We start from the raw sequence: 144,179 nt of genomic DNA, 5'->3' as shown, positions 1-144,179 counted from the left end.
CGAAAGCTAGAAATAAAGAGGTCTCTATTAGTCTTTCCTTAATCTGCATACTAGAGCCCATGTAAGAATGCATTGTACCCTACAACTGTTGAGCTCAAATTAACTTCTTTCAGAATTATCTCCCTACGTTCACTACGGTGATAGAATTCTCTTTCATAAAAAATAATAATCTATTAAATCAAACACTTCCATAGCATGGTTATTGTAAAATACTAACAGGTGTTGTTCTAAAAAGTGTGCAAAATAAATGTATATAAATTAAATTCATTTTCTGATGGAACTACCTTGTAATTTCCAAGATTAAATAAAACTTTTGATTAACTGTCAAGGGAACGATTTTTGAGGTTAAATTTCTTTGATAGACAGCCTCTCCATAAAATACATATTTTAAAACAAAGAAACAAATATATTAAATGTCTTCCCTTAGAGTGATTACTAAAGGAAAAACTCTAGTTTCTGGGAGATAACTCCTAATTAATCAGCTCTATAAATCTGAATGCTAAGAGTTCTGATCCCTTTAATGTAGAAGATATTGGACCAACTATTATAACCCCAACTCAGTCTTTTCTATAGTACTTAAATAAAAGCTTCTAGTTACAGAATTCAGGTAGGATCTACCATATTCTTATAATTCATCACTTTTGTCATTTGGCTGTAAGTTAATGAGGCTGAGTTGAAAATTTTAATTTTTTCACATCTCTTGCTTTTCATTAGATTACCATAATATTTTCCATATAATCATTGTATTTAATTATGACTAGTAGCACTAATTTTGGAAGAAAATAGAACACAAAGTTAGGACTGACTTTATGGAATAAAAACTTAGTGTCCAAATATTCACGTTATATATTCAAATTCAATTAAACTGATGCTGTTACTGGGAAGAATATAATGTGAGTTCATTAGAGACTTTGCCTCTGACAGAACTGTCTTGAACAGTTGTTATATTTAATACAATGTTAGAATATGTTGGGTTTTCCCGGTAGCTCAAATAGTAAAGAGTCTTCCTGCAATGTGGGAGACCCAGGTTTGATCCCTGGGTTGGGGGAAGATCCCCAGACTATATCATGCATCAGAAAATCAGCTTGTCTGCTTGCATTGGTCTCTTGTAACTCTGACTTCTAGACTTGGTCAAGAATGCCCCATATTTTAGAGCAGTACCACTTTATGAGTGGACCCATGACAAGCTAAGAAATTTGTATCAGAATATAAATTAATATTGGCTTCTTTACCAGGCCATCCTAAAGAGAAAAAGAAAAATGTCAGCAAAAACAAACAAATGCTTAGTGATGTAGCTCATTTACATTCTGGTGAAACATCTTATCTCATTGTGAACGAGTAACAAATAATTCATGGTGTCAGTTACAGTACTCTTCTATGAGTAATATTGCTTTAGAGATCCTCTGGATTTCCACTCTGGCTTTCCTCCAGCCATGTCCCTCCCATGGGATAAGGAATCCAAGGGACCTAAGAGATACATCCAACCAGAAATACATCCCAATTTCTACATCTGGGCACACAAGACCTTGGAATTCTTTGTTCAAACTGACTGTCTAAGCTTACCTGGGCCTCCTCCCCCTGTCCTTTCTCCCAAAGATGAATTACACTCCTGGGTGCCTTTTTGTAGCTACATAATAAGAAATTGGGTGTGTGGGCTGGAGTGTCCACCTTCAGGCACAGCCCCTCATGGCATAGGTCAATGGAATTTGGGGTGGGGACAGAAGGGAGTGGTCTACTTTTTAGGGGCAAGAGCCAGCTCTTCGTGCATCACCACTTTTCCAGTGAGTAGTAATTCTTAGCTTCAACCTGGTCTTCTAGTTCACTATAGGAGAATAACTCCCTATATGATATGTATGCCTCCACTGTACTCTTGCCCCAGCCCTGCAAATGTTAGGGAAAGATGACTTTCAGTCTATGGGCATACTTTTGAAAAACAATCAAAGGTATTTAAAAAAAACATACAACTTAAAAAATTTTTCAAACTTATCTTCTAATAGCATTTGCTTACATTGTTGTGAAGTTTTTAGAATGCTATATATATATATTGGATCGGGAAGATGCTCTGGAGGAGGGCATGGCAACCCACTCCAGTATTCTTGCCTGGAAAATCCCCAGGGATGGAGGAGCCTGGTGGGCTACAGTCCTTGGGGTCACAAAGAGTCGGACACGATTGAGTGACTAAGCACAGCACACATACACACACGCACACATATAAATATATATTACTAGATTATTTATATGCCTTCATTTTTTTAAGAAAACCATCTTTTTCCTATGCTATTTCATTTACCAGAAATTTCTTTTCCTCTGCCATTCCCTGTGCATTGTATGCATCCCCAGTGCTGTTCTCCCTCTCACTTCTCATACCTTTTACTGTCACAACTTAGCAATAAGATCTCTCATCCCTAGAATTGGCCAAATCCCCCAGAATTCTGACTGCTTCCTTCAGTTTTGTTCTGTGTTTTATGGGACACTGTTTGAAGTATTATTTCTTAATATCCTTTTTTTCAATGTCACTCTTTTTTTTTTTAAATTTCATCTCTATCTTGAATATGCATTTGTTGTTATTGCTCAGTCACCCAGTTTTATCCAACTCTTTGCAACTCCATGGACTGCAGCAGCCAGGCCTCCCTGTCCCTCACCATCTCCTGGAGTTTGCTCAAGATCATGTGCATTGCATTGGTGATGCCATCACCCATCTCATCCTTTGAAGAGACATATGTATATATTCAGATATTTATATGCATGTAATTTCTTTTTATATTCATTTATTCCTCCTTAGTTGTAAGTTTCCTTCAGGCCAAAAACTATATCCAGTTATTTCACTTATTCATAGCACCTAATATAGTGATTGTCACATAGACAGTGAATAATTTATACTATTTAAATATTATAATAAAATTGTTATATACTAAGATTGTTATATACTGTTAGAATAATTTGGGCCTCCCTGGTGGTTTAATGGTAAAGAATCCACTTGCCAATGCAGGAGATGCCAGTTTGATTCCTGGGTCAGTAAAATCACATGAAGAAGGAAATGGCAACCCACTCCAGTATTCTTGCCTGGAAAATTCCATGAACAGAGGAGTCTGGAAGACTACAGTCCATGGGGTTGCAAAAGATTCAGACACAGTGACTAAATAACAACAACAATTAGAATAACTTGCAGAGAGAAGGAGTTGCCTGGATATTTAAGATTCTCAACCCGTATTTCAATAATAAAAATAGAGCATAGAAAAGTCTATAGGAAGTAACAACATTTCTTCTTTACCTCTGATAAAGTTGAATGTCAAACTAAAAATTAAAAAGAAAAAAGCCAATAAAGAAGTAATGTCTTAAAACTCTGGAGAAGCATTAGAATGGGAAAATAATTTTTTATTGTCTTTGTCATTGTTTTTCAAAAATGGGTGTCTTCATTTTTAAAATGTATTATTTTAGGATCTACGGGTTTCCTGCTAATGCTAAGTTATCTTTTTTTATATATACTTAAATCTGGCTTACCATTGAAACCATTCATTTATTCTGTTTCCATAAAACCCCTAATAACTATTTAAATTTTTTCTGTTCTTGGCTCTTTTCAAAATCATAAATACAGGTTTGAAAACTAAATTTGATTTCTGTGCAAATAATTCTCCTCCCTGTGTCCATCCCCACTAATTGCTAAGGAACTGTGACTATGTCCATCAGTTTTATTTATGATAGGCTTATTCCTCTCATCTTATTCCCCAGGAAATGGAAAGCTTGCTATGGATCAGATGATACTGAATCATTGTAACTACCTTCTCTCCAACTTAAACCAAAGAAAATATGTGAAAATAAGAGTGAAAAGAAATTTGCTTTTAAGTCAAGAAAATTAAATGTAATTTTCAAGTGCCTCTATTATGCTTGCTTGTTTGTCATATCAAACAGCTAAATATCCCATTTTTTAGGATATTTATAGCTAATGTAAAAGCAACTCATGAACAAATTAAGCTAATAATATGCTAATTCTTATGTTGTTTTGTTTATTAACTATTATATGGTCAATTTTTTCCACAAATATAGGTGAATTTCTTAGGTATAAAGTCACTGTTAAAATTTATATATACCAGACAGAACAAGATGGTGGAGGAGTAGGTGGACATGAAATACATCTCTCTCCACGGATACATCAGGAATATACCTTCTGACACAAAAGTGCATGCAGAGTATGAGCTGAGAGTGGGCAGGAGTACCTGACCAGTGGAAAAGAATGTATAGAACCACAAAAACTTAGTAGGACAAAGGAACTAGGGGGGGATACAGGAGTGTTAGTAAGACTAAACCTGCCCTCCCCTGGTGGGGGAACTGAAGCAGGGGTCAGATCCCCACACTGGGGCAATTGTCTGAGTCAGAGGAGAAACATTTAAGGCTGAGAGTGAAACAGCTGATCTATGGCAGCCTAAATGGAATGAGAATCAGACAGTCCTTGCCGCAGCCATACATATACCAGACAAGAATGCTGGTCCCCTAGAAGGCACAGCTACTGGAAGCTGGAGTTTAAGGATTGTGGAGCAATCCCCAGGCAAGGGCTGCTGTTGACTGTGGAGAGATGGGTTGAGGAGATGTGAGGAAGGAGATCCAGAGAAGGCGATGGCACCCCACTCCAGTACTCTTGCCTGGAAAATCCAATGGACAGAGGAGCCTGGTAGACTGCGGTCCACGGGGTAGCTAAGAGTTGAGCATGACTGAGCGACTTCACTTTCACTTTTCACTTTCATTCATTGGAGAAGGAAATGGCAACCCACTCCTGTATTGCCTGGAGAATCCCAGGGACAGACGAGCCTAGTGAGCTGCTGTCTACAAGGCCACACAGAGTCAGACACGACTGAAGCGACTTAGCAGTAGCAGCAGAGGGAGGAAATCATGGTAGGAAATGCTGGTGGAGGAAAGCCAGGCAGCCATGGAAGCAAGGCGATTCTGCTGAGTCACACGCAGGGGGTGGAGCCATCACCATAACCTCTCTCCCCACATGCCAGCATTGGCAGCTGAACAATAGAGAAGCTGGGCCATCAAACACCTGATGCACAGAGTAGGATCCCACCCAGGGTGCCCCTTTAAGTGCCTGACATGCCAAACAACAGAGCAGGACCCCAGGAAAGGGAAGCCTCTAAGTGCCTGAACGGCAGAGCTATGGAGAAAGACTGGCCAAAGAGGCCTTCTGATCGCCAGCTATAAGAGGCTTGAGAAAAGCCTCTGATAGGGCCACAACTCCTGTGGTGGAGGCAGTCGGTGTCCCTGAACACTTGGTGCCACCAGGGTCCCTGCAAGCCAAGCAGTTGCGCCACTTTCATGCTCAATCTCACTGGGGCAGAGCTGCCACAGGCAAAAAATGTCTTACATCTATGCAGGCAGGGCCACTTCTGTCATGTCCAACTCTTTGTGACCCTGTAGACTGTGGCCTGCCAGGCTTCTCTGTCAGGGAGGGGGTTCTCCAAGCAAGAATTTTGGACTGTATTGGCCAATACTGGTTGCCATACCCTTCTAGATCACTATATTTCCTGCTGCCCTAGCCGCCAACCCCCCTGAGTACCTGGTGCTGTCAGAACCCCTGAGACCCAAGTAGCTGCACCACCTCCATACTTGGCCCCCACAGGAGCAAACCCTAGTTGACAACCCACATATAGAGGTGGAAATAAAACCACAGTTGAAACCCAGGAGCAGTGTGGCTAAGAAAGAAGATCCAAAATCTTTCCACCAGCTGTACAAGCTGCAGATTAAATCCACATGATCAACTAGGCAGACTCTGTGTCTATGGAATATATAAAAAGCCATTGAGAGCTCCCACAAACAAAAACACACTAGTTCTGATAGCTGTGGACATTGGAGGCAAGAACACACAGGAGTAGGACCAGGTTAGAATCTGAGCTGCCCCTACAGCAGGTCCAGAAATCAGCATAGTATTAGAGGGAGTCTTAGGGAGGTGAGGTGGACTGTGACTCCCAGCGAGGGAAAGGACTCGGACAGCAGTGACTCAAGAGAAACATTTGTTATTCTTATGTTCTGACTTGTTCTGTAGATTCTTTTGGGTTTTTTTTTCTTTTTCCCCCCTCTGTTATAGTTGTCAATTTTATTGGCACTAAGAAATCCAATTGCACTTTTGAGCTTTTTCAAATTTCTTTTCTTAGTCAAATTTTTATTATTGTTATAAACTTCTGCCTCTACATTGGGATTTTGCAGTTCTGTGGAGTTTTCCTTTTTTTTTTTTTTCTTTTTCTTTTCTCTTTTTTTAATTTTAATTTTTTAAACCTATTATTTTTTCTACATTTATTCCTTTGTTTGCTTTTCCTACTGTTCTTTTCCCCTTGCAGTTAATCTTTAATGTATATAAATCTTCATCTGCCTCTTTAGCTTTGCATATCTATTCTTTTTTTCTTTTCTTTCTTTCCTTTTTTTCCTTTCTTCTCAACTTATTTGTTAGTTTAGTTTTCATTGCTTTTTTCCCCATTTGTCACCTTTCTTTAGTTTTGTTTTCCATTTTGTGCTTTAGTTAGTTTGTTCTTAACAGGTAAATATAATTTTTGATTTCCTTTGTTCACCGGGTCAATCTACTGTACTTTATTTTTGTTGGACTCTTTTGACTTTGCTCATGGGTGTGTATGTATATGTGTATATTACATTATTTCAATTATTATTTGCCTGATTTTGTAACTGCCATTTGTCTGGGGTTCATCTTTGCTTTCTCATTTGTGGATATTTGTTTTAATCTCACTTAATGCCATAACAAACCACTTGTGGAATCTTTGTTCTTGAACAGAGATCAAGCCCTGAGCCTTTGGAGTGGGAGCACTGACTCCAAGATGCTAGACTACAAGATAACTAACCCTAGGGAGTATCAAATAGTGAGAACTCACACAAAGGAAACCACTTGAATACAAGACCCAGCATCACCAAACCAGCAGTAGCACCCTGTGCAGGACGCCTCATCTAAACAACAAACAAAAGAAAAATACAAACCCAGTCATAAGCAGCAGGATTACCACCTCACTCAGCCTTGCTCATGACAGGACAAACAAACAAGCAAAACAGTACAAATCTCATCCTATACAAAGCTTACATAAACACTGAACCAGTATTAGGAGGGCAGAAATCATAAGGAAGAAAGAATTCAACTTTCTTTAAGGAAAGAATTCAACTTTCCTTGAAGCCTGGGAAAATGAGACCTCAAACACAGTAAGTTTAAAAAAAAAAATGAAAAGGCAGAGAAATACTACATAAATGAAGGAACAAACTAGAAACATAGAAGTCTAAATAAATGAAGGGGAAATAGGCACACTACCTGAAAAAGAATTCAGAATAATGATAGTAAAAATGATCAAACACCTTGCAAAAAAATGGAGAAAATGCAAGAATCAATTAACAGACACCTAGATGAATTAAAGAATAAACATACAGAAACAAACAGCATAGTTAGTGAAACTAAAAATACTCTAGAAGGAATCAGTAGCAGAATATCTGAAGCAGAAGAATGAATCAGTGAGCTGGAAGATAAAATGGTGAAAATAATTTCTGAAGAGCAGAATAAAGTAAAATGAATGAAAAGAACTGAGGATAGTCTTAGAGGATTCTGGGACAATATCAAATGCACCAACATTTGAATTATAGGGGTCCCAGAAGAAGAAGAGAAAAAGAAAGGGTATGAAAAAATTTTTGAATCAATTATAATTGAAAATTTCCCCAGTATGGAAAAGAAAACATCCAATCAAGTCCAAGAGGCACTAAGAGTCCCATTCAGGATAAACCCAAGGAGAAACACACCAAGACACATACTAATCAAACTAACAAAGACTAAACACAAAGAAAGAATATTAAAAGCAGCAAGGGAGGAGCAACAAATAACATACAAGGGAAACCCCTTATGCTTAACAGCTGATCTTTCAGCAGAAACTCTGAAGGCCAGAAGGGAATGGCAGGATATATTTAAAGTACTGAAAGGGAGAAATCCACAACCAAGATTACTGTACCCAGCAAGGATCTTATTCAAAATTGATGGAGAAATTAAAAGCTTTTCAGACAAGCAAAAGTTAAGAGAATTCAGTACCACCAAACCAGCTTTACAACAAATGTTAAAGGGACTTATATAGTCAAGAAATACAAGAGAAGGAAAAAGATCTACAAAATCAACCCCAAACAATTAAAAAAACGGCAATAGGAACATATATATCAGTAATTACTTTAAATGTAAATGGATTAAATGCTCCAACCAAGAGACACAGACTGGCTGAATGAATATAAAAACAAGACCCATATGTATGCTGTCTACAAGAAACCCACTTCAGACCTCAAGACACACATAGACTGAAAGTGAAAGGATGGAGAAACATATTCCATGCAAATGGGAAGCAAAAGAAAGCTGGAGTAGCAATCCCCATATCAGACAAAATAGACCTTAAAATAAAGAAGATTACAAAAGATAAGGAAGGACACTACATAATGATCAAGGGATCAATCCAAGAGGAAGATATAACAATTGTAAATATCTATGCACCCAACATAGGAGCACCTAAATACATAGACAAACACTAACAGACATAAAAAGAGAAATTGACAGTAACACAATATTAGTAGGAGACTTTAACACCTCACTCACACCAATGGACAGATCATCAAAACAGAAAATTAATAAGGAAACACAAGTCTTAAATGATATATTAGATGAGATGGATCTCATTGATATCTTCAGGACATTCCAACCAAAGGCAGAATACACCTTCTTCTCAAGTGCACATGGAACATTCTCCAGGATAGATCACATCTTGGGTCACAAATCAAACCTCAATAAATTTAAGAAAACTGAAATCATATCAAGCATATTCTCCAACCACAATGCTATGAGATTAGATATCAATTACAAGAAAAAAAACTAAGAAACACGAACACATGGAGATTAAACAACATGTTTCTAAATAACCAACAGGTTACTGGGATTTCCCTGGTGGCTCAGACAATAAAGCATCTACCTACAATGTGGGAGACCCAGGTTCAATCCCTGGGTTGGGAAGATCCTATGGAGAAGGAAATGGCAACCCACTCCAGTACTCTTGCCTGGAAAATTCCATGGGTGGAGGAGCGTAGTAGGCTACAGTCCATGGGGTCGCAAAGAGTCAGATATGACTTGACTCTCACTTTCTTAACAGGTTATTGAGGAAATCAAAAGGGAAATCAGAAAATTTCTAGAAACAAATGACAATGAAAATAGGAGAACTAAAAACCTATGGGATGCAACAAAAACAGTTCTAAGAGGGAAGTTTATAGCAATACAATCCTACCTCAAGAAACAAGAAAAACATCAAATAGACAACCTAAATTTACAACTAAAACAACTGGAATAAGAAAAACAAAAAGCCCCAAAATTAGTAGAAGGAAAGAAATCATAAAGATCTGAGCAGAAATAAATGAAAACGAAATGAAAGAAACAATAGTAAAGATTAATAAAGATAAAAGCTAGTTCTTTGAGAAGATAAGCAAAATTCACAAACCTTTAGCCAGACTCATCAAGAAAAAATAAGAGAAGAATCAAATCAACAAAATCAGAAATGAAAAAGGAGAGGTTACAAGAAACAATGCAGAAATACAAAGGATTATAAGATACTATTATGAACAACTATATGGCAATAAAATAGATAACCTGGAAGAAATGGACATATTCTTAGAAAAGTTAAATCTTCCAAGACTGAACCAGGAAGAAATAAAAATTATGAGCAACCCAATGACAAGCACTGAAATTGAAGCTGTGATCAAAAATCTCCCAAAAGACAAAAGCCCAGGACCAGAGGGCATCACAGGAAAATTCTAACAAACATTTAGAGAAAAGCTAATGCCTATCCTTCTAAAACTCTTTCAAAAAATTGCAGAGGAAGGAACGTTTCCAAACTCATTCTCTGAGGCCACCATCAGCCTGTTATCAAAATCAGAGAAAGACAACACAAAAAAAGAAAACTACAGGCCACCGATGAACATATATGCAAAAATCCTCAACAGAATTTTAGCAAACAGAATTCAGCAACACATCAAAAAGCTCATACACCATGATCAAGGTGGGTTTTTTCCAGGGATGCAAGGATTCTTTAATATATGCAAATCAATCAATGTGATATACCATATTAACCAATTGACAGATAAAAACCATATGATAATCTCATAGATGAATAAAAAGCCTTTAACAAAATTCAACACCCATTTATGATTAAATCTCTTCAAAAAATGGGCATAGAAAGAATCTATCTCAACATAGTAAAAGCCATATATGATAAGCCTACAGCAAACATTATTCTCAATGGCAAAAAAATGAAAGCATTCCCCCTAAGATAAGGAACAAGACAAGGGTGTCCACTTTCACCACTATTATTCAACATAGTCCTGGAAGTCCTAGCTGCAGTAATCAGAGAAGAAAAAGAAATAAAAGGAATCCAGATGAAGAAGTAAAGCTCTCACTGTTTGTAGATGAAATGATACTGTACATAGAAAACCCTAAAGATAGTATCAGAAAATTACTAGAGCTAATCAGTGAATTTAGCAAAGTTGCAGGATATGAAGTCAATACATAGAAATCACTTGCATTTCTATATACCAACAATGAAAACTCAGAAAGAGAAATTAAGTAATCAATCCCATTCACCATTACAGCAAAAGAATTAAATATCTAGGAATAAACTTACCTAAGGAGACAAAAGAACTGTACACAAAAAATTATAAGACACTAATGAAAGAAATTAAAGATGACATAAACTGATTGAGAGATATTCCATGTTCCTGGGTAGGAAGAATAGATACCGTGAAAATATCTATACTACCAAATGTAATCTACAGATTCAATGTGATCCCTATCAAATTAGCAATGGCATTTTTCACAGAACTAGAACAAAAAAATTTCATAATTCATATGGAAACTCAGAAGACCCTGAATAGCAAAAGCAATCTTGAGAAAGAAGAATGGAGCTGGAGGAATCAACCTTCCTGACTTCAGATTATACTACAATGCTACAGTCATCAAGATAGTATGGCACTGGCACAAAAACAGAAATATAGACCAATGGAACAAGATAGAAAGCCCAGAAATAAACCCATGCACCTATGGGTACCTTGTTTTTGACAAAGGAGACAAAAATATACCATGGGGCAAAGATAGCCTCTTCAATAAATGATGCTGGGAAAACTGGACAGCTACATGTAAATGAATGAAATTAAAATATTTCTTAATACCATACACAGAGATAAGCTTAAAATGGACTAAAGACCTAAATGTAAGACCAGAAACTATAGAACTCTTAGAGGAAAACATAGGCAGAACACTCAATGACATAAATCAAAGCAAGATCCTCTATGACCCATCTACTAGAACAGTGGAAATAAAAGTAAACAAGTGGGACCTGATTAAACTTAAAAGCTTTTGCACAGCAAAGGAAACTATAAGCAAGGTGAAAAGACAACCCTCAGAATAGGAGAAAATAACAGCGAATGAAACAACTGACAAAGGATTAATTTCCAAAATATATAAGCACCTCATACAACTCAATGCCAGGAAAACAAAAAACCCAATCAAAAAGTGGGGAAAAGACCTAAACAGACATTTCTCTAAAGAAGACATACAGATGGCTAACAAACACATGAAAAGATGCTCAACGTTGCTCATTAATTGAGAAATGCAAATCAAAACTATAAAGAGATACCATCTCACACTGGTCATAATGGTCATTATCAAAAAGTCTACAAACAATAAATGCTGGAGAGGGTGTGGAGAAAAGGGAACACTCTTGCACTGTTGCTGGGAATGTAAATTGATACAGCCAGTATGGAAGATGGTATGCTGCTGCTGCTGCTGCTAAGTCGCTTCAGTCATGCCCGACTCTGTGCGACCCCATAGACGGCAGCCCACCAGGTATGGAGATCCTTAAAATACTATGAATAAAACCACGGTGTGACCAAGCATATACCCTGAGGAAACCAAAATTGAAAAAGATACATGTATTCCAATGTTCATTGCAGCACTATTTACAATAGCTAGAACATAGAAGCAACCTAGATGTCCATCAACAGATGAATAGATAAAGAAGATGTAGTACATATACACAATGGAATATTACTCAGTCATAAAGAGGAACGTATTTGAGTCAGTTCTAATGAAGTGGATGAACCTAGAACCTATTATACAGAGTGAAGTAAGTCATAAAGAGAAAGATAAACATTGTATTCTAATGCATATATACAGAATCTAGAAAAATGACACTCAAGAATTTATTTACAGGGCAACAGTGGAGAAACAGACATAGCGAATAGACTTATGGACATGGGGAGAGGAGAGGAGAGGGTGAGATGTATGAGAAGAGTAACATGGAAACTTTCATTACCTTATGTAAAATAGATAGCCAACAGGAATTTGCTGTATGGCTCAGGAAAATCAAACAGGGGCTCTGTATCAACCTAGAGGGGTGGGATGGGGAGGAAGATGGGAAGGAGGCTCAAAAGGTAGGGGATATGTGTATACCTACAGCTGATTCATGTTGAGGTTTGACAGAAAACAGCAAAATTCTGTAAAGCAGTTATCCTTCTATAAAAAATAAATTCATTTAAAAAATTACGTGTATAGTGTTCTTGAGATTTTTATTAATTTAAAAAATTGACCATAAAAAGATATATTAACTGTTCTATTAGAAAATGAATATTTTCCTAGTGTGTGGCTTCAATTTAATTTCTAGCTACTTTAGTCTATTACACTGAGAACAATTTATAGGTAAATGTTTTTAAATCTTTAAATCTCAGAAGCAAAAATGCTCCCTGGGAGAGGGACAACACTTTTTTTTTAATACTTATATTTTTAGTATGTTTAGAATCAGTAAAAACCTGTTAAAATATCACATTTTCATTTTATTCTTTTGCAGAATTTATGAACTTTTCCTTGCAAAATATAGCCAGTTATATGAATAGTAAGGTTTTGTCCTGGTCATTAAGTAAAGCATTTAAAATATCAACTATGAATATTTGCAACATAATAATAATGAATATTTATTGTATGCTACCATGTAGCAGGCCTAGCACTAAATGCAATACCAACCTGATCTTATGTAACCATCAAAACTACTTTATAAGATAGTCATTACCATTTTCCATATTATCTGGATCCAAAAATGAATTCTTATAAGAGCTTAAATAACTTCATAATGTCTCTCAATGTTAAGTGTATTTGTCTACTAATTATCAACTGTATCACAAAGCTGGTAGACATTTCAGTAAAATTAGAGTTAGCAAATTATTGAATGTAACTCCATCTTAAAATATATGCAATTATATTAAAATTTGTTGTTGTTCAGTCACTAAGTCACATCTGACTCTTTGTGACCCCATGAACTGCAGCACACCAGGCTTCCGTGTCCTTCACTATCTCCCTGAGTTTGCTCAAACTAATGTCCATTGAGTCAATGATGCCATCCAACCATTTCATCCTAATACTAAACACACTTACACTTGGGGAATTCCAAATACTTAAAAAATATTTTTTGTGTTAATTCATGAAAAATATTACTTGTGTTAATTCAGGAAAATACTATTTGTGTTAATTCATGAAAATTTGGGGGCTTCCCTGGTAGCTCAGCTGGAAAAGAATTTGAGACCCTGGTTCCATTCCTGGGTCAGGAAGATCCACTGGAGAGGGATAGGCTACCCACTCCAGTATTCTGGCCTGGAGAATTCCAAGGACTGTATAGTACATGGGGTCACAAAGAGTCAGACATAACTGAGAAACCTTCACTTTCATGAAAATTGTTAATGTAAATTTCTCATTCGACTTGTATAAATGATTGTGCACTATGTATGTCATAGCAAATCATGGAATTCTAAACAAACAAAAACCCTCCAAAATTCATATTTTTTAACCCCAAACTTGGGAGGAGAAAGCTTTAATTGTAATTTATTTATGTTGCAGCTGTTCTACAAATATTTGTTCTTGGCTGCTTTCTAAAAGACTCTCAGGGAAATTTTCATACCCATAACAAAGGTCAACCATAAGACTTAACTTATTTAGGGCTTTCTAATTTCTGATATAAATCTCTTTCTACAGTTTTAACATCTTTCTGAGGCTACAATATTCAATCAATTAATCAATCTACCCAATGCCATCCTTATAATAATTTTAACACACTCAGTTTAAATTTTTCCAGAATCAATTATCTAGGTCCCAGTTGGATTAAATACTAATAAACAAATTCACTGTCTACATTACTGAGATGCCATAAAAATAAAATTATGACTCAGAGTTACTTTAAAAGACTTGAGAGATTAAAAATGCTATATTTTATCATTTTTGTTTGATATACTGATGTTATCTAAATCAGAATTAGTGTTGATTATTATAGTTATTCATTTTATACTGATATAACTTTACTGCTTTTTTAGGTAGAACCAAGTCTTTGTCCTGACAAATCACAGAAGAATAATCATAAGGGCAAAAGATACTGTGTACTAAATAAAAGCCTTCCCATTCAGAAACCTCCTTACGTATTAATATAGGAATTGAAAGCTCTTTACCAAATGTAGGCAATGAGTGAGTGAAAGTCACTCAGTTGTGTCCGACTCTTTGAGACCCCATGGACTATACAGCCTGTGGAATTCTCCAAGCCAGAATACTGGAGTGGGTAGCTGTTCCCTTCTCCAGGAGATCTTCCCAACCAAGGGATTAAACCCAGATGTTCTGCATTGCAGGAGGATTCTTTACCGGCTGAGCCACCAGGGAAGCCCAAGAATACTGGAGTGAGTAGCCTTTTCCTTCTCCAGCAGATCTTCCCAACTCAGGAATGGAACCTGGCTCTCCTGCATTGAAGGTGGATTCTTTACCAGCTGACTTACCAGGTGTATACATTGGGCCAGGCTGTATTCTAGGCACTTAGGTTTCAGCCACAAATATAATATAAAATTCCTTCTTCTTGTGGTTCTGTTGAAAAAAAACAGACTTTAATAAAGTAAAATGTAAACCAGTATACTAGAATCACTGGACATAGGTTATACATAAGCTCACCTTTAGTCAATACTAACAAAGAGTTGTTCAGGTAATTGTGACTGTATATTTCCATGTAATGGCACCCCACTCCAGTACTCTTGCCTGGAAAATCCCATGGATGGAGAAGCCTGGTGGGTTGCAGTCCATGGGATCGCTAAGAGTCGGACACGACTGAGCTATTTCATTTTCACTTTTCACTTTTCACTTTCATGCATTGGAGAAGGATATGGCAACCCACTCCAGTGTTCTTGCCTGGAGAATCCCAGGGACGGGGGAGCCTGGTGGGCTGCCGTCTATGGGGTCGCACAGAGTCGGACATGACTGAAGTGACTTAGCAGCAGCAGCAGTGTATGAGAATTCCAATTGCTCCACATCCTTACCAACAACAAATATTGTCTATCTTTTGATTTCTAGTTGATCAGTGTGAAGTAGTATTTTATTTGATTTTCATTTCCTTTTAATTGATCACCATTTGAATACTTTGTTGTCTGTTTGAATATCCTCCTCTGAAGTGCTTAGCCAGTAATTTTATTGTCTTTTTCTTACTGAATTATAGGAACTCATCATATATTCTAAATATAAACTACACTGTCATATGAGTTACAATCATTGTATTCAATTCTGTGGCTTTTCACTCTATTAATATTTGGAAGGAATGATGCTAAAGCTGAAACTCCAGTACTTTGGCCATCTCATGCAAAGAGTTGACTCATTGGAAAAGACTCTGATGCTGGGAGGGATTGGGGGCAGGAAGAAGAGGGGACGACAGAGGATGAGATGGCTGGATGGCATCACCGACTCGATGGCCATGAGTTTGAGTGAACTCTGGGAGATGGTGATGGACAGGGAGGCCTGGCGAGCTGTGATTCAGGGGGTCGCAAAGAGTCAGACATGACTGAGCGACTGAACTGAACTGAACTGAACTATGAACAGAACTCCTAAATTTTAATAGAGTTCAATTTTTCAAGTCTTTAATTCTATGATTAGTATCTTATTGTGTTTTACTTAAAAAAATCTTTGCCCATCCACAGTAATGAAGGTGTTCTCCTGTTGTTCTGTGTCATAACATGTATTGTCTTTCACATATATGTCTGCAATCCATTTGGAAACGGTAAACTCTAAGGTATAGGTCAAATTTACTTTAATACAGGTTTCCAGCTGTCTCAGTATCATTTATTGGAATAGTAAAAGCACTTTGTCCTCCATTGCTGTGGCACTTTGTATAAAAAAGACATTTGCTTAAAATGGTACAAGTCTCAGTAAGTTTGAATGCTGATAGCAAAATATCCAGTAGAGAGTAGAAGACGATGATGAGGGAAAGGGAAAACAGAATGAACTGGAGTAGGCTACTGTGGATGTGAATTGAAGTGTAAATGGAGATGGTGACCTTAGCTGAAAACATAGATAGTCATTCATAATGGCAATATTAGTGATAATAATTAGTAATGCTTATATTATTTACTATAAACCAGATATTTACTGTTCAAAGCACTCACACACACATATACCTATGAATTCATATAGGTATATGTATTTTATGTCTAAATGTTTATAAACTCATATATATATATTTATATAAACTAATTTCATTTTCTAGCAACACCATGTATACATGTACACAGATGTACACATATAATATTGTTAGATAAAATACATGTGTAAGTGAAATTAGCTCATATATTCTATTCTGCATTTAATTTAAAATATACTATGCTATAGACATGGATTTTATGCAAGAAGTATCTTAAACAGAGTATAAAAGTAATTTGGCCAAGAGTGGTGAAGCTGGAGCTGAAATCCTGGCAAACACATTCAAATTCTCTAGGTTTAAAATTTTATGCTATATTTACCTATAGATATATTTTTATTCAGATTAGATAATAGTAAATTGACAAATACTTATTAATCATCTGTAACTAACAGAGATTTAGCCAAATATCTAATTTTGGCTATTTAGATATTTTGGCAAATATCTAATACCTATTTTCCTGTGTTTTGAGATGTCTTACTAAGTTTAAATTAAATCTCATTTCTAGTATAACTTTCATAAATTTAGCTGTTAAAAGTAATGGGAGAAATGAATTTGATCAGTCACTTTGAGTTTCCTATGTAGTGTATTTTTTAAGGCAAATATTCCTCCTTTATCTGAAACCTGTCACAAAAACACAAGCCAGTTAATAGATTCAGCATTCAAAATTCCATTTTTGGTTGTATCCTGCCACACTCTTAAAATGTAAAGTGAAAACTGTGTAGAATGAATCCAAACACCACATTGGAATCCGCTTTAAGCACATGCACAGTTGCTCTAGTGCTACTTGTTTTATCTAATATCATGTTTGGATGGAACATACACATGGTTTTTTAAACACACATTTTAGTCAAATTGTAGACACTAACGTCAGCATAATGTTTGTGTGGTTTTGCAACAGCAAATTCCAAATAAGCTCCTTAGCCCTCTAACCTCTGGAAAGCAAACTAGAGCATGATGCCCATCAGACATTATATTTCTCTGTTGCCCATGAAATCACTGGCATTTATCAGCCGGTTCTGTGAAATTCAGACCAACGCAAGCAGAATGAAACTTGAACTTGTGTTTAATGTCACATAGGTTTGAATCACTTCCCCTAGTTTCCCTACAATTTCTCTGAGGCTTTTCATTTATATGTCCTTTAAAAATGTATACATTGGTCATTGCATTTCAAGATTTAAAAATACTGCTGTAAATAGAGAGTTGCTAAATATACCACACATCCACTACTAATTTTCAAAGCAGAGAGACAGCATTCTAAGTTAAGAGAAAAGCCCAAGAAACGGAATAAGCATGTCACAGCATGTTTGGGAAAAGAGGCAATAAGTTAGCTGGCACAGTGGGTGGCTGTTTAAAACCAGAGTAGGAAAAAAATGCAGAACTTGTGTTGAGTCAGATTATAAAACTCTGGAAATTAAATTGCAGTATTTAATTAATTAGCTAATTAATTTTAATAGTATTTGGAGTACTTACTTTAGAAGGCACATTGCTATGTACAGATGATTCAAATTTGAACATGATATGATATCTGCTCTCAAGGAACTCAGAATTTCATAGGGAAAAGATGCATGAAAACAAGGTAATACTATATGATAAGATCTATAAAAAGGACTTGTTTAAAATGCAATGAGGATTTAAGGTTAAGGCTTATTCAATCTTCCTAGGGGAAATAAGAAGAGAAGTGTTTCCCAAACAGGTTGCAGTTGGTCTGAGCATAAGACCAAGTAATGGTTTACTGTTCATTTCTTGTGGAGGGATCAGCAGTTACAAAAATCCAGAGGCAGATCCCTCCAGAGGCAGATATTTGAATTCAGATGGCACACTGTCAGATAACACTTTCTATTGCTCCCTTCCGTCTAAATATCACAATGACTGATAAAATATACATCTAAAAACTTCAAACAGAAACAGGTTTGTTTGACCAAAACAAAAATTTGCAACTGTGGACTTCAGCCAGTGTTTTCTGCGCTCTGATACCAAGAATAGACTGAGACAATCAATTTCATCTACTACAGGGTATATATGTATGTCAGGTGACACAAGCCATGTTTATTATATTAAATCAGAAGCCAGAATTGGTTGCTCCAAGAGGAAGGCTAAACCACTGTGCCCACTTGTGATTACTTCTCCAGTAGAAATGGGTTGGTGAGAAAAAGAAAACAAAGCCATACACATAGGACATGGGTCAAGAGATCTGGTGTTCAGTGAATGGATAAGTCTTTTCATGGTTTTGTCGCAGGAGAGAAGGGCCCAGTTGTAAATATTGGATCTCATACCAGACTGGGAAATGAGGGTACAGGAGTGCATCTGCAAAATGGCTATATTGGATGCAAGGACTACAGAGATCAAGAGCAATATAACAAATGACAAACAAAAACATCCTGTTCAAACTGAGCTTAAAAACAAAAGATCTAAAGCACAGAGGACTTCCTGGTGGCTCAGATGGTAAAAGCGTCTGGCTACAATGTGGGAGACCTGGGTTCGATCCCTGGGTCGGGAAGATCCCCTGGAGAAGGAAATGGCAACCCACTCTGGTACTCTTGCCTGGAAAATCCCATGGACGGAGGAGCCTGGTGGGCTGCAGTCCATGGGGTCGCAAAGAGTCGGACACGACTGAGCAACTTCACTTCACTTGAAGGAAAATTAAGAATAAGAGTCACTCTTTTACTAGAGCATAGATAGCCAGGGTGACCTTTTTGAATAAAACCATATAATGATGAAATGCACATTCACAGACATCTTTTAAAACTAATTTTAAGGAATTTCCCTGGTGGTCTAGTGGTTAAAACTTTGCCTTCCAATGCAGGTGGTACAGGTTCTATCCCTGGTTGGGGAGCTAAGATCTGATATGCCTCATGGCCAAAAAACCAAAACATAAAAGAAGCAATATTGTAACAAATTCAATAAAGACTTTAAAAATAAATAAATAACAAAACTCATTTTAAAGTGATCTGAAAAATAGGAATATGTTGAGAAGAATGAGCAAATAAAACAGAAATCCTGGGATGCATAGCGTTAGTATAGCCATTTACCCTGAAAGTGTCTGCCAAACCTCTGAGAAGGCACTTTGATGACTACATGTGATATGGGGGCATAAGGTGAATTTCAGGAAACTCTTCAGTTGCCATTCTTCAGCTAAGACTAGGACCCCAAAGAGCTCTACAGAAAGTAAGGGTGAATCAAAAGCAGACACATGGCACAGTCAATAAGAATTTGAATTTATTATCTCTGGCACTAGATGGAAGGGAAGGAAAAAGTGATATCCCCCTAGAAATCTTTTTTTAAAAACATTTTTAATAGAAGATAACGTGAATATATTAAATTTCACAAATCTAAAGTGTACAGATGTTTGAATTTCACATTCAACTACAGCAGAGATGAGAATACAGAATATTTCTATCACTCCAGAAAATAACCTCGGCTTCTTCCCAGTTAATCCAGCCTTTATCCTTGGGGTAACTATTATTCTGGCTTCTAGCATTATAGATTCCTTGTTGCTTGCCCTTGAACTTCATATAAATGTAATCATACAGTGTGTCCTATGCGTGTCTGGCTCCCTTCACTCACTGTGATAGGAAGAATAATGAACCTTTAAAGGTATCATCAATCACTTCAGCTAAAGTCAAGGGCACATTTCTTGTCACCTTTTCCTGTTGAAGTTAAGATGCTTTCAACAGTGTGGAAGAGTCTTATCAGACCATTTTCCTCCATGAGGAAGGTGACAGTGGTGGATATTAAAGAAAAAAAAAGATCATTAATGTATCTCTTTCTGCTATATTCTGGAGGTTTTTATTGTTCTTTCCAGAACTACCTGGTTTATTATTTCACCACCATTGCTGCAAAGTTGGTTTATTCCATAGCTATAACACTTATTTTTCAGCAGTTACCTGTTCATGCCACACCTGTGATCAAGAGAGTTCAAGTGCAGTAAGGACAAAGACATTTTTGTAAAACTTACAGAGATTCATTATGTCATCCACTTTGGCTCTTGTACATTACTTAGGGGCATTCAGTGAGTAGCATATTAGCATTTTGTTTTTAAAAATTGCAATTTGTTTCAATAATACATAGTTCCAAATATGTTATGCTATGCTATGCTAAGTCGCTTCAGTCGTGTCCAACTCTGTGCGACCCCATAGACGGCGGCCCACCAGGCTCCGTCGTCCCTGGGATTCTCCAGGCAAGAATACTGGAGTGGGCTGCCATTTCCTTCTCCAGTGTGTGAAAGAGAAAAGTGAAAGTGAAGTCACTCAGTCGTGTCTGACTCTTAGCGACCCCATGGACTGCAGCCTACCAGGCTCCTCCGTCCATGGGATTTTCCAGGCAAGAGTACTGGAGTGGGGTGGCATTGCTTTCTCCAAGTTCCAAATAAGAGTATCTTAAATCTGTTAATCTGTATTTCTTCAAGTGGAAGACCAAACTGCTCTATCATGGCCAACTGAACCAAATATAGCAAGGTTCCTTCAGGGGAATATGGCCAGAGTTATGAGAAAAGACTTGATTTCTGCCCACAGAGAATAGCAAACGCAGGCAATTTGGATTCTCCATTTCTAGCACCTACGGTTGAATAGTTGTAGCAGCCCAGAACACACTGTTGAATAGCAGTTTAGCTCAACCAGCAGTGTACATGGACTAGGTATTTAGGAGACCTCTGTGAATCAAGGGCTTCATTAAGCTAGTGACTTTGCATGAGACAGCAGAGTGTAAAATAGACTTTTTCCCAAATGCAAAAGGTAAAGCTGAGATGCCTTTGGGATGAAGCTAGCTGCATTCTTCGATATACTGTTTCCATTTGATAAGCAAGATCTTTTGAATCCTTCCTACCATATTATTCATTGTGTTCAAGTTGACACACCTTATCAGCCTACCAGGCTGAAGACTAACAAGGAACCCATGAGTCAGGTATTTCTATAGAAAGTTAATAGCTAATTTTCAAAGTGGACATGACAGTTAGATATGGCAGAGGGACAGTTAGTCCAAAATCTCAAGGGGAGCCTCCCAGTGGAGCTGCTTCACTTGCCTGAGTCTGTAGCTGGCAAAATCATCAGTCACAAAGTGGTCATTACGACTGTGGGACGCCAAAGGTACTGGTGCTTCTCTACATGTGACTCTGTCCAACTGAGAGAGTCCACTTGGTCACAGAGGGAGTTGGGAAATAAAAGCATACAAACATCAATCCCTGTCATATATTCAGTTGTATGATAAACAACAACAATTCATCGAGTTGGCCCAAAGATACTCTTCCACAAGGTCACCTTAGTTTCCCTTCCACATCGTGAACTCTGCCCAAACTCCCATAAGGTGAATCTAAAGACCTCCTCCGACAAGGGGACTGGGTAGGATGCTGACTTCTGGCACCTGCGGCAAATAGAGTTGTAAAAGTGTGAGTTTCTCCTTTTTCGGATATTTTTTAGCATATTGAAATCAGTGCATTTGAACTTTAGTCCACTTTGGGGACAGGGAGAAATTGTCCTGCCCCTAAGTATTATTCTTTTTATTTATTTATCTATGTTTTATTTTAATTGGTGGCTAATTACTTTACAATATTGTGGTGGTTTTTGCCATACACTCACATGAATCAGCCATGGGTGTACATGTGTTCCCCATCCTGACCCTCCTTTCCACCTCCCTCCCCATCCCATCCCTCAGGGTCATCCCAGTGCACCAGTCCTGAGCACCCTGCCTCATGCATTGAACTTGGACTGGCGATCTATTTCACATATGATAACATACATGTTTCATTGCTATTCTCTCAAATCATCCCACCGTCACCTTTTCCCACAGAATCCAACAGTCTGTTCTTTACATCTGTGTCTCTTCTGCTGTCTCGCATAGAGGGTCATCATTACCATCTGTCTAAATTCCATATATATGCATTAATATACTGTATTGGTGTTTTTCTTTCTGATTTACTTCTTTCTGTATAATAGGCTCCAGTTTCATCCACCTCATTAGAACTGATTCAAATGCATTCTTTTTAATAGCCGAGTAATACTCCATTGTGTATATGTACCACAGCTTTCTTATCCATTCATCTGCTGCTGGACATCTAGGTTGCATCCATAGCCTGGCTATTGTAAACAGTGCTGCGGTGAACATTGGGGTACACATGTCTCTTTCATTTCTGGTTTCCTCGGTGTGTATGCCCAGCAGCAGGATTGCTGGGTCATATGGCAGTTCTATTACCAGTTTTTTTAAGGAATCTCCACATTGTTCTCCATAGTGGCTGTACTATTTTGCATTCCCACCAACATTGTAAGAGGGTTCACTTTTCTCCACACCCTCTCCAGCATTTATTGCTTGTAGACTTTTGGATAGCAGCCATTCTGACTGGTGTGAGATGGTACCTCACAGTGGTTTAGATTTACATTTCTCTGATAATAAGTGATGTTGAGCATCTTTTCATGTGTTTGTTAGCCATCTGTATGTCTTCTTTGGAGAAATGTCTGTTTAGTTCTTTGGCCCATTTTTTTATTGGGTCACTTACTTTTCTGGAATTGAGCTGCAGGAGTTGCTTGTATATTTTTGAGATTAATTTTTTGTCAGTTGCTTCATTTGCTACTATTTTCTCCCATTCTGAAGGCCGTCTTTTCATTTTGCTTATAGTTTCCTCAGAGAATTCAGTATTATTCTTTTTAAAGTGATCAAAAGTAGGATAAAAGGGTAGGCGAGAGCTACTATATGCCAGGAAGCAAGTGCATCCACTTTCCATTTTGTGCTACATAACAACTGCTTGCAACCCAACCAAATGAATTTCCAGTGTTTTGTCCACCCAAAACTCTATATATTGAGGGATAAAGTCATCATTGGTGACACCATCTATTCCAGCTTTGAGAGAACTTTCATTCAGCAGTCATGGCCATTTTGCTTCCATCTGAGACTAGGATTTTGGATCTTTGTCTTATGTGAACTTGAATCACACAATGACAGCTTTTCAAAAAAAGAATCTACCTTAATATGGGGCATTTGCCGATCCATTTTCATGATAGCATCTTTTCATTTTTCATCAGTTTTAAACATAAGGGCTAGAGGACCTGTTTAGTGTGGTGGATCTGCCTGCAAACATGTACCTATATTTCTTTGGGTAGTTTCTCCTTCTCCAGTGAGTCATCATCATCAACATTGTACCAAATATAGGGCAGTAAGAGCTCAAATACTAGCCAATGCCTTATTTATAATTTCCCATGTGAATTGGTCTCTATAAATTCTCCTCAAGAGGGTCAAAATTTACTTATAGCCATCAGAACTTCAAAACTGCACAACTTTGAAAAGTTTTACAAACTGTATATTAAATAATATTATTGCATTACTGATTACCTTAATTTGGAAATTATGTTTTAATGCTGGGCTGGAAGAAGCACAAGCTAGAATCAAGATTGCCAGGAGAAATATCAATAACCTCAGATATGCAGGTGACACAACCCTTATGGCAGAAAGTGAAGAGGAACTAAAAAGCTTCTTGATGAAAGTCAAAGAGGAGAGTGCAAAAGTTGGCTTAAAGCTCAACATTCAGAAAATGAAGATCATGGCATCTGGTCCCATCACTTCATGGGAAATAGATGGGGAAACAGTGGAAACAGTGTCAGACTTTATTTTGGGGGGCTCCAAAATCACTGCAGATGGTGATTGCAGCCACGAAATTAAAAGACGCTTACTCCTTGGAAGAAAAGTTATGACCAACCTAGATAGCATATTCAAAAGCAGAGACATTACTTTGCCAAAAAGGTCCATCTAGTCAAGGCTATGGTTTTTCCAGTAGTCATGTATGGATGTGAGAGTTGGACTGTGAAGAAAGCTGAAGGCCAAAGAATTGATGCTTTTGAACTATGGTGTTGGAGAAGACTCTTGCAAGTCCCTTGGACTGCAAGAAGATCCAACCAGTCCATTCTAAAGGAGATCAGCCGTGGGTGTTCTTTGGAAGGAATGATGCTAAAGCTGAAACTCCAGTACTTTGGCCACCTCATGCAAAGAGTTGACTCATTGGAAAAGACTCTGATGCTGGGAGGGATTGGGGGCAGGAGGAGAAGGGGACGACAGAAGATGAGATGGCTGGATAGCATCACTGACTCTAGGCACGTGAGTTTGAGTGAACTCCAGGAGTTGGTGATGGACAGGGAGGCCTGGCATGCTGCAATTCATGGGGTCGCAAAGAATCCGACACGAATGAGCGACTGAACTGAACTGAACTGAATGTAAATTAAATATCCTTTTCTTTGGTAATATACACTGAATTATTTAGGCGCAAAAGGACATCATGCCTGTAGCTTACTTCCAAATGTTTCATTGATAATATGAAGAAGGAAGAGCAGCAGAAGGAGAAAAACATATACATGGAGAGAAAAAAAATGTGACAAAATATTAATAGTAATTAATCCAAATGAAAAGACCATGAGAGGTTATACTTTTTTTGCAGGGCCAAAAATTTTTAGGCAAACTGGAAGGAAGGAAATATATAATATATAGCATTTAAATTTTTTCACAGATACATGAGATGTATTTGCCAAGAACACTTGATAAATGATACACAGTTAAATATTATTGTAGGTTAGGGTAAAAAAGAAGAAAAAGATAGTAATATAGTTGAAGAGAAAATTATGGAAAGAAGATGGAACTTTCACCAAGAGTTGATAGATTGCTTCACCAACTTGGGAAGTAATTTTACTACATTCCTAATTTAGAAAACATAATTCTGGTGGCAAAGAGGGTGACTTGACATATGTTGAAGTTGGAGAGAGGAAGGCAAATTAGAAGGATATTATAAAAGTTCAAGTATGATATGATGCAGGCCTACTTTAAAATGAGTACAAAAAGGGGAAAATGTCAGAGGTTATTTTAGAGGCCTCATTTTTATTTCTTTCTCACATGATAGCATTCCAGACTGCTTAATAGTACAGTGGTCATCTTCTTTGCACTTGCTTGTCTGTAGTCTATAGCACCTAGATATATTAAACCTCCAGCTGCCTTTCTGGAAAGCCAGGTCTTATCACTGGCGAAAGAAAAGGTCATAGCTTAAGTGCTTTTCTAACAGTAGTTCTGTTCCTTTAGGAACAGACACGGTTGTATTTTTATTTTTTATTGGAGTATAGTTGATTTACCATGTTGTGTTACTTTCTGCTATACAGCAAAGTGAATAGTTTATACATAACAGAGAGTCACAACATATATAACTATCTTCTGGTTTGTTTTCAAGAGCCTGAAACTTAACTTCTCCACCAAATAGAATAGAAACCACTGTAAAACTTCCCATTTATAACATACACTTATTCCAGTACCAATAGAACTTTAGATCTGTGCTATGAAGTCACTTGCTTGGCTGAAATCCATTTAATTTTATTTTTCATCCAAATGTATGTTGTAATAAACACCTGAATATATATACAACATCTTCTGTATAAGAGAGAAACATTTTAAATATAATTAAAGCATATTTATGTCAGAATCATTGACTGAAAACACAGGCTACCTAGATAGAGTCTCCTTTCTAAATTTATTTTGCAAAATGAAAGGAATGCAAATATTTCTTTTTCTTCTTTAGCAGGAAGTCAGGGCAGTTGGGAATTATTTTCAGTTATGATTCTTTTCTATATAAATTTACAGTGGCATATACTGGGGAAAATAAAATACTTGCTAAAGGAAAAAAAGAAATATGCTCAATGAATTAAAAACGGGGAAGATTCACCAAACCATCCAATTCTTTCTTCCCACAGTTGAATTCAGGAAGACATTTTTGCACAGCAACCGCAAGTTTTACACAATGTTTTATAAACATTGTCTTCAAACTCAATGAAAAAGTATGTGATACCTATTTTTTACTTCAAGAAATTACGTTGTGCTTAGAATTTGTCTTCTAGAAGATACAAGAATTAAAACATTGGCCTAGAATTTGGGTATACATAGTCACATATGGCACCCCACTCCAGTACTCTTGCCTGGAAAATCCCATGGACAGAGGAGCCTGGTAGGCTGCAGTCCATGGGGTCGCTGAGAGTCGGACATGACTGAACGACTTCACTTTCACTTTTCACTTTCATGCATTGGAGAAGGAAACGGCAACCCACAGTGTTGTTGCCTGGAGAATCCCAGGGATGATGGAGCCTGGTGGGCTGCTGTCTATGGGGTCACACAGAGTCGGACACGACTGAAGTGACTTAGCAGGAGCAGCAGCAGTCACCTATTTAAAAAGGCATCTTCGGAGAGGACTGAAATGCATTTTTTAAAATTACTTTGGACTTTGTAATAAATAGTTTATCAAACTCTTAGCTACAGACTCTTGTTAACTGAATTTAAAATGTTGGCCAATAGAATAATATGGTAAATTGTATCATTTGTGGTAGAGCATTTTAAGTACCTCAGTTCAGTTCAGTTCAGTCGCTCAATCGTGTCCGACTCTTTGTGACCCCATGAATCGCAGCACGCCAGGCCTCCCTGTCCATCACTAATTCCCAGAGTTCACCCAAACTCATGTGCATCGTGTCAGTGATGCCATCCAGCCATCTCATCATCTGTCGTCCCCTTCTCCTCCTGCCCTCAATCCCTCCCAGCATCAGGGTCTTTTCCAAAGAGTCAACTCTTTGCATGAGGTGGCCAAAGTATTGGAGTTTCAGCCTCAGCATCAGTCCTTCCAATGAACACCCAGTACTGGTCTCCTTTAGGATGGACTGGTTGGATCTCCTTGCAGTCCTAGCTTCTATTTAAACTCAGACCTAGTTTATAAATCATTAAAAATTAATTTTAGCATATTCAGGCATCTGCTTTCCCTGTAGAAAGAGGGCTGAATACCTGTGCCCAAACTCTGCACCTCCTCTCAGTGGGTGTGCTGCATGAGCCCATTCACACATGTGCACACACACATGCACGCACACACGTGAGCACACACACACAAACACACACACATGCATCAGCCAGGCTTGATGTAATTTCTTTTTTGCTCTCTCTATCTCTCTTTCCAGAATGATGGTGCTGTTACAACCTCATGAATTTGCTTCTCTAAATGCTACTTTGTTGTTACCCTGGGCTTAGGTTAGTGTGGCATTTCTTCAGAGTTTTAAATAACACTGATTAAGCCCTTGGATTTCTTTGGAAGGAATGATGCTAAAGCTGAAACTCCAGTACTTTGGCCACCTCATGCGAAGAATTGACTCATTGGAAAAGACTCTGATGCTGGGAGGGATTGGGGGCCGGAGGAGAAGAGGACGACAGAGGATGAGATGAGATGGCTGGATGGTTGGATGACATCACCGACTTGATGGACATGAGTTTGGGTGAACTCCAGGAGTTGGTGATGGACAGGGAGGCCTGGCGTGCTGCGATTCATGGGGTCCCAAAGAGTCGGAGACGACTGAGCAACTGAACTGAACTGAACTGAAAGAACACAGATACAGGACCAAAATGCTGGGACACGTATCTAGATTCTGCTGCTTACTAGTTGTGGAAAATTTGGAGTTACTTTTTTAAAAATTATTATTTATTTATTATATTAAGGAGGGGGTGGTAATGTAGTACTTCCTCATATGTTATGAGGAGTGGGTAATATTTATAAAGCAATTATTACAGTATCATGTGGCAGAGCACATGATGAGCACTATCATGGTTAAACACTGTGCTGCTACCATAGTTGTTGATTTCACCTTGGCACCTTCAGAGATGTAGTGATGCTTCCTATACAGATTTCACTGACACTTGTTCCATGAGAAGAACGCTGGTTCTACATTTCTGAAAAATAAGCCTGACTCTGAGGCCTCCATTTTCTTGATGAATGTAACACTCTTGCTTGTTGCTTCATATTTTGAGGTCTGGAAGATATGTACATATCTCAGAAAAAAGACACAGAAACCAAACATCTGCTGCTAATCGATAGGGAAGTAGTTGCATTGAGATATTGGTTCTGAACCATTTTGTGGTCACAGGGCATTCTGCTTTTTCATGGTGGAGAGTAGTAACCTACATAAGACAAAGAATTACCTATCTTTTCCACCTTTTTCCATTTTTGGTTACTTGCCATTTTGCTCTTTTGCAGGAAGAGTCAGTTTGCAAACTCCTCTAGCAATGACAAGACTTCCTTTCCCCTGTTTGTGTGTGTGTTAGTCACTCAGCTGTTAAACACAGTCTGAGTTGGAGGCTTTGAAACAAGATAAATTCTCCATATAAATTAAGAAATGGGAGCTTGACTCACTTTTTGGTGACAGAAATGATTAATTAATTCATTCAGTCAGTATTTTAGCAAGCATTATTTTTAATGTCTTCTCTGAACCTGAGTTGGTGATGGACAGGGAGGCCTGGCATGCTGTGGTTCATGGGGTCACAAAGAGTCGGACACGACTGAATGACTGAACTGAACTGAACTGATTAAACCTAGGAGATATTCTGCCCTCTTCCAATAAAGGATGGTTAGTTTTAGCTAGAGAACTACTTTATTTTTCTCATCTCTATATCCTTGGTGGAAGGAGGTATCTATCAGGTGTCTATGTGTTTGAGTGAACTCCGGGAGTTGGTGATGGACAGGGAGGCCTGGCATGCTGTGATTCATGGGGTCGCAGAGAGTCGGACATGACTGAGTGACTGAACTGAACTGATGTTCCATAATAATTAGAAAAAAGAAGAACCAAGTGTAAGAATGGACTAGAATCATTTCGAAAGAGATTCGTGACAAAACTTTCTCCATTAGATATCTATTTTATTGCTAGCTTCCTTTAATATCACACACTCTGTGCTGGCTTCATAATCAAGCAAAAATCTGACATCAGGTCAGTTTCCCAAGCACATATCTCTACTTAGAAGACAATAAACTCACTGACTGATCCAGATACATACACAAACTTTCCAAGTCCTGGATTCTTTCTACTGTATCAATCATTCCAAATTTACCAGTGCAAAAGTTTAAAATGCTTGTCACAGTTTTTCTTTAGACAAAATATAGCAATATGTTGAATATTAGGGGGTAATACTTTTCAAATGTATTTGAATGCTACTGTAATTAATAACAAAAATTACTTAAAGCATTGCTGAGAATGTAATTGCCAGAACTTAGAAGCAATCATGATGGTCTTCAGTAGGTAAATGGATAAATAAACTGTGATACATCCAAAGACTTAAATGTCATTCAGTGCTAAAAATGAGTTTTCAAGCCATGAAAAGAATTACACAAAATTCTGGAAAAATCAAACTATGGAGACAATAAAAAGATCAGTGGTTTCCAGTGGCTAGGGCATGGGTTGAGGTTGGGGGATAATAGGCAAAGCACAGAGAATTTTTAGGGAAGTGAAAATATGATACACATAGTAATTTCACATTGTGTGTGTCAAAGACATCAGTAGGGCCTACCTATTGAATGGTGAATATAGCTTTAAAGATTAATAACCTAGGTATAATTCTGAGTTTTCTTTAAAAATTTTCCTTTTCAAATATATGATATGTCAATGTTGAAATATATTGAGCCATTATTAATTATCATCATTCTATTATTTATCATGTCACTTCTCAAGGTGACAACTAACTTTGAAACAAGAATTTCAAACTTAGGATTAATTTTGACAGGAAGAAAGGAAAAGTTTCAATCTGTATCATCAGTTACAGAGAATTGTCAAACAACAACTAGATAAATGGGTGGATAGATTAAAGGAAAGTAGAAGAATTTTGTTTTATGTAAATGATAAAGTAGACTCTATTATTCTAGGGGCAAAATTCTAGTGGTCTTAGTATCTAATACTGAAATATTAACAGTACTATTATCTCATGCTGAAACATTAATATTAGTATCTAATACTGAAACATTAACAGCATTAATATTTAAGTAGTAGTTAATATTTGTCTGCTTTATAAACTCTGAAGAAATTTGAAGAGTACAATAAACGATCATGATGTTGAACATACATTTAGTGTAAATACCAACTGCTTATTAGAATGGTCATAAACTATACATTATTAACATTGTACTCAATTTTCTTTGGATCTCGAAGTACCACTTATGCTTAAATATCCTATCTACTGCATTCTGCCATTTTACAAGTTCCTCTTTAGCTCCCATTGCTGTGTCAGGCACTGGGAATTCAAAAAGTAAGTCACAGTTCTAAAGCAAGGCATTCTAAACTTTGTGGTTGTGATGAAAGGGGTACCCAGCATAGCCTGAAGTGGTCCAAGAAAGACAGACTTCAATGCATACTCAAAGCATAAATAGAAGTTGGTCTTCAGGATAAGCTAATAAGTTGAAAGCCCTTTCATGCAAATATTCCTTAAATATCCGACAACCTTAGCAGTCAACGTGTTGAGTGGCTAATAACATAGACTGGACTCAGGTTGTGCTATGCTCAGTTGTGTCCGACTCTTTGCGACCCTGTGGGCTGTAGCCCACCAGACTCCTCTGTCCATGGGATTTTTTCAGACAAGAATACTGGAGTGGGTTGCCATTTCCTTCTCCAGGGGATCTTCCCAACCCAAGGATTGAACCCGAGTCTCCTATATCACAGGTAGATTCTTTATCAGACTCTACTATTATCTGTGTAGCTTGAGCTAGTTACTAAAACTCTGTGGACTTCATTTTCCTCATCTATAAAATGGAGATCATATTACTAGTTCCTACATCAGAGGTATTTCTGTGAGGATTGAAAGTGTTAATGCATGTAAAAACTTAGAACAGTTCTTGCCACATAATAAATGCTGGTCAGGGATGGCTGTTGCCATTTATTTTCAGGAGCTAACTAAATACTCTTAGTCAGCTTGGGGGACACTCACAAAAGCAACCAGCCACTCCCCTGTTGCCATGAACAATCTGGCTCTGTCCCCAAGTTTTCATATTCCACACAGAAATTTATATCCCCTGCATTTGTCTGGACTCAGTGTCCTAATAAAGTAATGTAGAACTCTATCGGTTTAGGACTTTGTTCCTTGGGAGCCCCACCTTTACTCCGACCTCTAGTATTGAGTGTTACTGCAGCCTATAAACATTACTCTCTGTGGTAAAGTCATTTTTTTCTCATATGTTACAGTTTTACTGATTATGTCTAGTCCCTTACAGCCTAGGACTCTAGAAATGGTCTGACAGGTCTGCTCATCTGCTGCTGCTGCTGCTAAGTCGCTTCAGTTGTGTCCGACTCTGTGCAACCCCAGAGATGGCAGCCCACCAGGCTCTGGGATTCTCTGCCGTCCCTGGGATTCTCCAGGCAAGAACACTGGAGTGGGTTGCCATTTCCTTCTCCAATGCATGAAAGTGAAAAGTGAAAGGGAAGTTGCTCAGTCTTGTCCTACTCTTAGCGACCCCATGGACTGCAGCCCACCAGACTTCTCCATCCATGGGATTTTCCAGGCAAGAGTAGTGGAGTGGGGTGCCTTTGCCTTATCCGGGTCTGCTCATCAAGATAGGCAAATCTCAGGGTGTGTGTCTCTCAGAAAGGGGAGCAAAAGGGTCTCGAGAAAGGTGGGTAAAGAGTGAAGTAGTGGGATGGAGAGGGTCTTAGCATTCTAAGGAGAAAGAACTGATTTCTTTCTTTTTTTTTTTTTTAAAGAAGTACTTCAACTTGGACTTAATGATTTCTTTGAGTTTAGTCTTGAAACATTCTGGTAAGTTCCTATTTGTTTACAGAAGGTAACACTTAAATTTGGGTAATTGAGTTCACATTTGACCTATCACAGCCCTCTGTTCTGTTTCTGCACCCATCAATATCCAAGAGCTATTTGTCTGACCTAGGAGCCATGTATTGGTGTGCATTTGCCTAAAATACATGAGAGAATTTTTTAAATCTTCACCAAATTAAATTCTTCGGGAAGAAGGCTTTCATATTTCTTATTTGTCTCTTCAACCCCCATACCTAAAAGAGGTTCAGTTCAGTTCAGTCGTTCAGTTGTGTCCAACTCTTTGTGACCCCATGAACCACAGCATGCCAGGCCTCCCTGTCCATCACCAACTCAGGTTCAGAGAAGACATTAAAAATAATGCTTGCTAAAATACTGACTGAATGAATTAATTAATCATTTCTGTCACCAAAAAGTGAGTCAAGCTCCCATTTCTCAGTTTATATGGAGAATTTATCTTGTTTCAAAGCCTCGAACTCAGACTGTGTTCAACGGCTGAGTGACTAACACACACACACACAGGGGAAAGGAAGTCTTGTCATTGCTAGAGGAGTTTGCAAACTGACTCTTCCTGCAAAAGAGCAAAATGGCAAGTAATCAAAAATGGAAAAAGGTGGAAAAGATAGGTAATTCTTTGTCTTATGTAGGTTACTACTCTCCACCATGAAAAAGCAGAATGCCCTGTGACCACAAAATGGTTCAGAACCAATATCTCAATGCAACTACTTCCCTATCAATTAGCAGCGGATGTTTGGTTTCTGTGTCTTTTTTCTGAGATATGTACATATCTTCCAGACCTCAAAATATGAAGCAACAAGCAAGAGTGTTCCATTCATCAAGAAAATGGAGGCCTCAGAGTCAGGCTTATTTTTCAGAAATGTAGAACCAGCATTCTTCTCATGGAACAAGTGTCAGTGAAATCTGTATAGGAAGCATCACTACATCTCTGAAGGTGCCAAGGTGAAATCAACAACTATGGTAGCAGCACAGTGTTTAACCATGATAGTGCTTATCATGTGCTCTGCCACATGATACTGTAATAATTGCTTTATAAATATTACCCACTCCTCATAACATATGAGGAAGTACTACATTACCACCCCTCCTTAATATAATAAATAAATAATAATTTTTTAAAAAGTAACTCCAAATTTTCCACAACTAGTAAGCAGCAGAATCTAGATACATGTCCTGGCATTTTGGTCCTGTATCTGTGTTCTTTCAGTTCAGTTCAGTCACTCAATTGTGTCTGACTCTTTGTGACCCCATGAATTGCAGCATGCCAGGCCTCCCTGTCCATTACCAACTCCCGGAGCTCACTCAAACTCATGTCTATCGAGTCGATGATGCCATCCGGCCATCTCATCCTCTGTCGTCCCCTTCTCCTCCTGCCCCCAATCCCTCCCAGCATCAGAGTCTTTTCCAATGAGTCAATTCTTCGCATGAGGTGGCCAAAGTACTGGAGTTTCAGCTTTAGCATCACTCCTTCCAAAGAACACCCAGGACTGATCTCCTTTAGAATGGACTGGTTGGATCTCCTTGCAGTCTGTGTTCTTTACCACTATAAAAATCAAAGTGTTAATTGCTCAGTCATATATGACTCTTTGTGACCCCATAGACTGTAGCCTTCCAGGCTCCTTTGTCCATGGGATTCTCCAGGCAAGAATATTTGAGTGGGTAGCCATTCCCTTATCCAGGGGATCTTTCTGATCCAAGGATCCAATTCAGGTCTCCTGCATTGCAGGCAGATTCTTTATCCTCTGAACCATCACTATACTAAAGAAGAAATATAGTATACCCTTACAATTTGGAAAACAAATGATACCTCTGAAGCTTTTAACTAAATTAATTGATAATGTCTCTCGAGCTCCTGCCAAAAAATTTAACAAACATATATGCCAAGCAATGTATTCAGCACTATGTGAATCTCATGGTGATGGGTAAGGAATCATCTCTGCGCCACAATGAGTGATGAGCTATAAAGGGCAGGTGTGTATAACCAATGGCAAGAGGAAATCAAATGAAATAAACACAATAATGGAGAAACATTTTTTGATGCAGGAAGGAGGCCAGTGTTAGAAACAACTGACAATGGATTCCAAGGCTTTTGATTTATCTCAGATATTTATTTATTTAGCAGTACAGCATGCAAGATCTTAATTCTCCAACAAGGGATCGAACCCAGGCCCCCTGAAGTGGACACACAGTGTTAACCACTGGACCATTACGGAAATTTCTAAGATATTTGTTTAAATTAAGAGTCCAGCTTTTGAGGGCCTAAAACTATAAATAGAGGGTCATAATATTTGACTAGTGGAGAGAGCACAGATCAGAAATTAAAAGATCTTTAAGACTAATTCTTTCATTAATTAGTAATCTGAGTTTCAGTTACCTTATCTTTTATATAGATATGTAAGTCCTCCTCCCATATTTATTTACCCCCTTTTTTTTGGTTCATTATTTTAGGCAATATTCAGGTAGACCATGTGTAAGGATACACAGAGCAATCAGTAAAATACTGTGAGTGTTAGTATCATCACAATTCTTTGTTTTTTCTCTACTTCGTATCATGCAGCAAAACTCACTGTAGCCACATGGGATGAACACCATTCACAGCTTCAAGGTAGCATTCATATGGTTAACGGAAAGAAGGAATAGATCAAATCTCTTACTATATTGATTTTTTAAAATTATTTAATCACTCAGTTACTTACTTGAAATGATGTGGTAAAAGATGTGATACATATATACAATGGAATATTACTCAGACATAAAAAGGAATGAATTTGAGTCAGTTGCAGTGAGGTGAATGAACCTAGAACCTGTCATACAGATAGAGATATGTCAGAGGAGAAATCCAAATATCATTTATTAACACATACATATGGAATCTAGAAAAATAATAGAGATGAACCTATTTGCAAGGAAGAAATAGAAACACAGATGTAGAAAACAGACATGTGGACATGGGAAGGAGGGAGGGGAGGGTGAGATGAATTGGGAGAGTTGCACTGACATGTATACACTAGTTCAGTTGCTCAGTCACGTCTGCTCTTTGCAACACCAAGGCCAGGCTTCCCTGTCCTTCATCAATTCCCCGAGCTTGCTCAAACTCACGTCCACTGAGTCAGTGACGCCATCCAATCATCTCATCCTCTGTCATCCCCTTCTCCTCCTGCCTGCAATCTTTCCTAGCAGCAAGGTCTTTTCCAGTGATTCAGTTCTTCACATCAGGTGGCCAAAGTACTGGAGCTTCAGCTTCAGCATCAGTTCTTCCAATGAATATTCAGGACTGATTTCTTTTAGGATTGACTGGTTTGAGCTCCTTGCAGCCCCAAGGACTCTCAAGAATCTTTCCCAACACCACAGTTCAAAGGCATCAATTCTTCAGTGCTCAGCTTTCTTTATGGTCCAACTGTCACATCCATACATGACTACTGGAAAACCCACAGTTTTGACTAGATGGACCTTATATATACACTATCATGTGTAAAACAAATAGCTAGTGTATATCTAAAACAGACCAAGATGTGGAGAAATGGAATCCTCATACATTGCTGGTGAGAATGGAAATATACAACTACTGTGAAAAGTGGTATGACAGTTTCTCAAAAAGATAAACATTGCATTTCTGTATCATTAAGAAAGTCTACTTCTGGGTATACACTCCAAAGCATTGAAACGGGTATTCCACAGGTATTTGTACACACATTCATAGTAGCATTAGTCATGATAGCTAAAACATGGAAGCAACACAATTAATAAACAAAATATGGTATATACATACAATGGAATATTATTCAGCCTTTAAGAAGAGGGAAATTCTGACACATGCTACAACATAGATAAACCTTGAAAACAGTATGCTAAGCAAAACAACAAGTCACAAAAAAGACAAATGCTGTATGATTCCACTTATATGAGATAACTAGAGTAGTCAACTTTCTAGAAACAGAGTACAGTGGTGGTTGCCAAGGACTGGGGGAGGACGGAATAGGAGTTAGCATCTAATGGGCATGGAGTTTCAATTGGGGAAGATGACAAAGTTCTGGAGATGGATGATAATGATGGTTGCACAGCAATGTAAATATATTAAATGCCACAGAACTGTACACTCAAAGTAGTTAATTTTATATCTGCTGCTGCTGCTAAGTCGCTTCAGTCGTGTCCAACTCTGTGCGACCCCGTAGATGGCAGCCCACAAGGCTCCCCCATCCCTGGGATTCTCCAGGCAAGAACACTGGAGTGGGTTGCTATTTCCTTCTCCAGTGCATGAAAGTGAAAAGTGAAAGTGAAGTCGTTCAGTCGTGTCTGAATTTTAGTGACCCCATGGACTGCAGCATACCAGGCTAAGTCAAGATTAGAGGACTAAGGTAAATTGCATGGCATATATTCCTCAACTAAAAATAAATACAAAGCAAAGAGATAAGTTAATACTGGTTGATGCATGTGTTGATAAGACAAAAAAATAATAATAATAAAATAAGCTACTAACCCTAACTGGAAACCTATAACTTCTACCCTAGTCTCTTAGGTATTTCTCTTGGCAAGGTTCTGTAGCACTTTATATTTGACAAGAGATCAGAATTTAGTAGTGATTCAATAACAGTTTAATAAAGAAGACTTTTTTGGTACCTAAGTTTGAGCTTTGAGCTATATAATCTATAAAATCAACTCTCTTAATATGTCCATCCTTTCAGAAAATAACTAAATAATATTACTGGCCTGTGTATGGTATAGTTGGGCTTCCTAGGTGGCTTAGAGGTAAAGAATCCGCTTGCAATGCAGGAGCCACAGGAGAAGTGGGTTCAATCCCTGGGTCAGGAAGATCCCCTGGAGGAGGGCAGGGCAACCCTCTCCATATTCTTGCCTGGAGAATCCCATGGACAGAGGAACCTGGTGGACTACAGTCCATAGGGGTGCAAAGAGTAGGACATGATTGAAGCAACTTAGCATGCACGCACACACATATGGTATAGTTACCTTGACTCGTTAATTAAATCTTCTTACCTGATACCTGTTTTCTTTTGATAGTAGATTCTTCAAAAAGCTGTGAAAATCTTTTATTCTGAGGATGGACATCACATCTGACATAGTCACATAATGCTAAATCGTTACTCTAGATCAATTGTCATTAGCAACTTTATAATGAAATTTCCTAAAACAAAATCAGATGAAATTTAAAATTGATTTTGTGACTAGGCTCTGAGTCATGCGATCCATTAAAACAAAAACTTTCTGATATTTATACCTGGGATCTAAATCTTATATACTGTCAAATGCTCTAGTCTGTAAGTCTAGGTAGCCAGCAATATTTCTAACAAAATACAGCTAATACATGCATGAATGCACAGAAAAATACACATGTACAATCCATTCATTATTGTCACTTTTATCTTGGGTATCAAAAAGCAACAAAATCTTAGTTTATATACTTCCCCATATGAAAAAAAATTACTTGAAATATTGCAAAAAGCTTATGAAAAGGTTTTCCATCAGTTGTCTCTAGCGTATACTCCCTGATTATTTTCCTAAAGCCCATCTTTGATCACATCACTACATTTCACAGAAACCATCAAGAGTTCTTTATGGCCTGAGAAGTGAACCCAAAAACCTCACTCAAACAGCCCAGTGCCTGGAACAGTCTGCAACTTCCTTCTCCAAGTGCCCTGCACTGCTTTTCCTTATTCAACCTCCTCTCTAAACAAAACAGGCAACCTGCCATTCCTGAACAAACCTAAAATTTCCCGTCCCTAGAACTACTGATTCTGCTTGGTTGCCATGCAATTTTATGTGTCTATATGCCACTCTTCCACATCTAAGTGTTCTATAATCATCTTGCTTAGCTGTATACTAGCGTATAGAAAGGAGTACACATACAGATGGGCTTTCCTCCACTGGTTTATAAATTAACACTAAGTACTTTGTGGTATTTGTTTAAAACTTACAAAGCTAGACAGATATTTTGGCTTTCTAGGAATCTTGAAATCAAAGTTCTACATGATTTTATGCAAGTTTCTCTTTCTGGAAGTAAGTTTAATGAAAAAAAATGCAATCATTTTCAACTTGTTTCTCTGGGAATTTTGACCTTTGAGGAATAAAAAGAAACCACATACACAAACGTTATTTGTATATTCCACAAACATTTATTGAATACCTTCCATATGCTTCAAATTATTGAAGAAGAAAATGGAAACCCACTCCAGTACTCTTGCCTGGAAAATCCCATGGACAGAGGAGCCTGGTAGCCTACAGTCCATGGGGTCACAAAGAGCTGGACACGACTGAGCAACTTCACTTTCACTTCACTTTCACTTCAAATTATAGATGGTAATTTAAAATGATGGAAAAATATTAATACATTCTTTGGAGTAAAGATACATAATTATAATACAGAGTAGACAGTTCTCTTGCCTGGAAAATCCCATGGGCAGAGGACCTGGTAGGCTGCAGTCCATGGGGTCGCTAAGAGTCGGACACGACTGAGCGACTTCATTTTCACTTTTCAGTTTCATGCATTGGAGAAGGAAATGGAAACCCACTCCAGTGTTCTTGCCTGGAGAATCCCATGAATGGAGGAGCCTGGTGGGCTGCCGTCTACCGGGTCGCACAGAGTCAGACACGACTGAAGTGACTTAGCAGCTTAGCAGCAGCAGACAGTGACATATTGTGAAAAAAAGAGAGACAGAGAGATTGTGCCTGCTTGGGAGGATCCCAGAAAGCTTCGCATTAAAGCAAGTTGTTTCCATTTGTCTTCAGCAAATGTCAACCATAATGGAAAACCATTAAGACATCTAAGTATAAAACCTTTCATCATGAATCTGTTTCCATGGTGTCAGTTCTATATGTTTATATAGACTATTTTCTTGGTCTCATGAAAAAGATTTTAATAAATGTATGCACACAAAAACAGTGAAAGTTGCATTTGCCACAAGATAATAGCATTCTTAAATATTAGTGATTTGGAATATTACTGTGTATATTCCTATCCTGGAATAGTTCTCTCTTTGAGATTTGGGGAATGTTTTCAGATTATCTTGTCCTCACAAACTATTGATGTTGTCTGAGTTCATCAGCACAAAATAGGTCCATGAGAGGAAGATAAGCACTTATTTCAGGAACTACACTTGTCTTTCACACATGAAAAGGGCTAGAGGTGACTTTATGAGTTAATTGCAACTCATTTCAGGGCTCCTCTTGCCTTTAGTGTGTATCTTAAGAGATATACTCCAGATGCACTTTCCGTCTTTAGAAAAATATATGAATTCCTGTGATGAAGGGAGAAGCAACCAAGAAATCCTGCTTAATACATGCTGGAACATTGCCATTAACGAAGGATAAATATAGTCGTTTTTTTGAAATGTCAAGCAGAGCAATGGATTTTTTAAAATATAACAAATATTTATTTAGTTCCTAAAAGTGCCACAGTGTCAGGCACAAGGGACATTGCAGTGAAATAGGCAAATGGTCCATGCTGTCCATACAAGACACGTTGCAGGTTTATGATCTATGGGTTACAAGAAGAGAGAAGGTAAGAGGTTGGAGAAGAGAGGAGATAAAATGCAACTGATTAACAAGCAAACAAATTTCAAAACATAATTTAAAATAGTGATGAGTGCTATGAAGACAATAACTCAGGGCTATCTGATAAAGAGGAAATTGGCAGAGACCTTTGGTTAAGTGGGTATGGAAGGGAGTCATATATAAGAAGGTGATGTTGGAACTGATGCCTGAGTAACCAATTTACAAAACAACAGCCATGTAACAATCCAAGCACAAATGCAGTTAGGGCAAAGATCCTAAGGCGGAACATAGGTTGAAAGATTCCAGGGGAAAAAAAAAAAGCAGTAGAACAGAAGCATGATGACTGAGGTGTGGGGTGCTCCAAAGTGTAATTGTGGGGTTTAGCAAGATCATTTAAGATTATGTAGGAAGATCTTTTAAATTTGTGTAGTATATGTAAGTAGTTTGGATTTTATTTTGTAAAGCCCTGATTTGAAGTCATGGTAAGGATTTCTGCATACTTTTGCATACATTAGTGAAGTGAAAGTTTGATGTTTATATTTATTCAAGCAGCAATGGATGAGGAACTCCTATGTTCTAGAGTCTGGAATTAAAGCAGAAAGTAGACAGGAGGATAGACTTAGTACTTACTCTCTAAGAATTTATAGAGTGATAGAAGAAAAGCACTAAAAGTTCCAAGGATATTATATCACATTTATAAAATGGTTTGGATCATCTAAGGGCTGATATACCTTCCAGTCAGTAATATCTTTTCATATAATATGGCATATAAATTGAGCCTTGAAATATAGATGTGTTGAGTATGGAAATAGAGGCACAGGGAGGTTCTGGAAAATGGATTATGACAGAAGGAAAAATACAAGACACTTTATGGAATGCAGTGAACAGCATTTAACTAAGTGTGGTTGATACTGGCCTTATATATGAGACAATGAAGTGAAATTTGTTAATTCACTCATTTATTCAGTGAATATTGAGCAAGTACTATGTAAGAGGAGCCATACTAGCTGCTAGTGAGCAGTAATGAATGAGACAAAGTTCTTGTTCTTATGGAGGAGTTCAGTTGGTGGGAGGGGTAGATAGACAATAAATAAATAAGTAAATACAGACTGCAAGGTGATAGTAAATGCTATGGAGGAATATCAAGCAGAGAGGAAGAGTAGGTAGTTTGTAGGTAATTAAACTTTCACGAAGGGTAATAAGAAAGACTCGTCTAATAAGTGACATTATAGCAAAGACCTAAAGGACATGAGAGAGTGACTCATTCAAACACCAAGGGAAGAGAATCAGAGCAGAAGAAGCAATCAGTAGTAATGCCCTCAAGTCAGAGCATACTAGGAATGTTCAAGTACAGAGACAGGTGTAACTACAATATTGGATGAGTTGAAAGTGATAGGAAATGAGGTTGCAGAAGTGCTTTGGGAAGGAGAGGATATAGACATGAGCATCTGGTAGGTGATAGCAAGTTGGGAAGCCAGTGGAAGGCAATGAACAAAATGGTAGAATGTTCTGAATTTCACTGCCAAGAGATACTATGACTCATGCGGTGAGAAGATGAGCATGAAACAGAAGCAGTAGGCTATGGACATTATCCAGGTGAGAGGTGGTGGTGACATGGATCTGGATCTTGATGGAGGAAGTGATGAGAAAGGCCAAATTGTGGAAATACTTTGAACAATAAAGTTTAACAATGGGTCAAATATTGATAAAAGTAGAATCAGATTGACACCAAGTTTTTTAGCTGAAGTAACTAGAAGGATAGACTTGACATTCACTCAGAAGAGGAAAACCCCAGAAGAACAGGGATTTGTTAGACAATCTAAATGACAGTTATAAACACAGTTTAAGATGCCAATTTGTAACTAAGTAGAGATTTTGATGGGCAGTTGAATGTATGGGTCTCGGGTTCAGGGCAAATGACTTGGCTGGAAATAAAAGTTGGGGAGTCATCAGAAGATACATGGCCTTTAACACCTTGTGACTGGATTATCTGAACAGTGGGGTAAATCTAGTGAGAAAAGATGAAGTTTGAGTCCTGAGGTACTACAGATTTAGAGGCCAGACAGAGGAGGAAAAATCAGCAAGGAGAGGAGTTCTAATGATGAAGGAAGTAAAAAGTGAGTCAAAAGGAATTAGTGTGCCAATAGATTAATGAACATAGAGTAATCAACACCAACAAATGCATTTAAGTAATATAAGAATTGAAAAGTCCCCATAGCATTTGGTATTGGGGAAGTAATTAGTGACTTAGCAAGAACAGTTAGAGTGGAGTGGTAATAATTAAAACTTCACCAAAATAGGATTAAGACAGAAAAGACAGAGAAGAATTAGTGAAAGTTAACTCCTCTGCAGAATTGATGCTTTTGAACTACGGTGTTGGAGAAGACTCTTGAGAGTCCCTTGGACTGCAAGGAGATCCAACCAGTCCATCCTAAAGGAAAGCAGTCCTGGGTGTTCATTGGAAGGATGCTGAGGCTGAAACTCCAATACTTTGGCCACCTCATGCAAAGAGTTGACTCATTGGAAAAGACCCTGATGCTGGGAGGGATTGAGGGCAGGAGGAGAAGGGGACGACAGAGGATGAGATGGCTGGATGGCATCACCGACTCAATGTGCATGAGTTTGGGTGAACTCCAGGAGTTTGTGATGGACAGGGAGGCCTGGCGTGCTGTGATTCATAGGGTCGCAGAGTCAAACACCGACTGAGCGACTGAACTGAATTGAACTGAACTGAACTCCTCTGAGGGGGGCTTCCCTGGTGAAGAATCCGCCTGACCATACAGGAAATGTGGGTTTGATCTCTGGGTAGGGAAGATCCCCTGGAGAAGAAAATGGCAACCCACTCTAGTATTCTTGCCTGGGAAATCCCAGAGAAACCTTGTGGGCTACAGTTCACAGAGTCGCAGAAGAGTCAGACACAGCTTGGGGACTGAGCACACACACAGATGGGGTAGCAAATGTTTGTAGAAATTTTTTTTTTCTAATTGCTTTTTGCTGCTCAATGAAATAGAAGGCAATTTTATCAGCTGAGAGTGAAGCCAGAAAGGAGGTGGTTATAGAGAAGATTTAGAGGAGACCTCTAAAGAAGTAGGAAGAAAAAATGGACGTTTCCCTAAGTGGACTATAAGTCAGTGTAAAATGTCTAAGATTAGCAGGCATGTATTTAAAAGTGGTGTCATTAAGTAAAGAATATGTTTTACTCATTATGATTGCAGAAGCAGTAATGAATTTAATCAACTTTAATTTTGTGAAATTAGTATGAAGTGAGGGGCAATAAGGAGATCAGCCCTGGGATTTCTTTGGAAGGAATGATGCTAAAGCTGAAACTCCAGTACTTTGGCCACCTCATGCGAAGAGTTGATTCATTGGAAAAGACTCTGATTCTTGGAGGGATTGGGGGCAGGAAGAGAAGGGGACGACAGAGGATGAGATGGCTGGATGGCATCACTGACTTGATGGACGTGAGTCTGAGTGAACTAAGGGAGTTGGTGATGGATAGGCAGGCTTGGCGTGCTGCGATTCATGGGGTCGAGAAGAGTCGAACACGACTGAGCGACTGAACTGAACTGAACTGAGGGGCAGTATGATGCATGGAAGAATTCTAAACTATTTGAAGACATAAGGGATATAAGTACAGTGAAAACATGATAAGATCTAAAAAGTATAGTTCCTGAAATACTGGAGTTTAGATACAAGGAAGACGGATTTGGAGCTGATAAGTTTGAAGATATTTTGATTACTCATATTTGATAAAGTCTAGTTGTTTTCCTCAAAGTGACTGGTCAAAGTTAGACCAAAAAATGGAATTATTTACAAAGCGGTAAAGAAATCAGGATAAAATGATTAATTTCCAGTATATGAAATAAGGGCCACAGATTTCATCTTAGAGTATGTGAGATATGCTGAAATTTTTAGGAAAAGTGCCCATGATAAGTATTTTGAAACAGGTAATCAGGGGAAGGGGATGTGGACAGAAACTGAAAGTAGGAGAGAAAAATAAGCAGTCTAATAACACCTTATGGAGTAAAAATGCAAAGGCAAAAACTGAGGAGAAGTTGGGTTGTATAAAGAAACATACAGACTGGACGCATGGTCTCAAGAATTTGGCATTCAAATCAGGTAGACAGGCTTGTAAGTAAATAATTTTGACCAGATGTGATAAACGCTGTGTCACAGATATGCACAAAATGTTATATAGACACGAAAGGGAATTAAATAATTCTGACGGTTCTGCAATGAGCAAAATTGAGGGATAAAGGAAAAATTTAACTGAAGACAAAATTGTTAGTTGAAAGCGGAGTGGTCATTTTCCAAGCAGAGGAAGGTAGAACTGGGTGTGCTCAGTAGAGAGAAGAGAAAGCTTAATATCTAAGCAGTGCAATAATATGACATGTCTAGTAGATAGTGCTGTTTTGGATACATTTTAGCATGGATGCTAGAGGGGGCATAGTGGGAAATAAGGCCAGACTTAGAAGTTGAAGGCAGTTGTGAGTAATTTGGAATGGCAACCGAAGGGATTTGGACCCTTTTCCTATGGGTACAAAGCTAGTGGAGGTGATGGAATTCCAGTTGAGCTATTTCAAATCCTGAAAGATGATGCTGTGAAAGTGCTGCACTCAATATGCCAGCAAATTTGGAAAACTCAGCAGTGGCCACAGGACTGGAAAAGGTCCGTTTTCATTCCAATCCCAAAGAAAGGCAATGCCAAAGAATGCTCAAACTACCGCACAGTTGCACTCATCTCACATGCTAGTAAAGTAATGCTCAAAATTCTCCAAGCCAGGCTTCAGCAATACATGAACTGTGAACTTCCTGATGTTCAAGCTGGTTTTAGAAAAGGCAGAGGAACCAGAGATCAAATCGCCAACATCCACTGGATCATCAAAAAAGCAAGAGAGTTCCAGAAAAACATCTATTTCTGCTTGATTGACTATGCCAAAGCCTTTGACTGTGAGGATCACAATAAACTGTGGAAAATTCTGAAAGAGATGGGAATACCAGACCACCTGACCTGCCTCTTGAGAAACCTGTATGCAGGTCAGGAAGCAACAGTTAGAACTGGACATGTAACAACAGACTGGTTCCAAATAGGAAAAGGAGTATGTCAAGGCTGTATACTGTCACCCTGTTTATTTAACTTATATGCAGAGTACATCATGACAAACGCTGGACTGGAAGAAGCACAAGCTGGAATCAAGATTGCCGGGAGAAATATCAATAACCTCAGATGACACCACCCTTATGACAGAAAATGAAGAGGAACTAAAAAGCCTCTTGATGAAAGTGAAAGCGGAGAGTGGAAAATTTGGCTTAAAGCTCAACATTCAGAAAACTAAGATAATGGCATCCAGTCCCATCACTTCATGGGAAATAGATGGGGAAATAGTGGAAACAGTGTCAGACTTTATTTTTCTGGGCTCTAAAATCACTGCAGACGGTAATTGCAGCCATGAAATTAAAAGACGCTTACTCCTTGGAAGAAAAGTTATGACCAACCTAGATAGTATATTCAAAAGCAGAGACATTACTTTGCCAACAAAGGTCCATCTAGTCAAGGCTATGGTTTTTCCTGTGGTCATGTATGGATGTGAGAGTTGGACTGTGAAGAAGGCTGAGCACCGAAGAATTGATGCTTTTGAACTGTGGTGTTGGAGAAGACTCTTGAGAGTTCCTTGGACTGCAAGGAGATCCAACCAGTCCTTTCTGAAGGAGATCAGCCCTGGGATTTCTTTGGAGGGAATGATGCTGAAGCTGAAACTCCAATACTTTGGCCGCCTCATGTGAAGAGCTGACTCATTGGAAAAGACTCTGATGCTGGGAGGGATTGGGGGCAGAAGGAGAAGGGGCGCCAGAGGATGAGATGGCTGGATGGCATCACTGACTCGATAGACGTGAGTCTGAGTGAACTCTGGGAGTTTGTGATGGACAGGGAGGCCTGGCGTGCTGTGGTTCATGGGGTCGCAAAGAGTCGGACACGACTGAGCGACTGAACTGAACTGAACTGAATGAGTATTCACTAAAAGTTTTAATTGTGTACTTTCAGAGGTTTTGTCTGTATGTGTGTATGTTTGTTTGTGTACAGTAAGCATGTTTGCCAGTGTTTAAGACAGTGAATGATGTTCTCTCTCTTTTTTTTTAATAAGTCTGAACTTGTTTGGTCACGCTGATCTCCCATAAAATGAGTGACAACTTAAATTGATGTTGTGGTTAAAATACTTGCCCATTAAGAGGACATAATGAGCCTTCCTTTCTAGTAACCTGAAACTTAACAATCAGTTGAAACATTGGCCTTACCATCAGGTATTACATTCCCTCAGGGACTGAAACTGATTCAATAGCAAACCAGAGCCTGCCCAATATCATCCGGCATTTAGATTCTCTTTGAATCCAGTTCCACATTTGTATAGTGGCAAGATGGATATGGACATATTTGATAATTGTAAGATTTGTTTCATGTCTGAAAGTGTGATGACTCCATACAAGGAAGGAAAAAGGCAAACTATAACTAAAATTTCACTATGAATATCCACATATCAAAAAAATGAAAGCAGTTATCCTGTTTTTCCAAATCAGGAATAAAATGTAAAATACTGTTGCCCAAAATAGAAATTGGTTAATATCCTATTAGGCCAACATTAAATAGGCACAAAATTATTAATATATTGAATGCTAGTACCTATACATTGATTTTCAAGGATAGTTGTGGCACATTGGTGTCTGGTCTGGTTAGAATAATTTTCTTGATGTTCAGTTCTTACTGGATTTATTTCATTTGAACTCAAAGGAATAAACCAAAACTTTAAAACAAAATTGGCCAGTTTTTCCTGTGTTTATACATTTTTGCAAATTTTGTGACAAAGGTTTGTAACAAAACCATAGGTCTCAGTGGGTGCATGAGGTTTAAGTGGTTTCATCTCAAACTGGAACCAGATGTGAGGACTGGTGAAGTGACCAAATGTCATATTACAAAACCAAAACAAAACCACTGTTCACTGTCTTCGTCTCTGCTAAGCACCAAAATGATGTGTTTCAAGGACCAGCAAGTCTGAATGAAATTTGTCTTCATTGGGAATTAGGATTTAATCCAAGACCAGCAAAGAGTAAAATCATCCAAGGTATTTGGGTGAAAATTTGCACCATAGATTTCAGAGGAAACTGTTTACCAAACGCTTGGAGCCTGATAATTAATGATACGGAGGTATTTTCACAATTCTACATACCTTATTCATATCCTTTTTAATATTCTTCTTCTTTTATACCCGTAAGTGAGACAACTTTCACTTTTCCTCTCTTCCAGTTTCATCACTGCTCATCACTAGCACTTGCCATGAAGATTCCATTCTTTCATTAGAAATCACTGAATCCCTTTACAAGTGGGAAACTATGTCTCAGAGATATTTATTATATTATTATGCATAAATATTTGTTTATATAAAGGTAAATTACATATATAATTTTTTGGTGAAGTCATACCATTTATTGGAGGCTTAGAATTCCTCTAAATTTCTACAGCTTTAAGCATGTATAACCAAATAATATTTACCATAACTAGAGAAGGGCACATCCCAGATTATAAACATTCAAGCTCGAACAGTATAATCCCACATTGAACATTGAGGGAGATACCTATTAAAAATTCTAGGATGTGATAAGTGTCCCCTGAATGCCACAATGTTACCTACACTGATGCTTTCTTCATAGGTCCAGAAATATGGAGGGGAGCAGCACTCTTTTTCATGTCTCTAAATGGTTTCAAAATCTGAAACTAGCACTTTAATTTCACAGGTTCTCTACTATTGCACCAAAAGATATTTTTATTCTTGTAGCGTTCAAACAACCTAAATTTTCTAATTTCTTCTCATCAATTATTCAGCCAGAGAAGAATAGCAAGATAAAGTGTACTGTTCTTTAAACATGAGTAAAGTTTTCAAAGTAGGTAATATGAAGTCACTTGAAATCAAGTAGTGACCTAGGAGATAAAGTAATACAGTAGTCTAAAATCTTGTGTATCATATAAACCAACAACATTAAAACTCAGAAGAGGAAAAAAATTGGACAAGATAACCCAGCACCTAGCTAAGGTTGGAAACCCACTTGTTTTTGTTCAAACACTTGGCTAAAACAAATGTTGTCCACTTTCCATCTACAAGAATTAGTAGCTCTGCCAATAGCTGCAGTTTCCTAGGCCAAGATTCTCCCACATCTCATAAATCTTCTAAGTACAGTGGTGAAAAATTCCTTTTAAGGTTGTAACTGGTAAAAAATGTCTGAAAAGAAAGACAAAATAATTGTTTCTTCTCCTGAAAAATGTAAAGGGCTTACAGGAAATGGCATGAAATTAGGACACCTAAACAGCAATAAATATCTATAGATGAGTAAGCCTTTTTACATTCTGGAAGCCATGGTATGATATACTCAGGATGTTGTTGAATTGTAAAACACTCTCTAACCCAAACTTATAAATAGCTCCCAAGTGATTGTTTGATTTCCTGACTTCCCCTAAGGGTAACTGGCTTCAATACATAATCCTTCAATAAACTGGCAAAGTTTAGTAAACACAAAAGTTGGCAATAGACAAGGATATATGGATTTAAGGTAATAATGGCACCAGCATATGAGGCCTTCAGAAGCAGGGATTAATATTCTTGTAATTGGCTTTTCACCTCTTATACGATGATATTTCCATTCTCTGAATTTACAATCTTAGTAGATAACCATTATCATCATTTATATTGACTATTATTCAAAAAATATGAAATTTAACCTGCATTCTACACTTCATCAGTTTATAGCTCAAATAATAAACATATATTGATCAACTAATATATTCCAGGTACCGTGCTAGGCGCTGAGAATATAAAATGAAAAAAAAAAAGTGGTTTTCTTTGAGGAGTTTGCAATTCCAGAAAATGTAGAAGACTGAGGCAGAGAATTAGCAACTTGCACTTATTAATTTATAAGTAGGAGGAGCAGCAACAAAAAAGAGTAATACTTGACTTCCACAAGGCATACATTTAGTTGCAGAAATCAAATGCCCCCTGAATAAGGACTTCATAAAATAGTTTGCTTCTATCAAATTCCAAATCCCAAGCCTAGCAGGTTAAAATACATAGATTTTCATCCTCTCATATCTCTAAAGAAAAGAAGACTACAATTTGTTCTATAATGTTGGTTCCTTATGAAATTACAAATGAGCGAATGAGGCACTACTCCTTTAAACTTTATTATAATATATTTTAAAATCTAGCAAAATAGATGTTTAAAATATATAAGTGTTTCTCATTTATAGCTATATATCTATATAAACCTAAATATATAGATATAAATGAGTAATGTTTATACCAAATATGGCTGTAAAACTGAAAATTCAACACCATAGAATGAACAGGAAAGTATATTTAAAGATATATTCTGACCCAGAGAAACAAATAGGTCCTATGTTTACATAAACTTTTCTAAATCATAAATTGTAGACAGAAAACTGCTCAATCATTTTGATACTAGGTATCAAAAACCATCAACATGCACACACACACACCCTAAATAAAATCCCATTCATATGCCTAGATTCAAAACCTCCTAAAATTAGTATATTTTAAAAAATCTAAAAAGTAGTAAACACAAAGAGCAATATATTCTGAAGAAATTAAAAAAATTCAGAAGAGAACAATAAAAATATCTTCTTTCCCTCATTTGATGTTTCTGTATTTTGTTAGAATTTGTTAAATATAGATTAGAATTTGCCTGACATATGTTATATTTTGGAGAAGGAAATGGCAATCCACTCTAGCATTCTTGCCTGGAAAATCCCATGGACAGAGGAGCCTGGCATGCTGCAGTCCATGGGGTCGCAAAGAGTGGGACATGACTGAGAGACTAACACACACACACACTATGTTAATTTTAACTTTGTTTTTAACTTTTTAAAAATTATAAGTATTCTTCAGAATAGTGTTTAATTGTTTTTTGTTGTTGTTGTTAGTTTTTTCATTAACTTATTAACCTGATTTTACCCAATTCAAAAGTGTCTATTTTTGGAAGAAGAGAATTGATCATTTTATATTTATTGTAATTCTTATCTGTTTATCTTATTTCTCCTATCTATTTATTCTGTAAGTATATGGAAATCTGGGAAAGGGTTGTGTTTTTTTTTTTCTTTCATATATTTTGCTGAAATTTATAGAATTTTTTTCTTCAACATGTGTACTTCTGGTGATAGATTTCTATCATTGTGATATAGCTATATATCTAGCATAGGGCCTCCTTACTTTAGTGTGAAAGCAAATAGCCTTTATGAGGTATTAGTGCTGAGTCCCTTCCTGATGGCAGAAAATAAGCTGAAAGATTTCTTTTGCCTGTGTCTTTTATGTGGAAGGACTTAACATGAGAAGGGTGAATCCAGAGGAGTTTAGAGAAAGAACGTGGATAAATAGTACCACATCCCAAATTTGATATCGAGTCCCGTTCAAAGAGCAATGTAGATATCAGCTAGTGACCTACAAGCACCTGGACAAAGGGCTTGAAGGAATAACAGGACAGTGTACAATTACTCATTAATGCAGGTTCTGGGCAAAAACTCAAGCCCAAGAATGTCTCGCCAAACGCAAGAAATATTATAGTTGCAATTCTCATTATTCAACTTAGTGTTTGACCTTAAGTATATGTCTTTATCCTTTTCTTTTTTTCTTTTTTTAAATTTAATTTTATTTTTAGACTTTACAATATTGTATTAGTTTTGCCAAATATCGAAATGAATCCGCCACAGGCATACACGAGTTCCCCATCCAGAACCCTCCTCCCTCCTCCCTCCCCATACCATCCCTCTGGGTCGTCCCAGTGCACCAGCCCCAAGCATCCAGTATCGTGCATCGAACCTGGACTGGCAACTCGTTTCATACATGATATACATATTTCAATGCCATACTTTTATTTTTTTTTCTAATTTTATTTTATTTTTAACTTTACATAATTGTATTAGTTTTGCCATACTTTTAAACATCATCAATTAAAGTGATAACCTCAATGATGGCAACACACTCCGGTATTCTTGCCTGGAGGATCCCAGGGACAGGGGAGCCTGGTGGGCTGCCGTCTATGGGGTCACACAGAGTCGGACACGACTGAAGCGACTTAGCAGCAACTTAGCAGCTACAAAACTCAAATTCTTGGCAAAAATTATCTTCCCAGACCAAGCTGTTTTTGTTTATCACTTAGGACTACACGAACTGGAAATTCCCTTGGAGGAGAGGCCAGTTTTAGTCTATTCTAGGTTTGTTTTACCTGATTATCATTTTATCCCATATTTGAGAAGCCAGAAAAGTACCTGGTATCGTATTCACCCTTTTCTGTTCCCCTCCAGTGACTCTGAAATGATTGCACCAGACACAGATCATGGGTTTTGCTTAAGCTTTCAAACAATAAAGCTGTAATTTTAAATACAGAAGAGAAGTTACCCTATTTTTGTTCTTCAATTAGCTAGAATGATTGAGGCTGGAAATTTTTTTGGAACAATCTCTCACACCTAGTTAGTCTTGCTTGTCATTTTATGATAACTCTCTGCATGCCACAAGATCATGTCAACCCTGGAACATGATTTTATGAGGAAGCTCATTTAACATTTATGCCTTTACCAGGGCAGTTATAATTTCTGCTAGTTAAACATTTCTAAATTGGATTACAATGTCAAACATCACATTTAGAATGTAAGTGTTTTGGTGGCCTGAATAGTGAATAAAAGGAGTTAAAAACATCATGTGTATGCAGTTGTTCATTGAGCTACTGGCTTGCAAGCATGGCATACTTTTGAATGTCAATTCAACTTGTAAAAATAACTTGGACTCTTAAACACTTAGGTCTGTATAATAATTTATAGACACAGATTAGAATCCCATAGAGTGCTTTGGAAATTTGTTTAGGTAGACTTTATTCCAGGAAAATCTCATCATGTAAGTTTGATAGCTAAAACAGTGTCTTACATGTTCCAGGCAATTGCCTGCTAACTTGAAATCTTGTACACTCAATATAAAAATTATGGCCATTGAATTTTCAAGGGAAAAATGAAAAAGTTTTTTTTTAATTTTCTTCTTTTAATTCCATAGCATATTTACACCCCAAACTCATAGATTTAAGAGCAAGAATCAGATACCATCTGGCCCACTCTCTATTTTGTATATAAGAAAACCAAGGCCCAGAACAGAGAAATGGATAATTTGGTTATGCTGACATTCGTTGCAGGTCTAGGGAATAAGACTAAAAAATGATGCTGTGAAAGTGTTGCAATCAATATGCCAGCAAATTTGGAAAACTCAGCAGTGGCCACAGGACTGGAAAAGGTCAGTTTTCATTCCAATCCCAAAGAAAAGCAATGCCAAAGAATGCTCAAACTACCGCACAATTGCACTCATCTCACACGCTAGTAAAGTAATGCTCAAAATTCTACAAGTCAGGCTTCAGCAATACGTGAACCATGAACTTCCAGATATTCAAGCTGGATTTACAAAAGGTAGAGGAACCAGAGATCAAATTGCCAACATCTGTCGGATCATCGAAAAAATAAGAGAGTTCCCCCAAAACATCAACTTCTGCTTTATTGACTATGCCAAAGCCTTTGACTGTGTGGATCACAACAAACTGTGGGAAATTCTTCAAGAGATGGGACCACCAGACCACCTGACCTGCCTCTTGAGAAATCTGTATGCAGGTCAGGAAGCAACAGTTAGAACTGGACATGGAACAACAGACTGGTTCCAAATAGGAAAAGGAGTAGGTCAAGGCTGTATATTGTCACCCTGCTTATTTAACTTATATGCAGAGTACATCATGAGAAATGCTGGACTGGATGAAGCACAAGCTGGAATCAAGATTGCCAGGAAAAATATTAATAACCTCAGATATGCAGATGATACCACCCTTATGGCAGAAAGTGATCAAGAACTAAAGAGCCTCTTGATGAAAGTGAAAGAGGAGTGAAAAAGTTAGCTTAAACCTCAACATTCAGTAAATTAAGATCATGGCATCTGGTCCCATCACTTCATGGGAAATAGATGGGGAAACAGTGGAAACAGTGACAGACTTTATTTTGGGGGGCTCCAAAATCACTGCAGATGGTGACTGCAGCCATGAAATTAAAAGACACTTACTCTTTGGAAGAAAAGTTATGACCAACCTAGGTTGGTCATATTAAAAAGCAGAGACATTCCTTTGCCAACAAAGGTCCATCTAGTCAAAGCTATGGTTTTTCCAGTAGTCATGTATGGATGTGAGAGTTGGACTATAAAGAAACCTGAGCACCAAAGAATTGATGCTTTTGAACTGTGGTGTTGGAGAAGACTCTTGAGAGTCCCTTGGACTGCAAGGAGATCCAACCAGTCCATCCTAAAGGAAATCAGTCCTGAATATTCATTGGAAGGACTGATGTTGAAGCTTAAACTCCAATACTTTGGCCACCTGATGCAAAGAACTGACTCATTGGAAAAGACCATGATGTTGTTAAAGATTGAGGGCAGGAGGAGAAGGAGACAACAGAGGACGAGATGGTTGAACAGCATCACTGACTCAATGGACATGAGTTTGAGTCAACTCTGAGAGTTGGTGATGGACAGGGAGGCCTGGTATTCTGTAGTTCATGGGGTCACAAAGAGTCGGACATGACTGAGCGATTGAACTGAGGGAATAGGACACAGATTTCCTACACCTAGTGTTTTCAACTGTGCCCCAGATTACAGTAGGCTGCTGCCGCTGCTGCTGCTAAGTCGCTTCAGTCGTGTCTGACTCTGTGCGACCCCACAGACGGCGGCCCACCAGGCTCTACCGTCCCTGGGATTCTCCAGGCAAGAACACTGGAGTGGGTTGCCATTTCCTTCTCCAATGCATGAAAGTGAAAAATGAAAGTGAAGTCGCTCAGTTGTGTCCAAATCTTTGCAACCCCATGGACTGTAGCCTATCAGGCTCCTCAGTCCATGGGATTTTCTAGGCAAGAGTACTGGAGTGGGTTGCCGTTTCCTTCTCCAAGTTCTGGTATACCAAATACTGAATGAGACAAATTCACTTTTTCACTAAAATATGGTACATCAAACAACAAAGGTTTTGAAAGAAAATGAAATTTCCAACATATAATCTTCATTGTCTGACTGATTAAGAGAAAAACAACCAATTTATCTTTGAATGCTAGTAAAAATCAGATTTTTTAAATAATGAATTTTAGGCATGAAAGGAAAATAACCTAAAAAGAGAGCATACAGTTTGCCTTCTGGGGATATTTATTCAAATGTAATCAAGTACCCTTTTTTTTCTTTTTGATTTTTTTCCTTTTGATTTTTTAAATTACAAAAGTATAATAATACATTTACAGAAGACTTGGAAAATACAGAACAAATTTACATATAGGTCTTCTATATATTACAATTATTTTTTAAGTAGATAAATTAAGATTTTTAGTTGGGTTTCAATATCAAACTCTCAAAAATTATGGAATTATGTTAGAAATCAATATCAGAAGATATTTGAAAATAAGCCACATATTTTCAAGTGCGCTGTGACATTTACCAAAAGAGATCTTTCATTTAGCCATTGAAAGCCTCAAGTTAGAAGACTTAAAAAACACAGATGATTATAGAGAAGAAAACATTGAAATGAGAAACTTAATATCAAAGATACTTTAAAAACCCCATGTATTTGAAAATTAAATATCTACTTTTAAGTGTTGGGTGTATCTAAAAAACCATACAAAGGAAAATTAGAAAATATTTGTAACAATAAAAACAAGAGGAAATTATTAACTAAAGTGTTGCTGCTGCTGCTGCTAAGTCACTTCAGTCGTGTCTGACGCTTTGTGACCCCACAGACGGCAGCCCACCAGGCTCCACCATCCTTGGGATTCTCCAGGCAAGAACACTGGAGTGGGTTGCCATTTCCTTCTCCAATGCATGAAAGTGAACAGTGAAAGTGAAGTCGCTCAGTTATGTCCGACTCTTTGCGACCCCATGGACTGCAGCCTACCAGGTTCCTCTGTCCATGGGATTTTCCAGGCAAGAGTACTGGAGTGGGGTGCCATTGCAGATTTTCTTAAATTTCACAAAATTTCATGCTAATACCAGAATTTGAAGCAAATCATTGGAGTACATTAAAACAAATATTTGCTTTTGGAATTAAGGAGTCTACAGATTTTACTAAAAGTTTATGAGAAGTTTCTAAATAACATAATCAAGATTCTTTTGTTGGAATAATTAGTTTTGAAAATGAGAGCTATCAATGAGCCACAAGGGAAGAGAAACAATTCCTGTTGGGTCACAAGTCACTATTTCCACTCAACAGAGTATTAGGGAAGATGAACCTATAAGAGGGACAGCACAAAGATGTGATCTTCATGTTAAATCAGCTATGCTGCGCTAAACTTAAATGACTGAGAAGATACAAATAATCACTAAATAATGGAAGAGAATTCTATTCTATGAGGGTTTGCTGTGAGACATAATGACCTTCATGAATGTAATCTGACTCAAATTAAATATATCCACAAATTATGTGAAACATGTTCTAAAAATTTACGCTAGCTGACACTGCCCCCTGTGCCCACTTCCACCCCTTCATTCTCCCACTTAGCAAATAATAAGTCTGGATGGTGAACATTCAGATGATAATAAGAAGGAAATATATATATACCATGTGAGCAATACATATTTTAGTTACCAGGCTCCTCCGTCCATGGGATTTTCCAGGCAAGAATACCGGAGTGGATTGCCATTTTCTTCTCCAGATGTGAGTTATACTTATGTTTAAACCAAAAGATAAGGAAAGCAATAAAACAAGTAAACAATATGTAATAAAGAACATATTGACCTTATTCATCTTACACCTAAAAGTTTGTACACTTTTACCCACCCCTTCCCCAGGTCCCACCAAATAATTTTTTATACTCTATCCTTCTGAATTTAACTTTTTAAAAAATTGTATATTCTACATAAAAGTGATACCATGCAGTTATTTTTCTTTATGGGTCTGGCTTATTTCACTTGGCGTTTCCTCAAGGTAAACATGTAAAATGATGGGTGTGGTTAAATAACTAGATGGGAGGAATCCTTTCACATCCTTTCACTAAATGGGAGGATTTGCAGGTATTGCAAATCACCACAGTGTATCTTTTAAATAGCTTACAATTTTATATGTAAATTACATCTCAATAAATCTGAAATTTTAAAAATACATACATTATTATTTTTTTAAAGTCTTCATTATAGGGTTTTTATAAAATTAGTTGAACTATGCACTTAGAATGCTGTAGGCATAGGGTAAGTTCTCAGTAAACCTTAGTTATTATAAGTACATATCAGAAAGGAAAACATGCACCCCTTAGCAGATGGTATTATGCATAAGTGAAAGTGAAGTCTCTCAGTCGTGTCCAACTCTTAGCGACCCCATGGACTACAGCCCACCAGGCCCTCCGTCCATGGGATTTTCCAGGCAAGAGTACTGGAGTGGGGTGCCATTGCCTTCTCCGTTAACAGCGGCTAGGCATATTATATTTACTTGGAGCTGGTATACTTGGTGACTGCCTTAGTGCCCTCGGACACGGCGTGCTTGGCCAGCTCCCCAGGTAGCAGCAAGCGCGTGGCGGTCTGGATCTCCCTGGATGTGATAGTCGAGCGCTTGTTGTAATGCACCAGGCACGATGCCTCGCCAGCGATGCGCTCGAAAATGTTGTTGACGAAGGAGTTCATGATTCCCATGGCCTTGGACTAGATGCCGGTGTCTGGTATTTTGCGTACTGTTTCACTAGCTAGTAAAAAAAAAAAACACTAAGAACTACAGGTGAATTTTTAAACTAAATATGAACAATAAATGTATAAAGGTAATGAAGTTTCTTTTTTAATTTTAAAAATATAAATCACAAGGCATATGTTTGATAAACTTGACTAGCTTAAAATTCAGAAGCTGTGTTCACGACAGATGTCATACCATGTGCCTTGTGCTCAGTCGTGCCTGATTCTTTGTGACCCAGTGGGCTGTAGTCTGCCAGGCTCCTGGGTCTACAGAATGTCCAAGGCAAGAATACAGGAGTTGGTTGCCATTTCCTCCTCTAGGGGATATTCCAACCCAGGGATCAAACCCGTATCTCTTGGGTTTCTTGCACTACACGCAGATTCTTAACCTGCTGAGCCACCAGGGAAGCCCGACAAATGTCACAGGCAGAGTTAATAGAAAAGGAAAAGGCTAGGAGGAGATATTTGCAACATGGGCTTCCTTGATGGCTCTGCAGGTACAGAATCTGCCTGCAGTGCAACAGCCCCAAGAGATGTGGGTCCATCCCTGAGTCCAGAAGATGCTCTGGAGGAGGATATGGCAACCCATTCCTGTATTCTTGCCTGGTAAATTCTATGGACAGGGGAGCCTGGCAGATTACAGTCCATGAGGTCACAAAGAGTCGGCCACGACTGAGCACATGGCACAAAACAATCTCTAGAGTATAAAAAGAGCCCTTAAAATGTATTAATATCAAAACCCACCAAAAAAAAACCAATGATCCCAAATAACTCTAAATGGGAGAAGTTATGCTACAAAAGAAAACTATATAAGCACAGAATTATTTTAAATATTAATAATATTAAACAGCTTTTAAAATTACAGTTATTGAAGAGGATGTACCCTGCAAGCATGCCACTAAAAAAAAAATTTAGATGATGGAAGCAAGCAGAGAAGGTAGGAAGATATATGTACACAAATTTCTCATTCTTTTAAAGCGAGAAACAGTAGATAGTGTTCAAATTGTGTAAACTAGGAAACTGTTTTAAATAAAGAAGTAATTACAATCAGAATACAGCTGCTCAAATTAACCAGAAAAATATAAAAACAAAAGCACGTAAAGCAACACTAACATGGACTAAAAGTAAATGAGATCAAAAGAAACACTGAAAACAAAGTCAAATATAAAATTAGAAATCAGAACTACAGTACATGTGCTAAATTTCCAAAGCCTGTCATCTACAATATTCAATATTTTCCATGTTTCCTAATCTACTGCCAGCATCTGGAGAGCTGGTTTAATGGTTGATACATCTTTCTGCTAAGTTACGTGCACCCAAGTAAGCACTAAAAAATAAATTCTCAATTTATAATGAATGTATATACAGTTCATCCTTGAACAATGCTGAGATTATAGGTGCCGACCTTTCACACAATCAAAAATCTGCCTTTAATCTATAGTCACTCTTCCTTAGCAATTCCTTATCCACAGTTTTACATCTTCAATTCAACCAATCACAGGTGCAGATGAACAATGTAGTACTGTAGCAATTACTACTGAAAAAAATCCAGTAAAAGTGGAACCAAATAGTTCAAAAGTGGACACTTTTGCTCAAGGGTCAACTCTGTTTTGAAACCTAGTTAGAGGACTGAAAAATACTTTAAGCATAGCATTTAAGATTGATTAAATAGCACTGCTGATGCCAATATTTTAAAGAGGTTTGAAGAACAATTAAGAATAATGTATTAACCTTTATCTGAGTAGTTCAATCTAGAGTCTTAGCAGAAAAAAAAAAAAAAGGCACTTTCAAATTGAGTAAATAGAGGAGAGTTTCAAAATGGATTCTTGTCAAAGCCATGGATCTGATGTAGGGAAACTGTAAGGGACAGCACAATATCCTAAGGCTAACAACAGTGGAGTTCTGCCACCGTCCTGAGTCCCATGGGAAACAGGTGAAGTGAGTTTCGAGAGAGCAGGAAGGCTCATTTTTGGGAGGTGTGACCTGCTGGATAGACAGCTAGCTCATAATAACCCCTGAGGAAAACTGACTGGGGCAATAAAAACCTGAAGATACTTTTTTCCCATTCGCCAAATCTCTTGGAGGACAAGCTACCGCTCAAAATCACCTGAATGCTAGAGAACAGGGAACCAACTGATTTAGCTTAGAACTCAGCCTCTCTCCAAAATGCAAACAGAGAAAGATGAATAGAGGTTCTGGAGGGGCAAACAAACTACCCACCATGGACTCTACTTTCCAAGACTGGAAGAATATGATCTGTGTCCACTGTTTTCCAAGGTAGGCAGATAAATACTTTTTAATTAGTAAATACCATGTGTTGGTTCTGAGCTTCTATTTGATCCAAAATTACAATCTCTATCTTCTGTGTATCTAGTATATTCTCAAATAAAATGGAAAAACTACATTCTATTCACTCAGATAGAGTTCTCATTCACAGGTCTTGTTTTATCTTCCCTGGGTTAGAAAATTGAGTCTATGATCTAGTTTTTGGTCAATAAAAAATAAGTCATGAATGACTGAGATAGTTTTCTATGCAGCAAAAATTTTTGGATCACTCAATTCTCATTGCAGCAAAGGTAAAGGTATATATATATATAATTATATATATATAATATAAGTCTATATATTTATACATATAAATAAATTATAATAATAATTTTTATATATAGTAATACATATATAATATTTTTTCTCAGCACAGCGGATCCAAAGAAACACCTAAAGAGTATCTTCTCTTTTGGCTTTTAGGGAGTCAATCCTTTGGCAACAAATCTTACATGATCCATTTTACCACATTATTAATAAAGACAGATGTTTTGAATTGAGAATAAAACACAAGACAAAATGTGCTCTTGACCTTAAAATACTGGATCAAACTTCGACTGTATTGTAATGTTTTTTCATCCAGAGACATTTATTTTGGGATGCATTCTTGTTAGATTTCTGTCAAATGAATTGAAGTACTTTATTTGTCCCTTTGATGGTTAAATCTGAGCACTGCAGATTTAACATTTAACTGGACTTAACATTTCAACTCTGCATTCAGATGATTATATCTTTCCTTTTCTCCTTTGCTTTTCACTTCTCTTCTTTTCACAGCTACTTGTAAAGCCTCCCCAGACAGCCATTTTGCTTTTTTGCATTTCTTTTCCATGGGGATGGTCTTGACCCCTGTCTTCTGTACAGTGTCACGAACCTCCACCAAGGGAACATTTCATGCAAAGATGGGCTCGATAAAGGACAGACATGGTACGGACCTAACAGAAGCAGCAGATATGAAGAAGAGATGGCAAGAATACACAGAAGAACTGTACAAAAAGATCTTCACAACCAAGATAATCACGATACTGTGATCACTCACCTAGAGCCAGACATCCTGGAATGTGAAGTCAAGTGGGCCTTAGAAAGCACCACTATGAACAAAGCTAGTGGAGGTGATAGAATTCCAGTTGAGCTATTTCAAATCCTGAAAGATGATGCTGTGGAAGTGCTGCACTCAATATGCCAGAAAATTTGGAAAACCTCAACATTGGCCACAGGACTGGAAAAGGTCAGTTTTCATTCCAATCCCAAAGAAAGGCAATGCCAAAGAATGCTCAAACTACCACACAATTGCACTCATCTCACATCCTAGTAAAGTAATGCTCAAAATTCTCCACTCAAAATTCTCCAAGCCAGGCTTCAGCAATACGTGAACCATGAACTTCCAGATATTCAAGCTGGTTTTAGGAAGGGCAGAGGAACCAGAGATCAAATTGCCAACATCTGCTGGATCATCAAAAAATCAAGAGAGTTCCAGAAAAATATCTATTTCTACTTTATTGACTATGCCAAAGCCTTTGACTGTGTGGATCACAATAAACTGTGGAAAATTCTGAAAGAGATGGTAATAAAAGACCACCTGACCTGCCTCTTGAGAAACCTATATGCAAATAAAGAAACAACAGTTAGAACTGGACATGGAACAACAGACTGGTTCCAAATAGGAAAAGGAGTACGTCAAGGCTGTATATTGTCACCCTGCTTATTTAACTTATATGCAGAGTACATCATGAGAAACGCCGGACTGGAAGAAGCACAGCTGGAATCAAGATTGCGGGGAGAACTATCAATAACCTCAGATATGCAGATGACACCACCCTTATGGCAGAAAGTGAAGAGGAACTAAAAAGCCTCTCGATGAAGGTGAAAGAGGAGAGTGAAAAAGTTGGCTTAAAACTCAACATTCAGAAAACTAAGATGATGGCATCTGGTCCCATCACTTCATGGGAAATAGATGGAGGAACAGTGAAAATAGTGTCAGACTTTATTTTTTTGGGCTCCAAAATCACTGCAGATGGTGATTTCTGCCATGAAATTAAAAGACGTTTACTCCTTGGAAGGAAACTTATGACCAACCTAGACAGCATATTCAAAAGCAGAGACGTTACTTTGCCAACAAATGTCCGTCTAGTCAAGGCTATGGTTTTTCCTGTGGTCATGTATGGATGTGAGAGTTGGACAGTGAAGAAAGCTGAGTGCCGAAGAATTGATACTTTTAAACTTTGGTGTTGGAGAAGACTCTTGAAAGTCCATTGGGCTGCAAGAAGATCCAACCAGTCCATTCTAAAGGAGATCAATCCTGGGTGTTCTTTGGAAGGACTGATGCTAAAGCTGAAACTCCAATACTTTGGCCACCTCATGTGAAGAGTTGACTCATTGAAGAAGACTCTGATGCTGGGAGAGATTGGGGGCAGAAGGAGAAGGAGACAACAAAGGATTAGATGGCTGGATGGCATCACTGACTCGATGGACGTGAGTTTGAGTGAACTCCAGGAGTTGGTGATAGACAGGGAGGCCTGGCGTGCTGCAGTTCATGGGGTAGCAAAGAGTCGGACAGGACTGAGTGACTGAACTGAACTGAACTGAACATTTCAACTGGGCTCAAAACAGGCAGAGAGTGCTAAGGTAGAAGGTATTTTTACCAAAGTATTGAAATGTAAATCTCATGTTAAAATGAACTAGCCTGACATGACATCTTAACTCCTGTCATTTTTATAAGAATTCAAATTCAAAAAAAAAAAAAAAAAAGTGCCAAATTACAGTTCTTCACAGTGGAATTCAGAGCTTATGCTTTGTTTTCATATTCTAGTCAATTTATTTTCTCATCCACTTAATTGTTATTTCAAACAGTAATCAGTTCTCTAATTTCCTTACCTACCTCCTTTACTCTCAACCTCCATGGTTTCTCTCCTAGAATGCAGACCTGAAGAGCTAAGAGATGCCTGAATAACTCCTTAGATGTCGCATGGGCACTTACAACTTCATTTTAAAATACACCCTCTTTTTTTCTGGGATTCTCTATCTCATTAAATAACCTATCTATTATCCAGTTTTCAAGACAGAAATCTTGAAAGTTTTCAAGACAAAAGTCTATTAAATCATCACTCTTCATTACACTCTTCAGCCTCATAACCAATTGTCACAGGTTGGGTTCTCTGGGAAGCAAACTCTAAGGCAGAAACTAGCTTTCAGAAGTTTACTAGTAAGTGCGACTAGGATGGGAAGGAAGGGAGGGCATTGGAGGGAAAAGAAGGAAACAAGACTGTGTAGAGGGAATAGTTGGGCTGGGATGCTGTCCCCATCCCATTCCTATGGTTAATCATGGATGAATATTTATATCCCCACACTGATTATTCACTGGATGTGGCCATGTAGGAAGGGGTACAACCTTGGGCAAGGGAGATCTTCCCAGCTGAAGCTAGGGCTTTTTAGCAGCAGCACAGTCTAAAAAGTGGATTTGAATGGCACAATATCCATCCTACCAACAAACCACCTCATTCTGTCATTTTGTTTCTTAATTAGCTCTCAAGTGATTCTAGTTCTTCGTGTCCCTACTTCTACTACTCTGATTTGTTACTAACATTCCTCCCTTATATACAAGGTTTATACGTGTTTTTACTGTATCTAGTGTATTTCTCTTCTACTTTAATCTCCTTCCAGCTGTGCCATCTTTGCAAATCATTTACTGGACCACTTTTATCGTGTGCTTAAAATTTTTCAATAGTCTCCTATTGCCTTTGTTATAAAGCAATTTCTTACCAAGATCAGTGAGGCTGTAGTGATCTGTATGTCTCTTCTTTAACATCCTGAAGCCAGTTACTCCTGTATGATAACCTCTGTCAATGACTGAGAATATCAAGACTTTCAAATGGATCACATGCTCACTTCTCAGATTTTCCTTACATTGCTTCTGCCCTTGGGAATACATATCACCTAGCTTACTCTTCCTTAGAGAAGTATTTCTTGAATCCTCAGACTAGCTTAGATTTTTCTGCCTCTGCTCCCTTGTGGTTGGTGTTCAGTTGCTAAATCATGCCCCACTATTTGCAACCCCATGAATTATACCATACCAGACTCCCCTGTCCTCCATTGTCTCCGGGAGTTTGCTCAAATTCTTGTGCATTGGGTCAGTGATGCTATCTAACCATTTCATCCTCTGCTGCCTGCTTCTCCTCCTGTCTTCAATCTTTCCCAGCATTAGGGTCTTTTCCAATGAGTCAATTTTTCACATCAGTTGGCCAAAGTATTGGCATCAGTCCTTCCAATGAATATTCAAGGTTGATTTCCTTTAGAACTGACAGGTTTGATCACCTTGCAGTCCAAGGAACACTCAAGAGTCTTCTCTAACACCACTTTAAAAGGACTGGTGCACTGGGATGACCCAGAGGGATGGTATGGGGAGGAAGGTGGGAGGGGGGGTTCAGGATGGGGAACACGTGTACACCCATGGCAGATTCATGTTGATGTATGGCAAAACCAATACAATATTGTAAAGTACAAAAAAAAAAAAAGACAAAAAAAAAGTATCACTTCTTTGGCGCTCAGCTTTATTTACGGTCCAACTCTTACATCCCTATATGACTACTGGAAAAACCATAGATCTTTGACTATACAGATCTTTGTCAGCAAAGTGATGCCTCTTGCTTTTTAATATACCATCTAGGTTTGTCATAACTTTCTTTCCAAGGAGCAAACGTCTTAATTTTGCAACTGCACTCACTATCCACAGTGATTTTGGAGCCCGAGAAAATAAAATACGTCACTGCTACCACTTTTTCCCCTGCTGTTTGCCGTGATGTGATGGGACTGCGTGCCATGAGCTTAGTGTTTTGAATGTTGAGTTTCAAACAACTTTTTCACTCTCCTCTTTCATTTTCATCAGGAGGCTCTTTTGTTCCTCTTTGCTTTCTGTATTTTTCCTATCATAACACTTTCCTATCATAAAAATGGTTTATAATTTTCTATCCTTACTAACTTAATTTGTGCCAATTGCCTGCCAATACTCTCATAAAAGCAGAACTTGCATTTGCCATAATAAGCAATATGGCCCAATATTGAGTCTTTATCTGCAGTCTTACTCTTATATAGCACCTGACTCCTATACATATTCCTAATAAATAAGAAAAAAAGGAAAAAGTTAAAACCAAGCACACAATAAGCAAAACATAACTCAAAATCTTTTGAATAAGTAGGTTTGAAGAGAGAATCAGTGACCTTGAAAGTGAATCAGAAGAAATAAACCCTAATCAATCACTGAGCAAAGTGAGTGAAACAGGCGTAATAGTTGGGTAAGACATAAGGAAGATCTAGTGAGATAGTCTCAGATAAGTATAATTGAAATCTCAGAAAAAGAAAAGAGAGAAGAAAAGCAGAAGCAATATGTGAAGACATAATAGAGGAGAATTCTACAATGATAAATGACACAAAAGTTAAGAAGGTATGTTTGATCCAAGAGATCCAAGTAATTGATCCAAGTGACCCAAGTAATTCTGACCTAATTACATTTAACTGATATTCCTAAAAACCTGAAACAATAACAGAGCATAAAAGAAGCTAAAAACACACACACACAAAAATATTTTCAGAAGAGCAATAATTGGACTGAGAGCTGAATCCTCAACAGAAGTAATAAAATAAAATAAAAACAATAACATATACTCTTATAGTACTAAAATAAAATAAATAAAACTTTAGATTGCTGTACCCAGAAAAACAAAATGATAAAAACAAGCATCTTAAAAAATTAATGTGAAATAAACTTATCTTCATATAACTAAAAATTATGAGAATATTATCCAACAGACAAAATTAATTACAAGGAGTATTTTTTAAGTGGAAGGGAAATAATTTCAGATGGAAAATCATAGATATAAGAAAGAATGAAGAGCAATAAAAGTAGTCAATATCAAGGTGAGTCTAAATAAAGATTGACTATATCAAACAATAATGTCTTAGGCTAGATATATAGAGAGAAATAAAATTAAAATACTTATCAACTGCATATAGATGAAATGTAGCAGTAAAAGGAGTTAAAAAGTATTAAGTCCCTTAGTTTTTTAAGGTATAAGTGCCAATTAATTTAGACTAAGTCAAGGATATCATATTCCTAAAGTATTTACAAAAATAATAATGAAAAGTAATTTTCACCTAACAGAGAAAAAAATGGAACCAGATAAATATGTATTCTACCCCAAAGAAGCAGAAGGTGAAAACAAGATAAGAGAGAGGAGAAATAAATAGAAAGCAAATAGGAAAATGACAGATTTTAGAACAACTATATCAATAGAATTAATGCTTATAAGTGGACTAAGTGTTCTAATTTAAGGTGACTCACATGGTAAAGCATCTGCCTGCAATGCGGGAAACCTGAGTTCGATCCCTGGGTTGGGAAGATCCCCTGGAGAAGGAAATAGAACCCACTCCAGTACCCTTGCTTGGAAAATCCCATGGATGGAGGAGCCTGGTAGGCTACAGTCCATGGGGTCGAAAAAGTTGGACACGACTGAGAGACTTCATTTTTTTTTATAAGACTCAGAAAATAATAATATACAACCTACAAAAAGCATTTTTTACTTTTTTGTTTTTTTTTTACAACAGAGCTCCAAAGAGCTAATCTTTTCAAATTAATCAATTAATTTATTTATTTGTTTTTGGCTGCATCATGCAGAATGGCAGGATCTTAGTTCCCCCACCAGGGATCAAACACACACCTCTGCAGTGAAAGTACAGAGCCCCCAACCACTGGACCACCAGGGAAGTCCCACAAAGCATTTTTAAAAATATATAGGTCCTGCAATGTTGAACTTAAAAATTTGGAAAAAGATATAGAATACAAACACTAACTGAAAGAAAGCTTTTAAGTTCTGTCAGTATCAGACAAAGCAAACTTTAGTACAAAACAATCCTTAAAAATAAAGTCAGACACATCAAATGGTAAAAAGTTACCCACTAGGATTATAAAGATATAAGATATACATTTGCACACAATGTTATTGTCTCAAAATTTGTGAGACAAAAAATAACATATGTATGGAAGAGAAATAGACAAATACATGATAAGGGGATATTTTAATGCAAGTTATTCACTAGCTGATAGAATAAATATAAAAGAGAAAACCAGTAAATACAGAAAAAAATTTAACAATGTGGTTAGCAAACTTGATCCAACTGAAATATTTGCAACACCTGTAGAAATACCTTCTTTCAAAAATTCTTGGAATATCCATGCTTAGTCACTCAGTCATGTCTGATACTCTTTGTGACCCCATGGACTGTAGCCCACCAGGTTCCTCTGTCCGTGGGGATTCTCCAGGCAAGAATACTGGAGTGGGATGCCACGCCCTCCTCCAAGGAATCTTCCCAACCCAGGGATGGAACCCAGGTCTCCCACATTGCAGGCAGATTCTTTACCAACTGAGGCACCAGGGAAGCACTGAAATATCCATAGAAAATGATTAAACAAAGTAATTTAGAGCACACACTCTTGGCATTTCCTACTAAAGTTGAAGTAACATGTCCTACTTTATGACAAAGGAATTCCACTCAGTATTACAATGTTTTAAAAATCATACAGAGAAGCATCAAAAAGATACATGCAAAATTACTCATAGCAGCAGTATTCCTAATGGTCAAGAACTGTGGAGAATCCAACAGCAAAAGAATGGCTATTAACTGAGAACACATTTATATATTAGAATAGAGATCCAACCAGTCCATTCTGAAGGAGATCAGCCCTGGGATTTCTTTGGAAGGAATGATGCTAAAGCTGAAACTCCAGTACTTTGGCCACCTCATGTGAAGAGTTGACTCATTGGAAAAGACTCTGATGCTGGGAGGGACTGGGGGCAGGAGGAGAAGTGGACAACAGAGGATGAGATGGCTGGATGGCATCACTGACTCGATGGACGTGAGTCTGAGTGAACTCCGGGAGTTGGTGATGGACAGGGAGGCCTGGCGTGCTGCGATTCATGGGGTTGCAAAGAGTCGGACACGACTGAGCGACTGATCTGATCTGATCTGATATGGTAATGAAAATAAACAAACTACAGCCAAAAGCAACAACATATTTAAATATTACCAACCTAATATTTATCAAAAGAACTCAGTCAGGGATAATGTATATTAATACTATATGCTTCCATTTGTACAAAACTCAAAAACTAAAGAATAGTATTAGAAATTGGCACTATCATCATGTTTTTTCAGAGGCAGCACGAAATAGTGAATGAAGGTAGAATGGGTGCTGGTAATATTCCATTTCTTGAACTGGGTGATGATTACACAGATGCTCTCTTTGTGATAATTCAACTCCACAAATAAATTTTTTCTACATTCTTTTCATATATGTGTTATATATTAGGTTTATATATAGGAATGTATAATTATATATAAGGGAAAATATATATGCATAATCAGAATATGGAGTATGCTATGACACGACTTTCATTAATTGAAATAAGCATACTATCAACCTCTATGGCAACTGACAAATTTTTTCAGCACTTGACCTTGACAAATAAAGGTGTCTCAATCTCTTCCTCTTAAAAATAGTCTATTTTGCGTAGTTAGATTAGAAATAGTACCAGCTGTTGTCTCTTCTTTGGCCCAGATCCCTCCCCTGACACAATAATCAAGCATCTCCTCTAAATTAATATTGAACGAATATTTAAAGGCTATGATATTTAACCAGTGCTAAAACAGTAGACTTCATAATACATCTACATGACTTAATTGAGACTATATGTATAAATGATCTCATGTACCTATTCTATTCCCCAAATCAATATTATTTCCCTTAAAGTGCAGGTTTCACATCTAACTTTCCTTTTATTTTTATTTCCTTGCCTAAAATAATTTACTCTACAGACTAGGTATTCATTAGGTTTTTGTGAATATTAACCATTATCATATGCTTATAAGGTAAAATATCAGTATTTACAGGCTTCCCTGGTGGCTCAAATGGTAAAGAATCTGCCTGCAATGTGGGACACTCGGGTTCGATCGCTGGGTCAGGAAGATCCCCTGGAGAAGGGACTGGCTACCCACTCCAGTATTCTTGCCTGGAGAATTCCATGGACAGCTACAGTCCATGGGGTCACAAGAGTCAGACTTGACTGAGTGAAATCCATATATATCTCCATGTTAAATAAGAGGAAAATAAAATTTTGAGAGCTAAACTAAACTACCCATGAGCACACAGATAGAAAATGGCAGAGTTCATATTCAGAGTCTGACTCTATAGCTAAAGTTCTACCCAGCAAGTTCTGCACTGTCCCTGAGCAGAAAGTTAGGGACTCAGATCTTATTTTTTCTTTATTCCTCGCGTTAAGACTCAAGAACATGTTAACAAGAGACAGTCAAAGAAAAATCCCCTCTCCAAAAGAGGTTTGAATCAATTTTTTTACACATCTCAACCCACTCTGATACTCAGAGTTCTTTCTTGTAAAACTGTTTGGTTTATCATGCGAAGAATTTCCAGATGAGTCCCTACTATTGATCTCCAGACATGTCCCAGACATATTCAAATCTACAGTGACAGTTTATGCCAAAAAATGTGAATCTCTCACACATAAAAAAGAAATTTGTTTTTCTACCCCCAGAATAGAAATTTAACATTGCCTCATGTGAGTTATTCTTATATTCTTATTAAAAAATCATCTTTGTATGTGTGTCTCTCTTTCCCTCTAACTGGTGAATTTCTTAAGAGCAGAATGTTTATTCTGACTGTCTAATCATATTCAAAGCACTTAACACAGTGCCTAGTACAAATAAGCACTCAGTTAATGTTTTTGTTCAATCTTTCATAGAAATGAAAAGAATTAAGTCCACTCAAAAGAACAACAGGAAAATCCAGTGTTGTGTCTTTATTATTAAGATTAATTTATTTGGCTTAGTTTAGGCTAAATAATATAGGTCATTTTTCAATTTTCACCTGATTATCATGTTTCAGCATATTAAAAAAAAGAATGCTGAAGATTGCCCCTAGTAATATGTGTGGAAATATCTCCTTAAGCAATTATACTTGCAAGGTTTTTCCACTTTTACCCTAAGATTTGGTAGCAGATGGAAAAAAGAGGGCCAGTAATAACAGTTGCTAGTGGTAACATATCATGAGGACAAACAAGAAGGAGATCCTGGGAAGTAGCATGAAGAAAACCAAAGAGTTAAGAAAGGATATCAAAGTAAAAATAGAATAATTTAGAAATCACCATCTTTCATTCAATGGATATCCTGGTAGTCAAAGTCCACAAACAGAAGCTGCTTGAGCCAAGACTTCCTTTGAAACCACATCTATTTCATGGAAACTAATTTTTTAAATGCTCAGTGGTTTAGGAACATGAAGAGTCAGTTTACAAATCATTATCCACTTCATGAAAAGAAAAAGAAATCATCAAGAACCTAGGTTTTTAAAACCAAATAATGGAGTTAGACATTAAGTCATGTGACAAATTAGAGGGGCACCAGAGTAATTTCAACACAGTCAAATCATCAGCCTTCAGTCCTCATAGTGATTATGCTCTCAGCTTACATACATCTCCACATTACTGTGGTGTCTTAATAACATCTGTTAAAAATCCTGACATGTTAGTAATGTGAGGAGAGAACATCCTTCAGTGTACCTATGCCAATAAGCAAATGTCTGTTCTAGTTACTGAGGTTTTTAGCCTTTCCAACTATATATAGCTCATACTTCTCTGTTCTCCTGACTTCAGAATGGAGTGTATTAGGTAGCTCAATGAAAATAAGCAAGTTGTGATTATTGATCATTTCATAGGTTGATTTGAAAACCCAGGTCTATGATAAAATGTTCTAATAATAGCCATGAGGCAAGCGTGCATTAAATATGGACTTGGTATGAGAGGTGCATTAAATTTATCTTAAATATTACATGGCCATCTTGTTATTTGTTAAGATTTTTTTATTTTCCATTGCTGATATTAAGAAATTATACAGTTATTGTATATTCCATCCCAAATATAATAGCTCTTTCCCCTAGAATGCACACTTTCATCCACAGATACCTCTCTGTGGTTCTCATCACTGAGTACTGTACATATCCTTCATATCTTAACTCATGTACCTCCTACGTTATGAAACCACCCTCCACCCTCCAGGCAAAGGCAATTAAGTGACTTCCTTCATGCTCCCCCTGAATTTACAGCAGCCATAGCACTTGTTATAAGAGTGTGCTTATTTTTCTCTTCTCTTGGATTAAGTTTCTTAAATGCAGAACTGGCTTGTTTAGCCTAGCTCTGGAACATAGTTGAGAAATTTTTTTTAGAATTTGCTAAATGAGCCAATCTGCCTTCTGGATCTTATCTCATAATACCTCACCCCAGTACCACATATGCATTTCATTATGCTTCAGGCACAGAGGAATAGTTACCATTTCATATTTTTTGTTACAGTAGTTTGGTTCAAAGAGTTGTTTCAGTCTGCGTGGCCCATCTCTTGGCTATGACAGAAGACATTCATTGATAGACAATACAGAACTGTTCTCTGTTGTCTTTAACGAACTCTAGGGAGTTGCCTCGGTTGCCAGAGTCTCTTCCATCAGAGTGTCTTTATTTGCATCACTGCCTAGTCCTACATTAACTTGCAGTTACTTAGAAAAAGATCAACCATTTAATTTCTCTGCTGATACTTTCCAATGTGCACATTATCTGAGAGAGAGAACAATTTGCTCAAAACTCAAAACAATCTCTACACTTTACTGGGTATGTGTTTTGGAGCTGATCATTTATCTTCACTTTGTCTCTAGTCCTCAATTGAAAAAATCATGAGATAATTTGATTAATGAGAGTAACCACCTCAAAATACTACCTATTTTATAAAATTCAATTGAATGTGAAACTATTATGATAGTCATCATTTTATTGAATACATATTAAGTATTTACATTTGCTTTACATACATTATTAAATTTAATCATTCCTACAGTATTACAGAGTAAGTATTGGTATCCACTTTCTACAGAAATACGTGTATGTGTGTGTAGGAGACTATATCTTCTTGAGGATCTAGTCTTTTCAAAAATATTGATGTGCTGTATTCTATTTAATGTTTATCCAAAAGATACATCCCCTCAAGATGGAATTCAAGGCAAATGTAAGGTATTATTATCATGTGACCAAAATATGTTAATCATCAGAATTTAAACCACAGAACAAAATCCTGTTTCATAATTTATCTAAAATGTACATCCCCAGATAGAAGTGAAACCTGTAAAGATACAAATTTAGCTCATGATTTGCATTTTTTCCTGAAATTCAGCCAAGTCTGGAGTGCAAAACAACCATACCTGGTTTCTCTATTAATAAGATCTATGTAATAGGAAGTAAGACAACGGTTTTTTTGAAGGCAAGTTAGTTATGGAATTAAATGAAATTCCATCAGTTCAGTTCAGTTGCTCAGTCATGTCCAATTCTTTGTGACCCCATGGACTGCAGCACTCCAGGCTTCCCTGTCCATCACCAACTCTAGGAGTTGCTCAAACTCAGGTCCATCGAGTCGGTTCCATAATTCTAATTAAATTCCATAATTATAACTTAATATTTAGTTAATAAATTAAGCTTTTCACATTAGTTCTTTCCAAACCCTACCCCTGTACTTTCTTCACATATGTTACTCCATGCTGGTGAAGAAAACAATAACTTCTATCCCTTTGTCAGAAGGAGTATGAGTGAAAGGTGATTCCAGATAGGACACATTCCCTGTAACTGAAATAGAGCTAGAAATGGGAAACTTTTACCTTGATAACTTGCAAATAGAGGAAAGATCCCAGAAGTCAGGAATCAAAGATTAAAATTTAATGAAATTTAAAAACCAAATAGTCTTTCCAAATAATAAGGTGACCAGTGACAATGAGTAACAAAACTAACTTGTGATTTGAGAAACCAGAAAAACTAAGGATAAAAAAGTTGTGGAGGAGACAAAACGGAAGTGATCTGGAAATGCTCCTGAAATGGAGCAAGGTTGAGGTCTGGTAACCAAACCCAAGGCAGGTAAGGGTTTTGTATGTCAGGAGCATTTGATAGAACCTCAGAAGAACAGAAGAAGAACTCATTCTTCTTATTAGGAGATATGAGCAATATGTCAGAAATAAAACCACCTTTTACATTTGTTTCCATGTATTAGTTTAAATCTACTTATCCTATTTATAGGGTCCTTAGAAGCAAATTCCTTCTTATAGTAGGTGCAAACCTATCTTTTAAAATAAGCATTTGGAAAGTCAAAGTTTTTTCTCTGCCCCAATAAGGGCATGTTGATAGAGAAAACAAGGTTTCTGAGAAAGTAAAAGCCATTTTTTAAGCTATTATGTTTTGATCCCAGAATCAGTATTTTTAAATGAGCTAAAAAAAAGTCCTAAATTAAAAACCAATTTTTGTTTACTGAGTTAATTCAATCAATAAAACTTTAATGTTAAGACAGTAAATGTAGAAAAACATTTCCAACAGACACATTTCAGAGTAGTTTGATATACCAATAGCCCTTGCATCGGTAGAGAGCTTTCTCCTTGGGATCTTGAATTCTTTGGACCAAAGTAAACAGACACTGGGCCAGATTCTACAGCCCTGCCTCCAGTTTTTCCTTCCTTAATCTAGCCAGCCCTGTTTCTAAAAAGAGATTTTTATACACATATGTGATCAGTATATCCTCTTCCATATACTTTCTCTTAATATTTGCAGATGCTTTCTTCATCCTAGCAAGTTTCTCAAAAGAAAAGAAAGAATGAAAAGATACTTTCTAGATAACTTGCTCTATGTAAAAGGGTGAGTAGAAATTATTTATATTTAAGAGGCTTATGATACGTAGTTAGAATATAGACTGTGAACACATCAGGTTTGAATCCTCCCCCTGCTCCCTCCACCCCACCACTTACCACTTACTAGCTGTGACCTCTTTTAAGGCATTTAAACATTCCATAGCAAAGTTAGTGCTTTGCAAACTTACGGCTAATAATAATAATATCATCTCTTAAAACTACTTGAAGATGAAACAAGATAAAGAACTTGACACTATTAGCAGAGTGCTGACTCTGAGGAAGAATTAAACAAATGTTAAGGATTATTATGATTATTACTAGACACCTATTTTGGTAATATGGAGATGAGCTATTCTTTGTTCCAATTTCTTTTTCCTTAATCAAAATATCACCCTTAGGTCCACAGGAATGGGGATGGCGGATCATGAGGCTTTTAAATAATCATAACCTAATAGATAATTAGATAGATAGATAATTTTTCTTCAATGAGACAAAGTTCAATAAATCATAATTATTTAATAAGGTTGTGCTCAAAGATCCATGAATAAAATAATTAAGAGAAATATGTTATTGGAAGTTTTGTTGCTTAACAAACTCAAATCTTGAAAAAGTGTCTTAAAACTTTTAATAACTGAACTAGCTAAACATTATTTTTAATTTTTAATTAAGTAATCTTTAATGCAGTAATAGTTAACTTCAATGTTCATCATTTTGAGTGATTTTTACTTCACTCTGTTTTATGTAAATAATGAAAGTAATTTTTCTTCCAATGATTTAACCTACTTTTGTTGTTATTTCATACTAGACTTTAAATATAGTAAAAAATAAATATGAGATTTTAGTGCCCCAGTACTGCTCAGAGAGGACTGGATAAAGCTGGAAATTATTATGGGACAGACTGGGAACAAGGATGGCTTTGCTCACAGCCTTGATTTCCACTGTCAACTCTGCAAAATGAAATTCCACAACTTTATTTTCAAGTTCATTACCATTGTCACAATTATAATTAGATTTAAGGCTAAAGTGTATGCTTTAGTGAGAGGTATATAGTTCTGCTTCACATTGACAGGTAAGTGAATTCTAATATCTTGCAGACTAGTGAGTGAGAGTTTATTGCAGATAATGAACAAGATTCACAAATGCTGAAACAAAGGCTCAATGTGAAGAGTAAGAAAGAACATTTGGGGACTTCCCTCGTGTTCCAGTGGTTAAGAAGCCACACTTCCAGTGTGAAGGACACAGGTTTGATCCTTGGTCGGGGAACTAAGATCCTACATGCTGGGTGGCATAGACAAGAAAATTTTTTTAAAAAACAGAATTTTTTAATATACTAAAAAATATAAAGGAAGAAGGCTAAGCACATTTTATTTCTTTTTTAATATAAATTTATTTATTTTAATTGGAGGTTAATTACAATATTGTATTGGTTTTGCCATACATCAACATGAATCCGCCACAGGTATACACGTGTTCCCCATCCTGAACCCCACTCCCTCCTCTCTCCCCGTACCATCCCTCTGGGCCGTCTCACTGCATCAGCCCCAAGCATCCAGTATCATGCATCTATTCAAGAAAATAGCTCATGGTGATAATTGTAAGTAAGATATATTAAGAATGGACTTTACAGCTTCATTTTTTTTTACATCGACGGACCCTGAAAGATAATATGGATCTTGAATATTAAGAAAGTTACTTTTGTTCCTTTACAATCATAATAGCATAGACCTTGAAGACTTTTTCTAGTCTTAACTTGCAGATGGTAAGATACATCCTTATTCAGAAAACATGTGCACATACTTAATGTTAGGGTGAGACCTGTCAGTCACTCTTCAGGCACCCTGGCAACGAAAATAATATGACAGAAGGTAAATCTCTCAAATCATGTTTAAAATATGCTTCCATAAAACTGTTCTTACACTATTTGTATAGCACTAATCACATTGAAATGTCATTATTTTTCAAATTAACACTCTTCTCTGCAAGACCTTAAGTTACTTGAGAATGTGGGCTATCCCATACAAATTCTTTATCCTACACTTTGACTTTCTAAGGACCTGGTCCACAAAAGACTCTAAGGAAATATTTGTGGAAATGAACACCCTACACTGTAGTCAATGTAAGCACATTTGCAGATAAGCGGTTACCTGACTTAGTGAGTCAAAGACATTTGAAAACTGGAAAATGCCGTAAGGGTCACTTGAAAAAGCTCCTTATTTCACAGAGGAGGAACTAGAAGCCCAGAAAATATAAGACTTGTCCAGGGCCTGTACAGGACAAAGACAATCTTACTCTTCAATCCCAACTATGCCAGTCCAAGGAAGACCAAATGGTAGCCAGGGGTAATTTTTCCAGGGAGTATCTTACGTCTAATATGCAAAGGGAAAACCTGTGGGATATTCCTAAATTAAATCATGCTAGCAGCTGGAAGTTCAGTTTTGTAGAGGCCGTTTTGTAGACGTAAAGATTCTGTGTGTAGAAAAGATAACTTACTTGCCTCTGCTAAATATCTACTGGCCTCCAGTGCACAAAGTTATAAAAACATTAAAAATGCTAGAATATGTGTTTGTGTGTCTAACAGAAGGAGAGAAAATGAAAGAAAGAGAACAAGACTGGATGAGAAATATTCCCCCCAGAGTTATATTAATTTTGGGAAAACATAAAAATAAACAATAGCATTTAGTCATAAATATCTTTTAAAAACAAAAAGGAAAATATTACCTTTACTAATTCCTAATTTTTATGGCTAAAACCTATTGCTATTCCAGCTAAAATTGTCACTTGTCACTTTCTTGGCACAATGCACTTTCTCTATCAATAAAAAGTGACGGCCAAGAATCTGGCCTCTGAACCAAACTGAATCTGTTGACTAACCTAAATATATCTCAGTTTCCTTATTTTCAAAATGAATATAATAAAAGAATTAACCTCAGAGTATTGTTGTGATGATTTTAAGTAAGCTGATACAATCCCCAAAAAGGGCAATGCCAAAACATGTTCAAACTATTGCACAAGTGCACTCATCTCACACCCTAGTGAAGTAATGCTCAAAATTCTCCAAGCCAGGCTTCAGCAATACGTGAACTGTGAACTTCCAGATGTTCAAGCTGGTTTTAGAAAACGCAGAGGAACCAGAGAGCAAATTGCCAACATCCGCTGGATCATCAAAAAAGCAAGAGAGTTCCAGAAAAACATCTATTTCTGCTTTATTGACTATGCCAAAGCCTTTGACTATGTGGATCACAATAAACTGTGGAAAATTCTGAAAGAGATGGGAATACCAGAGCACCTGACCTGCCTCTTGAGAAACCTGTACGCAGCTCAGGAAGCAACAGTTAGAACTGGACATGGAACAACAGACTGGTTCCAAATAGGAAAAGGAGTACGTCAAGGCTGTATACTGTCACCTTGCTTATTTAACTTATATGCAGAGTACATCATGAGAAACGCTGGGCTGGAAGAAGCACAAGCTGGAATCAAGATTGCCGGGAGAAATATAAATAACCTGAGATATGCAGATTACACCACCTTTATGGCAGAAAGTGAAAAGGAACTAAAAAGCCTCTTGATGAAAGTGAAAGTAGAGAGTGAAAAAGTCGGCTTAAAGCTCAACATTCAGAAAACGAAGATCATGGCATCTGGTCCCATCACTTAATGGGAAATAGATGGGGAAACAATGGAAATAGTGTCAGACTTTATTTTGGGGGGCTCCAAAATCACTGTAGATGGTGACTGCAGCCATGAAATTAAAAGACGCTTACTCCTTGGAAGGAAAGTTATGACCAACCTAGATAGCCTATTCCAAAGCAGAGACATTACTTTGCCAACAAAGGTCCGTCTAGTCAAGGCTATGGTTTTTCCATTGGTCACGTATGGATGTGAGAGTTGGACTGTGAAGAAAGCTGAGTGCCAAAGAACTGATGCTTTTGAACTGTGGTGTTGGAGAAGACTCTTGAGAGTCCCTTGGACTGCAAGAAGATCCAATCAGTCCATTCTGAAGGAGATCAGCCCTGGGATTTCTTTGGAAGGAATGATACTAAAGCTGAAACTCCAGTACTTTGGCCACCTCATGAGAAGAGTTGACTCATTGGAAAAGACTCTGAAAAGAGGGATTGGGGGCAGGAGCAGAAGGGGACGACAGAGGATGAGATGGCTGGATGGCATCACTGACTCGATGGACGTGAGTCTGGGTAAATTCCAGGAGTTGGTGATGGACAGGGAGGCCTGGCGTGCTGCGATTCATGGGGTCGCAAAGAGTCGGACACGATTGAGCGACTGAACCGGACTGGATACATGTAAAACCCCTTAGAGCAGTATATGGTTCATGGTAAGTACTTAATAAATTTTAAATATGTATTTAACCTTTATTTAAATATTTATTTTCATAAATAAATACAGAGTGTATTTTAAAATGTATGTCTGATTCCTAAACACTGAATTCTTCAATATACCTCCTAATTTGAAATTTGGAAGGAAAGAAAAGGAAAAGAAATTTAGTGTTTAAAGAATTTCAAAGTCACTTGTAAGTCATCCCCTCCTCCTTCCTCAATTTGAATTCATTATTAAAAAGACAGAGAAAACTAAACTTATATACTTTTTTGCTTGAGAAAACAATTAATTAAAAACCAAAAAATGATTACTGTAGAACCATCTGCCTGAGGTTAGAATAAATTACTTTTATTTAATATATGGCGGTAGTAACTAGGGAGATGAGTGAAATCTGATGAGAAATATTCTTGACAAGGACTTACATTCATGCCTATACCTATCTACTCCCATTTAGAGTGAAAATATTTATAATTTTGTGAGCAAATACAATAAGAGAACTAATTCTGAAGCAAAAGAGATTAATGATTGTATCACATATTACATGTATATTTTATTCAACCAGTGTATTTGTTTAGGTAATAAGATATAAATTGATTTTAGGGCAAAGATGGGCAATATCAAGTCAAAGTTTCTTTTAACTTGTCCAATATGTCTGGCAACCACACTAAGGAGAGTGCTTTATATTTAAAACTTACACATGGTAATAACTTTGATCAATATATGACAGATGATATAAACTAGTCACTCTGTATATTTGAATATACGTTCATACCAATATATACTTTTCAGTTTTTGTTAAGAGAATCACAGGTTTAGAACCTTACTAGTCCTCTAATCGAAGGGATTATAAGTGCAATCCTTTCTTCAACACACTCAACAGACTCACTTTTCTTTTTGATGTAGGGACTAACTGTTCTTTGAGGGAAATAATTCTATTGTCAAAAGATCTAAATAAAATGTAGACAGTGCTTTGTTCCTATTGAATTAAAATCTCTCTTCCTGTGTTTTATGACCCATAATCAATATTAGGACCCTCTATAGTTTGTTTGCTTGTTTTTATTTTTTGCCCCTCAAATTAAACTTATGCATTCTTCTATATGGTCTTTAAAGCAACTGTCTTCCAGATACCACCCTGAGCTGGGTCCTCATTTTGGGACACTAATTTGTCTGCAACTCTCTCAAAGTACAATACAATCTGACAAGCATAGAGTAGAGTAGGATGATTACGTTCATCCTTTGGATACTGTCTATGTTAGAGGTTTTTAAGCATTCATATTATAGTTAATTTGCACTGGATATCTTACTTGAAGTCTTGCTTTATTGGTGCTTTTGAATTGTGGTGCTGGAGAAGATTCTTGAGAGTCCCCTGGACTGCAAGGAGATCAAATCAGTCAATCCTAAAGGAAATCAACCCTGAATATTCATTGGAAGGACAGATGCTGAAGTTGAAGTTCTAATACTTGGGCCACCTGATGTAAAGAGCTGACTCACTGGAAAAGATCCTGACGCTGGGAAAGATTGAAGGCAAAAGGCGGCAGGGTTGGGTGGGGGGAGAGGGGAGGTGCAGAGGATGAATTGGCTGAATAGCATCACCAACTCAATGGACAAAAATTTGAGCAAACTCCAAGAGACAGTGAAGGACAGGGGAGCCTAGTGTGCTGCAGTTCATGGAGGTGTAAAGAGTCAGATACAACTTAGTGACTGAACAACAATCAACAAAGAGAATTTAATAATCTTGTTACTGGCTGTATAGTCAGGCCACCCAAGGTGGCTGTTCTCTTGCTCCCCACACAACCCCTGCTCAACCAGTGCATGCCTCACCTATACCCTGCTCGCATGACTGACCTTTCTACACACTTGCCCCAGGCCCCCACTAGTGATAATTCTTACCAAAAGGAAAGGGTAAGAGGTGTGCCTCTCTCCTGGTTTTCCAGTAACCAGTGAGCCCATTGTTGTTGCTGTTGTTGTTCAGTTGGTAATTCGTGTCCTACTCTTATGTTTCCCCATGGACACGTTTTTGTGATCTCATAGATCCTGCCAGGTTCCTCTGTCCATGGGACTTCCCAGGCAAGAATACTGGACAGGGTTGCCATTTCCTTCTCTAGGGGATCTTTCCAACTCAGGGGTTGAATCCATGACTTCTACATTGGTACGCGGATTTTCAACCACTGATCCACCAGGAAAACCCAACATGTAAACCTACTTGATGTCTATTCCTTCAGAACTGGTAACTTCTCCCCACCCTCGAGAGAGAGAGAAGTCTCCTGCCATGCCCTGCACCATCTGCCACACACAGTGGGGTGTCACTCTCGGACCTTGTTTCAGACATGTAAGCTCCTCCATCCATTAAGCCACTGACATCTCAGTCTCAGACTCCAGGCTCTTTTGTTGGTCCTGAAGCTGGGCAAGTACAGGAATGTAAGTCTGACGGGTACAGTCCAGCAGTGGCATTTCCTACTTACTTGCTGCTGCTGCTGCTGCTAAGTCGCTTCAGTCGTGTCCAACTCTGTGCGACCCCATAGACGGCAGCCCACCAGGCTCCCCGTCCCTGGGGTTCTCCAGGCAAAAACACTGGAGTGGTCTGCCATTTCCTTCTCCAATGCATGAAAGTGAAAAGTGAAAGTGAAGTCGCTCAGTCGTTCCGACTCTTCACGACCCCATGGACTGCAGCCTACCAGGCTCCTCCGTCCCTGGGATTTTCCAGGCAAGAGTACTGGAGTGGGGTGCCATCACCTTCTCTGTCCTACTTACTTAAGAGGTTCTAATTTACTTGTCTTATTTCCTATTGCATATTGAGCAAAGTTTATTTATATTTTGATACCTGAGTATCCTTCCCAGTGTCAATTTGTAGAGATGAATTTAAAGGGTATATAATTCATAAAGACATGACTTCTCCACAATGATGAAAGTTGATGGCCTAAATAGATCATTCCAGAATATCAGGGATACCCAGGACTGTCAAGCTGACTTCTCAGCATCATTGGTATAGCACAGTGGAAAGCAACATTGAAGAAGTTTTAAAGAAAAGTTTTGGAGGAGTCACTCACAAGCACAAATCCTAGCTCTCACCTTTATACCTGCATGACTTCGAACATATTCCAAATCGTATTTCCCGATGATTTAATTATGGATAATTCCTACCTTGTAAGATGTGTCCCTTATGGCGGAAAGTGAAGAGGAACTAAAAAGCCTCTTGATGAAAGTGAAAGAGGAGAGTGAAAAAGTTGGCTTAAAGCTCAACATTCAGAAAACGAAGATCATGGCATCTGATCCCATCACTTCATGGGAAATAGATGGGGAAACAGTGTCAGGCTTTATTTTGGGGGGCTCCAGAATCACTGAAGATGGTGACTGCAGCCATGAAATTAAAAAACGCTTACTCCTTGGAAGAAAAGTTATGACCAACCTAGATAGCCTATTCCAAAGCAGAGACATTACTTTGCCAACAAAGGTCCGTCTAGTCAAGGCTATGGTTTTTCCAGTGGTCACATATGGATGTGAGAGTTGGACTGTGAAGAAGGTTGAGTGCCAAAGAATTGATGCTTTTGAACTGTGGTGTTGGAGAAGACTCTTGAGAGTCCCTTGGACTGCAAGGAGATCCAACCAGTCTATCCTAAAGGAGACCAGTCCTGGGTGTTCATTGGAAGGACTGATGCTGAGGCTGAAACTCCAATACTTTGGCCACCTCATGTGAAGAGTTGACTCATTGGAAAAGACCCTGATGCTGGGAGGGATTGGGGGCAGGAGGAGAAGGGGACAACAGAGAATGAGATGGCTGGATGGCATCACTGACTCGATGGACGTGAGTCTGAGTGAACTCTGGGAGTTGGTGATGGACAGGGAGGCCTGGCGTGCTGCGATTCATGGGGTCGCAAAGAGGCAGACGCGACTGAGAGACTGAACTGAACTGAACTGAAATTTAAAAAATGTTTAATCACTAAAAATTATTGACTTTGTAAAATAAATATAGAAAAAAATAATTGGGTTTATAAAAGCGAAAATTAAAAAGTGTGACAATAATGCTACAAAGGATAAAAAGAATACTATGAAATTATACTATTAAAAGATGGTTACCCTATATGTGAAGTGGAAAAATATGACTTGAAGGAAAGCTGTGTCAATATAATGATTGGCATATTGTAAATCTATAGCAACAACTTAAACATAGGTATTAACAATAATCCAAATTAAAGTAGAATAGTAGAAAATAGATGAAACAAAAAACACCAGTTTTAAGATTGTAGCTTTAAAAATAAGTATATCAATAATTGCAGGGGTTTCCCAGGTGGCTCAGAGGGTAAAGAATCTGTCTGCAAGCAGGATACACTGGTTTGATCCCTGGGTCGAGAAGATCCCTTGGGCAAGGGCATGGCAACCCACTCCAGTATTTTTGCCTGGAGAATCCCATGAACAGAGGAGCCTGGCGGCTACAGTCCACAGGGTCTCAAAGAGTTGGATTGAGCAACTAACACTTTCACTTTTCATCCTAACCCCTAATGTGATAGTATTAGGAGATGGGGGGTGGGGGGTCTTTGAGAAGTGATTAGGTCATAATGGTGGAAGCTTCGTGTATAGAATTAGTGTTCTTACAAAAGAGACCCAATGGGTTTCCCAGATGCCTCAGTGATAAAGAATCCACTTGCCAATGCAGGAGACACAGGTTCGATTCCTGGGTCAGAAAGATCCCCTGGAGGAGGAAATGGCAACCCATTATAGTATATTCTTGCCTGGAAAATCCCATGGACACAGGAGCCTGGTTGGCTACAGTCCATAGGGTCTCAAAGAGTCGGACACGACTGAGAGACTGAGCATACATGCAAAAGAGACCCCACAGATGTCTCTCACACTTCCTGTTATGTGAGAAAACATTGAGAAGTTCATCATCTATGAACCAGGAAATATGCTCCCATTAGACTCCAAATCTGCAGGCACTTTAATCTTGGACTGCCCAGCTTCCAGAAAAATAGAAATAAATGTTTGTTGTTAAGCCTTCCAGTCTATAGTATTTTCATTATAACATCCTGAATGAACTAAGACAAGGGTATAATTCTTCCCAATTATTTTGTGAGACCACCATAATTCTGATACCAAAAGCTGAAAAATACATTTTAAGGAAATAAAAAGCCTACCTCCCTCATCAATAAATACCCTTAAATGTATTCATTGTGATCAAGTAGAATTTATCTCAGAAGAGCAAGGTTATAATTCACTTTCAGAAAACTAATAACCGAAGGGAACTTCTGCAACCTGATAAAGGGCAGTTATACAAACCCTACATTATCATATTTAATGGTGAAAAATTAATACCTTCTTAACCAGAAGATCAGGAACAAGGTGGGGATTTTCACCCTCCACTTCTATAGACTATTTCACTGGAGGGGCTGGATAAGGCAATAAACAATTACAAAAATATGAGAGACATGCAAGTTGAAGATTCAAAACAGGTTTCCTACCTGAACCAGGTTTTTTATGTACCTACATAAAATCCTGTTTAATCTATAAAAACCTACTAGAACTGATAAATAAGTTTAAGAAGGTCACAGAATAAAAGATCAATAGACAATAATCAATTGTACTTTTGTAAACTAGAGATGTCCACTTAGATATTGAAATTTTAGAAGCTACATTTGTAATAGCATAAAAAATATCAAACAATTAGTGAAATATTTAACAAAATAAATACAAGATTAGTACTCTTTGAAATTTAAAAACATTGTAAAGAGAAATCAAAGAGCTAAATAAAATAGAAACATACTAAGTTCACACATTAGAGTACTTGAAAAATGTCAGTTTTCCTCCAATTGATCTATAGATTCAAAGAAATTCCAATAAAATCCCAGCTAGTTCTTTTGTACACATTCATAAGTCGATCTTAAAACCTAAATGGAGATGGAAATGACTTATAGTAGACAAATAATTTTAGAAACTTCAAGAAGGAAACACAAGAAAAAATTACTGCAAACCTGAGTGAGGAAATGATTTTTTAGGGTATGAAATATGTTCTGTTTTTTAAAAATGGCAAATTGTACTTCATCAAAATAATAAATGCCTGCTCTATGAAACAAAGATGTTATGAGAGTGAAAAGACAAGCTATAGAATGGGAAAAAAATTGCAAAACACAAATCTCATTTAAAAAATCTTGTATCTAGAATGTATAGAGAAGTCTCACCACTGAATATTAAGCAAAAGATTTGAACCGACACTTTACCAAAGAAGATATACAAGGGGGAGTAAGTACATGAGAAGATTATCAACATCCCTTAGTTTTTATGGAAATACAAATTAAACACAGTAGGATAGTATACAGTAGAGAGCTTGTGTGCAGTCATGTCCGACTCTTTGCTACCCCATGGACAATAGACCTTCAGGCTTCTGTGTCCATGGGATTTTCCTGGCAAGAACCCTGGAGTAGGTTGCCACGCCCTCCTCCAGGGGATCTTTCCCAACCAGGGACTGGACCCATGTCTCCTACGTCTCCTACATTCCAGACAGATTCTTAGCGCCGAGCCCCTGAGGAAGTCCCAAGTACATCTAGATACCAGTACACATTTATTAGCAAGGCTAAATTTTTGGAAACGGCAACGACTGTCCAACGCTAGCAAGATGCTGAGTAACTAGAACTCTCATACATTTCTGGTGGAGATGCAAAATGGTAGAGCGACTTTGGAAATCATTTTGGCTATTTCTTATTAAGTTAAACATACCCTTGCCATGTGATCTAGAAATCCCATTTCTTTATATTTGCCCAGGTGAAAATAAAATGTATATCCACTCAAAGACTTCTATGTTAATGACTCTGGCAGCTTTATTCATAATCACCAAAAACTGGAAGCAATTCAAATTTTCACCAACTGGTAAATGATTAAGCAAATGTGGCACATCTACTCAAAAGAACATTCCCATTTTAAAAAGAAACCAAGTGCTGGTACATCTAGTAATATGGATGTACCTCAGAAGCTTTATTCTGAGTAAAAGAAGCCAGACACCGAAGACTACATACTGTATAATTTCCTAAAGCCTTCTGGAAAAGGCAAAATTATAGAGACAGAAATCAGATGGGTGGTTAACAGGACCTAGGACTTGGGTAGAGAATTAACTGTAAAGGGCAGTGGGGTGGGGGTGGGGTGCCTATAGAGATGGTCTTTATCTTGATTGTAGTGGAGGATACATACTGTCTACATTTGTCAAAACTCATCAAACTGTGCACTTTAAAAGGGTGAATTTTGTTTATGTAAATTATCCTTCAATAAACCTGACTTTAAAAAAAACATTAGGAAGTATGGCATAACAGTGTGGGTAACAGTGGCATTCACACTCAAGTTGATCTTTACAAGGAATGCCATTTGTATGTCTCTTGGTGCAATTTTGAGGTTAAACAACATGCTGAGTCCTTTATCTCTCAGGTTTGACCAGAGGTAAATACAACAGGAGATTGTGTCCAGGAAGCAGAGTGAAATCTCAGTGTTTGCCTTCTAGGTTCCCTCCCTTGTAGATCACTCTTAACTACCTGTGTCCCTTGATGAAAAGTTACACTTCTGCCAAGAAACTTTCTCTACCAAGATCCCTCTGTTCTGGGTCCCTGTAATCTCACTTTTAATCCTTCAGGTTTAGAAATACCTGGCTATTATTGGGGGTTCAGTATACTGCACAATCCTTTCTCGTTCCTCCACACCCTGCCAACACTAAATTATTCTCAAATTATTCGATTTGAATGTACCATTTCTTTATTGCCAGAATCCTGAATGATACAGAAAGCTAAGTCTTCTGGCCTCATCACTTTTTAAAAAAATTTTATTGGCGTATAGTTGCTTTACAATGTTGTACTAGTTTCTGCTGTACAGCAAAATGAATCAGTTATTATGTATACATACGTCCCATTTTCTTTTTAAATTTTCTTCCCATTTAGATCACTTCAGTGCATTGAGACAAGTTCCCTGTGCTGCTGCTGCTGCTGATGCTAAGTCTCTTCAGTCGTGTCCGACTCTGTGTGACCCCATAGACGGAAGCCCAACAGGCCCCGCTGTCCCTGGGATTCTCCAGGCAAGAACACTGGAGTGGGTTGCCATTTCCTTCTCCAATGCATGAAAGTGAAAAGTGAAAGTGAAGTCACTCAGTCGTGTCCGACTCTTAGCGACCCCATGGACTGCAACCCACCAGGCTCCTCCATCCATGGGATTTTCCAGGCAAGAGTACTGGAGTGGGGTGCCATTGCCTTCTCCATAGACTAGGTTCTCAGTAGCTATCAATTTTATACACAGCAGTGTGTATCATTTTAAGTGTGAGCACTTTGGCTACCCTTTCACATATTTGATATTTAGTTTCTCCATCTGTTATATAATAATAGTAATAATAATGACTCATTAATAAGGTTATTAGGAGAAGGCAATGGCACCCCACTCCAGTACTCTTGCCTGGAAAATCCCAGGGACGGAGGAGCCTGGTAGGCTGCAGTCCATGGGGTCGCTAAGAGTGGGACATGACTGAGCGACTTCACTTTCACTTTTCACTTTCATACATTGGAGAAGGAAATGGCAACCCACTCCAGTGTTCTTGCCTGGAGAATCCCAGGGACGGCAGAGAATCCCAGAGCCTGGTGGGCTGCCATCTCTGGGGTCGCTAAGAGTCGGACACGACTGAAGCGACTTAGCAGCAGCAGCAATAAGGTTATTATGATAATTAAATAATGATGTAAGTTTTTAGTAATACTTTTTCCCTTTTTCATCTTAGTCTCTCTATTACTGGGTGTTTTTTCTCCTTCAGTGTCTTCATATGCTTCTATTTCTACTCTCTCTTTTAAGTAATACTTTCTTTATTATGTATAAATGTATAAGTAATTTACATAGGGCTTTATAATGTGGAGAAGCCTGTATAAATGGCTTAAATGTACCATGGTTATGTTCCTGGAATAAACTGTTGCTATTTCTACTGCTACAGAACAGTTAAGTCAAATTTTTGAATTAGGTCAACAAAATCCACAAATAGGGTGGAATCTTTGGACTGTCTAAGCAGGGATAGATCTGGAATAAATCAGCCACAGATATCACTTGTCAGCACTCTAAGGGAGGCCTTTCAAATAAGGGTAGAAGGTACATCAAGAATATCAGCTTCTAGTAGCATTATGACGAATCCATTAAATCTATATTGAGAGTTTTCCATCATGTGGATTCAAGTTAACATAATCGTTTTATTGCAGTAATGTCTAAACAAGGATCCACGATTAGGCTGTATTTTTATCTTGACTTGTGAACTATTGCTGCCAACTACTCAAATTTCAAGCTTGTTGAGACATATGTTATCCCTGGAAACCCTTCATAAAAATGAAGCATTTTACTGTCCCACCAATTCAGTACAGTCTGGTCAGTTCTCCATCTAGATCTAAGTAAACCATGTAATAGTTCCTACACTAGCCAGAAGTTTTGAAAATGGCTTTTAAAGTAAAACCAAAAGAACAAATTTATTTCTATTTGTGCCAATTAATCTGGTTTGGATTCTCTTTTCCAACTTCTTAAATAATGGGACAGAATGAAGTTGTGGGAAAAGAACTGGATATGGAATTAAGAAGATCTGTATTTGAAATCTAGCTCTAATGCTGCTTCCTAGCTGTGTGATTTCATTAAATCATTTACCTAGCCTCAGTCTCTATCTGTCAAGTGGGAATCTACTGGTGACTTAAGTGAGCTAATAATGATCTGACAACATATTCCTTTAAGGACTTAATAACTTATTTTTTATAACTCATGTATGTAAAGTTTCAAATGTGATTAGTGAGAAATGGAAATGAAGGAAATTTTCAGACAGAGGCAAGAATGTTTAGTTAAAAGGAAATTAAAAAACAAGAGAACAAAAGCAAGATGAAAATGAGTACAATGTATGCATTTATAGCCCACATGTCACAGTTCAGTATTTATAGGTTTGTAAGTGACAGCCTTCCCAGTATAGCAAAGTTAATTATGAAGTAGCTGTCAGTTTCAAGCTGTGTACCTGACTGAGGCTGAAACTAGTCACCATTTCCACACATGATCATTTAATTTAAGAGTCCAAAATATACACCAATAAATCAGTTTGTGTTTCTGATTTTGTTTCCCTAAATCTTTTTTTGAAATGGCCTAGTGACTTTCTATATAGTGAATATTAGTGCATTTTATTTCACAAATGTGATTTGTAATTATCAGAGCTGGACTGAAACCTCAGGAAGAGGTGATGAGTCCAAGACTGAACGCAATACTAAATGTATACTTAAATTTTCCAGAGCTGATGCTCCCGTTGCTACTTAAATTCCATGGTCAAAACAATAGATAGAATAAATATGAAAAAGAAGAATAGGAGATGGAAACAGAGAAAGAGAGACAGAGGTGAAGAAAGAGAGAGAGAAAAGAATGAGAGAGAGAGATTGAGAAGAAGCTTGGGAAAATGTTCAGTGGAAAATCTGTAGAAATGATGTAAGAGAAAGCAAAGGCAGGGATTGGAGTGAGGGGTGTATAACTGAGACTATAAAAACTCAGACAGAAAACTCACCATCAGAGCTGAGTTTGGGAGAAACTGCACAGACAGGACTCTAAAGTTAGACTCCCCTGATTTTTCACAAGGTAAGTTAAATATAAAAGCTGATAAAGAGTTAGGCTTTTTCCTTTTAACTGTTTTTTTTAAAGTTTTTGATTACTTTTCAAATGCTTTGATTATATCTTGATTTTGTTAAAATTAGAAATGTTTTGGGGAATATTATCCTCTCTAAAATGAGTAAAATACCTAAGATATTTTGTAATGTAAACTTAGGGTAGAGATAATTGTTTGCTCAGGCATTTTGTATTTATTATATTGTTTTTGCTTTTATATTCTATTTCAAAATAAAGAGAAAAGGAACTCAAAATAATGATCCTATAAGAGTGTTAGATATATTAATTTTGCTTTTATCAAATATGTCCAGTGTTAGGAAATTTTTAAAGTTACAAAGTGGCCTAAAAACCTAGGTAGAAAAGAAAGTTTCTCTCTTATCTTTATTTCTGTTAAAATTAGAACTTAAGAAACATCCCTATATTAACCAAATTATATGCTCTATGTTCTTCAAACATATACTATCCAGTGCTTTTATTCTTATGAACCCAAATAGGCAAATATGATACTAATAACCTAGTTTAAAATAGACTTAGGTCATGTTTATTCTTCAGTATTTGAAGTACTCTTGCTATTAATGATTGAATTAAGTGTTAATCTGAAACATATGCTTGAGTTCTGTTTAAGAAAAAATTTAAAATGTTGTTTCAAGTTTTGATCTGTGGAAACAGTGTACAGTCTACAAATTCAGTTCTAGCAAAACAAAATATGACTCTTTTGAATTCCAATTATAGGTTCCATAGGTTTAGGAAAGTGACTACTATGTATTTCTGAGTTATCTCTCTAGAAATTAGATAAACAATGATTTACGATGATTTCAGTGCTCAGGTAAGCTATAGAATTGATAGCAGTATATTTAATGGTCTCCCACAAACATCAGGCACATTTTGTGTCTTCTCTTTAATTTGGTATTACTCTTCAGCACTCTTACAGAACTTTTCTAAGGAGAGCTTCCTGTAGATACGCATTCAAGTCTCCTCTTTATAAGTTAATTGAATGTGGCTTCATTCAGCAAGTTAATTTAGGTATTTAAGGTTATTTGCTTTCTCCCTTTATTTCTCAGGGTTCTTAACTGATTCTAATACGATGAATCATGGGCAATAAAGAAGCAGTTATGCTTAAAGACTAGGTTTGGGGACCTTAGGGGTGCAATTTTAATTTATTCAAATATTTTCATGATTTGAACATTAGTTAATAAAATTAGATTGGAACAGAACTCAAATTGAGCAGTCTCAAAATATTACCCCAACTCTGTCATTATGCGGTTGTGCAGCTTCAGGCAAGCTTAAGCACAGAGTGGCGCTCCATTACATTTTGTTATCATTGAAAAAGACAGAAGAACTAAAAGTGCCAGTGGTACTGAATGTGAGAATGACCTGGGAAGCTCCCACATCTATCATTTTTCCCTATATTAGAGAATGAAGAATCAGTATCACAGAATCTTGGGGCTAATCCTTAGACATCATCTAATTTAACCTTCTTACCAACAATTCATCCACTGTGGTCTGTACCCACCAGACAATCTTTGCTTAGATTCCATGTTATCAGAGGAACACAAGCTTTGGAGTCAGGAAAACAGCCTTCTAATCTCAGTCCCAGCTTTATCAGCTTTTACACAGCTTCCCAGGGGCTTCCTTCTTTCCTAGTAAAACTAGAGTTTGTGTGTATACAAATGAGGAGACACAAGTTCCCTCCTTGCCCTGGGCACCTCTCTACATGGGCCAATTTCTATGTCCCTGAAGATCTCTCTGATTAGAGATGTTTTTAACTGAGTTCTCCTCCTTTCTCCAAATAATTCTCAGGGCACCTCACAGGAACAGTGGTTAGCATCACTGGCCAGTAATTACTGGTGCTTTGGTCGGCATGAACTGGCTGTTACTCAGTTTTGCCTTTTCTCCCTTATTGATGCCTCATCAGCTCTGGTCTCAGCACAAAGCACACACTCCCTCCAGAACCAACTCTTCTGCCATGCCTCCTTCTGCTTACCCCCTCTCCATCCATTTTATATCTCCCTTTCATCTCCTCTTGCTTAGACAAGTTAATTACCTTTGAGTCTGGCTCTCTCCATTTACTGAGACTGAAAGTGAAAAGTGAAAGTCTCTCAGTCGTATTCAACTCTTTGTGACCCCAAAGACTATACAGTCCATGGAATTCTCCAGGTCAGAATACTGGAGTTGGTAGCCTTTCCTTTCTCCAGAGGATCTTCCCAACCCAATAATCCAACCCAGGTCTCCCACATTGCAGGTGGATTTTTTTCCAGCTAAGCCACAAGGGAAGCCCAACAATACTGGAGTGGGTAGCCTATTCCTTCTCCCAGGGATCTTCCCGACCCACGAATCAAACTGGGGTCTCCTGCATTGCAGGTGGATTCTTTACCAACTGAGCTATCAGAGAAGCCCTTACTGAAAATAGTAAATTCCAGTTGCTGATGATAACCTCCTTCTTTTCTAAAACTCTATGTTCCTAAGATACAAGGCTCTAACCATTGTGAAAAATGCACCTTTAAAATATCAGCTGGGCCACCACTGATAACTTGGCTATTGGCCCACCAAGTAAGAGCTGTGGCTTTGCATGGTCCTCTCCAAGAGCCTTTCCATGGATTTCTCCATGACTTCCCTGTGTTCCCACATTGGTGGTTGAATTTCCTTGCAAACTCTGACTTGTCCATCCATGCCAGGGCACTAAGATGTTTAAACAGTGACATCTCTTCCTCTTCCTCTTCCATAGTCTATCCCTTCCTGACTGCTCCCATGTTTGTGTACAGTCCAGTTCCTGTAGTGAAGTCCTTAACTACCATAACAACCACGTTGGCTCCACTTCCATTACACAGCATCACTATGCTATACTGTCAACGTTACAAAAACTGTAGGAAAACCATGACTCAACATAATTAGTGATTTTTAAAAAAAAAATAAAATTAATAGAGATATTTTATGAACCATAAAACAAAATATAAATCATTTAAAATTCAATTAAAATTTTACTTTGGTTAATATAATAAGAGTTTGAAGAATAATTATATTTTAAGTATAACAGATTTTTCCCTTTGTTTTCTTTTCATTATGATATTGTTCATGCGTGCATGCTTGCTAAGTTGCTTTAGTCATGTCTGACTCTTTGCGACTCCATAGACTGTAGCTCACTGGGCTCCTCTGTCCATAGGATCCTCCAGGCAAGAATACTGGACTGAGTTGCAAGGGATCTGCCTGGCCCAGGGATCAAACTCACATCTCTTATGTCTCCTGCATTGGCAGTCAAGCTCTTTACCACTAGTATCACCTGGGAAGCCAGATATTGTTCATAGTTTTACACTAATATTTTAATAGAAGTATTATGGATGAAATTAATGATAATACATAGTATACTATAACATTAAATGTTAAAAGTAATTGCCATTTATAACTCTTTAGTAAAATTTCCTTCCCTCAGTCAATATTATTTCATTATATTTTATTTTCTATCACTATTCTATAATTCTAGATTCCAACGTCCAATTTTACTCCTTAAAGTGAACAAGGATAAAATTTTTTCATAAAAATAAAAGAATAAAAAGAATATTTTGACAAGTTGCCATTTTTAGAAGGCAATATCAGGATGTGGTGGTTTAGTCGCTATGCCATTTCCAACTCTTGCAACCCCAAGGACTGTAGCCTGCCAGGGTCTTCTTTCCATGGGGTTCTCCAGGTAAGAATACTGGAGTGGGTTGTCATTTCCTTCTCCAGGGGATCTTCCCAACCCAGGAATGGAACCCAGGTCTCCTGCACTGCCGGCAGATTCTTTACCGACTGAGCTAGGAGGGAAGCGCCTAATATCAGGATAATAATAGCTATTATTTAATAAGTTATCACTTTATGCCTGTCCCTGTACCTGTATTATTTCTAGTCCTTACAATAAGCCTAAAAAGTAAGTTTTTGCCCCATTTTCCTGGTGAATATATTAAAAACAATGAAGCTAAGTAACATTTCCAGTCAAGAGTCATATTCAAGTCTGTGTAACTTAAGAACAACCAGTCTCTTTCTACTAACTCACTTTTCTTGGATTAGAAAGTATAACTACAATACCAGGAGTCAGGAGATGAGGAAGTAACCTGAGTTGGGTCAGTTCATCTATTAAAAAATAGAATTATAATATTTTCCATATAAATCATAGCTTGACTATTAGGAGGATGAAAGGAGATAGACAGATTTCAAAATAATAAAGTACCTTGCAGACATAATCAACTGTACTTGAAGGAAATGAAAGAATTACAGGAAGAGTCTGCTCTTGCAGGAGGAAATCATTGGCTGGGCAGAGCCAGTGGCCAAGGAGTTTTCATCTCCGCCAGTCTGTGAGCAACTGGATGACAGAAAGAGTGTCTCATTCATGTTTATATCCCTGGTGCCTAATAAATAGCATATACCCAATAAATGCATCTTGTTGAGTATTACAAAATATATTTTTGGCTTTTATTTATATTTTAGAGTATTTTTTCATCGATTATATTGTCTAATTTAATGTAATTGAAATGTAATTTACTATTTTATTAAATAGTATTCATACAGGCTAAGTCGCTTTGCTGCTTCTGCTGCTGCTAAGCCGCTTCAGTCGTGTCCGACTCTTAGCGACCCCATAGACGGCAGCCCACCAGGCTCCCCTCTCCCTGGGATTCTCCAGGCAAGAACACTGGAGTGGGTTACCATTTCCTTCTCCTAAGTCGCTTCAGTTAAGTTCAGTTCAGTCCAGTCGCTCAGTCATGTCCACTCGGCTCCTCTATTCCTGGGATTCTCCAGGCAAGAATGCTGGAGTGGGTTGCCATTTCCTTCTCCAATGCATGAAAGTGAAAAGTGAAAGTGAAGTCGCTCAGTTGTGCCCGACTCTTAACTACCCCATGGACTGCAGCCTACCAGGCTTCTCCATCCATGGGATTTTTCAGGCAAGACTGGCATGGGTTGCCATTGCCTTCTCCGGCTAAGTCAGTTTCAGTTCAATTCAGTCACTCAGTCGTGTCTGATTCTTTGCGACCCCATGAATCGCAGCACGCCAGGCCTCCCTGTCCATCACCAACTCTGGGAGTTCACTCAGACTCACGTCCATCGAGTCAGGGATGCCATCCAACCATCTCATCCTCTGTCGTCCCCTTCTCCTCCTGCCCCCAATCCCTCCCAGCATCAGAGTCTTTCCCAATGAGTCAACTCTTCGCATGAGGTGGCCAAAGTACTGGAGTTTCAGCTTTAGCATCATTCCTTCCAAAGAAATACCACGGCTGATCTCCTTCAGAATGGACTGATTGGATCTCCTTGCAGTCCAAGGGACTCTCAAGAGTCTTCTCCAACACCACAGTTCAAAAGCATCAATTGTTCAGCGCTCAGCTTTCTTCATAGTTCATCTCTCACATCCATACATGACCACAGGAAAAACCATAGCCTTGACTAGATGGACCTTTGTTGGCAAAGTAATGTCTCTGCTTTTCAATATACTATCTAGGTTGGTCGCTTTAGTTGTGTCCAAATCTGTGTGACCCCATGGACTATAGCCCCCCAGGTTCCTCTATCCATGGGACAGAGGCAAGAATTCCAAGCAAGAATACTAGAGCAGGTTGCCATGCCCTCCTTCAGGGAATCTTCCTGACTCAGGGATCAAACCCACGTCTCTCATGTCTCCTGCACTGGCAGATGTGTTCTTTACCACTAGCACCACCTGGGAAGCCCATTAAATAGTATATGCAATTACAAAGTGGAGTAAAAAGTGAAGGAGGTGGTAATAGTCCATATTATCCTGATGCATATATATGCCATATTTAACTACATTTATCCAACTTTACTCTCTGAATGCCTTTTCATACCACATAAAAATGGCTTGTATCAAATGACCAGATAGCATGTGTATGTGCAAGTCTATCTACATTTCCCTGTCTCTAGTTTTGAAGATTCTTTTTTCTCCCATTATTAACTGTTAGCAATCATACATGAAGTTCTCTTCTATTTCTAGAGGACATAATTTACTATGAAGAAATTTACAATATTTCACGGATCAGAATGCAAATTGGTGTTTGATAAGGAGAAATCTTAAACTTTACTGGAATAATGATTAGGGAATAAGGACACATGTCCCTCTCATTAGAATGAGGATCTGTGATGTGAAATATGAACAGACATACCAGGAGTTTGGCATAACTTCATCACATATTATTGTAGGTATAAAAGTTGGGCAAATCTCTTCCCATGACTAAGCCTTAGTTTCCATATCACTTAGTATCTGTCCCTCCTTTCTGTTTACCTACCACAGAGGGCGGCTTCATTCATTCATTCTTTCAACACATAATACTGACTCCCTGCCAGGCATTATGTTGGGTGCTGAGATAAAATAGTGAATATGACATAGTTCCTGCCCTCAAGGAATTTACAGCAACATTTAAATAGTTTACTTATCTGGGCTTTTTAATAATGTTATCTTACTAATATCATGGTAGGTTTCTAACTTCTTAAATGTGTGCAAGAAAGATACTAGCAGTATGGTTGAAAATTCAAAATGGAAAAAAAATTGAGGTTTAACAACAAAGTTTTATGATTTTGGAAGACAATAGTGTCTGAAAAAGAACAAAAATGGTGCCGCCAGACAGAATAAAGTCACTTAACACATGTATACTAGTAAATTATCATTCTTCCTGATTTGTAGTACTCAGGGAAAGTCATTTTAAAATGCAGGTGTCTGCCACCTTAAGAACACCTCATCCATACACATCTGACTTTATAAGCAATTTGTTTTGGAGATGGGAAAATGCTTTATACTTCCACAAATAAGTTAAACTTGAAGAAGCATGAAACTGAGAGGCTGAAAGCATTACGTTGTTGTTCTGGCTCTTCTAACTGGCTTTGTGACTTCGGAAAATTGACTACCGCTGATGGAAGAACAATGAGAAATGAGAAAGAATGCATTCCTGACATTTTCATTTTTTTTTTTAAATGAAATGTTAAGTTTCTCAGTCTCAATTTGCACCTTCTTTTCAAAATCATACTCAATATATCGAGCAAATGCCCATCACACAATCTACTAAAAAGAGCAAATTTTACACAGAGAATTTTAAATAAAATAAACACCAAGTATTTCTCAGATGTATTTCAGTGAGAATGATATAGACAATGTATATGCTAGTGATAGAAGCAACCAGCTGTAGTTCAATTGCTCTTGGGTGAAAATCCTCAATGACTTTAAATTAAGTATTTGAGTTTAAGAGGATCTGAAAGTAATACCCACTTCTGAAGTTCTAAGTGCCTTAGCCACGATTAGTTCTCTTGTTTGTGGAGCCGACTGCACCAAAGGTTGTGGCATGGCAGCACCAATAAAGGAGACATTCCAGCGTCCAAGTCTCTGCTTTCCAGCAGGAGAGTGTCTCAAGTACCTGGTTTCTTCCCTCATCAATGAAAACTAGAAACAACCTTAATGCCTGTTCGAATGTCATTCATTAAAACACTAAGATTATGCCTATAATGTCAAACTGTTCTGTATCCTCTTGATTTTTTAACATAGACTTTGCTGATTGACTTCAAAGATGGCCCCAAGTCCCCTAAGTCATTGTGGGTACAAGCTTTACTTTCCCTGGAAGGACTTGACTTCAAATACCTGCCTTGGGCTCAATAATAATTATTTTTATACAAAATGGTTTCAGGCAAAATTTAGAGTTTCCATTGAAAAATTTTACCTATGATAAAATAAGAATGATGCAGTGTTTTTTTACAGATAAATGTATATCTTTATACATTCTCAATAAAAATATTAAACATAAAAGTACATGTTTTATTGCTCTTGTTCAGCAAACAAGGCAAATCCATAATGATTTGTGCCATTTGTAAATTAAACAATTCTAAATTAAACAAATTTAATTAATTAAAATGTGAGATCATACGTGAGGTTTATTAGACAACTTGACAGTTTAGGCATCTTGCTCAAGGTTAACTAGCACAACAAGGAGAATTATCCCTATCCTTCAAGTCTGATTCTGAGTTTTCCTCACCGTCACAGAAATATATGTTTTCTATATATATCTGAAATTTCCTATTATCAAAAAGTCTTACTTTTGTATTTAAAATTATTTTGTATTAATTTTGTATCCATTAATATATGAAGTAGGAAACAGCAGCCCACCCCAGTATTCTTGACTGGAGAGTCCCACGATCAGAGGAGCCTGGTGGCTATATACAGTCTATGGGGTTGGTGGAGTATAGTTCATGGGGTCACAAAGAGTCAGACACAACTGAAAAGACTGGGCACATCCACTAAAACTAAGACTTGTGAGTACTCTGAAAAGAGTCAAATGATTATTTTACCTTGATAGACACACTATTAATAACAAATACAGAGGAACAGGAACTCAGTCAAATCTTTAAATTTTTTAACATTATGTGATTTTAAAAAAATTTAGTCATTTTCTGGCTGCATCACATCTTAGTTGCAGCATGCAGGAACTTAGTTGGGGAACACTGGCTGTGCCTGGGCAACACTAGTTGCCCCAAGGCAAGTGGGATCTTAGTTCCATGACCAGAGATTGAACCCACGTCCCTTGCATTGTAAGCTGGATTCTCAACCACTGGACTACCAGGGAACTCCCAACATTATGCGATTTTTTAAAATTTACAGCTAATAATGCATTAAATATTGCACAATCCTTTCTCTCACTCCCAAAAAGCAGACATAACTGCTGCATACCAGGGCATCTGGATCCTCCCTCAGCTCTAACATCTTTGTTTCTAAAGTGTGGGGGAACTGAGTATACTGTCTTAAGAATGATGAGAAAAAAAACTTGAAGTAAATATTTGAAAGTAAATAGATATAGCTTATTTCATCCCTTCTGTGCACCTTGAACCTCTCTAAAATTGGAACACCTTACACTTGATTGCTGTTGTTGTTGGTTAGTCGCTCAGTCTTGTCTGACTCTTTTGCGACCCCATGAACTGTAGCCTGTCAGGCTCTTCTGTCCATATGATTTCCCAGGCAAGAACACTAGATCAGGTTGCCATTTTCTTCTCCAGGGGATCTTCCCAACACAGGGATCAAATTTGTGTCTCCTGAATTGGCAGACAGATTCTTTACCACTGAGACACAGGGATGCCCTTACACCTGATTGCATGTCATAACTTAATTGATAGCATTTTTTTCTTTCTTAAAATACACTTATAAAATCGAATCACTGCAAATGAAATCTTAAAATCAAAGACTTGAAGGCCCTCTCTTTTCAGTTAGAAATACTTTAAATTAATGAGAAGTATTTTTATGTGAAAACCTAAATGCAAAGTCTTATGCATAGACCCACCTGATTTGAGGGAGGGCAGAAAGGTTTTCTCAGCCAAACCTACACCAACAACATATAGTGTCTGTGCTTCCATCAGAAAAGAGTCGGATTCAACAACAGTCTTTACAAAAGCTAGAAGCAACTTTAGAGGTCATTTGCCCAAAATCGTATAGTGAAATAACAGCCAAGCAAGAGCAGGGCCTGAGTCTCAGAACCCCTAGCTCAGGTCTCTATCATACAGACTTTGTGTTAACCATTGTCCCTTAGATGCACCTTTACAATAAGAAAAAAGGTAGTTACTCTATTATCTGCTATACTGGAAGCTTTCCTCCATTACTAAAATGACTCTGGTGAGCATGACTTCATGGAGAAGGATAAACGCTACACTGTAGAAGTAGCCTACAATATCGGGCTTCCCAGGTTACAACAGTGGTTAAGAACCCACCTGCCCAAGCATGAGACATAAGAGACTCCCTGGGTTGGGAAGATGCCCAGGAGAAGGGCATGGCAACCCAGTCCATTATTCATGCCTGGAGAATCTCATGGACAGAGGATCCTGGCGGACTACAGTCCACAGGGTCACACAGAGTCGGACACAACCGAAGCAACTTAGCATGCAAAGGGTATGCTTTCGAATTTACTCTGCTTTTCAGTTTTACTGTGGGACCAAGGTGACCCACCACTTGCCTAGAAGACCATGCCTGTTTTCAGAGAAAGAAGGTTTGAGGAGTGTTATGTGCAGGCTCACAAGGCCATTTCCCAGTGATAGAACTAGGGACCTTCCACAACATGTCCTGTTAAATCTCACTTAAATGCCTGCCATGTCACAGTGGGAGAGGATTTTTAAGTTTAATTACTTTTTTAAGTACTTTATCTTTAATTAAGCCTTTAATTTCTGTTGAAAGTAATGTGGGTAGAGTCTATTTTGTATATTTCCAATTAAGAAATTAGTAATATAAAACATCCAAAGAATTATCTAGACTAAACCTAAAAATTTAGTCCTCTCATGAATTTCTAATGGTTAGACCCACTATATCTAAGTCAGACCTTGTTGAGAAATTGCCTTAGTAACCTGAGTGATTTGGTTTTCTTCAATACCAGCCCTCAAAGAATGGTTGCCAATCTTTTCCTAGCCCAGTCCACTTTAGAGATTATTTTTCATAATAACGATGACTCACTGCAGCACTGATGGTCAATAATGCAAACATCTTTTTTGTTTTAGCAGACTTCTCATTTAATCTTATTTTAAATAAATTATATCAGAATTTTTAACATGTCAGTGTGCACTGTCAATGTTTTAAAGAAATATATATGAAAGTGAAAGTTGCTCAGTCACGTCCGACTCTTTGCAGCCCCATGGACTGTAGTCCGTGGAATTCTCCAGGACAGAATACTGAAGAGGGCAGCCTTTCCCTTCTCCAGGGGATCTTCCCAACCCAGGGATCCAACCCAGGTCTACCACATTGCAGTCAGATTCTTTACCAGCTGAGCCACAAGGGAAGCCTTGTGGCTATAATAAATGTCTATCTGCAACCCAAACTTCAGTGACAAACCATCAGGTCTTCCTCCTCCCACCACAACTCCAGCCACAGATTGGATGATCCCTTCAGGGTATAGTGAGTTCTTGCATATGAAAAATCTTTGAAGCAAAGGTTAAGATGTTACACAATGTAAGACGTTTGTTTATTCAATAGCAATATCATTAGTGACAATATGTAGACATGGTAGACCAACGGACTGAAAATGAAGTACACGCCTAATCTTATAAGGTAGAGCTCATGCCCACTGTCTATTTGGAAACTCCTCGCGTTGGAGAACTGTTATTCAAAAATTTCTCAGTGAAAATTATGGCTGTACAAAAAATAACTCCAGGTGCCTCCACTGTCATATATTCACACAATGAACATCCTCTGAATGTTCTTTCTGGAATTCGCAGTGTACATGGTGCTGAGTAGATTTTTAGTCATGGACTAAATTTATCCACTATCAACAAAATAGGGAAATGGAGCTCAACCTGGTCTTTTCCTTCCCTCCCTATAATTTCCTGTTTCTAATTTTGTAGCAATCAAGTTTCAACAAGTTAATCAAATGTCTTTTGTGTGGCAGGTGCCAGGGTGTTTGTTTTCATTAGTGTACCAAATGCCATATTTAGGAACTTGGCCTTTTGGTTAACTGGCTGCAAGCATGGCTTTAAACCGTTAAATGTGTGTATTTAAACTCAGCATTTATTTTTATTTCTCCCTATCCAAATAATCAGGATGTGGTTATCTGTAAGATGGCACATTATGACTTTTTTCCTATATACACCCAAGAACAAAAATATATGCCTCAGACATAATCATCAATATTATAAACACCCATCATCCTGTGCCATTTATAAGATTGCAGAGATGAAGAGAAACCTGGTTAGTAAAATGTGCATAAAAATAGATGAAGAAAGTCCACACAGGAAAGCTTATAAAATTGAAAAATTTTGAGACTGTTTAAAAAAAGAGTGGAAAGAAAACATCACAATCATAAGCTTATCTTTGAGTGAATAGAAGAGTTACTTTTTTAAAGATATGCCAGAAATATGAGATCATTGTAAAAAAATGTTATATTTTTAATATATCTTACCTTTTGCTGAGGAAAGTCAAACACATCAGCAAAATCAGAAGGAAAAATAAGATTCAATGCCTGATTTTCTAAAAGAATAAGTAATGCAGTTTTTGGTTGGTATTTTTTACCAGATAACTTTTACATTTCTTCCTGTTAGTTTTCTTCTGTCCTAATTTAGAGAAATAATCATGATCAGCTCTATTTAGAAGAGAAGCTATGGGGCAAAGGAGAAAAGGAAAGATACACCCATCTGAATGCAGAGTTCCAAAGAATAGCAAGAAGAGATAAGAAAGCCTTCCTCAGAGATCAATGTGAAAAAATAGAGGAGAAAACAATAGAATGGGAAAGACTAGAGATTTCTTCAAGAAAATAAGAGCTACCAAGGGAATATATCATGCAAAGATGGGCACAATAAAGGACAGAAACAGTATGGACCTAATAAAAGTAAAAGATATTAGAGGAGGTGGCAAGAATACACGGAAAAACTATACAAAAAATATCTTAATGGTGTGATCACTCACCTAGAGCCAGACATCTTGGAATGCAAAGTCAAATGGGCCTTAGGAAACATCACTACAAACAAAGCTAGTGGAGGTGATGGAATTCCAATTGAGCTATTTCAAATCCTGAAAGATGATGCTGTGAAAGTACTGCATTCAATATGCCAGCAAATTTGGAAAACTCAGCAGTGGCCACAGGACTGGAAAAGGTCAGTTTTCATTCCAATCCCAAAGAAAGGCAATGACAAAGAACGTTCAAACTACCCCACAATTGCACTCATCTCACATGCTGGCAAAGTAGTGCTCAAATTCTCCAAGCCAGGCTTCAACAGTATGTGAACCATGAACTTCCAGATGTTCAAGTTGGATTTAGAAAAGGCAGAAGAACCAGAGATCAAATTGCCAACATCTCTTGGATCATAGATAAAGCAAGAGAGTTCCAGATAAAACATCTACTTCTGCTTCACTGACTGAGCCAAAGCCTTTGATTGTGTGGATCACAACAAACTGTGGAAAATTCTTCAAGATATGGGAATACCAAACCACCTTACCTTCCTCCTGAGAAATCTGTATGCAGGACAAGAAGCAACAGTTAGAACCGGACATGAAACAGCAGTCTGGTTCCAATTGAGAAAGGAGTACGTCAAGGGTGTATATTGTCACCCTGCTTATTTAACTTCTATGCAGATTACATCATAAGAAATTCTGGGCTGGATGAAGTTCAATCTGGAAACAAAATTGCCAGGAGAAATATCAATAATCTCAGATCTGCAGATGACACCACACTTATGGCAGAAAGTGAAGCAGAACTAAAGAACCTCTTGATGAAAGTGAAAGAGGAGAGTAACATTCAAAAAATGAAGATCATGGCATCCTTTCTCACCAATTTACGGCAAATAGATGTGAATACAATGAAAACAGTGACATACTTTCTTTTCCTGGGCTTCAAAATCACAGCAGATGGTGACTGCACCCATGAAATTAAAAGATGCTTGCTCCTTGGAAGAAAAGCTATGAGCAACCTAGACAGCATATTAAAAAGCAGAGACATTACTCTGCCAACAAAGGTCCACCTAGCCAAAGTTATGGTTTTTCCAGTAGTCATGTATGGATGTGAGAGTTGGATTGTGAAGAAAGCTGAGAGCCGAAGAACTGATACTTTTGAACTGTGCTGTTGGAGAAGACCTTTGAGAGTCCCCTGGACTGCAAGGACATCAGACTAGTCCATCCTAAAGGAAATCAGCCCTGAATATTCATTGGAAGGACTGATGCTGAAGCTGAAACGTCAATACTTTGGCTACCTGCTGTGAAGAGTCGACTGATTGGAAAAGACCCTGATGCTGGGAAAGATTGAAGGCAGGAGGAGAAGGAGACAACAGAGGATGAGATGATTGTATGGCATCATTGACTCAATGGACATGAGTCTGTTCAAACTCTGGGAGTTGGTGGTGGACAGGGAGGCCTGGCGTACTGCAGTCCATGGGTCACAGAGTCTGACACAATTGAGCAACTGAACAATATATGCGGTGGAGAGTTTATACATGAATTAATCCAACCTCTCAAAGTTCTTTTGAAGTCAGCATTACTCCTCATTTCACCAATATGGAAAATAAATTTCAACAGATTAAGTAACACACACGCAAGGCCATACTATTACTAAAGCAAATATGAGTCTCAAATCCAAGTATTCAGATTGAATAATTCTTCTTTTTGCTCCCTGCAGGTTTCCAAATGATTTTTTTTCTTTTTTAAGGAAACAGAAGTTTGCTGAGAATTGTTATTAATGATGAACTGGGGGACTTCCCAGTGTCATGCGTTAAGTGGAGAAGTCGAGTCGCTTTTATTGGTAGCCCAAAGCCAGGGATCTTTTCCCAGCAGGACAAGGCCTCCCATTTTAACCAGCTGTCAGACTGGCAGCCAGAAGGTCTAATCTATATTGTAAATAAGCTTTAATTGGATTTATAGTGCTTTATTAATGTAAAAATTCATAAAAGTATCAATGACACACATTTGTGCTTACTACACAGAATTAATAAATGCAACCTTTTGACTTATTTGCTTTCCTGTGTATATACAGGTAAAACCTGAGTCCCTTATGTTTTCTTCATAATCTTATATTCTCCCCCACTTTCCCCAGAAGCAATCAGTCATGAATCAACTTCCATTGGTCTCTATTTTAATTATAGGTATAGATTTCAAAATACAGGAAATTGCTTTATGTATTTCCAATTTAGGTAAATGGTAGCATGGCATATATACTGTTCTAGAATTTCTAATCTCCCCTCAAATCTGCTCTGTTTTAAATCCATGCATACAATTACACATAACATTTACATCGTTTGTTTGAACTATAGATAACACATATATTTAAATCGTTTGCTTTAAGTCCACAGTATGAATGTAACTCAACTGACAAATCCATTTCCTTCTGAGTAAGGTACTTGGGTTGATTCATTTTTTCACTGCTATAAACAATGAGGCTATGAACTTTCAAATACATGTTTTCTTATAAACTTTGGCCCATTTTTATTTAATTGTGTCTGTTTTTTAAATTTTATTTATCAGTTACTTAAATGTTTAAAATGCTAATCTTGCTTTTTTATATCTGTTCAAAATACATTTCATTTGTAATTTGTTATTTATTGCAATTTGTTTACTGTACCTTATCACATGGAAAATTTCAATTTTGATATAGTGTAATTTGTTAATTTTTTCTATGAAGTTCACCTTTTGAATCTTGCTCAAAAAAATCCTTTTAAATCACAGGACATAAAGATATTCTACTGTTGGACAGTGGTGTTTTTGAAATTTCATATAAAATTACTTTTAGACACAGCACATTCTGTCTTGTTCACTGCAAACCCCAGCAGGGGCTGGTTTATCATACCTAGTCAATTTAACACATTTCTCCTTAGATACATGATGTTGTAACCTGTGGATTACAAAGAATAAGGGTCCACAAACTAGATTTCTCAGACTTGGGGTTTTTTTAGTTAAATTATGATTATAGCTGTACGACCCCAGTCTAGGTTTCCATGGAAATGAAGCCTTGATAGAATTCATTCTGGGAGATTGACAGCCTCTATTAAGTATAATTTAAGTGTTGCAAAGGTGCACTCCAATGTAGAGAAGCTGAATAATTTAGTTTATTACCTGCCTATAACAAGCTTTACAGGCATTTTTGTTTCCTATCTTTATATGTCAAACTAATGAATGTTAACCCTGTTGTGTGTGGCCCTTAGATGCTGGACTGGAGATTAGCAAGTGCACATTTTATCCTGGCTATGACACTGATGCTCTGGAGCTCAGGAAAAGTGTTCTCAGTGGGTGTCACAACAGAGGTAATGGAAACTAGGGGCCATGTTTTTTAATGAACTTAAATCATTTTTCCTAAGGTCAGTAGCAGGTGCTGCTGACAAATACGGAGAAGTTTCAATAACACAAAAATCAAGTAAATAGACATTTCTTCCTATGCTGTGTCCTCACAATGGATTCAGAGAAAACCTGGTATATAAATCTTTAAAAGAAAAAAAAAACTGTAAGTCACAACAAAGATTGGTATTCCATAAACCAAAAACTTTAGGAGAAAATTCATTATAATTTCAGCCATATACATACATAATTGAATGAATTATATAAAGATGAAGTGCTTTTATGTGAACTTTAAAGTTGTTTACATGTCAGGATTTGAGTCACTTGGCCAAAATTTTATCACACTATAAATATTTTCTTGCTGCCAATACTAAACTACAAAGGAAAAGAAATGTGAGGACATCCTGACACAGAGAAAGGTTAACTTGGATCATTTGATCTTAAGAGAAATATGCATCCTTTGTACTTGCTTACATAGCATGAAGTGAGAATCTGAAACGCATTTTACTGAAGGGCAAGTTTTATAAAAGGTTTGTGCCTTTTTTCTGGAGGATTAGGAATATCTTTAAAACGAAAGAAAACTTGACTTTGTATGTATATCAGTAGGAAGAATTAACACATATTTTTTGGAGGACTCTCAGAGATAATAAAAGATCTCTTAACTTTGCCCTGTGATTTTTCTCTTGATCTTCATCATTTCTTTCTCATGATTATTCCCTCTTTAGTTTCTATGCTTCCAAGCTTATGCAGGGAAGTAATTGAAGTTAAGATTTTTTAAAAGGAGTTCTGGAGTTTGCACTGTAAGTAACAAAGGGTTATACAGATTTTTAATTTTTTTATATGATGAAAGTAGTGTTTGGAGATAATTTACTTCATGGCAGTACTCAGGACAGAACAGAAAAGAGGCAGAGAGAGGGAACAAATGAATTATATGAGGATTCAGAGTGTGCACTGAGTGAAGAGGTTGTTGCTGTTGTTCAGTTGCTGAGTCGTGTCCGATTCTTTGAGACCCCATGAACTACAGCATACGAGGCTCCCTTGTCCTTCACTATCTCTCAGAGTTTGCTCAAATTCTTGTCCATTGAGCTGGGGATTATATCTAACCGCCTCATCCTCTGCTGCCAAGAGGATCTGATGTCAATCACTCCTGATAGGAATCAGAAAGAGCAGGGCAAGAGGAGTTTTCCAAGAAGAACTAGCCATATTTAGAGCAGATTTGACTTGTTTAGGAAAGAAGTTCAGCGGCCGTTAGTATCAAGAGCTTTGAGGCAGACTGCAAGTATTCCAAAAGAAAAATGTTTGAGTCGACGATGAAAAGGTTTAGAAAGTGCTACTCTTTCATTTTATTGCAGAAAAAAATGAACGGAAGAGAAAGAGAATGAGATAAACAATTCAAAAACAAAGACAGGATGTGAAAAAAGATAAGTCCTGCTCACACCAAGAGTTAGCTGTAGTTAATGTTTCTTCTCAGAGGGGAATATTCTCAAACTCTTAGGAAAGAAGTTATATCCCCTGGACTACAGAATGACTCCAGATTGTTAATAGGAGCATTTTTTTTAAATGTTGTGATTGGGCCTGAGAAAGGAAGATAGACTTCATAAACCAGACACTTACACACTTTTATGACTTGGATGGACTACCAAGTGGCAGTATGTGTAAATAAACAAAGAAATTTGACATGGGACAATAAAATTCTTGGGATAGCTCTGACTCGCCGTAGATACTGATTGCTATTTGTTAGTAAATCACACTGGTAGAGATGGTAAGCTCCCTCAAAGCACAGATTGGATTTTTCTTATTTTTGTATCTCTTCGGTCAAATACAGGACCTGCATAGTGGATGTTTAGTGGTTTGAATGAATGAATCAGTAGTGAAAAGAAAACAGCAAGAGGTTTATATTTTTTTGGAATTCATTCAATAAATATTCATCAGAAATGTACTAATTAGTGCAATAATAATGAGAAAAATACTGAAATAGGGAATGAATAGCACAAACAAAAAGCTGATTAGACATAGTCTTTGACTTCAAGTTACTCACAATTTAATATGCAACATACATATGTTTTAGATAATATAATACAGGGGAAAATATAATTGTAGAGATGGAAGAAGTATAGATAAAACGCTGTTAGAGTAATAAGAATGCAGTTGTTACTGGGAAAGAATCTGAAAAAATAATTAGTTAATATACTAAATTTTAGAGGCAGGTCTGGAGTTCATCCTTTTTTTCTTTGTATATATGTGTGTGTGTGTGTTATTTTCATTTCTTTTGGATAAGCTTCAACCCTATGTGTTTTTCTCCTCAAAAGTCTTTCTCTCTGGATCATAGCTCCGTGAGAAACCAAGTTTTGAGACATGTCAGCTGAAAAATAGTAAAATCCAAATATAGATAGATGATTGTATGCATACTCTTTCTCTTAATGAGTGGACTCACCTTTCTTGCCCAATAGGCCTTTGATTCTGGAGTCTTAGGTGTTCAGTCATCACCCACAGTCAGAGAAGCGAAGTCGGCCACTGACCTGGCAGCAAAACTCTTACTTCTTGATGAACTTGTGTCTCTGGAGAATGACGTGATTGAAACAAAGAAGAAAAGAAGCTTCTCTGGGTTTGGTTCTCCCCTGGACAGACTCTCAGCTGGCTCTGTAAGTCATAAAGGTAAACAGAGGTAAGTGCATTCTTGGAGAAGGAACATTTTCATTTTCTAATTTCTCCACACTGGGTTGAGAAACAGGGAGAATTCTACCTAGAAAAAAGTACAATGAAAGTCTTGTAGGTAAACAGATTTGAAAGTATCTTAGCTCATTTCTGAGTTTAAAGGCATCATTTTGGAAATAAAGTTTGGGAAGCAAAATGACTGCCATTCTTGAATTATCAAAGTACTTAAAATTGAATTTGCCACTAATATGCACAATATGCACTAATATTTTTGTCAAAATATTTTCTGAAGAAGATTCTGTTGCATGTAGATATAAAGTAATTATTACTAAAGACATACAGCATTTGGGAGGTAAGAGCAGAAGTATACACTGTGAGATAAATGTTCCAGTCAATTAAGTTTTCTCTTTAATAGAGGTAACTAGAATTCCATTTTTATTTTTACCCTTGTTACAAAGCTTTCCAAATGATATGAGTAAGTCTCCTCTCCTATACCAAGAAGGTAGTGAAGATCTCTCAGGATCTAGAGTCAAAACAAATATGTCTATGTCAAATTTCTTATTATTTCTAGCCATGTGATTTGTATAAGGATCTTACACTCGGTGATCCTCAGCTTATTTATCTGGAAAGTGGGGATAATTACTTACTTCCATAAAAATCAAATGAGAACTTTGCAAACTGTTAATTATTATAATAAAATTAAAGTAATTAAATCTCTCTTTAATCAGTGAGCAATTGTCAGTACTTTAAAGCAGTCATGCCAAACTTAATTCATTTTATACCTCTTCAAAATCTATTCCTTGTGCTGCTGCTGCTGCTGCTAAGTCACTCCAGTCGTGCCCCACTCCGTGGGACCCCATAGACGGCAGCCCACCAGGCCCCTCTGTCCCTGGGATTCTCCAGGCAAGAATACTGGAGGGGGTTGCCATTTCCTTCTCCAATGCCTGAAAGTGCTAGACACTTCATATTAGCAGTGGCCCAAGAGACTACCCAGTTCCCATAGTCTGGAATTTGGGGAATATACTAGGATCACAAGATTCCTCACAGGATTCCTTTTGCTCACAGGATTCCTTTTCTGCACTTGAAACACTGCGTTTATCACTAAATTCTTTAAATCTTGTTTGTTTTATATGTTAAATATCTCCAAGATAGCCTTTCACATGAAGACTTTCCTAATTCTGGCCTAAATGATCTTTTCACCTTTTCTTTCTCCAGTCTTCCCTCATCTCTTCTTCCACCACCATCCTCACTTTTTTAGATCACCAATTGTATCTTTTACTACCAGAGGAATTATCTAACACTTCGTGAAAAGTTCCCATTGCTTACAAGATAAAAGCAAACTCCTTAGGAAATCCTGTGCAGAATTTCATTTACTGACACCTCATTTCTTCCTGCACTCATCTACATATCCTTTAGTCCAGTTTTCTTGGTCACTTGGAATTCTAGGACTTGTCACATTTGTTCCTGGTGAATGATTTTGCTTTCACTTTGATTTTCAACATACAGGATGCAATTGCTAGGCTTCTGTTCTGAAAGATTCTCAAAGCAACACTAGGAAATAAAATCACTCTGGGACTAGATTTATCCTACATATACTTGACAAAAATTTCACACCTGTATTTTGAAATTCAGATCCTATTTTAATTTAACAAATACAAGTTAGTTTCACTTATGTTCTAGGCACTGTGTTGGACTATGGTGGAAAAAAGTAGAAAAATATAATCTCTGTCCCTCAAATAAATCACATGCCAATTAAAAGCAGAAGTATTTTTAACCAATTATAACACAAAGCAAGAAGAGACACATTTAAAAGCAATTTATAAAGAAGAATATGGAAGAACAAAGGATAAGTGGAGAAAAGACTGTGCCTTCTAATAAACAGAATTTCTCTGATTCCTGGATCTTGCAGCAGTCTACAAAATAATTCGAAAATCAACATGTAAATGTTTATGTAAAACTTGTATATGAATTTATAATATTGCATAAATATAAATATATATAATCTACATAGAGGTTTCATCATAACAATTTCTTTAAGATATCAGGAGATATAATCTACCTAATATAGCTCAATTTATAGGCAATAAGGGGAAATTGGTGAACATTTAATATTCATTTAAACAGCATTTCACATTTGAGGGCTAAAAATAAACTATTACAACTGTTTAAAAGATTAGGGAATATTGTTCACATGAGTAGTACTTCCTGAGGAAGCTACTAGATGAATTTGTTCAGTCAAAATGACTCTAGAGTTATGCTCATAAGAACTGGTGCAAGCATAACTTTAGAATTAGAGTGTAATGATGGTTGCAAAACAAAAGAGTGCCATGTATTATAGTTATGCAGTCTGACAATATAGATATAGCAAAATATCAAGTAATTTAGGGACAGTAGTGAAAGCATATAAAATGTAGAGTAAGTTTTTGATTGCTTCATGGCTATTAACTGAGCATAAAAGGATATTACAACAAATAGTTGCTTGCAAACACAAAGAAGAAAAGGTGGAATTTTCTCTTTATAAAATTTGTACAGCTAAAGCAATGAAGAAACAATACACATAGTAGATGAGGTCGAAATTCTCCTTTATATAATTATTCCAGCTAATAAGTGAAGGAAGAACAAAAGTATTAGAATGTCTCCATCTTGCAAACCCTAATGAAATGATGGCTCTAGACAATGACTGTCAATTTTCTGCTAGCATCACAAGAGAAAAAAGAGCAAGTCATGATACGCCCTATGTTGGACTAACTCAGTACTACTTATATAACAGAATTGCAAAAGAAAATTCTTGCCTCAAGTTCCACCTGCCAATTTTCAGGAAATATGAGAAGACAGAGAAATGACCAGAAACAATACAGGGAATCTGGGACTTCCCTAGCAGTCCAATAGTTAATAATATGCTTTGTAATGCAGAGTGTGCCGGTTCTATCCCTGGTCAGGGAGATAAGACTCCACCTGCCTTGCAGCCAAAAAAATAGTAAACATAAAACAGAAGCAATGTTGTAACAAATTGGTACATGACCCCAGATTTTAAAGCTCTGTCTCAAGCATATGAAATGCATTATTTTATTTTCAGTTACTATAAAATATTCAGAAAAGAAAAAATTTTAAATCTGCTTTTGGAAAGGTCCATAAGAGATGGAAATGGAAGAATGAATGAACACCTAGAGAAAAATAAAAAAGAAAACAAGCATAGAAAACAGGACAAAGTCTACGTCAGATCATAATAAAATGAAGCAAAGAATCATCTGTTGTTTCCTATTTTATATTATATTCAATATTTATTCCACCTGATTATGATATTAGCTTCATTTTCAATTGAATGTGCAAGTTACTTTAATTCTCAGAGCAGGGTTATCTCAACTATGCTTTGAAATCCAAACTATTTTCTCCATTCAGTTCACTTGTTTAAAGCCTGAAGAGGCCATTCAGTTTATGAAAAATAAGAGGAAGTAGCTTCCACAACTTCCCTAGGAAAATAATAGCTACTATTTGAATGACCTTTAATATTAGAAGATATTGGAATTTTTCTAAAAAGTGGTTTCTCTCTCTTTTTCACACAAAACTGAAAATGCCTTGTAAAATATTAACAATAATAATACTTTATATTTGAATTTAATTAGGGTAAATATTTTCACAACTGTATTGTTCTAATTCTCCCATTAATATTTTGAGGTCAGGAAAGGAAGTAATATCATGGTGTCAGTCAGCGTTTCCAGAGGAAACAGGCAGGACATTTGAAACAGGAAAATTTGAGAAGGCACACTACGAAATTCTGGGAGAGGCACATCATACCGTATGGCACAATAGCCCAGGAACCTGGTCTTTGAAGAGTCAGATTCCCTGGGAGAAGCTATGACCTCCAGTTAAGAGGAAGTGAGCTTGCAAGGAGGGAGCAAGTGGAAAAGTATCCTGATTTCACTTCCTCTCTCCTTCCAGTCTCTTCTGCCAAGGTTGCCCATTGCCTGCCCCAGACCAAAGCCAGGGAGTACAGGAATGTTTGTGGGATCCAGAAAGGTTAATTTCCTAGACTGAAAAGGCAGAGAGTGTATCTGAAGAACAGATGAAAGTTACCCAGCACAGTTACATACATTCTATAGATTCAGGTCAATAAACACTTTGCTTTTAACATTGTTTCTATAATCACTTAATTGAAAGAGAAGGACTTTATAGAACATAAATAGAAAAGCAACTTTATTCCTCACCCACATGCATTCAAACACATTCAATAGGAGTTGTTATTTTCTATCTTTTGGGTAAAAATAAAAGAAGGTGCTATGACTCTGTGGGTCACATTGAAATAACAAAAAATTTTCTGATCACTTATATTAGAAAAAGAATCTTATTTCAGTAATTAAAATAACTATTCATATGTCTTAGCTGTTGTTCAGTCACTAAGTCCTGTCTGACTCTTTGCGACCCCATGAACAGCAGCATGCCAGGCTTCCCTGTCCTTCACTATCTCCCTGAGTTTGCTCAAGTCGGTGATGCCATCCAACCATCTTATCTTCTGTCACCCCCTTCTCCTTTTGCTCTCAGTCTTTCCCAGTATCAGAGTCTTTTCCAATGAGTCGACTCTTCACATCAGGTGGACAAAGTATTGCAGCTTCAGCAACAGTCTTAGACCAAACTATAAGTATTAAAATGTTTCTCCTTTTCAGGCTGGAAAGCTGCAGTGGGAAAGAGTTTGTGTCAGTCTGCCCTCACCCCTTCCCCTACCACTCTGGGCTGTAGAAGCAAAGTCTTACTTTATTGATACTATCATGACTTGACATTTATGTTCTCTGCCCTCAGTGAATGCTCAAAGTGACTCCTCACCATGGGCTGTTTTTCTGGGGTCACTGCATAACCACCGTGAACACTGACAATAAATACCCTTGCCTCCAGCAATGCTTCTCTTTCAGCAGATCAGTTTTGCTCCTCACCTTCATCCTATTCGCTTGGTTTCTTCATTTGACAGCACCATCACCAGCGTCCTGCTGAGACCACATCACCCATAACCCCTGGCCAAAAGCAGGGGAAGTTTCCTTTTATAATTAACCTAGGCCAACTCTACCCACATGCTTGCTCTACATCTGTTCCACAGAAAACCCACATCCTTGACTCTGGTCACTGAAAGTAAAGCTTTTGCTTATGTAACCATCTCTTCACTCTGGAATTGAGCCAATTCTCACAGCTTCCTGCCCTTTAGATTTCAGTCTGTTCTATGAGGTCTACCCTGCTTTAAAGGGTATTTGTTGTTGTTTAGTTGCTCGGGCATGTCCAACTGTTTTGCGTACCCATGAACTGCAGCCCCCAGGCTCCTCTGCCAAAGCATAGAGACTGACTGAGAAACAAGGTTTTCTTGAAGCCCTTTCTCCATATGAAAAAAGAGGGAAATATCCCTGTTCTCCAGTAACTTGCTCCAGAGAAATTCTTATTTACCTCTTCAGTATCAATCTTTTTTTTTTTTTTGGAAAAATAGTTTATAGCCACCTTCTTTACAAATACTGCATAACTCTAGCACCCTACTTTGGAATGCAAGAGGAAATACCATCCTTTTTTCCCCCTCAGTTTTTCTGGGCCACAGCCAAAACTGTGACAGAAAGAATCCCATTTTAACGTTCCAATACACTGGGTTTTTAAAATTCCTAACACCCTAAGAAAATATTATCCCCTATTTATTGGTATATTTTCACAGATATAAAGTGACTTCCTGGCTATAATCTAGCTAGAACGCCAGGTTCTTGAACCTCAAGTCCAATGACTTTCTAGAGAAACAAACTGCTTATGATAAAGAAATTAAATTATGTGTGAATAAGGCACTTGTCCAAGGCCAGAAAAAGTGAGATTCACTTAGAATGACTACATTAAATAAATCATTTTGGAAAAACTGTACCAGTGATACATATGATTCTATCCTAAGCCAGACATAAAGTTTAAATTAAATTGAGAAGAGCAATTCCAACTTCAATTTTTCAGACACAATTGCTCTTCTTGACCAAAGATTAAAGGTGAAAAATCCTAAGATTTCACCTTTTTAATTCATTGTAAAACAATGCCACAGACTAAGGCCAATCCAGTTACTCCATGAGTTTTTACTTCTTTCCAGCTTTTAATTGTTAATGTCTAAAGCAGATAGTTCAAAATGGGCTCCATTCCATGGTGAAGAACACAGAGAAAGAACTCAGAATGTGATGCCCTATTTTCATGTTTCCTTCTTTATATTCAAAAGTCTGTCTGTTCTATAGGAAATGCCCTTGAACATTGATCTTGGGCCATTTCCCCCAATAATTGTTCTTTATTGCTTGCCTCTTACACCCCAACTCAGGTCCATGAAAAGAAACAGTTCCTTTACCTTTTACTTCTAACCTAACTCATGCATGAAGGTTTAAAACTTTCCCCCAAAAGGGATAATGCTTAATTCCATATATGGGTTTTGAAATGTACATTATCCACTCCCCACAAAAGAAAATTATAGAAGACATTTTTGTGTAAATTCATTTGCTGGATAGAAATTCCAAGTGTCATTAGTCCCTAAAAGAGGCTCATGAGCCAAGTAAATGAAAATCCTTTCCACCTAGTCCTACAGATCTACAGTAGCTTCCAAATCAGGCATGTCTGATTTGGAACCCTTTAAATCTCGCTATTTAATTCCAGAGCTCTTGGTTTATTTCTGAATGCCTGTTAATATGGTCCGTTTGGGGAATAATATTTCAGAAGCTGACATTATGCCTAGTCAGCACCATCATCAAAAATTTAATAGAATCTACTCAAGATTGAATTACCACTTTTGAGGTAGAACTCCAAAAGTCGTAAGTCAACTGTGTGCTAATGAAGTAGCAGTTTCTTTCATCATTCCAAACATATCCCATTTATTAAGTCATATTTTCCAGCCTCATGTTTCCAAGTAGAAGAACTCCAGTTAGAAAAATACTGACCCCAAGCATTAATCCTTTATTCATTCTTTCCCAAAGGAGAAGTAATCATGCACCAGATAGGTTAATTTGGGAGGAAGAGTTGAGCATGTTCAGCTCATCCTCTTCTTCTTGTTTTTACTTGATAATTAGGACTAATTGTGTAAATCAGTCTAATCCTCAGAGGAAATGTAGGAAAGTCATTTAAATGCAAATTGAAGTTTTATTCTACATTCAGCTTAAACAAAATGACGTTTTGATTTCTATGCATTGATCATTCATATCATTTCTACTTTGTGTCTAAAGATGGATTCAGAAAAAAAAAAAGGGGCATTATGTATTGGTCCCTAAAAATTACATCATCACTCAGATTTGTGTGGTCTTTCATCAGAACATTCTGGAATTTGAATTTGAAAACCCAGTTGTCTCTTTTAAATTTAAAAATCCATTTAAAAGTTAACCTTTCATTCATTCTCATTTTTTACAGGCCCTTGCTGAGTCTCCTTCATACTAGTCTGTCTCATATATTAGTTTTTCTAAGCTCTTATATTTATATCTAACTTCCTATGTCATTTATTAATTCTATAATTTTAAATTGTGATAAACAAGATTGCAGGACTCGGGGGTCACCGTTTGTTTTATTGTTTTCATATGTTCCATAAGTTCCTCCTGGAACCCTCAAATTTGGCTATGATCTCTTCTCTTGTGGAATCCCACAGCCCTTTGAGTCTTACTGTATTAGGTGTCTATTGCTATGCAAGCAAGTTACTCAAATACAGCAGCTTAAGACAATAAGGAAATGGCAACCCACTCCAGTATTCTTGCCTAGGGAATCCCATGGACAGAGGAGCCTGGTGGCTACAGTCCATGGGGTTAAAAAGAGTTGGATATGACTCAGTGACTGAGCAGCAGCAGCAAGACAATAATACACATTTATGTTCTCACTCAGTTTTTGTGCGTCACAAATCTAGGAAAAGTTTGCCTGAGTGATTCTGGCTTAGGGTCTGTCCCAAGGTTACAATGAAGAAGCTGACCAGGATTGCAATAAACTGAAGGCTGCATGGGGACTGGGGAGCTCCATTTCCAAAATGGCCCACTCACAAGGCTAATGGCAGGAAGTCTCAGGCCCTTGCTAGCTCTTGGCAGGAAGCCTTAGGTCCTTGTCATGTAAACCTCTCTGAAGGAGCGTAGGATGGCCTTAGAAAGTGGCAAGTGATTTCCCCTAGAGATCCAACAAAGCAAGGCAGAAGCTGCAGCATTTTTCATTACTTAGCTCTAGAAATCATTTCCACAATATGCTACTGATGACAGAGGTCCGTCTTGTTCAATGTGGAAGGAGACTGCATTATAGTAGAATTATGGGAGTTTATCTTGGAGCATGGCTACTATATGCACCTAAACTTTATACATATTTACTTCTGTGTTTTATTAATTTAAATTATTGAACTGTTTATTTGGCCACACCACACAGCATGCAGGGTCTTAGTTCTCCCACCAGGGAGCTAAGTGGAACCTCAGAATCTGCAGGGAAGTCCAATTACTGAACTATTTAAATGAGCATCCTCTGTTAGCCATTACTGTATTTTCCCTTTTTGCTGTTACTCAATGTTGGTGGAGCTATATGCCCTTCTTGAAAGAGTCCAGATATTTTATTGTCCTTTTAAGATGTAGCAGCAAATCATTGTTTTGTGAGAACACTCTCTCCACTAAACTTAATTCCTAAGTTTCTTTCTTTGAAACTCAAAACTTTAAGCAGAATCAATAAAAGTTCTTGTGTATCCTACAATTGGTGAGAAAAATTGATTAAGTTCACATGAAACAACTGTTAAATAAGTATCTGTTCACAAAATAAGCCTTAACATCTTTAAAGGCTTGATTTTCATACAGAACATAGTCTCAGAGCATGAAACAATTAAATAAATAACAAAATAATACCTAAGAAAGAAGGTATAGTTCTCAATTCATTTCACGAGATTAGCATTATTTGGACACCAAAACCATGTGTGTAAAAGAGTAAGAGTAAAGTAAGTAAAAAGAGTAAGAAAAGAAAATTACAGTATAACTCCATCAATAATTACAGATATAAATTTACTGGCAAAATTAAAAGTCCACAATGCAAAGGCTGGCACAGATTTGAAACAATAGAAATTGTCATACACTGCTCTCTGGTGTGTAAATAGGTACCATTTTGAAAAACAGTATGGCATTATATAACAAAATTAAGTATAAGAATAGCTAGCAATTCTAAGAATTTACTAGAGAGAAATCCTCAAATGTACATTAAAGGCATGTAAATGAAAAAAATTAGCTGAACAGTACATAACAATAATAACAAAAAAAGGAAATACCTCAAATTACTATCAGTAAAATGTGTTAATAAGTTGTTGCATATTTATTATCCATACAATGAAATACTATACAACAGTGAACATAAAAGAACTATATCTACACAAGTCAACATGGACAAATCTGAAAACATGAAACATTTTTTGAAAGAAGTCAAGAAGAATTCACACATCATTTCTTTCAAATAAAATTCTAGAACCATCTGAACTAACCAAGAGAGTTTTGAAGAATACATATAGATTATAAAGAAAATCAAGGGAACTATTAGATAAAAATTCATCCTTCAGATTACCTCTGTGACCAAGTTATGGCGGGGAATCAATTTGGGAGGAAGAACACTGAGGACTTCTAAGTAATGGTAATATTTTATTTCTTAGTTTGGTGCTATCAATAAGGATGTTTGTTTTATTTTTTAAAACTGAACATAGATAAATTTATAGAATCTTTGATATGTGTGATTCTAAACAAAAAGTATAAACACAAGCTTTCCAACAGTTGTTTTAGAATGGTGAACATCTTTAGAAATTGAATTATCAAAGAATATAAATGACTCAGTCTGTCTATATTTTAGTGTGAAGTTTAAAGTTATATTTAAAGTAATCCATCCTCATTATATTACTTCGCTCTATATTCTGTATCCTTAAACTACTTTCAGAATATTTTAGAATGGAAAAGATGGACTGTTTTCAATGAATATATAAGCCGTGTCATTCCATTATTTTGTCACAAGAGGGACTAGATAGTTAGAAAGTATGGCTTTCCCTTTTGGTCCTAAGAATATTTTTCTGTGTTAGCATTTAAGTTTCACACACTCTTCATTCATGTCAGTGTATGTGCTAAAGAGTGTAGTATTGTTATATATATTTCATATCAGCAAAAATGTTAAGATAAATGTTAGATTGCCATTTTGCTTCTGAATTGATAGAAAAGTATATAGAAATTATTTGACTTAGCTATTCTCATTTTTGGTAAGTAGAAGAAATAAATAGAATACAAGCCAATATCTCCTGATTTCTAATACTTTTTGGATCAAATCTGGGGGAAAGAAGGGAAGGAAAGAACAGGGACTGAGGGAAGATGGAAGGAGAAAGAGTTTATTTTCTTTTTATCACACCATTGTGTGTTTTAGTTGCTCAGTAGTGTCTCTGTGACCCTATGGGGTGTAGTTCGCCAGGGTCCTCCTTTGGTGCGATTTTCCAGGCAAGAATACTGGAGTGGGTAGCCATTTCCTTCTCCATGGAATCTTCCTGACCTAGGGATCAAACCTGGATCTCCTGCATTGCAGGCAGACTCTTTACTGTCTGAGCCACCAGGAAAGCCTGTAGCGCCCTCCCATCTACCTGAGCAGGAAAAGTAGATTAACTGTAATACAGAAAGAAAAACATGCTATTTTCATTTTTTTACTTTCACTTTTGAAAGTATATATCGGTAATATGGACCCATACATGTTCTGTTCTAATTTATAATAATGCATGAAACCAAACCATCATGCTATTGCATTGTGCTGTGCTGTGATCACTCGTGTCTGACTCTGCGGCCCCATGGACTTCAGCTCGCCAGGCTCCTCTGTCCATGGAAATCTCCAGGCAAGAATACTGGAGTCGGTTGCCATTTCCAACTCCAGGGGATCTTCCCCACCCAGGGATCGAACCCACCCCTCTTGCATCTTCTGCGTTGGCAGGCAGATTCTTTACCACTGAGCCACCTGGGAAGCCCTGAAACCATCACACTTCTCTAGAAAAGTAAAAGGATTATTTCCGGTGACAGTATCCACTCCACAGAAGCTTTCAGAGGTCAGCTCACATGTGGGCCACTACTCTTTTCCCAGCTGCCATTTCCTTTCTCTTCTCATCAGTCCTTTAAACACCTGGAAGTGCTGGTTTCTCACTTCCTCTTCTATCGTCTGGGACTTCCCCAGAGCATTCTTCTCTATCCCAGGATGGCTTCTACCTCATCTCTTCCCTGGAGTTATAATGGGAGTTGTTCATGAAGGAATTTGAGGACTCAAGGAATAAAAATCACATTTGCTTCATGTTTTTAGGCATTAGCTGTAATACACTCAGACATCAACCCTAAATCATACAAACAAACATGTTCAGTTTTTTATTGCTGTGGTAATGAATTAACACAAACATCTGGGTTTAAAAACCCACAAATTTATGTATTATCTTACAACTGTTTAGGTCAGAAGGGCAGTATATCGTCTTACTCAGTCGCTCAGTTGTGTCCGACTCTTTGAGATGCCATCGACTGTAGCCTGCAAGGCTCCTCTGTCCATGGAATTTTCCAGGCAAGAATACCTGAGTGGGTTGGCATTTCCTCCTCCAGGGGATCTTCCCAACCCAGGGACTGAACCCACATCTCTTGCATCTCTTATACTGGCATTTGAAATCTCTACCGCTTTTCCACCTGGGAAGCCTTTATAGATGATGTAGTTTTAGTGTTTACATTATGTAGTCTAATACTGACAATATAATGCAAGTAATTAGAAAGAACCAAAAAAAAAAAAAAACAAAACTGTTGAAAATGCTCTGAAACAAATCTTGAAACTCTTTAAGCTGTTGAATATTGACGAAGTTGTCTTGAGAGACAATTAGATCTTCTTCATTGAGATTTTCAAGTGATAAGCTGTATCATCGCTGATCAAAAGTTGGAGTTGATATTCTTATGTTTGGTGTAAGAATTAACTTTAAGACTCTTTCCTATTCAAAAATATTTGATTTCTGGTAATGTTCTATTTCTTGATCTGGATAGTAATTATGTTTATAATCTGTATATATCTCATATTGTTCACTTACAAAATATCCTATTTTCTGTATGCATATTATGTCAATAAAAAGTCCAACAAATCTGTTAAGTCAATTCCCCTTAGCTGTGAGACAAGTCACTTACTTACATGGCTTTCTTAGTTTCTCCCTATTTCTATCTTTCTTAAGAAGATAAAAACGTCTTTAAAATCCAAGGCCAGTGAAAGTTATGCATTCACAGCTCTGGGACCTTTCCTGTTAGCATTTTGACTTGATAGAACTAAGTAATGGCAATAACAAATCAAATTAAAATGTGTCTTTTTAAAGAGATAATTCATAAAACACACAAATTGTAAGGCCTCTTGTAGAATTTTTGACTTTATTTTAATAATGAAGTTTTTTTCCCCCAAAACAATATTTGAACATATATAACAAATATAGACTATCACACACAAAGCTTCTCTACGTAAAATCTAAGTGAAGACCTGAGGGGCACACTTACTCCATATCCAGTCTTGGCTTCAGCGTCTGTCCCTCTTCCACCACCATCCTTCCCCAGGAAAACCATTGTAAGGAAGAGGTTAGGGAAAACCACTGACCTGGTGCAACCTCCCTCAAGTGACAGAGGAACACACCAAAATCTGAAGAGGGGAAAGGGACTTACCCAAACTAAGCACTTATCAGATTGGTATGCTGGTAAGATCTTATTTTTCATCTGGCTATTTGATTTTGAATAAGTCGTTTAATTTCTCTAAGCCTCTGTGTCCTCAGATGTAAAATGGAAGTGGGCATACCTACTTCAACAGATGTCCAAAAGATAAGAGATAGTGTCTAACACATACTGGGTGCTGATGAATAAGAACTACTAGTCATTCCTACTCCAGAAGAAAGGCCCCAAGTCTGCGGGAAATAAAAGAGCAAAACTAATTGGACATTAGCTTAAATATGTTATTTTTGGTTTATTTCAGGAAAGTAGTAGATCATCCAAAAAGGCGATTTGGTATCCCTATGGATCGGATTGGAAGAAACCGGCTTTCAAATTCCAGAGGCTAATGGATTCCAATCGTGAGTAAAATTTGAAGAAATAACAATACCTGCAAGCTTTGATTAATATTTCAAAGTGGGCTAATTGATCCATCTTGGTTTATAAATCCCCCTTTGTATCTCTTGGCTTATAAACTCAGTTTTTCAAACATTTCTGTACTTGATTAGTACATTGATGTTAAATAATTTAAATGATGTTAAAAAACAATGCCTAGATCTACTTTGCCCTAAAAAGAAAACTTATTCTCACAAACTTGCATATTAAATACTAATATGCAAACAAAGATTAAAGTCCTAATTATCATTAAATCATTTTCATAAATATAAATAAACATGTAGCAATCCCTCTATTATTAAGAAGACACATTCTGGTGATATACATCTTGTTGCTTATAACTAAACTACCCAGTTATCATCATGAACCAGGAGAGAAAATGATATAGCAGAAAGGGTATCAGGCATGAAATCAGGACATGTAATCCAAATCCTGGTCTGTCAGTCATTATCTCATTTCCATCAAAATAATTTATTTCTCTGCAGCTTGTACATTTAGATAATAACATTAAGGGTGTTGTGAAGATTAAATTAGATGCCTGTACTAATTCTAAATTGTATTAGACACATAATATGTGCAAGTGAGAAGAGCTTATATTACAGTTCTGAAAATTAACTCTTTGCTGAGCCCTATGTTTAGTTTTATTTACTCATCATGTTCCATAAAGTAAGTACTATTACTATTCCAATATCTTGAAAAGTAGTACAGTATAAGGGGTAAAATACCAGGTGGACAGGTCTGGTTTTGTGGCTCATATCCTAGGTCATCTATCTATTAGCTGTGGCAACTTGCTTAAATTCTGAAATCCTCCTTCATAAAATGAGGATAATAATAATTTCAACCACATCGCATTGTCCTGAGGATAAATGAATTGGTATACATTAAGCACCTAGAATTGTGCTCAATAATAATTATTATTATTGTACAAGTAAGTGGAAAGCTTATATTAATTAACTCACAATGCCCCACAGCTAGTAAGTGATACAAGTAGAATTCAATTCCAGAAAGCTTAAATCATTAGCTTATATTTTAAATGTATTTAATTGTACATATTATATGTTTTAAACAGTAAATATTTTTTGGACACACAATCTAGGCACTCCCAATAAGGCTTACAGAGAGGGTGCATCCTATCTCCCAAACATATTAAGACAGCTCAGAACTGTTTTGACAATTTCAGACTACAGAGAGAAAACTCTGCTTTTTGCTTTTCTCAAGATAATACTCAGACCAATGATGAAGAGGCCCAGAAGCATCACATTAACCTTGACCCTCTTAATTTGTCATGCTGTTTTGCCTCCTCATCAAATACTGTCAATCACAATGAAAAATCAGTATTTTACCTCAACTATCTCATTCACAGAATGGCAATTAAAATAATTTTTCCCTGTATGGAATCATTGGTCAGTGAAGTGGCAAAGTTACTGAATGTCCATAACTACAGGAGGACTTACTGAAAATAACCAATGACACTGCCTTTCGAGCAGCACCATCTTCAAAACTCAGGTTGAAATTTTTTTATTTCTAGAGATATACTAAGAACGGTTACTCTTCAGGGATGTTAAAAAATCACCACATTATATTTGAGTAGGAACTAATTGCTATTAAAAGTTAAATAAGTCCTAGAAATCGGGACCACAACCCTGCAGTTTCTTGATATATTGAGAACATTATGACACTGAGATTAAAATAATTAAATTCAGTTGGTTTCCACATATATCCCATCACCTTTGCAACTCTGGGTTATCACCCATTTTAATATTTCTGAATTTAACCAAAACTCATGTATGACATAAAAGTCATATAGGAAGTTCATTTTTCCTATAAATTTTACATATGTTTTAGACCATAAAAACTCCAGAGAGTTATTAAACTATGCAAAGGGAGTTGAATTAATGTTTTCTGAATCATTGCTATGTGAAATCCAAATTAATATATTATGTCCTTTACTTAATAGATTTTATAGAGCATCAAGGGGTTCCCTAGTTGGTAAAGAATCTGCCTGCAACGCAGGAGACCCAGGTTCAATCCCTGGTTAGGGAAGATCCCCATCACTGTCCTTATTATTAAAACCTAAAGATAGTAACATCATAAAAATATGTTGAGAAAAGAGTTTAATATCATACATTTTTCTCTTTCCCTTTCTTCAATCATTGTGGGTTCACCTGCTCAACCACTGTTTCTATTCTTTACTGCCTGCCACTATCACCAAGATTTCTCAGACATTTTTTGACTTCCTCATGTAAAGTTTCATGTCTTTATATTTTAAGAATAATAAAGGCTATGAAAATACGTTTTTAATTTCCATTTAACTTTTCAAAATTATTTTTGCTGTGTTATTTCTTATTGTCACAATATTCCTGTGAATTAAATAGATGTAATATGTGAATCATTTAATAGATAATATGAATAATTAAATAATTTTCACATAATCACGCAATGAAATCATTTGAGATTCAAGAGTATAAAGTCTCCTTCAACCTAAATCATTTTTGTAAATGAATGAGAACACAGGCTTTGAGAAGAATCTGATCTGCCCAAAATTTTACACACTTTTGGACAAAGCAAGCTCCAGGTCTCAGCCTCTGGACTTGTAAGCCAACATTTTCTTCATAGCCCATAAGATCTGTGTGCTAAATTGTTATTGTTGACTTCACTGATTATCCATCTTTTAAACAAACAGAAATAGTATCTCAGACTTTATGAAAATCTTTGTTTCACTTCTGTGAGAGCTGATATACACTCTTTGGGGGCAGTTTTATTTGTGGGTTTTCACCTTCTGGGTTTCACTGTAAGTCTTCACACTAATAACGAAACTGGTACTAACATGGAAGTTTTTCTTGGTTTGAGGTCAAGTCTAGATACAGCTGCTGTGTGTTACTTAGTTTCCAGAATAAATGTTCGTCTCTTCCTGATACACACTTTGGAAAGGATCCTAATCTGCTTTTTACACAATGTCCTTCTCAAATTGGTAATATATAGGACCAAAGTTCTGAGTTTTTAATAGGTTTAAGTTCTAAGCAACTCAAATTCAGAGTGGTAAGGCACTGTAGCTTCTCTAGCTGCAGTTAGCAAAGTTCTAGGTCTCTGCTGTTGAAACAGGATGCCAACTTAATGAAATGTGGTAAATATGATCATTAATTGTGCTACCCCTTGCTGCCACAGTGCCTTAAGACTTTTAATAATGTAAAACACATGTTGTTGCAATATACTGACAATTTTTATTTTAGAACAATATTGACACACTATCATTCTGACAAAGCAACATACCTCTCAAATAACAGAAATATTATGTTTAAATGCCAGCATATATTTGGATCCTTTAAAAAGAGCAAAATATACAACAATTATCGACATGTTAACAATAAACAGAAAGTAGTAATCAAATTTTCTTTATCTTTCCCTTGTAATGGCAACATCCTTTGACCTAAGATTGGAAACTCAAAAGAAATAGAGGTAGGAGAAGAAAGGAGGTGTGGGTTCAGCATAAGCACCTACCTGTTACATTTAAAATACACTTTTTAATAAATTTTTATCTGAAATTATCATTTTACATTATTGTCTCTGCAATAAAAGACATGGCACTTAAATAAAAGCTATAATGAAACCTCATGTAATTAAAGTTTTAGCTCTTCTCAAGTTGATGGATTTCCCCTTATGCAGAGGTCTCATTAGCTATAACATTTTCAACTTTCATTTTTGCAGACACAGCTTCCTTGGGTGAAATGTCACAGAAACATGGAAGATATTTTGGTGAAGTTCTTCACACTTCTTAATGATTAAACTTCTAAGGAAACTTCTGTCATCCTTTCCAGAGCTTGAACTTCTGTTTATCACATCACAGTATTGTTATAACTTCAGTTAAATTGTGCAGATAATTTCAATGCATGGATATTTTTAAAATATATATTTTAGTTATTCATGAGTGGTTACTATACCCTAAACATTACTTTCTAACAAACACAATACAGTGATAATGCTTTCTGTGTGCCTTTACCATTTACATATATGAAATTGAGGAATAGTAACTAAAGACTGACGGATTTATTTCAGTAGAATTTAGGTACAATCCATTTGATCATCACTGGGGAACAAGGAAAGACAATGCTGTGTATTTTCTCTTGAAGACTTTTATTCCTCTCTTATCTTTTCTCTGTGAGCCTCTTGGGTAATGATTATGAAATTAGGCTTCTTTTACATTCAAATGTCAATTCGGTTCAACCAACTAAAACACAATCCCAGTTCCAGATATAAGAGAAAAACTCTCTGAGCAAGAAAAACCAGCAGTAATTCAGCCCATAAATTTTATTCTCCCAATAAATTGAAAAACACTGCAGGTCAGAGCACACTGACTTAGAATCAGGAATCAAATAATATTATTCATTTGCCAAGTTTGGCTATCTCGTGTCCCCTAACAGCTTTCCATTTCTCTAAATTATAACTTACAGTTAATTAAGAGTAGCGGTGGCTGATTAGGAGAGCTATTTACAGAAATAACAGATGAAATTGTGGGGGAAGTCAAATAGGAAACCACCAGAGCTCTTGGGGCCAGTTCAATTCACCTAATTGAAGCACAGTACATTTTAGCACATTACAATAATTCTTCTTAATGTTAACCACCCATCTATGAATCCATTTAATCTGTTTCATATATTGTGTTTAATAAAGCATTGAAGAGTATAATACATTTGAGAATGATTTCTTTAAAATGATTCAAATTATTTTTAATTCGCCTATGAAAGCACAAGGTTTGGTATTCTGCAAAGCAGTCCTCAGCAAAAACTGCATTGTTGCTGTAATTTAAGTGCATAAGTCCATTATGCATTGTATATGCTTTAAAAACATACAAAGAATTTATCACTTGAACAAGAGATCTAGCATAAATTAGCAGAAGTTGAAAAAGCCTCTAATGCTTCTTTAAACTCTAGTAATCACTGTCAAGCAGACCTGATATGTGAGGAAAAAAAAAAAAAAAGTTTGACCAGTAGAGAAAGGTTTATTTTAGCCAAAAAGGAAGAGTGTAATGAGAAGGTTCAGTTATACTGGAAGAAGAGAGAAGTGAGTAGTTGTTGATCTTAACTAAAAATAAATCAACATACAATCCAAAGAATAAAATAAACTCAAACACAGAAATGACCATATATAGTTAACATTGTACACAAAGTGATTTTGTATGTAGTTTCTTTGGGGGAGAAATTTTCTAACTGCTGAAAATCTTTACATTTAATTTAGGCAAAAAAAAAAAAACTGAAAATGAATTATTCTTTGAATTGTAATAGAGGAACCTTAGCAAAGAAAAGTAAATTTTGAGAAAGCTCACAGATTCTTTGATTTCTGTTCATAGTCTTGCACTAGAAATTTAGCAGTGGTACACAGACAAAGATCCTGCAGGACTTACTATTTGAAAGAATTATTTAAGTTATAATTTATCTTGCCCAACTTTGTGATGATTTATAGAAATGTATCCTATTCCTTAGCAACTCTTTCATTTTTCTTCCATTTGGATATTTGTCAGACTCTGCCTGCAATGCAGAAGACCTGGCTTTGATCCCTGGGTCAGGAAGATCTCTTGGAGAAGGGAATGACTACCCACTCCAGTATTCTTGCCTGGAGAATTCCATGGACAGAGCAGACTGGCAGGCTACAGTCCGTGGGGTCACAAAGAGTTGGACATGTCAGTGATTAACACTCCACTCTATTCCAATCCAACTGGGTGCTGCTGCTTCATGCTTTGACAAAAGGTATTAAAACCTAGTGTAGCCTAAAAATTTCTCATGGTAAAGACTTAAAGTTGGATTAAAAAAATTGATTTCCTATCTACTTTAATTTTTAAATTCAAAATTATGCTTATGGGCTTCCATTTTAACTAAAGTAAGAAGTCACAATATATTGATTTACACTTTGTTCTAATGTGTAATGCATTTGTCTCATAGCATATACACCAGACTTACATGAAGAAAAAAAGAAAAATGTTTTCTCTATTTGTAACTATTTGATTTCATATGTTAATTTCTACCACTACTTTATATAGAGTAGAAAATCATGAGCGGTATTCTAGTTTAAAATATTTGTTTAACATACCAGGAAATTAAGTCATAATTTCTCTTAAGAATATGACAAGTCATCTCATCAATTTGTATAATGTATTGTGTATTACTAAACCCAGCTATATGTCATTGAAAGTTACCAGCTTAAAGGGACTTTTCATCTAGTTTCAAAGAAATAGATTACCTTTTCTTCCTCTTTGTTCCTGTGTGAAGCTTCATGGAGAAGTGAATAGGGATTTCTGAATTTTGGTGTTGATTACATAACTAATTTTTCATGGGGGATATTAATTGCTGACTACAAAAACAAAAAATATCTAGGGAATTCTACCTTTACTTTACAGATATTGTTGGGGAATTAAACTTCTTAAGGCAAATTAAAAAAAATAACAAATTATAAGAAAAACTATTAATAACTTTCTCTAAAAGGAAAAAGTATCAGAAACTTTTTAAATAACATTACCCATAAAGTTTAAAAATGCTTGAATATCATTCAACTGCACCAAAGTTAATAAACATGAGATGATGAAAACAGACATTTTATCTTTGTTTACAATAATACCATGCTTGTGTTCACAGCAGATGTAAATATGTGAGAAACATTCAGGCATTATTAAGTCAACTGTGTATTTATGTACATTCAAGTGGCTCCTAACAAGTTTATTTAAAGCACTACAGGTATATTACTCAACTTGGTCTGATTTATGAATTTTTTAATTGTTTTTCACTTAATATCGCTCATTCTAGGTCATGAGATAGTTTTATTGTTAAGAACCACACAATTAGCATATGTAGATAAACTACATTTCCCTTGTACTGTGATATAAAGGAATGCCCATAGACTATCTGGCCATTGATAGTCTACCATTGATATTTTTTAATTATAAACTTCCTTTGACAATGTTTTGATGTCAAATAAAAGTGACAGGTGGCAAATAAAAGTGAAGTTGGATTCCCAGCCTTGAACTGATTAAATAAGTTTGTTCAGAGATAAATAAGAGCAGTTTAATGTGAAGATGTGAGAAAGAAATGAATGAAAAAAACTCAAAGAGTTTTATGTTTTGTTTGATGTTTTTAGTACAGTGAATCTAGTCTCTCACTGACATGCTAAAAATCTCAATTTCTGATACTGTGGTGAAGGCAGAGATAAGAATTAAGGGGCCCAAAGGCAAATTGTTATGTAAGAAAATTTTCTTAATATCTCTCTCTCAAACACCTAGTACTACTTTTTCCTAGAGTCCGATAAACAAGACTTCTGCTTCCTAGTAATGCAGTCATTTGGTAGTAGGAGTCTTATTGACAGTTATCCTAATGAACAGAAAAGAGATAGTAGCCAGCAGAATCACACACACAAAAAAGGGAAAGAACAAAGATACATATTTTCCACATAGGTTCAGACAATATAATATAATTTTCCAAAGCAATTTTTAAATTTTTTAATTGCTAGCTCAACAGCTTAGTCATCACTGAACAAAATGACATGTAGACAATGAATTTATGGAAAGCATACAATAGATACAGCACTCTCAACTTTAGCTCTACAGAGTCATTCTGATAGTCCATGCCATTCAAGTGCAGCTAATTTGTCACTACGATTTGCAACATAAACTTTGAGCATGTAACAAGCTGTATAAACACTGCCACTATTTTTTTATGCTTAAAATAGCTTCGATCTTTAAACAGTAGAGTGGGCAGATATATAACTTTTTCTAATTCTTATCCTTTTTTGCACCCAGAGCAAAAACTTTAGACACAGTATTTCCAAAAACAAGCTAAAAAAGAAACAAAACAATTCTTCATTAGAAAGAGTTTTGATAAAAATATTACATTTAAATAAAATAGTTTAAGTATGCCTGAGTATGAGGAAGTTTTCTAAAACAGATATTTAGTGGTAGTCAGCCTCATATGGATCTTTAAATTAATTAAAATTAAATAAAATTTTGAAGATTCAGCTTCTCTATAATACAGACCAACTTTTAAGTGCTCAGTAGATGACCATAATGGACAGTGCAAATTTAGAGAACGGTCACCTCATTAAAGAAAGTTCTAATGGACAGCTCTGTTTTACATTATAATGTATGTAATACAATTCAAAAAATACAATAGGCCATCCTACTAGAGGCACTCCTCTATTTTAGAAGGGCTTCTCTGGTGGCTCAACTGGTAAAGAATCTGTCTGTAGTTGGGGGAGACCTGGGTTCGATCCCTGGATTGGGAAGATTACCCACTCCAGTATTCTGGCCTGGAGAACTCCGTAGACTATTCCATGGGGTCACAAAGAGTCAGACATGACTGAGCGACTTTTACTTTCTATTTAGAGTTGGCATAAATCACTTCATGGGAAATTGGTGGGGAAACAGTGGAAACAGTGTCAGACTTTATTTTTCTGGGCTCCAAAATCACTGTAGTTGGTGATTGCAGCCATGAAATTAAAAGACACTTACTCCTTGGAAGGAAAGTTATGACCAACCTAGATAGCATATTCAAAAGCAGAGACACTACTTTGCCAACAAAGGTTCATCTAGTCAAGGCTATGGTTTTTCCAGTGGTCATGTATAGATGTGAAAGTTGGACTATGAAGAAAGCTGAGCACCAAAGAATTGATGCTTTTGAACTGTGGTGTTGGAGAAGACTCTTGAGAGTCCCTTGGACTGCCAGGAGAGCCAACCAGTCCATTCTAAAGGAGATCAGTCCTTGGTGTTCTTTGGAAGGATTGATGCTAAAGCTGAAACTCCAATAATTTGGCCACCTCATGCGAAGAGTTGAAAAAAGACTCATTGGAAAAGACTCTGTTGCTGGGAGGGATTGGGGGCAGGAGGAGAAGGGGATGACAGAGGATGAGATGGCTGGATGGCATCACCGACTCAATGGACATGAGTTTGAGTGAACTCCGGGAGTTGGTGATGGACAGGGAGGCCTGGCATGCTGCAATTCATGGGGTCGCAAAGAGTCGGACACAACTGAGTGACTGAACTGAACTGAAATCCCAAAGAGGACTAAGCAAACAAGCAAAATCAGTGATAAATATGCTTCTATTTACTGGAGGAAAAAGAAGGAAGAGAATTTAAACTTCATTTTGCAAACCACCAAATGATATTTATGTAATTTAATTGTCAAATTGAGTCTCACATTCTGATCATAAAGTGATTCTTCAGAAAAAAGTCAAACTAATTCAAGCAGCATTTTAATCTTTAAATGCATGAATGAGTGATTTTAAATCTTCTGTGGATTGTTCCCAATCAATTGTCTGACTTAACGTCAGCTTCATCTAATTAATTACAAATTTCTCTAATTTCCTTCAAACTAAATGTTTTATAAAATGAAGACCTTGGGGTGATAGGTCTTTGATTCACTATTGATTAATGGGACGCACAATAAAAACGAGTTGAAAACTCATAGGACAGTTAAGACACTTTTTGCCATAAATAATAAAAGTCTATCTTCTTGCCCGGGTATCTCTCCCTAACTCCACTTACTCTTTAAACTGTTGCCTTAGTGCTCATCACCACATATATACAGAGTGTTACGATAGTACTCAGAGTTTACTTTTCATTCCTAAAAGAGCCAGAGTTTTCTTTCAACAAAACACACTCAAATCCTATGAAAGCAGAAATTTATTTTCAGACAGTAAATTGAGGAGCTTGGTCCTCTAATCCAATATTCTTTTTATATTTTGGAAAGTCCCTTTCTGTCCCTTTGGATATCTTTGGATATCTCAATCAAGAAGGAAAATATAAATCTACACATATCCAAGACTTGCATCTCAAGAGCAGCTTGGTTCTGGTGCACTGGAATATACTTCCCAGTTGAAGGAAATCTTCATGAATGATATCACCAGTAGAACCAACTCCTCACTGCTTATCTATCATTTATCATTTATGTGTGTGTGTGGGGGGGGGACACCCTAGCCAGCATTCTTGTGGTTCTCTCTTCTAATCCCTGTTTTAGCATGATGCTTGGTGTTGGACAGTTGTATCTTTAATGAAAGGAAGGATTTACCAGGTGTCTGTCAAGTATATATTAAATGATTAAACAGATAACATTATTTCACAGACATTTAAGATACTCTAGCTTTAAGCTGAATCTCTGAGTTCATTTCACCTTCATATATTGTTGTTCATGGTAGACTGTTTCTAGTTATCCCAATAAAAATGACAGATGTGATGTGGATTGCTCCTGTCACCCAGCCTGGGCATCTAATTCATATGTTTATCACTACAAATATTTATTTTGTTCCTAGTACATGCATAAATGCTTTAATATCTCCTTGCTTAAAAATAATCACAAAGCTTCCTTGACCCCTCCAAGTTACTCCAGCTAATATTCCAACTTTTACTACCCTTCAGAACAAAATTCCTCAGAAGAGTTGTCTGTTGTTAGTCATTTCTGTTATTGTATCATATTCTCCTTAACCAAAAGTCCATCAAATAATTCTTGTTGAAATAATTAAAACCCTTCCTATTCCTGTTCAGATGAAAAGTCTCAAGTCTCATTTTACTGGACCTACCATAGCTTTAGGAACAGCTGAACTATGTGTTTCTGGAAACAGTTTTTCTGTTTGACATCTGAGGCATTTTTCTCCTTGTGGCCTTTTTCCGCGGTAGCTGCTCCTTCTCAGTCTGTTTTGCTAATTCTCTCTCATCTGCCCAGTCTCTAACCTTGGTGTGGCCTGGCACTTGTCCTCAATATCTTCTGTTTTATATCTACCTAGAGTGATTCCCTAGAGAGTTTCATCACAATACCAAGCCATGCTGACATGCAGGTAACTGTCATATTTAGATCTCCAGTCTGGGCTACTTGCCTAAGCTCCACATTTATATACTCAGGGGTTTACTCAAATTACTACTGGGAAGATTCTGTTATACATGGCATAACAAGCTCAAAATGTCTATAGTAGAGATAGGATTCTCCAACTGTTCATTGTGTTTCTGAACATTTTCCAGGTGCTCCCCTAATCCCATTAAGTTAGACTGAGAACATGTGCCTAATTTGGGAAGGTAAGGATGCGTTTTCCTCCATATCGTTCCTATCCTGCCATCGGGACATGTGGTGCAGGCACAAAGTGAAGGAAAATAACCAAGGTACACAAGGCTTCGTGTAAACATGAAATAAATCTTAAACCAAGTTACACCACTGAAATATTAAGGTTATTTTGCTGATGTGGTTTGCCTAATTTATCCCAAATATACCTTAATAACTTGAAGGAGGGTGCTACTCTAAGAGGAAGCTAAGTCATGGCACAGCCTCAGCAACTGATTAACGGCAGACAAGGAAATTGATGTCACAGGCTGGAAACAAGAAGAGTCATTTTTCAAAGTAGCAAAATGTGTGGTAAAACTGACATCTATAACAGTTCAGATTCAGAATGTGTTCCTCTGGAACTTCTAGAAGAAAAAGGCAAGGAAATAGAACATTGGCAGTATGTTTAGGTTTCTGGTGGATACACTTAGCCAGATATTACAAGAAATAGTAAGCTTAGGGGGAAATGGTGTCTTTACAAATAAATAAAAATGAAACAAAGGTAGTTCAGAAATATAAGACCTTGAAATATTTCAAGAGCTGTTTCTAGATACCAAAACTATAAAAGGGATTTAAAATGATTCTGAGTGAAGTCAGGTAAGTATCAATTGAAATAAGGAATTCAGGGCAAAAAATTAGATTAAGTGTTACTTTTCAAAATATATTCTTCAAGGCAACTCAGTTGGGGGTGATAATACAAAATAGTTAAAATAGTTTTTTAAAAACTGTGTAGCAATAGTTGAGAGGCTGTCTAAATTGGTACAAGAAATCATTGTCAAAGACACCATAAACCCTAGAACTAGAAACATCTTTGACACTTTAAAATGAAATAAACCTTGGGCCTCCAACTTTGTGAGAGTAGGAAGAGGCCTGAGAAAACCATTCAGGCCTCAGAGAGAATACTTCCCTAAACGCACATAAGCTGTGTTGAGGGATGAAAAATGAAAAAAAAAAAAGCAAAAACTTCAGAAAAGATGGAGCCAGGGGAAACAGCACAATGGACAGAAGACTCCTCCTACACACTAGTAGGTCCTAAGCAAGAAACTTTTCTCCATCTCCAGAGTAAGAGACCTGTACAATATTTGCCCTGTGGGATTTCAGAATTGCTAGAGGTTACCACTCATGTCTCATGTTCTTTTCCTTTATGAATATGATGATTGATTGTTGTTATCCTTTCCCTATTCCCATGCTAATTACTGAATTTGTCCTTTTAGCTAATAAGTCTGTGAATGAAGTGGAGCCACATTGTATTTGACAAAAATTAGTATCTCCTGGAGAGCCTGTTCTTTGTTCGGGGTGCAGCAGTGAAAGGAATTTGGGGTTGTCTCTAATAGAGAGTCAGTTGAGTACAGTCTATGTGGTTAAGAAAAGACCAAAGGATTGACTGTGGTGGAGGCGGTACTCCCCATGTACTTTTATAAGTGCTTTCTAACTTTTATTAGCTTGTTCTTCCAATATGTTGGTGGCAGCTCAAGTGACTAATTAAAGGCAGGGGATCAGTGGAAGTGATGCATGTCCCTGAACTGAGGCAACTAAGGGCTGAGATGCAGCCTCTATCCCTCTCCTTCATCTTGGTAATCTTGGAGGCAGTCAAGTTACAGCAACAATCTAGATGACACAGCCACAAAATAGAAGAGGCTTGTATTAATACTATGTACATTGAACTTTATGGATTTCCTTATATTAAGTCTCTGAGATTTGGACTAAAATTTGTAACATATCATAGCCTAGGCCATACTGACTATGAAAAGATTCAACAAATCTCTATACCAACTCTTTTCCATCACCAAACCCTTGTACCATGTTGCCTCCTCCAACTCTCTGTCCATGGAATTCTCCAGACAAGAATACTGAAATGGGATTCTCCAGACAAGAATACTGAAATGGGTAGCCATTCCCTTCTTCAGGGGATCTTCCCTGATGAGAGATCAAACCTGAGTTTCCTGCATTGCAGGCAGATTATTTACCTTCTGAGCCATCAGGGAAGCCCTCAATAAACAGAAATTGCCCTTTTATCCCTAGTCACTTAGAACAAAACCTTGGAGTCTTTTACAAACCTTCCTCTTTTTTCACAACTCATATATAATTTTAGAGCAAATTTTGTTGACTTTTTTTTTTCAAAGTATATCTAGTATCAGACTCCTTCTTATCAATTCACTACTGTCACCCTAATTAAAGTTACCACCATTTATTATCTAGATCCTTAGTTAGCCTCATTAAAGGTCTCTGCTTGCATTTTTGCTCCTTTTTGCAGTGTATTCTGGAGAAGGAAATGGCAATACACTCCAGTGTTATTGCCTGGAGAATCCCATGGACAGAGCAGCTTAGTGGGCTGCTTAGCATGCATGCATGCATTGGAGAAGTAAATGGCAACCCACTCCAGGGTTTTTGCCTAGAGAATCCCAGGGACAGAGGAGCCTGGTGGGCTGCAGTCTATGGAGTCGCACAGAGTCAGACATGACTGAAGCGACTCTTAGCAGCAGCAGCAGCAGTATATTCTCCACTAAACATCAAGATTGGTTCTGTTGAAACTTATTTCTTAGCACTCACTTGCCCCAAATTTTCAGTGATTTCCCATATGATAATTGTTCAGCCACTAAGTTGTGTCCGACTCTGATTATATGAATTGATTATAAGGAATGAGAGAAGCACACCAGACTCCTCCATCCTCCACTATTTCCTGAAGTTTGCTCAAATTCATGTCCATTAAGTCCATGATGTCAACTAACCATCTCATCCTCTGCCACCCCTTTCTCATTTTGCTTCAGTCTTACCCAGTATGACCGTTAATAAAAGCTAAAGTCCTTAAAAAGCCGGAAGATTCTCTCCCTTCCACCTTCCAATATATCCTCTACCAATGTCCTTCAGGCTCTCTGGTTAAATCACTTAGTAATTGGGTTATTTTCAGCATGCTACTTAACCCCTCTGAGATGTAATTTTCCCATCTATAATATAGGCATAGTAATAGCTATCTTATGGTGATTATGATGAAAATAAAATAATAATTATAGTAATAATGATCAAAATGAATTTTTAAAGTAGGGCTTACATAGTACTGATTACATGCCAGATATTGTTCTAAGTGACTTTCATATATTAACTTATAAAATCCTCCTAACAATCCCATAAAAATGATTATTATTATTTGTATTTGAGGGCAAAGAAAATGAGGCACAGGAAGTTAGATAATTTCCCAAGGTCACACATATAGGATATATCAATATTACAATTTAAACCCAGGCTGTCTAACTATAGGCTCTATATACTTAACCATAACAACCTGAGATAGTAAAATATAAAATGTCTGGTATATGCTAAGTGTCTAAAGAATGCTGTTTCATCCTTTTCCATGGTAAAAACCGCTTTTTTACAGCAGTTAAAGACAAACCTGAGAGGAAGGGGACAAGTGAAAATGAATAAAACATGCCTTAGCAAATCTCATATCACAACATGAATAAAGAGACATATATGCAATTTTTTCATAAACAAGAATTTTCCAGGAATGTTATAAAAAGAAATAGGGATCCAAAAGACAGATCTTTCTAAAATTAAATATTATGAATCAAAACCTGGACTAAGTGCTATAGCAATGAGAGTACTCTTTACTCTCCAGTGTTAAAGCAAAATAGCAAGGGGGAGACACAGTTTTAAACAATGAAAGTCTAATTTTACTTAAATCTGGAATATATGACCTTGCTCACCATGTTGTATGCGTGACAGAGTTCACAGACATTTAATGCCTTCATTTGAATGTCTGTGTACTCAGTCACTCAGTCATGTCCTACTCTGAGATCACATGGACTGTAGCCCGACAGGCTCCTCTGTCCATGGAATTCTCCAGGCAAGAATACTGGAGTGCGTAGCCATTCCCTTCTCCAAGGGATCTTCCCAACCCAAGGATTGAAGCCCAATCTCCCACATTGCAGGCAGATTCTTTATCGTCTGAGCCACTGGGGAAGTCTTCATTGGAATTTTTTTTTTTTTTAATAAGAGCTTTGATCTGATCATCAACATAAGATAAAGAAGTGTCAACTTAATTTCTTCCCTTTCAGAAATACTTGCAAAAGTAATCTTAGAATTCAATGTTAAGACTTTGAAGTGAAAACTTACCTCGCTTATTAGGATGGGAAGAAGATAGACCGTCTATCGCATAGGACATCTCAGCATCCTTTGCTTCCATGAGCTGCTCTTTCAGCTTTTCCAGCTTTTAAAAATCGAATATGAAAATTATTAGTCTTTAATAACAACAATACCATTTTCTATGAAAGAAGAAAGAGCAAGAAAAGGAGGAAGAAGGAAAGATGGACAAAAGGAAGGAGGAAAAAGCAACAGAAAAGGAAATAAGAGTAATAAAAAAAATAAAAATAATTAAACAGAAAAATAAAAGGAAACTTGCATTTAGAAACTGACTGGAAAGGTCCATGACTCAACAGACAATCAGGAACAAACAGGTTTATGGTGAAGGAAGTCAAGTCTCAGTGTTCATTAATGGGAAGCCTGTAAACACAGCCTGTGTAGCTGGACTTGATTTGATGTCACCCAAAATGACCAGTCCTTTTCAAGGAGTTTCAAAGACTTTATGTGTATGTTTGAATTTCCTGAAATATTTGTCCTTCCTAGTGGGAAAGGAGTATTTTAAGACCCTAAGGTTTCCATCCAGAGTGTAAGCCAAGTTGATCTTTATCAAGATCACTGATTGCCTAAACCCTGGAGATCTAACTATCAAAACAGAATTCAGCTTGAGCTTCTGCATGTATCCGTGTCCTAGCTGCTAATAATTGATGGGGCATACTTCTCTCTCACAGCCACATGGTTTATATGATAATGAATTTGCATGCAGTTGTGTTTGAGTTAAGAAATAATCTAATGCAACAATTTTCCAATTTTCCTCATAGAGAGAAGTTGGGGGATAAGGTTGCTAAGGGGTTCCCTGTACCAAGGCCAAAGACAGGTCAAGAATGCAGCACTTCATTCCCTCTCCTCCCAAACTAGCTGCTTCAAGCAGAACAGCTCCACTTTTATATGTTTCATTTACTGGGAACACATACAATTTTGTTTGGAGAAAAATATTTCCACTTTGCAAAGTAATAATAGCTTTTGAAAACCACCAATCTAATTATAGTCTCCTATTTTACAGATGAGGAAATTTAGATCCAGAGAATTTTAATTCTTCCATGGTCTCCTAGGTAATTGGAGAACTGGATCTAAAATCCAGATTTCTAGACATTTTATCCCATGATCACTTCAGTTATAGTTTTGTCTTGTTTTCCTTTTCTTCCTTTTTTAGTAGAATTTGATTGTTTTTCCTAGTGAATTACTTCATTCTTTTTCTAGCAAGAATAATAGTTTTAAAATACAGTTATTAATAATTTTAAAAACTACTGTTTCAAAATAAATTGTCTTATAATAATTATGAAAATTGAGATTTTATGTGTTTCACATTCTCACCTGGTTAAGTTCCTCCAATTTGTCAGCCAGTTCTATATCTGCAAGACACATTTGTCATATGAAAAGAATACATTGCAAGTAATATTTAATTCACTTCAGGTCACACATTCAGAAAGACAAGGTATTTTTTTTTTGTATGATTTGAGATCACCCATGTATCTCTCATACAAAGCCCCGAATATGTTTTCAGTGTCTGTAATGTTGAAATATAATCAGTACTATAATGAGCAAGCATTTAATTTCTATCATAAATACAGAGTTTTCTTAAATAGGGACTTTTCATAGTTCTAACAAGGACTACTATTTAGAAGTAAATTTTTACACTGGCATGGGGACATTCTTATGAAAAAATCTTAAGTAAAAAAAAAAAGGCAGGCCACAAATCTTTTCTGTAAAATTTAATCAAGAGGGAAATTTCCCAAAATACTAATAGTAATGTCTCTGGGTTTTACAATTTGAGTACAGATTTTTCTTTTTATAATCATGTTCAATTTCCTCAATGAAACATCTTATTTCTAATTTTTAAATCCTGTATTTTTAAGTATTTATCTTTTAACCAGTACCCTGTCCCATGAATAGACAGTTTTTTTAGAACAGATGTTTTCTGAGAGAGCACTACATTATCATATTGTCATACTGTCTCTCGGGTTAGACTTGCTAAATTTCTGACAATATCTATCATTTCTTGGAGACCAATCTGTTGCGTAATTATAAATCAGATTATCCTGTACTTCAAAGAAAAAAAAAAATAAAAACTTTGGTGGAGCCTAAATTTCTCAATGGTTTCTACTCCAGTCATTTCCCAAATTGAAAGAATCTGATTGCAAAATAAGTGCCACAAAACCACAGTTAATTTGAGAGATTTCTAGTGGAAACTTATTTCAAAACATTTAATAATACCCTGGAAGCATTTAGTAAAAGAAAATATTAACTGTACCTGTGGGGAGTAACATAGATGAGAGGGAAAAATATAAGTAAAGATAACTGTTTTGTAACTCGACAATTACTAATCCCATTAGAATACTCTAATTGAACAAAACAAGATTTTAATGTTTTTTAATAATGCCATTGTTTTTAGCATGAATATGAAATAACAGACACTTGAGCCTTTAGTGCAGCTTTAAATCAGTAATTATTGCTTTCTTTAGTATAAATTAACATGTAGAGAAAACAGGTCAGAAGATGGAATAAATAATGTTTGACATTATTCTTAACTCACCAATGTTGGAAGGTCTTTGGAAGCCAAAATTTTTATTCAGTAGAGCCAGCAATAGTTCTTCACCATCTGCATCTTCTTTATCTGGAAGCAATTCATTTCCTGTAATAATTACCTCAGTGTAGTGAAAGCTCTTTTCAATCTGTGTCACTTGAATGTCTTTCTGATTAAATAGATTCCACAGGTAACTATTAAGGTGTATGTGTGCTCAGTTGCTCAGTCACGTCCGACTCTTTGCGACCCCATGGACTATACTGTAACCCCCTAGGTCCCTCTGTCCATAGAATTTTCCAGGGAAGAATAATGGAGTGGGCTGTCATTTCCTCCTCCAGAGGATCCTCCTGACCCATGGATAGAACCTGAGTCTCTTGTATCTCCTGCATTGACAGGCAGATTCCTTGCCACTGCACAACCTGGAAAGTGTGTGTACTTGCCAATAAAATGTGTATAGAGAGAGATGTGTAATATAAAAAGACAAGCTGTTTTAAAAATCATTGAATGTATATGAACACTCAAAGAGAGATTGTGAGAAAGAGAAAGAAGCAGAGATGGAGAATATATCTGGAAGTTTACAGTCTAAAATTTACCCGTAATTATTTCTGCCTTCGTAGAATTACAGAAAGTTGTACTTTCTGTTTTTTCAGCTGTATTTAAAATTTTTTTCTACTATTGTGTTTAACATAAGAAATATAAATTAAAAGTTGTTTTTAAGATAAAAATATAAAATTTGACTTTGAGATTTTATGCACATATAAATATGAGCCATTTTGTATTCTGGGAATTGCCTTGAACCATCGAAGGCAACCTTGTGGAAGTGGTCAGATGGCGCCTAGTTTTTCTGTGATCATAGCTTTACATCTCTGTCCATTTACCTCCTAGCCCACTCTCTCAGCACTCTAAAAACAGAAAAATCAACCAAATTTTCCTAAATATTTTGATTCTGGAGTAAAAATCAGGACAATAGACTTTATTCAAGCTATAAAAGATGAAGATTCAACAGGATTGTAATGCAATTAAAATAATAATTAGTGCCTTATAAACAAAATGAACTTTGTAAGGTGGCCTAAAATAATCAAACCTTTATTATATAATTTTTATAGGATCAGTCTTCCCTCTCTTTTTCTCCTCATGTTACCAAACCCAGGTCTAGCTGCTGCCACTCAAAAGCCATTTAAAGAGGCCAGCTTAGTGGAAGGAACGTTTGCTTTATTTTGGATGCCAGCAACCAGGAGGGTTGGGGAGGGCAGAGACCTGTCCAATGTCTGACTGCCCCCTGATTGTCAGGAGGCATGAGCTTTAACAGGCTGAGGGAGGGGGCTACGCGCATAAACATGTCAGCTCTGATAGTCATTTTGAAATTGGCTATCAGTGGTCTGACCAGTGTAATCTTGCTTATTTTAGGTACTGTTAATCTTCAGTTCCAGCATCAGTTTGTTTCCATTTCTTTGAGGCCAGTTCTCAGAATTGTGGCTGCTTATCTCATGACTACAGTCTGGTCGTCAGGTAGTTAATTTCTCCACCTGATATTTCAGTATCTATAAGACAGCTCACAGGATATGGCTCAGAATATTATCTATGGCCCTTGAGAAGGAACTAAAGGTCCTTGGTTATGCTTAAAGACTACATTATTATTATTGGGCTTCCTTTGACTGTTTCCCTTTGTTTCTTCATTTTCTCAGTTCTCCGACTAAACTTATTCTTTGTCTAAAGTTTTTCCATAAAAAAAAAGGAAGTCTGAGGACATGGGCAAGGGGGTTAGGGGTCAAGGACCAAAAGGTCCTGCTCCATTTCAGTCATAATAACTGATATTGTGTGGATAAAAGATAGATTAGTGAGTTTAAAATTTAAAAGCGGGAATATTGAGGCTTCAGTTAGAGAAATGGCTCATAATTTAACTAGACTCTTCCCTTAAATTGTCTCCTATTCCCTGCGTCTCCAAAATGTCAATTAATGAACTCAAATAACTAAATGGCTAATTAAAGGAATAAACGATTTGCTGAGAAAGACAATACAATGACTTGGGGTAGGTGGCATCATCAAAAGTTTCTACACTGACAAACACATTTATTGTTGCTCAATTTCCTCAATTTTAAAGTTCCTCAATTTCCATTACTTCATAGGCATAGAAATTATTTGTGAAATTCTGGGGTACTCTTTTCTTTGAGTAGTTAAAATAATAGACTATCAGTGGAACTTTTGCTTAACATCAATTAAACAAAGACCCTCAGGAATAATTTAGTTTAAGAGAAAGATATGACTATGCAATAGTGTAGCAATTTTTATTATAGCTATTTATTAAAATGTTAAATTATAATTTTAAAATGCTTTCATTGAAAAAATGAGGAACACTGTGTAGCCAGGTGATAATGATTATTTGTTTTATAAAGAGAACTGTGATAAAAGAAACAGACTCCTCGCCTTCAATTTAGGGAATTTATAAAACTAGGAGGAAGGTAACTAGAAAATGTTACCTTCTGAACCTTTTGTTGGCTTAATTTACAGTCCCCTTCTCTGTGTGTTTAAGTGGAACATTTTTCAAAAGAGAAAATTAATGTATTTACCATTCTTTACCCATTTGGTTTCCAGTGATTACACACTGTCCTCAGTAATTCTTGTCACTACCTTTTAAGAAAACCACCTTTTGTAGGAAATTCTGAGGAGAAGTTTTTTCAAGAAATTTAAAAAAATTTTTTTTTCTAAAGTAAGACATTAGAAAGATAAGAAAAATAGTAGAAAATAAGTCTTTTTTCTCATTTTTATTTTTAGTCTTAAAACAGATACAGCTTTAAGAGAAAAAATGCATGTAATTTTAATATTTCTGTCTTTGAACTAAAAGTTAGCGTTGATAAAGAAACTGTTTGAATAAAAACCTGCCCAAGTGCCGATGTCCCTTTAGCAAAAAGGATGGCAAAGTTACTCAGAAATGAGAGAGTGATTACTTTTGCAATATATAGGAAAAAAAAAAAGAAAAGACTCATTACTACCTGAGACACTGAAGCGTAAAAGACGCAGTTGTATCCTTGCTTGACATTTGAATGTGATGCTTTTTATGAGATATAGATAAGAAATTTTGCCAGAAAGAAACCTGGAACACCCTCAAATGATAATATACCAAAAAATTTTAAATAGTCTTTCTAGTCATGACATTCACTGCTGTTCATTTCACAGTGGGCAATTTGTCCAGTTTCAGGCTTATGAGTTATGCTTTCATGTGACCCCAAAACCAGAGGAAAGCTGGCAGACTGTGTTCTTGGTCTTGGATGGTATCTGACACAGAGAATGGTGACCCCACCTTTGTGGTCTGTCAGTGGACAAACGCTTATTTGAAAACAGTGTGTTAAAAGACTAAAATAAGTCAAACGTTTAGTTGCTTTGAAAAACGGTGAGAAGTTCACTCTAATCCTGGACAATTTAGATTAGAAAATAAACTTCCCAAGAACTTGCCTTCTCTATTTACATATAATGAAACTGAGATCAAGGGGTCCCAGAGAGAAACCTTTCCTATATGTTGCCAATGATATATGGACATCAGTGTGTGGTATTCTGGGGTCAGAGATGTTATCTATTTGTAATCTTGTAAAAAGTTTGAGTTGGATTTTTCTGTATTTCACATACATGATATCAGAAGTTATAATACTGTTACCACTAACATCCTCATTTTGCAGAGTCTTCTGTGAGTGGCCAGATGTTTCCTTCCTCACACATTTATGCTGTGAAGAACATTGAAAATCCCATTATTTCATAGGAAAAGCAATGAAGGCCTACCAAGTACAATGATTTTGGCTGGCCAAAGTCAAAATGTGAGTGCCAGGGATAAAATCCAGATTCTTTCATCCCCAAGCTTGTATTTAGGTCTTGCAGTTAGGTCCCAGGCTTGTATTTGTTTTTCAAAGGGAAAATCCCTATAAATAAATAACAAGGGTTTATGCAATTTTATTTCCACTCTCAAAAGAACTATTCTAATTTCCATTGACTTTTAAAGTCTCATTTGAGGCAAAATGGTCTAGTAAAGTTGGATTAGATCTGAAAGAGGAAACTTAATTCCTTTCCTCAACCCAGAGTCATGTAAACAAAATTTATTAAATTCTGTCTTGGTTTCCCTAAGAAAGCAAAAGCAAAGGCTGTCTCCCTCCCTCTTCCTGACAAAGAGGTCAGTTAGATGATAGATTCAAATTGGATGAGATATTAAAGAGCACTATTTTTAAGTTACTATTTTTAAAAGGTAAAGACATATATAAAAGTTTCAATGAGGTTAGGTTGTTTGCCTAGTAAGTCAGCATTAAATCTAACTCCACTGATTGCCAGATTAAAAGCTATTTCCACTACAGAATGCAATGAAAAATTTTTTAAAAAGATCAAGTTCCAATATGACCAGAATAGAAACTTATTTTCTCTAAATTTATCATGGTATTTGTAGATGTCAAAAATTACATTATTTCATTTAATATAAGTACCCTAAGTATTTAGAAATCTGATTACAGTCAGTGAATAATGTGGGTGTTAACATTCTCCTCCTGAAAGTACTATATAAATTTCCCAATGTATCATTCTCCCCAGGTCTCTGCACATACAAGTGTTATCTTGATATGTTCTCAGAGTCATTCTCCTTTTTAAGTGGTTTATTAGTAATCTCACTGGATGAAACTCTTTTTTCCCCCTGAAGATATACTTTTGAAATATGCATTGCACTATATTACTATTTATACATCCCTGTCTTTGATAATGAAATAGAAATAAGAAAAAGATTTCCCTTGATTAAAGACAAATGCAGTTGAAATTAATTTAGTACAGTGTCAGTTAAAATTAATTAACTTGAGAACAGCATCACAGATTACATTTAATTTAAAACAGCAACTACTGAAGTGTTGTCTGAAGACTAAATTATATTGATGTTTAAAACATTATTGCCATAATGATAGAAAAATCAAAGTAACGCAAATAGGATAAGGATTATTTACCTACCTGTAGAATTTTACATTCATGTGTACATACCTTGAACAAAATATGGCACCCCATGCACCGATTCTAAAAAGATCATTACAGATAACAAAGTTAGGAGTCCAAAGGAAAGAGTGGTTGATAAAATCACGTTCATGTTAAAAATCTTCTTCCGTGCTAGCAGAGAAACTGACTATCCAGGTCAAGACGAATATTTCAATGGCTCTGGAATGCTGCAGAGATCACTTTTAAAAGGTGGCAAATGTGCTTCAACTACAAATGATCTGAACAAAGGAAAAAAAAAAAACCTTGTAAAATGTATTGCTCTCTGTCAACATGATTCACTACTTGGAGAAGTGACAGGTTTTCTACTCAGGCAATGGCAGGAAGAACCCAATCAATATATCTCATATCTGCCCATTTCACTAAAAGCAGGCATTCCTGTTCATGCACACGCACTCAGACACATGCACCTCATAAAGCTAAAACTAAGACTAGAGAACCTGTCAGTTAGATTTTCATAACAATGAAATGGGAACAACGCCTTTCATTTGGCTAATTTAGAACCCAGTATAGTCTTCTGGATACTGTTGTTATTTGCAACCATCACTTCATTTTTAACCAACCAAACAGATTTGAGCTGGGAAGAGTTCAAATTTGAAATGAATCATAATGGGAACATTAATGTCTTACTCTATCATTTTGCTGCAGCCAACACTTTTAAAAATTAAGACTGAATCTAATTAATTCAAAGTTGGCAAATGTCCCATCAATTATTCTCTTTAATACTTGCTTTAATTGTACTTTTTTTTTTTAAGTAAAAGTCTTTCGGTATTATCTATAGTTACAATTTTATGACTGAAGATGCAGTAGTGACCTCTGGCCTTGGCATTTATTTTTTCTCCGAAGAGACTTAAGATGTATTTGCTTTAAAACTGTATTAGAGACATGTTCAGCTCATGGTTCCCTAATTTAAAAAAAAAATGTTTTTAAATGTAAATAAGGTTATTCTGAATTTTTTTTTAATACAAACTTCTGTTATACAAAACAAGGAACCCTGTTCTCACAGGGTTTGCCTTCTAATAAGAGGCTAAATAATTGACTTGTCTTCTCAGATAAGGTTGGGTACTGATGACTTCTTCCTAAACAAAATTATGTTTGGTTTCTTTCCACAAAGGCTTTTTCAGGATATCTGATACAACTTTCTGAACCTTTTCTTCTGTTATGTTTTAGTTGATGTTGGCAATTTAATGACACATAAGTTCCTTATTCACAACCATCCATTCACTTTGGGAAAAAAATTTACAAAGACCTTTCATTAAATCATTCAATCCTCTGTCCCTAACAATTAAATTATTTTACTAAATTCTTCTCATGAGTGTTTAGCCAAATTAATTGTTCAAAGAAAAACAAATTTTCACTATTGACTGTGTTAGATAAATGAAGTTAGCATGTTTGTTCCTGGAACCATTAGTATGCTGCTGCTGTGGCTTAGTCGCTTCAGTCGTGTCTGACTCTGTGCGACCCTATGGTCTGCAGCCTGCCAGGCTCCTCTGTCTGTGTGATTCTCTAGGCAAGAGTACTGGAATGGGTTGCCATGTCCTCCCCCAGGGGATCTTCTTGACCTAGGGATTGAACACAGGTCTCTTGCATTGCAGGCGGATTTGTTACTGCTGAGCCATCAGAGAAGCCCACCATTAAGTAGACACAATAATAATACATACTGAGGTTATTGTTGCCATTCAGTAAGCAGTCATCCCATGTCAGCTCCTGTTCTAAGCACTTCACAAACTGTATCTTATTTAATTCCCACCTCAATCCCTCAATAATTATATAATTGTTGTAACATTTCACCTTTTTCAGCAAAGGGAGAAAGTTGTGGAGCCAAAAGTGAAACCTAGATCTATCCAACTGCAAAGTCACATTCTTAACTCAAGTTGTCTCTTTCCCATAAACAGGGAAAAAAAGATTGTTCCAATAACAGAGACCTGATCTTTAAGAGAGGCTTCCCAGGTAACCTAGTGGTTAAAGAATCCACCTGCAATGTAGGAGACACAGGAGATGAGGGTTCGATACTTGAGTTAGAAAGATTCCCTAGAGAAGGAAACGGCAACTCACTCCAGTATTCTTGCCTGAAGAATCTCATGGATAGAGGAGCCTGGGGGTTACTGTCCATGGGGTCACAAAGAGTCGGACACAACTGAAGCGACTGAGCATGCACACATGCAATTTTAAGAAACTTACAACACTTTCACTTCGCATTTTCAAGAGCTATTTTTTAATCACTTAATCTGTATTTCAATTACAGCAGATAAATAACATTTTTATTTTGTCAGTAAGGACATTTTAAAGTTATAATTTACAGATAGCTTTAAGATTCACATACATTTTATCTGTTTCTCATGATGAGCAACAGGAAAAGAGCAGAGAGTCAGGGTCCATATGGTGACTCTAACACACTTGAATAATCACTTTTGACTCTATTAAACTCTTGGGTTTTTTTTCCAGTAAGTAGAAAAATTGAACAATTTCATTCTGACCTCTGTCTGACCCTGGTAGTTCTTGGTAAAATCCTGACACATCAGTTAAATGAGTGAATAAAAGCAGCAAGCAGGAGGAAGCAAGCAAAAG

The 144,179-nt window shown here is 36.9% G+C and overlaps 2 protein-coding genes and 1 long non-coding RNA gene across 4 annotated transcripts; 1 reads left to right on the top strand and 2 right to left on the bottom strand.

The window, feature by feature from the left end:
- Positions 1–73,781: 73,781 nt before the first annotated feature.
- LOC133245027 (uncharacterized) lies at positions 73,782–110,874 on the bottom strand. The gene is made up of 3 exons (XR_009735598.1): positions 110,721–110,874; positions 105,575–105,780; positions 73,782–74,305 (listed from the first exon to the last, which is right to left on the bottom strand). It is a non-coding gene; the product is annotated as an uncharacterized LOC133245027 (long non-coding RNA).
- OSTN (osteocrin) lies at positions 87,227–123,568 on the top strand. The gene is made up of 5 exons (XM_061412941.1): positions 87,227–87,380; positions 103,011–103,109; positions 105,591–105,805; positions 118,753–118,849; positions 122,589–123,568. The coding sequence occupies exons 2-4, from the start codon at positions 103,011–103,013 to the stop codon at positions 118,835–118,837; spliced, it is 399 nt and encodes a 132-aa protein (XP_061268925.1). The 5' UTR covers positions 87,227–87,380; the 3' UTR covers positions 118,838–118,849; positions 122,589–123,568.
- A 2,747-nt stretch (positions 123,569–126,315) lies between these two features.
- Positions 126,316–141,846, bottom strand: UTS2B (urotensin 2B). Of its 2 annotated transcripts, none has more exons than XM_061412954.1 (5): positions 141,603–141,846; positions 136,614–136,712; positions 135,395–135,432; positions 134,057–134,150; positions 126,316–126,699 (listed from the first exon to the last, which is right to left on the bottom strand). In XM_061412954.1, the coding sequence occupies exons 1-5, from the start codon at positions 141,703–141,705 to the stop codon at positions 126,674–126,676; spliced, it is 360 nt and encodes a 119-aa protein (XP_061268938.1). In that variant the 5' UTR covers positions 141,706–141,846; the 3' UTR covers positions 126,316–126,673. The 2 variants fall into 2 exon arrangements, with proteins under 2 accessions (XP_061268938.1, XP_061268945.1); XM_061412961.1 differs by having other exon boundaries at positions 136,614–136,694.
- Positions 141,847–144,179: the final 2,333 nt, after the last annotated feature.

The sequence above is a fragment of the Bos javanicus genome, chromosome 1 (assembly GCF_032452875.1).
Source record: "Bos javanicus breed banteng chromosome 1, ARS-OSU_banteng_1.0, whole genome shotgun sequence".
Classification (NCBI taxonomy): Eukaryota; Metazoa; Chordata; class Mammalia; order Artiodactyla; family Bovidae; genus Bos; species Bos javanicus.
Note: the sequence above shows the minus strand (reverse complement) of the source record. Positions and strands in the feature narration are given on the sequence as shown.

What these genes read in the sequence shown, in the direction of transcription:
- OSTN (XM_061412941.1), top strand. Translation starts at nt 103,011, where the DNA reads ATGCTGGACTGGAGATTAGCAAGTGCACATTTTATCCTGGCTATGACA. An exon ending in CAGTGGGTGTCACAACAGAG is followed by an intron (nt 103,110 to 105,590) that starts GTAATGGAAACT and finishes CTTGCCCAATAG; the next exon opens with GCCTTTGATTCTGGAGTCTT. An exon ending in AGTCATAAAGGTAAACAGAG is followed by an intron (nt 105,806 to 118,752) that starts GTAAGTGCATTC and finishes GGTTTATTTCAG; the next exon opens with GAAAGTAGTAGATCATCCAA.
- UTS2B (XM_061412954.1), bottom strand. Translation starts at nt 141,705, where the DNA reads ATGAACGTGATTTTATCAACCACTCTTTCCTTTGGACTCCTAACTTTG. An exon ending in AATTGGAGGAACTTAACCAG is followed by an intron (nt 134,151 to 135,394) that starts GTGAGAATGTGA and finishes GATTTTTAAAAG; the next exon opens with CTGGAAAAGCTGAAAGAGCA. An exon ending in TTCCCATCCTAATAAGCGAG is followed by an intron (nt 126,700 to 134,056) that starts GTAAGTTTTCAC and finishes TTTCTTTTTTAG; the next exon opens with CTTGTTTTTGGAAATACTGT.